Source organism: Curcuma longa, chromosome 20 (assembly GCF_044706935.1).
Source record: "Curcuma longa cultivar G26 ecotype Majalengka, Jawa Barat chromosome 20, ITB_CL_G26_1.1, whole genome shotgun sequence".
In the NCBI taxonomy this organism is placed as follows: domain Eukaryota; kingdom Viridiplantae; phylum Streptophyta; class Magnoliopsida; order Zingiberales; family Zingiberaceae; genus Curcuma; species Curcuma longa.
In genome coordinates this window covers 11,876,032-12,006,753 of record NC_133880.1, presented here as the reverse complement: position 1 = coordinate 12,006,753, position 130,722 = coordinate 11,876,032, and the positions used below count along the sequence as shown (strand labels likewise).

The window sequence follows — 130,722 nt, the reverse complement described above, 5'->3', positions numbered from 1 at the left end:
TTACTATTCGACAGGCAGGAAATTTAATTTTTCCATGAATTATTATATAAATATATTATATATTTAATAGATTCTAAAACGGAGGAATTATTATATTTTAATGATATATATTTTCCATATTTAGTAGCGTACGGAACTCTTTATATAGTACGGAGGATCTTTGTCAGAAGATATAGCAATTTAGATTCCCGACATGAATCTTGCGCCATGGCTGCTCTTTCTTCTCCTCGCCTTCTTCTCGAATCCCTCCGTCGCCTCTCCTTCTTCTTCTGCGAGCCGTTACATAATTCAAGTGGAGGAGCCGATTGAGCCGCTGACGGAATCGAGCCTGAGGAGGTGGCACGAGTCTTTCCTGCCGCCGGCCGCCGAGGAGTCTGGCGGCGATCGGCGGCTGCTGCACTCCTACAGCGAAGTCTTCAGCGGGTTCGCCGCCATTCTGACGGAGGAAGAGCTACAGGCGGTGGGGAAGAAGAAGGGCTTCGTGCGCGCGCTCCCCGACCGCGTGCTGCGCGTGATGACCACCCACACGCCGGATTTCCTCGGGCTCCAGGTCGGGAAGAAGGGGCTGTGGGACGACTCGAAGCTCGGGAGCGGAGTCATCGTCGGAGTCCTCGACACCGGCGTGACGCCCGGCCACCCTTCCTACGACGACGAGGGGGTCCCGCCTCCTCCCTCGAAGTGGAAGGGCAGGTGCGAGTTCGAGACCGGTTGCAACAACAAACTCATCGGCGCCAGGTCGATGCTCGGCGGTGGGGGTGGGAGTCCTCCGTGGACGACGGCGGCCATGGGACCCACACTTCCGCCACCGCCGCCGGTAACTTCGTCCGCAACGCTAGCTACTTCGGTTTGGCCGAAGGCACGGCCGCCGGGATGGCCCCTCGGGCTCACCTGGCCATCTACCAGGTCTGCCTCGGCGACGGCAGCTGCAGTTCCTCCGACATCCTCTTCGGGATGGAAGCAGCTGTCAAGGACGGCGTCGACATCCTCTCTATCTCGCTCGGCGGCCCTTCCGTACCTCTCGACCGAGATGCCATCGCCATCGGTTCGTTCGGGGCGACCAGGAAGGGCATCTTCGTCAGCTGCGCCGGCGGCAACTCTGGACCTGACTACTTCACCCTCTCCAACGAGGCGCCGTGGATCCTCACCGTGGCGGCCAGCAGCGTCGACCGAAGCTTCAGGGCCTCCGTGAAGCTTCCCAACGGGAAGGTGATCCCCGGAGAGTCTCTGGACCAGCCAGGCAACTTCACTACAAGCTCTCTTCCCCTGTACTACAACCCCGATTCGCCGACCTGCGACAGGGATCCTCCCGATGGTAGCCACAGGGGCAGCGTCTGGGTCTGCGAAGCCGGCGACAGCCGTCCCGCAGATGTGGCAGCGTACGTCAAGTCCCTCGGCGCCAGCGCGTTGATCTTCATTTCCTCCAAGGACGCCGGCGCCACCGTCCTGATCAGGAAGATGGACTTCCCCGCAGCAGTGATCGCCAACCAATACGGCTCCGACCTCAAATCGTATTTGAACTCATCTTCCGACCCCTCCGCGTCGATCATCTTCGACGGAACGGTTCTCGGCGAATCCCCAATCCCCGCCCCCGCCGTGGCTTACTTCTCCTCCCGGGGGCCGTCGCAGGCGACGCCGGGAATCCTCAAGCCAGACATCTCCGGTCCGGGCCTTAACATCTTCGCCGCCTGGATTCCTTCCGAAGACGGCCCGCAGTACACCATCATCTCTGGCACGTCCATGGCCACGCCTCACCTCAGCGGCGTCGCCGCGCTCTTAAAGGCTGCGCACCCTACTTGGTCGCCGGCAGCTATCAAGTCGGCGATCGTCACCACTGCAGACGCCGGCGTATCCAACGAGTGGCTCGAGCCGGCGTTCTATTTCGCCAAGGGCGCAGGACACGTCAACCCTAACAAAGCTTCCGATCCCGGCCTTATCTACGACATCACCGTCGACGACTACCTCCTCTACATATGCGGCAAATACGGCGAAGAACGCGCCAGAAATATAGCGCGCAAAATGGTCGTGATCTGCTCGAAGAGCGCGACGGAAGCGGAGCTAAACTACCCGTCGATTCTACTGTCCCCCAAAGGCGGAGAGGCGGCCAAGGTGAACCGGACGGTCACGAACGTCGGACCGGCGAGATCGAGCTACAAGGTGTCGGTGACCATGTCGGAGACTATGGCGTCGGCTACTGTCACCCCCGAGACGTTGACGTTCACCGAGCTGAACGAGCAGAAGTCGTTCAGCGTGAGCGCGGTATGGGCCGGCGGCGGACCTCCCGCCGGCAATCAATTCGTGGAGGGGAAGTTGACTTGGACCTCCGATGATGGTAAGCATGTGGTGACCAGCCCCTTGGTCGTCTCCGCCATTGAGTGATACAGCGCTAGCTCGAGCTTGTTGTCTTCTTCCTTGCAAATATTATTCCTGGTTTTTAATAATGATTGAATGAATAACGCTGTGTTTGGGTATTAGAGCATCCCCAATGCTCATTTGTTATAACACCTAAAATTAATAATTAAAAAATAAAAAAAATACATGTGAGATGAGCCAGTCAGGGATTGGCCCATCCTACTGCCACGTTCAAAACATATAACACCCCTCCACATTGCTTATTAACATTCATGGGGTGTTATTAACACCTCATTAACAGTGTTGCTGATGCTCTTAGAAAGTTCATTGATGGAAGGAAAGAGAAGGGGAGCGAAGAGGGAAGATAATTATTTATGTTCTTTTTATTGAATTAGGAGGTAGGAAAGATTTATTAACTTAATATGTATTATTTTATTTGGAAAGAATGAAAAGAGAATAAAGATTAAATATATAAAATTATAAAAATATTTTTACTTTTCAAATTAACAATGATTTTAATTTTTATAATATTAATATTTATTTTATAAATATAAATTAATTATTTTTTAATAAAAATTAATTCTTTTATAAAAGAGTTCATCGTATCAATCGTTATTCTATTAGATGAACTAATAAATTATATTCATAAATTTAATTTATATATTTTAAGTGAACTACATGTTCAGTGTGCAAACTTCGACGCATTACTTTGAGAAGGTATTACTCTACTATTTTTTTTATTTTATAAGTTTTTCATGAAACATCATAAATGTTATATTATTGCAATATATAATAGTGATTTGAAGCGATTGATATATTCACAACTGGAGAATGATTAGCATACGAATTTATTGAACAAAGAAAAAAATTATAATTATCTAACAACAATAAGAGATTTCGATGAAGAAGAAAGGAGTGAAAAGATCGCATTTAACGAGAAATTTAAAAATTTTAGATTAAATAAATTAAATAAGTTACATGAAAATTAATATTTTAAACAGGGATAAAATTTAAATAAATAATATTTAGAATTTCTTCCCTTTCCTTACAACCCAAATTGGAGTGTAAGAAAATCTCCCTTTTTATGAGTAAGAAAGGTTAAAACTTACCCTTCCCTACCCTCTCACTCCTTTCCAAACAAGGTTAAAAGTTCCCCTTCCCTCGTCTACTCCCAAACAAAGTGTAAGTATTAGTAAAAAGGAATCAATCATTTGCAATATTTCATTCATCCTTAAGTAACATATTTATAGTCTAATTATATAATTCAAACAAACCACTGACTCAACTAATATCAAATACATCTAACATAAATCAATTTTCTTTTTGCTCAACCTACGAACTACATCATAATCATTTATCAACACTTCCTTTGATTCAAAATTACAAACACCAAGATGCAATCTGAAATAAATAAATTTATCCCTTTAAAGTAACTTTGTCAAAATATTCGTCACTTGTTCATGTGTGTTACAGTATTTCAACTCAATTTGTTTATATGCAACTAAGTTGATTTTTTTTTTATTATTGCAATTGTTGTCTTGTTATCATAAAAAAAATATTAATTGCATCTTCTTGTTGTTGGTAAAAATCTATTAGTACTCTTCTAACCCAAATTGCTTAACATGCTGCTATATATTCTGCTTCTGAAGAGGATAGTGTTGTAATAGCTTGGCAGGGCCGACTTTAGGCATAGACCATTAAAGCCTATGCCTAGGGCCCCAATTTTATTGAGACTCAATTTTTTAAAGATTTCGTAAAGATTTTGATATGATTCCAATATATTTAATATTTCTTAATTCTCAAAACTCTAATTTATTAGTTTCTTTATATTCTTCTTCTTCCTTCCTTATTAACCTAATAGTCTATTTTGCCCAACTTCAAACAGTTTACTCGTTTGATAGCTTATTTTCTCTCCTCAAGACATTTCCGAGGTCATCACAAGGGTGCAAGGAGAGGAACGATCAGAATTAAGATCCTTTGTTACAGATTTTTCAATGATTTTAAGATATAAAGGTATAGTATCAACTTCCTTATTTCCCTATCAAATCTTCTTTTTTATGCTTCTGTTAATTTCTTATTTTCTTATCGATGATTCCTGTTGTAAACATATAATCTTGATAGTTCCCATTAGAAGAAATTAAAATTTTCAGACTTGTTATGTCACCTGTGATTTATCTGAATATTTCATCTTTATTCTCAAAATTTTAGATTTTTTTATTCTGAATATTTCATCTTTATTTATTAAATTACTCTCATATTTTAATTACGGTAAAATTTCATCAATATAATAATTCTAGTTTCAAATTTCGTAGGTCATTTGTCAAACTTTGAAATATCATTAGATTAAAATTATAAGACATAAATTAAGTTTTATTCTTTTGCTAATGCATGGATAGCTTATAGAATATTACTGACCATACCTGTTAGTGTCTTCAGCGGAAAGAAGTTTTTCAAAATTAAAATTAATAAAATCTAATTTACGTTCAACTATGTCTCAAAAAAGATTAAATAATTTAGCAATATTATCAATTGAAAAAATTTATTATTAAAACTTGAATATAAAAATTTAATTAATAATTTTGTACCTCAAAAAACTAAAAAAATTAATTTTATATAAAAAATTTATTTTTAAAATTAATATTTTAATTTATTTTAAATTTTTTTTAAACCCATCATTGTTGGTCTCAAGTCTGAATAAAAAAGGGTGAGAAATTTTTTTTTAAAATAATAACAATAATTTAAAAAAAATTCGCCTAGGGCCTCCAGGAGGCTTGAGTCGCCTCTGTAGCTTGCTTCTTTGAACTCCATGAAATTGCTCCTGACTCAATATTAAAAACACTCGCTGAGGTGCTCTTTCGATCATCTATTGAACTTGCCCAATCACTATCAATGAACTCACAAAAATTATATTTTAAAACTTCAAAATACCAAATCATATAATCCATGGTTCCAACAACATATATAGCATAAAATTGTTTTAGTTGTTCCAAGAAGATGTTTTGTGAGAATTTGCATAAACTTGGAAATTACTAATAGAGAAAGTAATATATGATCTAGTATGATTTTAAAAAATTAAACCTCTAACCAAGCTTCTAAAATTTTTGACATTAGTCTTCTCTAAATTATCTTCCAATTGCAACTTCTCATTTATATTATAGACGTAGTAGCTGGATTGCAATTGAGTAAACTAAATCTTTTAAAAAGATTTGTTGCATAGTTTCTTTATGAGATAAAAATTTTATTAACTCCTAGAATCACTTCAAGACCAAGAAAATAAAACAATAATCTCATATTTGACATCTAAAATTTTTTCATCATATTAGACTTAAAATCAATCAGAAGAGCATTAGAGAAACTCATATATATTATGTCATCAACATAAAAATAGATAATAATATAATCATTTCTGCCTTATTTCTTTACATAAAGAGTGAATTCATTTTCACTTCTTGTGAAACTATTTTATCCAAAGTAGTCATCAATCTTGATATTGTTAGTACCGATGGATTCAAAATATCGGCTTTGTTCTTGGGCTCAACCCAAAAGGTCTCATACCAATGAAGATACTTTCCATTCTTTTAACCCCATGATCTTTTCCATGTACTTTAGATGTGGGACTATGTTTGCACCCTTGCAACCCAACAATATAATCTCCCCCTCAAACAAAGGACCACAGACCCCCCTCAACGTCGTTTTTGATGTCTGGATCCTCGATCCACCAGGACTTTTTGCCCCTCGGTCCACCCGACCTACTAGGACTTTCCACGTAGCCGCAGCTAGAACTTTTTGTCCCTCAGTCCACCCGACCTACTAGGATTTCTCACCTAACCGCAGCTAGAACTTTTTGTCCCTCGGTCCACCCGACCTACTAGGATTTCCCACCTAACCGCAACTAGGACTTTTTGCCCCTCGGTCCATCCGACCTACTAGAACTTCTCACCTGGTGTCTGGTCCTCCTGATTCAGACACGGGAGCACTCACTTCCTTTGTTTAAGGTTCAAACCACATGGTTAGATCTGGATCATGGCTCATCCGGCGGTTAGTCCGGTGAAGAACGGTCTCACTCTGATACCACTTGTTAAAACCGATGGATTCAAAATATCTCCACAATGGTATGATATTGTCCACTTTGGGCCTAAGCCCTCATGACTTTGTTCTTGGGCTCAACCCAAAAGGTCTCATACCAATGGAGATACTTTCTATCCTTTTAACCTCATAATCTTTTCTATGAACTTTAGATGTGAGACTATGTTTGCACCTTTGCAGTCCAACAGATATACTATGCCCGTGAGCTTGTTTTAACCCATAGAGTATTTTTTAATTTCAACTTGTACGCTTTCGCCTCTTTGCCTTCAATTATAAAATCTTCAGATTGAGCTACATAGATTTCTTCTTGAAAGTCTCCATTTAGAAATACATATTTGACATCAATAAGGCAATGAATAACATGTATGAGGATGACATTTTGTTGGCAATCAATATTAAAAGTTTACTATGTGAAACCAAATCATTTCTATTAGATAATTTTAAAATGGAAGACTTAGTGAAATTAAACATCTTTTGTTTTAGACATTCATATATGTCATGATCGTTTAAGGAGTATTCTTGGACTTTTACAAAAGTTTTATATTGAAAAGATGTTCATACGGTATGACATGCAAAATTGTACACTTGATGACACACTTATGTTTAAATCGAGTTTGAGAGTCTTAGAATTGGTCCTCTTCATGGATGACTAAAGGATGATGTAGAAGCAAATGATGCCTAAGTGATTATTGAGCTGAGGATGCCTTAGAAGAGGACCAGTACACTTAAGCAAAGGATGTGCAATGGCGTTGTGCGGTGCGATGGTCATTCACGATTGATAGACCCCAGTGGGAAGGTGTTCTAAAGGAAAGGAAACAATGTGATAGAGGCAAGATCTCCAACATGGTGATGGGGATTTCTCCAGAGTAGCTAAATGCGGAAGTAAATTGAGCTAGAGGCGGATCGGAGTGCATCATCAATGAGAAGTAAAATTGTGAGAACAAGTTGATTGGAGAAGAAGATATAGAACCAAACTAATTAGTTTATGTTCTAATACTATTTTATTGAACATAACAAGCAAACAAAAACATGATCTTTACCCATAAGATATGAATTTTTTTAGGGCAAAAACAAAAAAGGCATTCATTTTTCAAAAAAAAAATAATCAAAAGGGCATCTATCATGTTTCTTATATCGAAGAAATTCTTTCTTATTTCAATGTAGTTGTAGCAGCTATTTAATAGCTACTACAATGTGTAAAAATAAATAAATTCAACTCGGTCAAAAAAAAATTTATACATAGAACACTTTTATATCAAAAAATTATTTATTAAGTTGCTCAAAATTTATCAAATTGCTTCACCATGATAAAATTCACAATAAAACAATTATAATAATTATTAATTGCTTGCTACAATATTGTAATTAGATTTGTCATCCGCCTTGACTTTCGGACTGGCCCGCCTTTAAATAAGTTGATAAAACTTTAATTCAACCCATTTAAATTATTTGATAGGACCGACTAACTAGACAAATCCAACCCAAATTAACAGTTCTAACTATAACATGTACTAATTAATCGATATATTATTGTAGTAGTAATTAATGGCTGTTACATTATTTTTATGATATTTTTTGTCATATTAAGTGATTTTATATAAATTTAAATAATTTTAATTAATTTTTTATGTAAAAGTGTTCTATTTATTTTTTTTAGCAAGTTGAATTATTATTTTTACAGTTGTTGTAATACCTGCTACAATAATATTAAATTAAGATATTTTCGATATAAAAATATGATACAACACTCGTTTGACTTTTTTTTTACTCTGGGAAAAATTTCTAGAGTTACACAAAGGGACTTCGGAGGCTAAACTCGCCAAAAGAGACTTTCTCCGGAACCAATTAACCAACCTTTGGATGGAAGAAGGCGAAATGGTAGTGCATCTGCACTCCAAGATAAAAGGCTTAATAACTGAACTAACGAATCTCGGAGAAAAGGTAAGTAACCGAGATTTGCTAAGGTACGCTTTAAATTCATTCCCAAGAAATTCGGATTAGTCTTCCTTTGTCGATTCATTTTTTATTGCTAAGGATCTCGAGACAACTACACTCGAGAATCTATTTTCCACATTTGAACTTCACGAATCTAGACTTGTAGGAAATAGAAAGAGGAACAATGTAGCTTTGAACGTGAACACATCAGAATCAGAATCCATATCCTTGGATGACGAAGACGAAGAAAAATCGTACTTGGTAAGGAAATTTAAAAAGTTTGTTCAAACTAACAAGTTTTCTAGGATGCAGACAAAAAGACGATCTCCGAAAAGACGGACAGTCAAGTGCTACAACTGTGACGAAGAAGGTCACATAAAAGACAACTGTCCCCAACTCATAAAAAAGAAAGATTACCAAACTAAGAAGAAGAAAGCACTGAAAGCAACGTGGGACGACACGTCTTCCGACGATTCAGAACACGAAGAGTATGCTGGACTTGCTCTAATGGCAAGTCATCAAAAGGAGGATGACGAAGAAAGCACATCGGAGATGATCATCGATGAAGGGGGAGAGTCATCCGATGAAAGCAGCAGCGACGATGAATCACTAAGCGATAGGTATGACAACATGGTAAGTGAGGTATGTAAACTACCTCCTGACGAATTATTTTTTGCTATAAAATCTTTTTTTAATAATTTATGTAGAAATAGAAAAAAACTTTTGAATTTGAAAAAGTAATTATCTACATCATGTCCATTAAGCATGTTTGATAGAAATGAAAAATTAGAAAATTTAGTAACAGAAACTTTTTGTACAAATTCAAATTTCTATTTTTCACTTATACATAAATTTTGGATTTTTTTAATAGATTTTTTCTTTTCTATGAATTTTTTTATTAAAATCTGATTTTTTTTTTAATTTTAAATTTTGATAGAAAATTATTTTGACTAGATCTGATTTTTCCTGTTCTACACATTATGTGTTATCTTTGTAAAAAAAATCTATATTTTTTAATGTAATTTTTAATTTTAAAAATTCATTCTTCAAAATTTTATTATGTGAATATTTATTTTCTATAAATTTTTAAGTGAAAATTATATTTTAAATGTAAAATACTTGGCTAAGTCATTATTGACAACCAAATTTTTTATGATTTGTTCTACATTTATTAGACACTTAAAAAAATTTTAAGATTTTTTTCATTTTAAATCGGACTTGCATGTTTTTTTTACTCTTTACTTAGTTTTAAATACCCCGTTTTTGCTGTGATCAAAGGGGGAGAGTAGGCTAAAGTTCAGGGGGAAGTTATAATTTTGACATGCAAATTTCTTTTTATACTTAAATGTTTATTTAGTTTTATTGCTTTTATTATTTTTTGGTTTAACCCTAACTAAACTTAGGTTGATGCACATCAAAAAGGGAGAGATTGTTGGTGCCCCGGTTAGTTTTGATGTAATCAATCAAGTTAAGTTAGGTCCTGTGTTGTTCTAATCCCTTTGATAAGTGTGCAGGAACTTAGGTATAGAGGAAGTTGAGCGCAAGACGTAGTAGACGAGAAGGGTTGCGCGGGGAAGTGAGCCGACGGGCTTGGTGCAATTTGAGGGATGCGGAAGCTATGGAAAAGTACACCGATGGAGCGAGAAGGACGTGCGCGACGTCCGAGAGACGAGAAGTCGGGAGGAAGCACGCTCGAGGGGCGAAAGGCCGGGGTCGGATTCGGGTGAGCCTAACTCCGATTGATCAGAAATCACCCAGAAGATCTACCTATAAAAAGTCAAGCAAGTTGACTTTGACCAAGTCAACATTTGACTTGGACCAGGCTTAATTGGAGAGTGCAACATGCATGGCTTAATTGGAGATTAATTAATCATGTTGCATGGCTTAATTAGCATTGGAGACTTTTGCATGATTGGAGATAAACAAGTTGCATGGCTAAACGTTGCATGGAGATAAAATACACAACGTTGCATTAACGTTGCATGAACGTTGGAGACTTTATCTTTTATTAAAGAAAAGGATAAAGTTTATCCTTTTATCTCCAATCAATGTTTGAACGTTGCATGGCTTAAATCAATGTTTGAGATTTAAGGTTATCTCTGATCAACGGTTTGAATCGCGTCAACGGATCAACGACGAAGAGAAAGTTCATCTACAATCAACGATCCAGATCTATTCTCTTGGACTATAAATAGACTTAGAGTTTTAGAGTTAAATGATCAATTACTTTTGTAATCTTCTCTCTAAGTCTCTGTGCTTCAATTGTAAAGGCTTCTCCGCCTAAAGGAGTTTTTTGATTAAGCGTTAACTGCCTTGGAAGCAACGATCCAGTTGCAACCAAGTTTTTCTTAAAGACAAGTGCTAATTTTCTTAACCGCCTATTCACCCCCCTCTAGCCTGTCCAACCCGATCCTACAAGTGGTATCAGAGCGAGGCCGCTCTTCACCGAACTAACCGCCGGAAGAGCCATGATCTAGATCTAACCATGTGGGTTGAACCTTAAACAAAGGAAGTGGGTGATCCTGTGTCTGAATCAAGAGGACCAGACACCAGGCAGGAAGTCCTGGTTGCGGCTGGGCAGGAAGTCCTAGTAGGTCATGTGGACTGACAACCCTAGATTTGCAATATGTCACGAGTAGGGTTGCAAATTAAAATTTATATATCGAAAATCCACGATAAATACAAATAAATGAAGTATAGGGGTCTCGAGTCGTATTTTTCCAAGGGCTAGTAGAAAATCATTTAATTCGAGCTTACGTGTCGTTCTTTTTGGGTTTTTCGAATATAAATGGGGTTTTGAGGTTTTGGAATGAAATAAAATTTTGAATTCAGAAAATAAATAAAAGATGCAATTTAATAACCTAATGTTGAGCTGTTAAACCAAAGTGTCAAATAAACCTAAGTTGCAATTCAAGATTCTATCAAAACCCTAACGGTTTAAATCCTAAACTTAAATGCAATCTAAATGGAGTTCAATGCTATTGATTCGAATAGGGAAACAAACCAACAAGAATTAATTGAAACTAGTTATCTAATTCTAAAATGCAATGGAAAGGCTTACTCTAAACCATCTAACCTCAGATACATGCGGAAAACTTGGCACGGTACAGTGTTTTTTTTGGCACGGCACAGTGACAAGAAATTCGGATTATCAGATATCAAATTCAGAAATGGCACAAGATTAAATCCAACTATCAATAGGAATCTACAAAACGGAAACAGCTAGTAATGTTGTTAACTGATGATGCATTACACATGGATCGAATTGTGCAGAATCAACCAAAAAAATTCAGAAATGCAGAATGAAATGTGCTGAAACAGACAAACTAAGCATCCAGCCTTCCCTTCCCTTCGTGCTCCTCGGCTTGGTGTCAAACAAGCTTCACTGATCGATTAGGAGTCTTCAACGTGGTCTCTAGTTGGGTTTGCTAGCTGCCAGCGCTCGGAGAAGCCTGAAAAACCCTTCCAGAGCAAAATAGAACACTGCACAGTCGCGTTGAAGCTGGCAAAAACTAAATTCCTTGCTTCCACCGTGCTCCGATTGACTTGCTGGTAGTTCCGGGATGCTTCGTGCTCCTAGGATAACCCCTCAAAGGATTGCGGCGCCAGATTTTACTGTGGATGGCCGGAAAACGCAGAAACAGGGACGCGGGCCGCCGGTGAAACCCTTGCCGACGCGCCTCCTCAACTGCCAGAATATTCCCAATCGGTCGGTTTCGGACTCCTCGTCGATCAAGGATTGCAATGAGAAAGGTTTGGGAGGAAGGGAATGGCCGAGCTGCTACGTCCTTGCGTAGGAGATCGTTTCCGCGGGGATGATGAATAGTGCAGCCAGACACTGTTCATCGATTAATCGGCCGGTTATATACTGCTGATTAATCATTTAATCTCAGCCGTCCATTTCTGATCTGATGATGGAGCTTGATCTGGGGTTTTAGGGCAGCCTAGGGTTTGAAAAAAATTTATGGATCTTGATCAGGCTTGAGCTAGGTCATGTCCTCCATGTGGCTTGACCAATTTGGGCGAATTTGGCTCGATTCGATCGCGGTTGGACTCGATCTTGATCCGATTTGAGCCCTAAAATCAAATAAACTCAATTAATGCAAAAATTCACGATTAAATCATGAAAATTATATCAAGCCTCAAATCATGCAATATAAGACAAATATGATCAAATCGATTCATTTTAAAATTTATTTTCATGTAAAAACCCAAAAATAAATCGATTAAAAATGTATAAAACCCTAACTCATCATGGACCGAGGGGCAAGAAGTTCTGGTTGCGGCTGGGCAGGAAGTCCTAGTAGGTCGGATGGACTGAGGGGCAGGAAGTCCTCGTTGCGACTGGGTAGGATGTCCTTGTAGGTTAGGGTGGACCGAGGGACAGGAAGTCTTAGTGGGTTGAGGATTCAGACATCAAACAGAAGCTTTCCGTTTGAGGGTCTTTTGTTTAAGGGGGGCTTGTTGGGTTGCAAGGGTGCAAACATAGTCCCACATCTAAAACACATGGAAAAGATCATGGGTTTAAGAGGATGAAAGATATCTCCATTGGTATGATGTCTTTTGGATTGAGCCCAAGAACAAAACCATGAGGGCTTAGTGTAACGACCGCCCTTCTTACCCCTAAGGCGATCCGTTACTTATACTTGCTAAAATCTACTATTAATTTAAAATTTCTTACTATGTGATAGTTGAGTAAACACATGCTCTCAAATAAGTAACATAAAGTCTAAACATAATGGCAAACAATGGCCCAAACAATCATTACAATCGAAGAGCATGGAGAAGGGAGTAAAAATTCTGATTACACTGGTCCCAGTCGACTGGCACACTGGTCCCAGTCGACTGGCACGACTGGTCCAGTCGACTGCACACCATGGCGTTCCATGGCTTCTGTTCTTCTGTTCGAGGCCAGTCGACTGACTAGTCGACTGGACTCGACTGCGCAGGGCTTCTGTTCGAGGTCCACCAGTCGACTGGAACTCGACTGCACGCCTTCTGTTCGCTCCCAGTCGACTGACCAGTGGTCGAGCTCCCAGTCGACTGAAATCTGTCTCAGTCGACTGGGGTTTCTGAAATCCAAATTTTCAGATTTCAGAAACGTGCCAAGTCCATTCTACTTCGTACCAAAATCACAATAAACCTATAGTTAAGCCTTACCACAGGTATTAAATAATTCTAGACTATTAAACATATGTTTGCATGGTAATTAGGCATACTTTAGCAACTTCTAAGCATGGATTTAGAAACCTGGACATTGTATCAACGTGACACTAAAACTAAGCAATGCTATCAACTGGTTTCATCATAAACAGCATGTTAACATCCAAAATGGTTCCCTAACTTTAAACTTTGCATTTCACTCCTAATTAGCATGCACTTGTAATGTATCAACTATCAAGTAAAGCATAGAACTACTAGACAGGCTATGGCTATCATAATTCATGTTTGTTAACATTCTAAAAGTGCGGAAATAAACAACATATAGAAAACTAGTTTTTAGCATTCTCAATAATGTATTCTTCATAATGCAAGTTCCCAAGGCTCTTGATTCTATGTTCCACCACATCACACACTTCACATCGTCTCTGCCGCCTCCGCTAATCCAATTTTCCTTTGCCCTTATCTGCAGTATAAGGAAAATGAAACTATAAGCATAAAGCTTAGCAAGTACCATCCTACTCACAAAATAATACATATTTTGAAATCATGCTTTTGAAAAACACATGTAAGAAAACATATAATCTAGACAGATATCATGGCATACTCATCATAATAAGCACATGAACTAAAATCATAAACTACTAACTGATTTCACATGGCACTATAGAAATCTAACTGAACTAAGCATGATCTTAAAAATTGATTTCACTTAAAGCTAATAATGAACTTTTAAAAACTTATACATATAGTAAGTGAAAATACTAATCATCCTGCTGTGGGCCCGGCATTGTGCTAACTATGCGCGCATCCCTAAATAGATCCGAGGTAGCTAATCCCGAACCCATTAGGGTACTACTAGGCGATCTAGGGCCTAGGGGCGATCTAGGAGCCCACCCATGGACGAACTAGAGTCCAAGCACATGCCATAAAAAGTAAAATACTTTCTTAATAATTCTTTTCTTTAACCTTGCATCTACTAGGCGATCTAGGGCCTAGGGGCGATCTAGGAGCCCACCCAATGGACGAACTAGGGTCCATAATCACTGTGGCAAGGTAATCTACTTTCATAAACATGTTAAACATGCTAAAACTTATACTAGAGATTCTTAACATTTTCTCAAGCACCTTACGTGCCTAAAACTCTCTTCTTTCTTTAAGGACACACCCTAGGCACTTGACAGTGCGTCTAAACCCCAAACTAGAGGGGGGAGCACGTCTAAGCCCATCTAGTGGTGCCCTTAAAACCTGTAAGAGAAGTTAATCTCAACATACATGCATAAACTTGCGATTAACTAAAACTAGGATCTTATGCATACGAACGGAACTACTTATACTGCAGGTGAGGGGTACTTACATCCTGCGCTAAGTTTCCTTACAATTCTTCCGTTAGAGTTTCGGAGAAGAAGATCTTCTCGGCGATCTTCCTACGTCTACGCGTTCTTCTCGCGGAGAGGAGCGTCCTCGTAGAAGAATCTCTCCGGAAGCCTTTCTCTTGGCCGGCCACCACAAGGAAGAAGAGGGAAGGGGAAAAACTCGGAGAGGGAAGAAGAAAACCTGGTTTTCTTCTTGTTTCCGCCGACCAAAGAAAAGAAAGAAGAGAAAAATAGGTTTTCTCTCTCTAATTTCCCCTTTTATACTAAATTATCTCTTCATGTCTAACTTGACCGTCTAACTCGTATAATTACAATTGTTTCCCATTTATGATAGGAAATTCCTACTGGGGCACATGGCTAGCACAAATTGCTTAAGACTTATAACTGCTAGAGGTTCCGGATTTGAATCTCGCCTTAGCCATTTTACATTTTATTTTTTTTGCTACTTTTGCTAATCCAAAAATTCCAGAAAAATATTCTAAAATTCTAAAAAAATCATAGAATATTTCTAAGATTATTTTTGAGAATTTTCGGGCGTTAAGATTGTTACTCGTAAGTCTTTAGCTAAAGCAATAACACGTCGAGAGGATGATCCTCTTGGATAGTTGTTTTGAGTAACTTGAATTTGCAGGATAAGGAATTATAGATTGGGCTAGGTGTGACATAGTTAGCCTAGTGGAGACTGACACATAGACCATGTCTTGAATTGAACATATATAAGATAGTGAAACGAACAGAGACACGATCAACTGTAGCTACTGAAGGGTTCAGAAATCAACTATGATTTTTGATTAATTTGGGGTCATAATGTACTACTAGGGATCACTCATGATCGATCTGTAATTAATGATTAATTATGAATGACCAACAAATCAGGAACCTATAAGGTCACACGTACTACGAGTTTCTACAAGAGATATAAAATAAGTTTTAGAATTGGATTCTCAGATCGAGAGAAATTGAGTATGGTTGGACTAAATGAAGGACAAATATAGAAGATATTTTATCAGAAAGGAAGCGCAGATGAGCTACATCTTTTGAAGACAAAGTGAGCCCTTTTTGGTTTAATTATAAACCAAATTGTTTTGGTTTTAATTAAAGGTGGTTTGGTTTTAAATCAAACTTGAGGCTAAAAAATAGGAGTTTGGTTTAACAGATTCGGTTAATATTTCTTAATAAATTTTTTTCTGTTAAATACCTATAAATATATCTCTTATGAAGAGTTATTAACAAGGATTACAAATCTAATTGTTAGATTTTAAAATCCAAAACAAACTTCCCTCTTCTCCTCTTGTTGCCGCCCAAGCAACCCTTCTCAAGTTGGCGCCACCCACTTTTATTAGGGCTTCTTGTTGCCATCGGCCAAAGAACTTTCTCTAAATCTCACCATCGGTTTCTAATCCTCCAAGAATCAGTACCTCCCAAGGGCCTGTCATTCCGAAGCAAAAGGAAGTTGCAAACCGACAATGGAAGTAAGTAACGCAAGGAGAAGCAACAGTTGTTTCTCCACTGAAAGGTATCACTTTTTCCTTTCGATTTATTTTTTATTTCGGGGCAATTGTTGCCGCTAGAACATGCACACCATATTGGTTTGTTGCACCTTCTAGATAGCGAACCATACGATCTTCGAACGAAGGTGTGATCCCCTCCGTTCAATCCGATTTGTATCTTCGGGTTGCTTTAAGCCACCAGATACAGAATCAGACCGTAGGTCCTCTCTCGGATTGTTTATCTTCTCCCTTCGATTAGTATCGCAGCGGAGACACGACACGTGATTTAGAGAAATCGTCTCAAGGAGATCTTGATATGGATATGAGTAGAAGCAACCTTGCTCAAGGTTGCTAGTTGATATCGCTTCCGCTCCTTGTCATTCAAAAGGTATAAAATTGTTCATGTCTTATTTATGATTATGTCTACATGCATGTATTTCCTTGGATGATTTTTATATAATTAGTGATAAATTTATTTATTACACTTTTGGTACCATGATTTATGATATTAAAATGTTAAATTATGCATATAAAAATCCAATACATCACATTCTCAATCAGCTAGATTTTCAAGGGAAAATCCCATCCTTAATCAACTGGTGGCGAGAGTGGAACCACAACTCTCCAAAGCAACTAGCTTATATTGGAAATGTTGCCATCCAATTCTGGTTCTTGATTATTTAGCAGACAAGATGTGGGATAATCTTAAGAGACGAGACAGGTGAACATGATCAAGGTGGTGAACACAATCAAGCTTTGGAGCCTCAGGATCCCAGAGGCTAGGAACACTCCACTATCTGATTTAGGATTAATGTCTTCTACACCTGAGTAGGAAGTAGAATTGTTGGGCTCACATGTTTCTTTTTTCTTTTGTTGTGTTGTTTTGATCAGGGGTTTTATGGGTGCTTTCTGGTATTTAAGTCTTCATTGGAGGCCAGTGTTAGGTTAAGCTAAGGATGTACTGATCTATCATCTTAAAACACCAAATAATACTACTCGAATGGGTCATCTGCACACTTTTATTTTTATTCAATAATAACAATAATCAAATCTGATCGACTATATAAATCCTTCTACACATTTTTATCTTTATACAAAAAATAAAATTTTCTTGCAAAATATTTTCCAACAAAATAAACTTTTCAAATACAAAGAAACCCAACAAATTTTAATTGTGGTCCAAATGAACTTGTATACACATTTGAGCAAACTTTAGGGATAAACTAATTTACTAAACAACTTGCACGTTTAAATAATTTTGATATTTGTTAATTTTTTGGCACAATAGAAGAATCTATAAAGTTCTTTGTCTAAAAAAAATTAATTTTAATTAAAAAATCTAACTATAAATCAATTTGTAAATTAACTCGAGCCTTGTACAAAATGAGTTAGATCATTCTTTTTAGTTAAATAAATAAACTTTTAAGACAACGTCATTCCCATTTAAGGGTAAAAAGGGTACGTTCACGAAGGATGGGTTGTCATTATTTAATAAAATTGTGTGTTTTGTATCTATACATCAAAAATGACGAAACTTTCATCCAACTAAATAAACTAAATAAGATTGATTATATAAATCCTTGACTATATCATCTACATTTAAATAATTATTATTTTATTTTATAATTACTAATAAATCTTTTTTATGCTCAATTAATATGTTTTTTTTATCACCATTTCACATTATCTAATATATATTTTATTCAGGACAATCACTTTAAAAAACATTTTATTGATTCCTCTAGGTACATAAATATGACAAAAGAGATGAACAACTAGGTCTAGTTCGGTACTGTTACCCCTACAATGTTGTTACCCCTACAATGCAAGCTTCGTTCTAATATTAGTAAATACTGAGCTCCATGCCGGGTAGCTGCAAGCTAGTTAACAATGAAATATGGATGAAGTGTGCTTGTACCCTCTTTCCATTTCAAACAGAAATGATTCGCAGATGCTGGAAAACTGAAGCGTATGCACCAAACAGTGAAATAAGGCTTAATGTTGCCACCGATTTGAGAAGCCTTCTTCAGTATACGGTTCCAGAAATCCAATGAACTGCAACTCGAGAAAGAAAAATATATATATATAATGTAGACGTAAGATGCATATGCATCACCAAAAAATAATCATGACACAAATCATACAACGATCGCAATACGTGTACATTACACATACAAGTAGATTTTCCATTGTACAGGTCGATGAAAAAGGGATCGGTACAATTGTATAGAAAATTACAATAAGTAAAACATGGTTTAATTATATAATAAAAGGTAGAAGAATAGCTAAAACTTTTGTTGCTTTAGGGCAATCAGTCTCTCTTTTCCTACCTACAAATTTGCAAGTCGACTGCTACTAAAAATCACCTCCCGTTTTAAAAACATATTAGAACTCACAACGATTATTTGGTCTAAGAAATGGACAATATTCAACAAGGAAAAGAGAAATACCTTTGAGCAATCATGAGACCACCGAGCACCAAAACCTTCAGGAACTCTTATCTCAAAGACACATCCATAAGGTTGAATTAAGTGGATGTTCATCCAACAGCAATCATTCAACAAACGGTGAATCACTTCTAATGCTAACTTGTTCTTATTGGAATCTAAAATAAAAAGTAATCAGAAAAACAGCAAGAAATTGAAAGATAACTTGGGCATGCTAAACTTCAAAGGAGAAAGATGGTGTGCCAGAATAGAGATCCATACCGCCCCCACGGAGGACACCCCACCATCGATTATTGCTCCTATTAACATGCTTAGCCAATGCCTTTGCAGCATCAGTTAACAAACAGCCAATGACCTTCACCAAATGTTTCAAGATAGTAAATAATTGCACTTCTACTGGTCCATCATGTTGTGTAATTGAATGTGTAACAATAGAAAAACAAAAACAATGCATGGAATTTTAAAGCAGATATCAACAGGAACATGCCAGAATTGTTACTTATCTCAAACACTAGTTGACACAGGATTTGGTATGATTAAAATCTACACATTCAACCAAGGATCGACAGATATAGGCAGTACAGCGATTTTGAAACAGATATAGGTGATTGTACCGGTGGTAGAATTAGTATGACAGAGATAAAGTTGATTGAATAATTTTTTGTTAATTAATTCTTAGTTCATGATATACAGTGTGGTGCAGTATGTATAGTGATCAGATTTAAAATTAGGAAGTTTCTAAATTTGAAAATTTTAAATAGGAAGTTTAAAATTTACATGTATTAATAAATATGTTGGTATTTTGAAGAAGAGAAGATGAAATAATAATATAGAGTTATTTTAGTAGAATGAATCATTTTAGCAATTAGTTATTTGCTTAATAACTAATTGGTAGCCTTTAAATGGGACCCCAAGCTCTCTTAATTTATTTTTATAATAAAATTTTAAATTATTATCTATTTTCTACTTGAGATTAAACCCATCAATGTCAGTCTCAAGCCCAGATGAAAAAGGATGAGAGTTGTGCATTATGATGAGAATAATAAATCACAAATTGACTTTCTTATGATTAGAAGAAACATTTGTAAAAATTATGTAGTCATCTCTAGAGAAAACTTAACAATCCGACATAGATTAGTAGTTTGAATATACACCTTAAGTATAATATTAATAAAAGGAAAATATGCACGACTCCTAAAATTAAATAGTGGAAGTTAAAGAATGGGAAACAAAACATATTTAAGGAGATAATAGGAGTACAAGTATTAAGAGAAATATACGACGACTAAAATGCGACATTAGATAAGATGACATTAAAATTAAAAGAGTATCTCAGTGAGTCAAAGGGACATATACCACCAAGTAAAAATCTTGGTGGTGAAGACAAAGCGAATAGCTTATAAGGTATTATACACTTCTAAAAATGAGCAAAACTTAAAAAGATATACAGTAGCCAAGAAAGCAGTGAATGAAGTCAAGAATAAAACTTTTAAATGCTTATATTAAAAATTGGATACAAAGAAGGGGTTACAAAATAGCTAAAGTAAGAAAGAGGAAGATAAGAGATCTTATTTAAATAAAATATATTAAGATAAATGCAATAAGATACTATTAAATGATGATGAAATAAAATATCGATAAAAAGATATTTTCATCAATCTTTTAATAAAAATTTAGATGATCAACTTAGGTAATTTAAGTAGGCCAAATAAGTATAGAAATTTAAATTTTTATCGTAGAATTTAAACTTCAGAAGCAGAACAAGCTTTAAGTGAGATGCACAATGAAAAATTAGTTGGACCAAATGATATTCCGATAAAGGTATGGAAGTGCGTAGGAAAATAAGATATTGAATAACCTATAAAGTTATTCAACCTGATATTGAAAATAAAAAATATATGTCTAATCAGTAGAGGATAAGTACTCTAATTTTTATATAAGAATAAAAAAATGGACAAAATTGTATAAATTATAAAGGTATTAAACTAATAAGTCATACCATGAAATTTTGAAAAAAATAATAGAAAAAAAATATTTTGAAAAAGAAATAGAAAAAAAAAACTAAAGAAGAAGACTACAGTAACCGAAAATCAATTTGAATTTACACTTGAAAGGTCGACAATAAAAGCTATACACCTTCTTAGACAACTAATTAAAAAGTATCGGGAACGAAGTAAGACTTATATATGATATTTATCGACCTAAAAAAAACTTATAATAGAGTCACAAGGGAAATTATATGGAGAATAGCATTTAACAATTTTACGAGGTGATATTATAAATCTAAACAGAACACAAAGTATCCAGCAGAAAAATAAAACTAACTTGATTAACCAAAACCAAAACTAATTTATTAAGCCAAGATTAGCATGTAAGATCTAATAGAACTCTTGACAAAATTAGCATGCAAGATCTAATAGAATACTTAGCAAGTTTAGCATGCAAAAATTAAGTTAAATAAACACAGAATTCTTATTAAATATCTTCTTTCCAAAAAAATTCTAGAAGTGGAGAAACCCTTTTAACAAGAACCACAAAGTTAAGAACAATAATAAAAATGTAAGGCAACTAAAAGAAAGAGTTACAAGCCTAAGTTGCCTTTTGAACCTTGAAAGCAAGAGTGCAAAGCGTCCGCACAAGAGTACGAGCACTTGAAAAGAGAGAATAATAGAGTTTTGACGTGTGTATATCTTTTTTGAAACAAGAGCCTTGATCCTCTATTTATAGAACCCTGTCGATGTTAACATGGCACTATTCAGATTGACTGGAAGTCCCTCCAGTTGCCTGGAGTATGCCAGGACTTCTTGTGATAATTTGCTTGAGTTTGATCCAGAGATAGACAGAACATTCTACACCTTATAGAGATCTCAGAGAGCATCATATAGCATGTCTATCTACAGTTCTTCAGATTTTGCAAGCGATATGGCGAGTGAACAATAATAGAACTCTTAGAGAACTTACAACACATATATGACTTATCAATCTTTGTACATTTAATATCCAAATATAGATGTGGACTTCGAGGTGTATCATACACTTGTTGCCGAAATTTCATGATCTTGCTGGAGAAGATCCCGACAGACATCTAAAAGAATTCCATGTAGTGTGCTCAACCATGAAACCACATGACATAACATAGGAAGACATTAAGTTGTGAGCCCTTTCATTCTCACTAGCTGATGTAGCTAAGGATTGGCTATACTCTCTTCCCCCTGACTCTATCACTAGTTGGCACAAGATGAAGAGATCATTTTTGGAAATTTTCTTTCTGACATCTAGGACTGCAGCTATTTGGAAAAGTATTTGCGGCATTCAACAACTCACGCGGAGACTTTACATGAATATTAGGAGAAGTTCAAGAAATTGTGTTCTAGTTGCCCTCAATATCAGATTAACAATCTGTTGCTTATCTAGTACTTTTATGAAGGACTACTACCGATGGATAGGAATATGGCTAGTGGAGGTGTCTTGGTTCACAAAACTCCTCATGAAGCTAGAGAGCTCATTGCAAGCATGCTCACTAATTTACAACAATTTGGAAGTAAACCGATGGTTACTAGGAGTGTCAATAAGGCCTATATAGCAAGTATTGAACAGCAGGAGATAAAGAATAACTTGTAGGAGTTGACTTACATGGTCATAGTCTCAACAACCCACCACACAATCAATACAAGCAATGAGAACTTGTGGAATGTGTGTTAGTTCATCTCATTCGACTAATACATGCCCCACCCTTTGCTAGTCAAGTAGCAACAGCTAATGGTCTCCACCAAGCCTCAGTATTACTAACCTTAGTAACAAAATAGATATGATCTCATGTCAAATACCTACAATCCTAATTGGAGTAATCATTCGAATCTAAGGTATGAAAATGCGCAATAACAGACTTACCAACATCCTCTAGCATATCAGAGACCACCTGGGTTTCAGAATAATCCAATTTCTAATAGACCACAGCAATTTCAACTATCTAAACAATTTTTTGCCCCTAGCCAACCAGAATCCTTAGTACAGAAACTAGGGGAGCTTATACAGTAACTCTTATTGCAATAGCAACAATTAACACTGCAAACACAAGCAGCCCATAGCCATCAGCACCAACAAAAGATTAATGTATCAATACAGAATTTGGAAGTGCAAATGGGTCAACTCTCATCAATCGTTAGCTAGTTGCAATCACAAGGCTTGAGTCAACTTCACTCACAGACACTTCCGAATCCAAGGGAAAATGTAAGTATTATTACACTCAGGAGTGGTAAGTTCATCTCTGATCCTACATCTACAGCTCTAGTTTCATATTCCAACTGTGCAAATCCAAATTCTGAACCAGAGGTGCAGCCACAACCAAGACCTGAACCACTTGTGTTTTACCCTTTCCTCAAAAACCAATGCAGTCTCAAAGAAACACTGATACAGACAAAACAAGGGAACCTCAAGAGCTAGTGGACATATTCAATAAAGTAGAAGTGAGCATCCCTTTGTTGGAGGTAATCAAAAATGTTGCAAAATATACCAAGTTCTTGAAGGATATTTGCATTCACAAGAGAAAATTGAAGGGTAATGAGCTAGTCAATATTGAAAAGAATGTTTCTGCATTCATTCAGCTGATGTCCCAGTAGTGTAAGGACCCTAGAGTTTTTACTATACCTTGTATCATTGGAGATAGTAGTTTTGAGGATGCTATGCTAGATCTTGGAGCTTCTCTCAATGTCATGCCTAAATCTGTAAGCACTTGGTATTGGTCCTCTATAGCCGACAGGGGTGGTGATTCAATTTGCCAATAGGATTTTTGTTCATCCTACAAGTGTGATCGAGGATGTATTGGTGAAAGTGCAGGAGCTGATTTTTTTTCCTACGGATTTCTACATTCTAGATATGGAGGGAGATTCTTCATTAAGTAAGACTCCACTCATTCTTGGAGGACCTTTCCTTAAGACGGTCAAAACTAAAATTGATGTGCATGCAAGAACTCCATCTATGGAGTTTAGAGATATGGTGGTGTAATTTAGCATTTTAGATGCAATAAAATACCCTGTTGAGGATCACTCTCTACTTGGCATCGATGTGTTCGATGAAGTGGATTGTGGGATTGCCAATGACTTGTTTTTTGGAATGCGCTATGTTATTTGATGTCTCTAATTCCTTGTGTTGTAGTTCTGATGATGATGATATTTGTGTATTGTGACCATATTTGTGATGTTGTTGTAGAAGAGTGCGCAGGAATTTGTATAGCGGAGGCGGTGCTTGAAAAATTACTTCCCTCAGTCGTGCAACTACCAAAGTTGGAGCTAAAACCTCTTCCCAACCATTTGAAGTATGTGTACTTGGGTAAAGACCAACAACTTCAGTTATAATTGCCTAGAACCTTGAACCTAATCAAGAGAAAAAATTGTTGAATCTTCTGAGGCAACATTAGAAAGCTATCAGGTGGACAATTACAGATATACTTAATATTAACCCTTCCACTTATATGCACAAGATTCTACTGGAGGATGATGTCAAACCAGTGAATCAATCACAAAGAAGATTAAACCCTCTGATCTTGGATGTGGCGAAAAAGAAGCTAACCAAGTTTTTACAAGCTGAAATTATTTATCTAATTTCAGATAGCAGATGGACGAGTACAGTGCAAGTTGTGTTGGCACAATTGACCTCCAGGATTTGATATTTGTTTGATAATATGTTTAATAGGATTTGATTAAGGTTGACCAAGTTAAAAAGAAGTCCGATCTGATTGGATCGTGAACCTGGATGGAACTCAGGCAGCATTGAGATTCAGTCGACCGATAAAGGCAAAAATCAAGCGTTGGATTTGCAATATCGGATCTAGATCAGTCGACTGAAAAGGAGGTTGGTCAACCGATAAACTACTATAAAAAGGAGCTCAAGGACAATAGCTAAGTATCAAATCAATCTTTATACAATACAACTCCTTCATTCTCTATTCTATTTGTGTAAGTACTGCTATCGAGACACCAAAGCTCTCCAACAACTAACGTTGAAAGTTTGATACCTTTTCGTTGTCTGTAATTTTATATTGCACTTCATTTCATTAGAGGTATAGTAGTGTTACAATCCCCTCCATTTTTGTAACGAGTTTTCTCCTCCGCCGAAAGTTTTTCGAAAGGAGAAATTATAGTGTTGCCTATTCAAAAATGATCTAATGGATCATGTAGACCTTGGACTAACAGTCATTGGACTGTAAACCAAGTAACCACTTATGTTTCCATGTTTGTATTTTCCATTGCGATTCTGATTTTGGAAAGTATTTTGAAAAAGAAAAGTTTTCTAAAAGTGTGATATTCACCCCCCCCCCCCCCCCCCCCCCCCCCCCCCCCCCCCCTCTATCACACATTTTGATCCTATAGATTGTGCCAAAGAAATCGAGTGTAACAGTGATGGCAAATAAGGACAATGAATTGATACCTATATAAGTGCAAAATAGTTGGAAAGTTTGCATATATTATAGAAAACTGAATTAGGCCACCAAAAAGGATCACTATCCACTACCATTCAATAATCAGATGTTGGAGAGACTAGCAAGTAAACCTCATTATTGTTTTCTGGATGGATACACAGACTATTTTCAAATCTGTAGAGTTCCAGAGGACCAGGAGAAGACCACTTTCATTTGTCCCTTCGGAACCTTTGCGTATCAAAGAACATCGTCCGGTCTTTGTAATACTCCGAGTACTTTCCAACGATATATGGTAAGTATTTTTGCTAATCTTTTAGAACATTGCATAGAAATATTCATAGATGATTTTACTGAGTATGGGTCATCTTTTGATGCATGCTTAATCTATCTAGAGTATTGCATAAGTGTGTCGAGACTGACCTCGTATTGAATTTTGAAAAATATCATTTTATGATTGAACAAGGGATTGTGTTAGATCACATAGTCTCTAAGAAGGGTATTGAAGTATATCCTGCTAAAATTGAAGTTATTTCCTCTCTATCTTACCCTGCATGCGTACGAAAGGTGCGTTCTTTTCTTGGACATGTAGGGTTCTATAGAAATTTCATTCACGATTTCAGCAAAATTACTCTTACACTGTCCAGTTCACTATAGAAAGATGTGGAGTTCATTTTTGATCAAGCATGCAAGGATGCATTTGACCACTTTAAGCAGGCGCTTACTTCGACTCCGATCATCCAACCACCAGATTGGACGATGCTTTTTGAGTTGATGTGCAACACTTCTAACTATGCAATGGGAGCGGTTTTGGCATAAAGGATTGAGGGAGCATTTCACGTAAAGAATAAAAAAATAATGGCACCAAATAAATAGAAAGAAATAAGAAAAAAAATTAAATATGGCATGTATTTCTTATTTGAAACATGATAACTTTGTTTGAAAACTTTGAGTTGGCGACCATTGGGAGATCTTACATTCAACCAAGAGCTTTATAAGAATTCACATTGTGAAAAGTTATAGGTATGTTTGCATATATACCACATTGAGAACATGCAAAGAAGGTAGAGTGTTAGGGAGTTTGGATGGAATATTGGTCGTGCATTATTTGGTTATACTTGTCATGTTTATTATCCCAATACTCTCATATCTTCTTTGGTTCTTTTTCTTTGACCTATCTTGCTTGTGTCTCTTGGTTTCTTTCTAACTCAATACGACTCCTAATAAGTCCTTCTGATTCATGCATTCATGTGTTTACTGTGGTGGAGAGTAAAAAATAAACAAGCATATGATAATGCATGTCATGAGTAACATTGAGTGAAACTCCACCCTTGTGAATGCTTATGTGTGTGAGAGCAAAAATGCTTACCTTAGGAGGTTCTATCACTCTTAAACTATTAAAATTGATTTAAATTGTTATACTTGTTGACTTATGGAAGAAGTGGATTCATGAATGTCTTGATTCTTGGAAACTTGATGACCTAAATAATTATCTTTTACGATCTTTGAAGTATTAATAGGGAATTGCTTAGGAGATGAGTTTTAAGTTCCTAGTTTTGTTTACTTGCTCAAGAAGTGTGGGGGGAATTTGATGACCAACGTTTTGATGTAATATTTTAAGCTCATACTCGACATTTTAATCTTCTTGTGTGTCTAAGATCACATTCATATCATATTTTAAGAGTACAAGGGTATATTATGAGCTTATTTCAAATCTTCTTAAATTGATAGTATTATTGCCTTAATGTGAATATATTTGTTGTGCAGGGCAGCGAAGCAGAATATCAACCACTCTTGGGAGCAATTCCAAGAGGGAACACAGTGAAGTGTCCCCTGACACAGTCTAGTCGTGCCCCTTATCGTTCCTCACAGAAAATCGAAAATGAACAAATTTGCAACTCTTAAAATATTTCCAATGACCAAGAAAGTCAGCAGATCCATTCCAAAAAAGAAGGAATCGAAATTTAATTATAGGTGAGTTAGATTTAGAAATATAAATAGGAAAGAAAATGTTCGAGGCGGGATTTGAACCCGTGACCTTTAAGAATTTGCAACTCTTAAAATATTTCCAATGACCAAGAGAGCCAGGTCCGTTCCGAAAAAAAGGAACCGAAATTTAATTATAGGTGAGTTAGGTTTAGAAATTTCTTAAAATAAATAGGAAGAAAAATGTCTGAGGCGAGATTTGAACCCGCAACTTTTAAGAATTTGCAACTCTTAAAATATTTCCAATGACCAAGAGACCCAGCAGGTCTGTTCCGAAAAAGAAGGAACCGAAATTTAATTATAGGCGAGTTAGATCTAGGAATCACTTAATATAAATAGGAGGCTTAAGAGAGGGTTTTGATTATCTTCGAAAATCCTTCCCTCATCTCTCACCCAGAACGCCGTCGCTCTCTTTTCTCCTCTCTCTCGGCGCCCCAAACCCGAAGGCCGAGGAGTCCTTCCCCTAGGATCATAAGGAAAGCTTCCGAAGAACTTCTACAAGGACGCTCCTCTCCGCGAGAAGAACGCGTAGACATAGGAAGATCGCCGAGAAGATCTTCTTCTCTAACGAAAGAATTGTAAGGAAATTAGTGCAGGAAGTAAGTACCTCTCACCTGCAGTATAAGTAGCTCCGTTCGTATGCATAAATCCATAGTTTTAGTTATTCAAAAATTTATGTATGTATGTGGAGATTAGTTTCTCTTACAAAATATTTATGAAAATAATTTACCTTGCCTCAGTAATTATGGACTCGAGTTCGTCCATGGGTGGGCTCCTAGATCGCCCCTAGGCCCTAGATCGCCTAGTATATGCAAGGTTAAAGAGAAAAAAAAATTATTAAAGAAAGTATTATACTTTTTTATATGACATGTGCTTGGACTCAGTTCGTCCATGGGTGGGCTCCTAGATCGCCCCTAGGCCCTAGATCGCCTAGTATATGCAAGGTTAAAGAGAAAAGAATTATTAAAGAAAGTATTTTACTTTTTATATGGCATGTGCTTGGACTCAGTTCGTCCATGGGTGGGCTCCTAGATCGCCCCTAGGCCCTAGATCGCCTAGTAGTACCCTAATGGGTTCGGGATTAGCTACCTCGGATCTATTTAGGGATGCGCGCACAGTTAGCACAATGTCGGGCCCACAGCAGGATGATTACTATTTTCACTTACTATATGTATAAGTTTTCAAAAGTTCATTATTAGCTTTAAGTGAAATCAATTTTTAAGATCATGATTAGTTCAGTTATATTTCTACAGTACCATGTGAAATCAGTTAGTAGTTTTAATTTTAGTTCATGTGTTTATTATGATAAGTATGTCATGATATCTATCTAGATTATATGCTTTCTTACATGTGTTTTCAAAAGCATGATTTCGAAATATGTATTGTTTTGTGAGTAGGATGGTACTTGCTAAGTTTTATGCTTATAGTTTCATTTTCCTTATACTGCAGATAAGGGCAAAGGGAAATTTGATTAGCGGAGGCGGCAGAGGCGATGTGAAGTGTGTGATGTGGTGGAACTTAGAATCAAGAGCCTTGGGAACTTGCATTATGAAGAATATATATCATTAAGAATGTTAAAGACTAGTCTTTATGAGTTGTTTATTTTCCGCACTATCGAATGTTAACAACTATAGTAGTTCTATGCATTATTTGATAGTTGATAAATTACATGCTAATTAGGAGTGAAAGGTAAGGTTGGAAGTTAAGGAACCATTTTGATGCCAACATGTTATTTAGAATAAATTCAGATGCTAGCATTGCTTAGTTTTTAATGCCAAGTTGATACCTTGTCTAAGTTCCTAAATCCATGGTTAGAAATTGCTAAAATATGTTTAATTGCCATTATGTTTAAACTTTATGTTACTTATTTGAGAGCATGTATTTACTCAACTATCACATAGCAAGAAAATTTAAATTAATAGTAGATTTTAGCAAGTATAAGTAACGGATCGCCTTTGAGGTAAGAAGGGCGATCGTTACACAAACTGTGCTTCGTGGCACAGTCGTGTCACACGAGGTACAAAAGCAAAACCGGTTCGTTGAGAACTAGATTCCCAATTTTGAGCAGCCACCATCAGGGGGCGCAATCCCCACCTTCTTCCCCAACCATTCCTCCGATCATCACCTCCATCAGCTGGTGCTTCAAGAGCAAAGGGATTCCCTACTCCATCGAAGGATGCCATCGACATCAGCTTCATCCGCCGACACTTCAAGAGCAAGGGGATTCTCTACTCCATAGACGGGTGTTGTTGACTCCATCTTCATCCATCGTAGCTTTGAGATTCCTAGCTCCGCGTCATCTTCATTTGGCTTTATTGTTTACAACGTATTTGATTAATTGTCTCTTACAATTGTTAATTCTAGTTGTTTCAATTCTGCAACTCCTCTTATGTTTGGATGTTAGATAAGTTTATTAATTGTTTGTAATGCATCCATTAATTTCCCTTCAAACCCCCATGAAAACCTTGTCTAGAGATTAGCATTCATCATCGTGTTCCTTGAAAGACGATCCGGATTATTCCCTATACTATAGAGGGGTTCGGTAATTGAATTGTAATCGTAGTACGACAAAGTGATTATCGGTCTCCTCCACCGCATCCACTATATCCTTCGTTGCAATAAGGTATTCTGTGTTTACCCTCATGGACGGCTATAGAAGGGAAATGAATCAATGGTAGATTTTAATAGTTTCTAAGAAGTAAATTTTTAATTTAAAGCAATCAAGACAAAAAAGGAGAATGGTATATTTTATTATAGAAGTACAAGTTATTTTGAAGAATTATTTATTTGTTTAGACGTAATTAGGATAGATTATTTCTTATCTAATTTGATCAATATCGGGGGGCCATTAAAAAAGGATTTAATCCTCTCTTGTTAATTTATATTCCACTTTCTCTTATTTTATATTGTGGTATTAGATCAATTTTGTTGCTGCATCATATATCTTTTGAGATATGCATCGTACCCAGTGGCTTCAATCTTGGGTTCAAGTTCTAAAAGAATAATCACCAGTGAATTTTAGGAATTGAATGTCCCAGATTCGATGCTTGCTATTAGAGGTCCATGTTGGAATATCTCAGACTACTAGAAAAGCATTTTCAATAAAGTTAATGCTAATAGTGAATCTGAAAAACAAGGCTTCAAATCTGGAACAAAATGATTTAAAAGGAAAAAGAAAATTTGACTCACATTTGGCCTCACCGGTCTCATAGAAGACGATATCAAAGATGATCTTGGAGGAGGTAATGCATCAAGAACTGTTGCGACAGTGTGCACCAGCCCAAGAAGATTGGCTATTCCATCATAACTAAGTCCCTGGTTATGTAATGAAAAGCTAAATAAGTTTCAATTTCTAATGTCCAGCATATAAAATTGAAAATACTCTAAAATGGGCCTTCTCAGGCATGCAAAAAGACATAAGGTAAAAATCATCTCATCACAAAAGATTATATTTTTTCAAGTTACATGGAAATACTAAGGACTTTGTTTCTTTAATGAAAGTTTATTATGCATTCTAACAGAAACCTCTCCTTTGAACATCATATTTTAATTATTAAAAATTGGGAAGCTATAAGAATAAGGCCCTGCCTCTCCAATAGACCACTCTTTTGGTTATATGCCTATTTTAATTTTCTTTTAATTATTTTTTATCGAATTCAAAAAAGAACAACCAGTACATAAAGTTCTCGTCAATGCGGGATCTTGAGAAAGGATCTATTATACGCAATCTTATCCTACATTACAAAAAGTGATTTCTACGGTTCAGTCGTGACCACCAAATCACATGGCAACAACTTACGATTGCACCAAAGTTCATCTTCTTTTATCGAATCCAAATAATAAAAAAATAATAATTTTTATATTTCTTTTACAAAATCCAAATTTTTATGATACAATTTTAGAAAAAATACTATAAATTTAATTATACAAGGATTTTTATAGATTTGGGCATTATAAACCTGAATGTTGATTTTCTAATATCTGAATTATTATGATTAAAATTTTTTAAATTAGATTTGTACCTTCAGATTTTACAAATGTGAATTTTAATTTTATAAAATATGAATATATAAGATTGAAACTTCTACAATAAATTGTATGAAATCTGATTTCATAAATCAAACTTAACTGAAATTTTTATTATAAATTCTTAAATTTCAAAGTTTATGTATAATCTAAATTTGTGAAAATTTATTATAGAAGCTTAAATTTATATAATATTATAATACACTCTTGGAGTCTCTATTTGAGGTTCGCCCAAGCACAAACAGAAAACAAAGTAATGACTTCCTTATACTTCATAGTAGCGCGTAAGGATCTTAAACGACTATTTACCAATACATGCATGCATCAACAAAAAGTGGTATTAAAGTATGGTCGTTCTTCATCAGATTGACCACCGAGGGAGTACAACACTAGAGAAAGAAGAAAAAATTATATTTTGAATTCTTTGATACCTGACAAATGGTATTGGAATGGATCCCCGAGATCGATTCAGATTTGACATCCGAGTACCTCCACTGTTCAGAATGAAAATTTTTGAATATTATAAATCATGGATGGAACATTTTATCATGATGGAGATCAATAGTTTGTTCATCTTGATGGAGGATTTTGGAGTCTCAAAGGATAGCAAAGGGAGACTCCTCAAGAATAAGAAATGGATAGAGGAGAAAATTCAAAAATCGAAGGAAAATAGTAAGGTAACATGAATGTTCATAAATATTTTACCAAATGATATTTTGTGCAAGATAGGTGAGTACCGGAATACTATAGAATTATGTGCGAAGCCAATAAAGCTTCATGAAGAAGCTTCACCAGCACAAAAAGAGGATGAGTCCAAGCAGGGAGGTTTATTGGTTCAAGAACAAAAATACTTAGAAGTTGAAAGGTGCTCAACATTCAAGATGGAAGATGAAAAAGTATCCACCTCAAAAATTGAGGCGGAATATAGGTCATTGACACCAAAATGAGAGAAATCCTTGACATCTTATGCAAATAAAGAGGAAGCACGTACCACCCCTACTACCATAGAAGGTATACAAATTTCAATTGTCAAAATAAAGATCACATCGTATGGTGAGTATTGTTAGAATATTATAAATATAGCTAGGGATAATTTGGTATCCTAATTTGTATATTACCAATACAAATTAGTCCTTAGAATAGAATCTTGATTTATTTTCTAGAATAGAGTCCTAATTATTTCTTAGAATAGACCCTAACTTGGCATATAAATAGGATTTACCTCTTGTAATATTGGATTAAGAATTCTTTTGTGAAATAACATGGTATCAGAGTGAGGCTAGAGAAAACCCAAATTCCCTAAAAAAAATCTATTCCTCTTTCCCGCAGCCCTAGTGTCGGCGCCACCTTTCATCATTGCGTGACTCTTCTCTTCGACGTCTTCCTTATACGCCGAAACCCTTTGTCGTCGCCGCCCACCTCTGATCGCGATCAACCTGAGCAAAGCCGACACTTTCTTGGAGATTAGCCGTCCAGTCTCCTATCCTCGCGAGCACCAAGAAGAGAGGTGGCGTACGTCGCGGCTCCTCAACGCCACCTTCTGTCGCTGCTCCTCAATGTCGTCTTCCGTCGCATGGCGATTCTCCGCAGCGTGTTCTCCTCCGGTGTTTGTTCCTAACGCCGTCGAATGAGCTTTGCTCTCTTCTCTCTTCATGGCTACCTCCGGTAATCCGAAGTCGAATATCCCAATCTTTACCAACCACATCACTACAACGCTCTCTTCCGAGCTGTTGGATAGTAAGAACTACTCCTCTTAGAACTCTCACATTGAGCTTTAGCTTGTTGGACAGGGTTGTGAGGCACATCTCACCCAAACCGAAGAGGATATTCAAGTCGCCGATCATCCTCTGTGGAAAAAGGTTGACGCTCAATTGTGTTGTATTACCGAGTCACCATCCATCTATCTCTTAGGGATGTTTTCCGCACTCACAAGACCTACAAAATTGTTTGAACACAGGCTCAACAACTCTTTACAAACACCTCTCGACGACTTTATCAAGTTTGTGAAGATCTCATGACCATCCTCAGTGTCCATCAGATTAAGAATTCTATGTCAACTTATTTGGATTCGATCTCTAACCTGTTTTGTGACTTCAATGAACTGCTTCCACCTGCGGCCACTCCTGTTGCAAAGCTTGAAAACCAAAAAAAAAATTTTGTCTGTAGCTTTATATGATCTGCCCACGGATTATTCTCATGTTTGTGATCAGATCCTGGGCAGCCCCATAGAAGCTACCATGGACAGTACCTGGGCGACTCTCCTTCGTATCCCTGCCAAAGTCTTGACGTTGCCTCCTTCTGTTCCTGTTGACTCATCAGCTTTACAACGACAGACCACCTCGTAAGAGTGGCAAAGGACATCCTTGGTGTGATCATTGCCACCAACCAAGACACACGATTGATAAATATTAGAGTCTACATGGTCGACCTTCTCATGTTGCTCAGATCGTTCAAAGTTCTGTTGCTTCTTCAGCTTCCACTTCACAGTTGCCACCGGATCCGACCCCACCGCTTTCCTATAACGACTTTCTGAAATGGTATGAGGATCGACAGGCTTCTAATTCCCCTGCTGCCGTTGCACACGCTGGTAATTCCTTTGCTTACATATCTCGTTCTTTGGATCCTTGGGTTCTTAATTCCGAGGCCACCGATCATATCACCGGTAATAGATCACTTTTTTCTTTTCTCTCTACTTTCGATTATTTACCCTTTGTCACCATGGCAAATGGTTCTCAAATCAATCCCAGGGTGTTGGTATTGTTCATCCTTCTCCGTTTCTTTCTATTCATAATGTTCTTTATGTTCCCGGAGCTCCCTTTAATTTATTATCAATAAGTCAGCTTACTCGTTATCTTGATTGTGTCATCTCGTTTACTAAAACTTCTATTTCCTTATAAGACTAGAGTAGGGGGAGGATGATTGGCTTCAGATGTGAGTCTCATAGCCTATATCGGCTTCACCAACCCTCTCTTGTTGGTTCGGCGGCGACATCTCCACTTATTATTCATGCTCAATTGGGATATCCTGATCTTGATAAGTTGAAACAATTACATCCTAGTCTTTCTCACTTAGAGTCTTTGTCTTATGAGTCATGTCAATTAAAAAAGCATGTTCGTAGTTCTTTTTCTCCTCGCACTGTGAGTCGGATTACGTCCCCCTTTGCTTTGATTTATTCCAATGTTTGGGGTCCGAGTCGTGTTTCTACTACATTAGGGTCACGATATTTTATTACCTTTATAGACGATTTTTTCCATTGTACTTGGTTATATCTGATGAAGGATCGTTCGGAATTATTTTCTATTTTTCAATCTTTTTTCTATGAAATCAAAACTCAATTTGGTATTTCTCTTCGAATCTTGCAAAGTGATAATGCACGTGAATATCTATCTACTCTGTTTCGAACCTTCTTGGCATCTCATGGTGTGTTGTATCGAACGTCTTATCCTCCTACCCCCCAACAGAATGGAGTTGCAGAACGCAAGAATCACCATCTTCTCGAAACCACCCGGACTCTTCTTCTCCACTCTCATGTTCCTCATCGATTTTGGAGTGACACTGTACTTATTGTGTGTTATCTCATCAATCGCATGCCTTCCTCAACTCTACAGAGTCAAATACCTCATCATGTACTTTATCCTCATCAGTCTCTTCATCCTTTACCATCTAGGGTCTTTGGTTCTATATGTTTTGCTCATGCTTTTGATCCTGACATTGACAAACTCTCTCGCCAGTCTCATAAATGTATCTTCCTTAAGTAGTATCCACAGTCTCAGAAAGGGTACAAGTGTTATTCCCTTACTATCCGTCGGTACTTCATCTCTACTGATGTCACATTCATTAATTCAGTTTCATTTTTTAGGCCTAATGAATCTCCGTCCGAGTTTTCTCCTTCTATGCCTGTGCCAGTGACTATCTTTTATCCTTTGGAGGAATCTCTATCACCTCCAACCCCATCTCCTCCATTGCAGGTTTATCAGTATCGTGCTCGTCCTGCTTTGCCACCGCTCAACACTGACACTATCATGGACACATCTTCGGAGCTAAGTCTTTTGCCTCTTCCTCCGGTCTCATCTCCTGAGTCTGATATTCCCATTGCACTTCGGAAAGGTATGCGTTCCACTCGTAATCCTTCTCCTCATTATATTTCTTTGAGTTATCATCGTCTTTCTTCTTCCTATTATTCTTGTCTTTCCTCCTTGTCATCTGTTTCTCTTCCGAAGACTACAAGTGATGTCTTTGCACATCTAGGATCGAAACAGACTATACTCGACGAAATGTGTCTTACAGAGCAGTGAGACTTGGAACCTCGTTCCTCTACCACCAGGGAAGTCAATTGTTGGTTGTCGATGGATATATACGGTGAAAAAAGTTGATCCAAACAGAAAGGTTGACCGATTTAACGTTCGCCTCGTTGCTAAAGGTTATACTCAAATCTTCGGATTGGATTATGGAGACATGTTTTCTCTTGTTGCCAAGATGTCCTCTGTGCGCCTATTCCTGCCCATTGTTGCGATTCGGCATTGGCTTCTTTATCAGTTGGACATCAAAAATACTTTCTTACATGGTGACCTGCTCGATGAAGCCTACATGGAGCAACCTCCGTGTTTTGTTGCTCAGGGGGAGTCTTCTGGTCTTGTATGTCGCTTGCGAAAATCTTTATATGACCTAAAGCAGTCATCTAGAGCATGGTTCGGTAGATTTAGTACCATAATTCAACAGTTTGGCATGACTCGGAGCGAGGCTGACCATTCTGTCTTTTATCGTCACTCATCTACTGGTTGCATCTACTTAATAGTTTATTTTGATGATATATCATCACAGGTAGTGATCATCTGGAGATTTCATAGGTGAAACATCTTTTCAAACATTTCCAAACAAAGGATCTCGGCAAACTCAAATATTTCTTAAGGATAGAAGTAGCACAGTCCAATGATGGGATCATTATATCCCAAAGGAAGTATGCAATGGATATTCTAGAAGAAACAGGAATGTTAAACTCAAAGACAATTGACAACCCCATGAATCCTAATGTCAAGCTCCTGCCAAATCAGGAGGAGTCTCTTCAAGATCCTGAACGGTACAGACGATTAGTAGAAAGACTAAGCTACCTTACTGTTATTCATCCGGATATCCCATTTGCAGTAAGTGTAGTAAGTCAGTTTCTCAACTCTCCATACAAGGAACATTGGGATGTTGTAACTCGCATTATCCGATATATCAGAGGTGCTCCAGGAAAAGATCTTTTGTACGGAGACAAAGGACATACTCGAGTCGTAGGGTATTCTGATGCAGATTGGGCAGGATCTCGTACTGATAGGAGATCTACTTTTGGGTTTTGTATATTTGTCGGAGATAACGTTGTTTCTTGGAAAAGCAAAAAGCAGAATGTTGTGGCAAGATCTAGTACAGAGGCAGAGTATCGAACTATGGTCATAGCCAGTCAAGAGCGTATATGGCTCAAACAGTTGCTTCAGGAGCTAAGGTTTGGAGAGTTTACACAAATGTTACTTATATGTGACAACCAGGTCGCTATGCATATTGTCTCGAATCCAGTTTTTCATGAGAGGACAAAGCATATTGAAGTTGACTGTCACTTTGTCAGAGAGAAAGTCATATCTAGAAAAATATCTATTAGTTTTGTTAACTCACATGATCAACTAGCAAATATATTCACTAAGTCACTGAGAAATCCCCAAATTGACTACATATACAACAAATTGGATGCATATGATTTATATTCTCCAACTTGAGAGGGAGTGTTAGAATATTATAAATATAGCTAGGAATAATTTGGTATCCTAATTTATATTTTACCTAAAATACAAATTAGTCCTTAGAATAGAATCTTGATTTATTCCTAGAATAGAGTCCTAATTATTTCTTAGAATAGGCTCTAACTGCATATAAATATGGCTTACCTCTTGTAATATTGGATTAAGAATTCTGTTATAAAATAACAAGTATAAAAATGAAAGGACACTATAAGAGAGTGTCCAAAGTTGACGAAGAAGGTTCATATAACACCTAAGGTAAAGAAGAAACCAAAAGAAGTCGAATCCATGGTACGGAAGGGTAAGGAGCACATAGTGTGTTTTTGATACAATTAACAAGGTCATTATCGGAATCAATATCAAAGGGGGAGGCACCCAAATAAGGACTAAGGGGAAGCTCAAGCTTAGGAGAGCTCCTAAGGTAAAATCGAAGGCATCATTTCATAATGAAATTATTTTATGTCATGATAAAGAGCATAATAGAATTAAATTTAATGATTTTAGTGCTCATAAAAATTTTGATAAACCTAAGGACATTTCGAGAACAAACAATGTTAGAATTACCTTACCTAAGGTTACGAAGGTAAAGACATCTAAGCAAGAACCCTAAGAATGATAGACACATGCTTAGAAAGAAAAATGTTCAAAGTGGGCAATCAAGAATTAGGAATTTAGAGATGAAAAAGACTTAATGGAGAACGCCCTTTAAAAAATGGCAAATGTGTTTAAGGGTTATAAGAAAGAAAATCTAGAGGTAGCTAAGCTAGAACTACCAAAGGACAAGAAGAGTTTGCAATACAAACCCATGTCTAAGATGATATGTCGGCATACCATAGAATTTCATATAACTATGACACCAATCTTAGATTAAGAAGTAAAATTAAGGTTACAAGGGAGCTCATTCCTATTGTTGACCTTGATGAAACAAACATGACTAAGGCTTCTAAGAAGTTTAGAAGAATCTGTAAGAAATTCTGCGTACCCTTCTTTTCATTATGATAAAATATATACAGAGTACATGAGTGTTTTTAGGCTATAAATTAAGATAAATATTTACATTCTAATAATACAGAGATTATTTCTATAATCTAACAAGGTAAATATTTACATCTAATAATAAAAGATTTATAGAGATTATTTTCATAACCCAGAGATTATTTTCATAATCTATCACACCCCCACAGTCGAAGCGGGAGGTTGTCGTATGTTAAGGTTGTCTCAAAAATAATCAAAGAGTATGCACAGAAGTCCTTTAGTGAAGATGTCGACAATTTGATAACGGGACAGAACATGAAGAATACGCACCTGTCCACGGGCAACTTTTTCGCGAACAAAATGGATATCCATTTCAATATGTTTAGTGCGCTGATGTTGCACGGGATTTCCCGAGAGATAGATCGCACTAACATTATCACAATAAACCAATGTGGCCTTATGGACCGGATAATGGAGTTCCAAGAGAAGGTTTCGGATCCAACAGGATTAGGAGACAACATTAGCTACCCCTCTGTACTCGGCTTCAGCACTAGACCGAGACAAAGTAGGTTGACGTTTAGAAGACCAAGAGATTAAGTTGTCTCCAAGAAAAACACAATATCCAGAGGTGGAGCGTCTGGTATCAAGGCATCCACCCCAATCAACATCAGTGTAAGAAATGAAACCAGAAATCGAAGACTTGTAAAGATGTAAGGCATAGTCAAGAGTGCACTAAATATATCATAGAATTTGTTTGAGAGCATTCATATGTTCACCCTTCGGGTCATCCATATGTAAGCAAACTTGTTGCACAACATAGAATATATCTAGTCTCGTAAATGTAAGATATTGTAATGCTCTTGCTAAACTACGATAATGCGTAGAATCCTCATAAGGAGATCCAGAAGAGACACTCAGTTTAGCCTTAGTATCCACCGGTGTGGATACAGGCTTATAAGAGGTCATGTCGGCTCGTTCAATAATATCCTCAGCATATTTACATTGACAAAGAAATAACCCATCTGCATGTCATGTAACGGCAATACCCAAGAAATAGCTCACAAGGCCCAAATCTTTCATAGCAAATTCAGTAGCAAGGAGGAACATAATAGATTGGCAAAGTGCATCAGATGATACAGCGAGAATGATATCATCAACATAAAGAAGAATGTATGTCATGTCATTTCCTTTTTGATAAATAAATAGAGAGTGATCAGATTTGCTATGGGAAAAACCAATGGTGAAGACAAAGTCAGCAAACCGTTGATACCAAGCACGAGGGGCCTGTTTAAGGCCATATAGAGATTTCTTCAATAGACACACATACTCTGGATCGACAGGGTCTTTGAAACCCAACGGCTGATGCATGTAGACGGTTTCATGTAACTAATCATGCAAGAATGCATTTTTAACATCTAACTGATGGATGAGCCAAGATTTTGACAGATCTATACTGAGAACGGTCCGAATAGTAGCTGGTTTCACCATAGGGCTAAATGTTTCATCATAATCCACACCAACTTGTTGTGATCTGCCATCACCAACAAGACAAGCTTTGTGTGTCCCAAAAGAAGCATCAGATTTCTTTTTATGATGAAAAATCCACATTGAACAAATAAGATTAACATCAGAAGGACGAAGCACCAACTCCCACGTCTTATTTTTAATAAGAGCATCATATTCGTCTGACATGGCCGCTTTCCAATTCGGGTCGGACAAGGCAACTTTCGGGTTACGGGGAATAGGAGATGGCGTAACCGATGACGTCAAATTGAATTGATGTTTGGGCTTAAAGATCCCATGCATACTGCGGGTTGTAATGGACCGAGGCAAGGCTTGGCTTGTTTGGTTATGATGTGGGCTAGGTGAACAAACTAATGGATGTGTTATTGTAGGTGGGTTGGGTCGTGGGTCAGTGTTGTTGGGCCCTAGATGGGTGAGAAGAAACAGGTTCTGGGTGGGGCGTGCTTGGAGCTGATTGAGAAGGGTGAATGATAGTAGGCACTTGTTCTTGCTGATGAACTGGGGTAGGTTGACTGTGAAGATGAAGGTGCAAAAGGGGATGCAGACCATCACTCAAAAAATCATAGGAGTAGGAAGAAGGAGCATGTAAGTTGGTAAATGGGAAGTTGGATTCATCAAAAATGACATGTCTAGAGATAATTATTTTACGACTAGACAAATCATAACACTTATATCCTCTATGATTGAGCAAGTATCCCAAAAAAACACAAGGGGTGGAACGAGTTTGTAATTTATGTATTGTGGTGGAGGGAAAGAGAGGATAATATAAACACCCAAAAACCCGTAAATATGTATAGGAAGGATCCCAATGGTAAAGAAATTGAGTTGGAGAATAATTGGAGAGTATCTTACTAGGGAGAATGTTTAACAGGTATGTTGTCGTTTGGAGGGCATGATGCCAAAATGATGGTGGCATAGAAGAGTGAGCAAGAAGAGTTCGAATCAAGTTATTGATTGCTCGGATTTTATGTTCGGCTTTGCCATTTTGTGGAGAAGTATAAGGGCAAGAAAAACGAAGCATCATACCATTAGTGTGACAAAATTGCTTAAATGACTCGTTATTAAATTCCCTCCCATTGTCACATTGAAAACATTTAATATTTGTCTCAAATTGAGTTTGAATGAGTGCACTAAAAGACAAGAGAATGCATGAAACTTGTGATTTTCTTCCAACAAGAAATGTCCATAAGAAATTAGAATAATCATCCAAGAGAAAAATATAATACTTATGACCTGCCGAACTTAAAATTGGTGATGTTCATAAATCACTATGTATTATATCAAAAGGTTTTATAGTGCAAGAATTTGAAACAGAAAATGACAACTTAACATGTCTCTCAAAAACATAAAATTGACAAACAAAAAAACATGAAGATGGTTGACAATCAATAAATTTATTATTCCTAAGTGAGCATAAAACAAGTGCACCCGGATGTCCCAATCGATTATGCCATAAAGCAAGAGAAAGGGTTGCAAAGGTTAATGGAGAGGTGGATTGATATCTGGTAGTGGTGGTGAGAGGATATAGATCCCTAGTGCTATCACATCTCATTAGCGGCATCCCTGTCTAAGAGTCCTTCACAAAAAAATCAAATTAATCAAATTCAATAGAAACATTATTGTCAATGGTGAAACGACACACAGAGATAAGATTTTTAATGAGTTTAGGGGCATGTAGGACATTTTTCAAAGTTAAAGGTGGGTGAGGTGGGGAAAGGGATTTTTGTCCATAACCACGAATTGGAATTTCCTGTCCACTACCAACAATAATATTTTTGTTATTGCTCATATTAAAATAGGACGAGAGAGTACCTTGAGATGCGGTCATGTGTAAGGTTGCACCGGTATCCATGTACCAGTTTTCATCAGGAACATTTAGAGACAAATTGTGCATTTGTTGCATCAATGTCAATAGGTGCATAACTCGAAGGAGGTGACACTTGGGCACTATATGTCTATGGTGGACGATTGCCCAGAATTCCGAGATGACGAGCAGGAGGTGGGTGAGCCCATGAAGAGGTGGGGTAAGGACAAAGCGGAGCAACCCATGCTTGTTGTCCCCAAGACCCCAATAGTGGGTATGGTACCCACTGGTACGGCTGCTGCTGCCACGGACGATGTTGTTGCTGTTGCCATGGACGATGTTGTTGTTGTTGCCACGGACGCTGCTGTTGTTGTCCACCGTTGTAGTTGTTGCTACCACGACCTTTTCCTTTACCACCATCATATTTTTTTCGATTATTATTGTGGTTCTGACCACGTTTCTGACCATTATTGTTGCGGTTTGATGTATTTCCAGAACGTGATATCGAGCTTCGGCCATAGCTAGACGCAGCATCAATGGAACCATTGGTGGTAAGGAAGGCGATGTCGGCAGGCTGGAGGCAACAACTACCTGTTTAGCCTTTCGAGTTTCCTCAAGGATTAACCTCGATCGTGCCTCGTAAAAAGAGAGTAAAGGATTACTCTGTTGAATGAATGTAGCAACATCATCGTAGTTCTCATTTAAACCTGCGATTAATTGAAGAACTAACCGTTGATTTAAAACCGATGCACCGATGTTAGAGAGCTGATCGGCAAGCATTTTGAGTTCTTGGCAATAGGATGAAATATTAGGATAATCGCCCATCTGAACTTGAATGAATTGGTTTTCTAGGTAAACAACACGAGAAGTTTTGTTATCTTGGAAAATATTTTACAATCGTTCTCATGCTTGTTGTGCAGTTGAATCCGGTTCTAAGATGGTGTGCAAGAGATCGGAGGAGATCGTACCAAAAATCCATTGAAGAACTATTGCATCCAAGCGTGACCATAATGCTTTCTCAATCTCGATAGCCTCTTCTTGTTCCGTCTCGGTTGACTTTGATTTCGGTGGGATAATATCATCAATAACTTAATATGCTCGACAATGGATTTTAAACAACTCCGCCCATGAAGAATAGTGTCCCTTTTCCATCTCTAGATAATGGAGATGAAGTTCTTGACATTATTAACGGCCAGAGCAGGATGAAATTTGGTTTGATCGGCCATTGATATGAGGAGAGAGAAGGATGAGAAGGTAGAGAAAAAGGAAGTTGTTGGTATAGCTAGGGCTCTGATACCATGTAAGAAATTCTGCATACCCTTCTTTTCATTATGATAAAATATATACATAGTACATGAGTGTTTTTAGGCTATAAATTAAGATAAATATTTACATTCTAATAATACAAAGATTATTTCTATAATCTAACAAGGTAAATATTTACATCTAATAATAAAATATTTATAGAGATTATTTTCATAACCCAGAGATTATTTCCATAATCTATCAGAATCACTAGTAAGGTATCTACAGGTTATCCCTAATGAGTACCTAGTACACCTGAGAAACTCTAATAGGTATTAGATTCCTAAGTGTGATCTCTCTTCACACTAAATGGGAAAGGATGTGTCAACTTAGATTGGAAGGATAGTTAACCTAATCATAGTAAAATTGACACTTTAAAGTATTTTCAAAGTATAATAATATTTTGAAAATGAAATTTCAAATCTTATCCTAGAGGATTTTAGAGGATTTTAGAGTGTCAATAAAAATTGAGTTATTAAATTGATCAAAAATTAGCACAGTAGGATAGAATCGAAAAGTGTGTCTAGTTGAGATTTTGACACATTCGAGAGAGTTAGTTTGCTTATGTCAAATTTTGTATTTTGACATAATATTATATTATGACGATAGATTAGAGATCTAGATATTTTTATTCTATCATGTTATTTTTGCTTAAACTTAACATGTCTTGAGTGTCACATACAAGCTTGTGATACGTATGATCATTGACATATGTTATACATGATCCTCTTTTGAAAAGTACATAAATTGTCATGCCGTGATATACATGTATTATTCAAATATAAAAATTTTCTTTTGAAAAGTATGCATGTAATATATGTCATGCTCATTCACATGTATGAATTTAAATTCTTTGTAATTAAGGACAAATAACAATATTTTACATTCTAAGTAGGATGGTCAAATTAAAAATATCTAGATAGAGATGGATGATCACAATAGCATGGGAAGAACTTTATACCTCACTAGGATCATAAAATAACTTGTGTGTGTATTGAAACATTAGATACAACTGAGATGTTAGAATGATAAACCGAGCTCAAAGTGTTGACATCATGCATCTAGATGAGCTAAGTAACATTAGATCATGTGAATTTTTCGTTTACCAGTCATGGGAAAAGTTAATGTACATGTCATGTACACTTGGGTCATGGATCATGATTGTAAATTATTTTGAAAAGTGTTTTAAAAATATTTTGGAAAACTTTGGTGAACTCTATTCGTTGATAGAAATCATCATTGCCAATGTTGATATAAAATTAGAGTAAAACGTTAAAGATTTTAATGATTTTCAACTTTATGTCATTCATTAAAAATAATGGATATTTTCTTAGAAAATTATTTTTCTCTGATAGTATTTAATATAAGTAATGTTTGTATGAATTTTCATGATCTTTTGAAAATTATAAAATTATTTATGCATTTTCGAAATTTAGACTATCGAGTTATTAGACAAACGGTCGACTATATCAAAAACACCAGTCAATTACTACAATTTTCAATCAATTGGTGAAGACACTAATCGACTGTTATTAAGGATTGTGACTAAAGCAAAGTTATTTTAGTCATTTAAGCTTACTCTTAAATATATTAACTATCTCTAACACTCTGATATACTTGGATAAATATTCAAGAGAAAATTTTCTTAATAAAAATAAAAAGGGGTGTTAAAAAGGAGGATAGTAAAGAATTAAGGGGATGTTAAGATTCAAGGTTGAACTTTTAACCTCCCAATACAAGAATTTAGAACTTCCAAAAGGTTTAGAAACTCCAAAACATTATTGGTATAATAATTATTAACAAAAAGCATGGTTTGAGAGGAGCGGTCCAACTTGAAGGCATGAGAAATGATCTAGGAAGAGAGATACATTTCCTTAAGGGGAGAGAGATTTCCTAGATTAAGGCAAGAAGAGATGGTTGAACTAAGAGGAAGTATGTACTTTTGAAAGGTAGTATGCTCAAGGTTGAGCTTTAGAGAAAATGGAAGGTAGGGAACCTCCATTGAGATATTGGCATAAGTTAGGACTGAAGGAAGATAATAGAATTTGTAGCATCTTTTTATATATATCAAATGGAAAAAATGAAGGGTTTAAGTTAAAAAATCTTCATTTATGCTTTGACATAAGTGAGAAGTTGGGCTAATGAACTAGCCTAACTTAAATATATTATCAAGCATCATAAAGAGATATTATTAGTGCAATCGACCTCTAGTCAAGGTTGTATAAAATTGATTGATCTTGAACAGTCATGATTGTACACATTTACTTTTATTAAAAAAAAATGCATGCATGAACATAATACCACCGAATTCCTCTCCCGGGGAAACAAACTTGCATGGCATCCCAACTACTGCATATTTTCCCACCAATGTTTCTAAACTACCAACCACAAATTCCAATTTATCCAACATCGTTAAAGATTAATTTGAATAAACTACAATATCACCTATGCATATTTGTAAAATGTGGCAAGGCATTTTAGATCAACAAGACAACATACCCCTTGATTATCTTATGGATACCTAAGAATCCAGAGCTACGTAGCTATGTATATTACCTCTCTTACATGTAATGTAGAAACAGAAATGACTAGCAAAACATTGATGAAAGCAAAGATACAGAAAGAACAGATTGTATGGTTGGAGAAAATTTGATAAACTTGTTTCACCTATATACACCATATAATATACAAGAAATTTACATTTTAGTGGCATAAAATTAAATCCAATTGGTTTCAAATTTAGATGCCATGTTATATAACAGAAGCTACTATAATCATCTATACAACAGTAGAGTTTTATCAAAGATACCTTAGCCTGGATAAAAGTATATTTACCTAGGATGTAGATAAGTTCACATCATAACTCCATGCCAATTTGAGTATGTTTTTATTTAATTAATTAATTATTCAAATTGAAGTAACAAACCATCACGCACAGAAAGAAAGTTGGCCAAGGTATTGTATGGTTGAATAGCAGATCTTTTGACAGAGATAGCCAATACACCATTTGACTTTTCCTTCTCTTCTGTATAGAACTTGCGGTAGACTTGGACCCCTTTAGTGGAAAGGAAAGAATTCCATTATTAGGACAAATAGGTTCATGAATATATATAGATAAAAAAAATGTGAAAATCAGCATGTTACCAAAACTATCCATAAATTCTGTTGCAACCTACTCAAGTTTAAATGAGCCTTCATCTTTAGCTTGAACAAAAAAGCATTCTGAAACTTCGGACAAGGATAAAGCTTGCTTATTGGGAAGTGGTTGACTGTATAATTGCTGAAGAACTCTTCTGCAAGCAGAGGTTGTTCGGGGTTCAAGCACATCAGTGGACTGTGACTACATTGCCGGTGAACCCTTTTGCTGAGGGTGGCACCGACCTGAGGGCAGAAGGCTGACGTGGATTGCAGGGAGGAGGGCTGACATGGATTGCACCATCCATACATTGCCTTAACACGTTGGAAATCAGGTGGCTGGTTGTCAAACAAGGAAAGTTCAAGTCAGCTGCAGAATTTGGAATTCCATTAGGAGGAAGGAAGGCTGGAGACAAATTAATTGACATTCTGGTTTTGGAAGAGGTTGCAGCCGGCAATTTCAGACCAATTTGGAAAGCTTTAATTCATACCATTATTGTTAATTGGTTTCGATTCTGTAATCTTTCTTTTTGGACAGTAACTCCCCTCTTCTTTGAAAACATCATCCATATTTGGGGGCTAGCTGAACGCATTCAAGACCATATTCATCAATCTACCAAATCTGATGCGGAACAGGGCACAGAGGAAGGCCATGCACTGTCCAATAGTGGTTCCTCCTCTCGAGGTGACAAACAGCACGGCAACTACCAAGGAGAGACTAGACGACCACCAGTGACAACCCCTGGGGGAGGAGGGACGCACAGCAGAGGTGCAACCTCCAGGAGGCAAGGCTAGGAGGAGATGGACGGACCTGTTCTCAACAAACAGGTTGTTTTCGCAGGAGAATGCCCTACAGTTCCTACGGCTAGTCACTGGACATGTCACACTGGAGACGGAGGACGTAGACACTATCATGACGGCCATGGGCGACTATCTAATAGGGCGATTTGTCTGGCGCTTTCCAGGTTGGCAAGCAATCAAAACTATGGCAAAACATTGGAATGTTCAGTATGATATCCAAGTGCACAAAACTATGTGGCTCATTTTTAAATTTCAGAATGCGGAGGATTGTGATAGAGCCATGCGCGGAGGACCTTACGTCGCGCTTAGATGCCCCCTATATCTAATGCCACTTCCTATTGGGTTTTTCTTTCAACGGGAAGAACTTCAACGATTACCGATTTAGGTGCAAATTTCAAATCTTCCCTTAGAATGTTGGACGGTTCATGCACTAAGCAAATTGGCATCAATGATTGGTAGGCCTATTATTCACTGACCAAATGACAAGGCAAAGGGGTCATATCAACTATGCGGGGGTTCTAGTGGAGGTTGGCATCACCAAAGAACCGTTGATCGCTATCCCTATGGTACTTCCCGGAGGCATGGAGGTAGATCTTCCCTTGCACTTTGAATCAAAATTTAAATTCTGTTTAAACTGTAATCATATGGGTCACTATCAAACACAATGTCAAGCCAATGTTAACCTTCAATCGGATCTGGAATCATCCCTGCCCCATGGTCCAACAAATCATGGTAGCAGCATCTACTGATCAGCTACACTTCAATGAAGCCCCAAGCATTTCCACACTTAAATCGGGGTCTACAAAGCAAAAGGAGGATTCAACAGGTGCTGAACATGCTGACCAACAACAAATGCAAGATACTTTGGTCCTTCTAGCACTTACATAGAGGATTCATACATCAATTCATGACACAACCGATCAGTTGGAGATTCCTACAGAGGCTGAACGAGACTGTCCATACTGGAGGAGAAGATGCCACTGATACAAATGCCCGCACAAAAGGGGTTAGTTAATGCAGGGGAATTAGTCATTAATGAGGATACAGGTGCTACACATAAACCATCCATACTAGTGTCTATCTTGGTCAAGACAACGTGTTACTCCAGCCACAACGGATGCACTAGGGGGTGCTTCACAGCCTGCCATAATGAGTGATATGAACGCCCAGCAAGTTGATACCTGCTGTGAGAATAGTCTCCAAGAGGCAGCAGAGATTGATCTACCTTTGCAAGGGGATAATGAGTATTAGGAGGTCCAACCTCGAAGGAGAAGCTCCAGAAGACAAAATCATATCATTATGCCACTACAATCCAAGTTGCTGGAAAATATTGTTGCCCATCCTGCTCCAGAATGGACCCAAAAAGCTTGTCTTCCAGTGACTCGAAGCAAAGGAAATCCCCTTGCAATAGTGGGGGAGGGAAGGGAGGACGAGGAGCCAAGGGCCATGGTTGACTCATCCAGTCGGTCTAATACACAACAGGGACCCAAACACATACTGCAGGACTGGGCAGTCTAAACAAAGGGCAGCAGAATCCACATACCTATGGACGACGTAGGCCATCTCAGGTCACATGAAAATTGGTTCATAGAACATTTGAGGCACCAACAAAGTCTCAAGCAAATGTGGGTGGAATCCCTCTTTCGCAGTGCAAAGTTGTGTATTGGGTGTGTTGGAGACAAAGTTACTAGATGAGGGCGTCGGTTCAAACAACTACAAGTGAAACAACAAGATAACCAAGGGGGTATGAGCCAAATACTACTGATTTGGGATGACCAGAAGGTTGATTTAGAGGAGATGGAGTGGCATGAGCAATTCGTTCACTATCAAGTCTGTTGCAAGATGTCTCGTAAGCTCGTTGCAGTTATGTTTGTCTATGGCCAAATTACTATGGTGGGGAGAAATGCGTTGTGGGAGAGGCTTCAACAGATTTCCACAGATATGGGGATCCCCTGACTGGTCCTTGGGGATTTCAATTCTTATTTATCCACTGATGACAAGTGTGGAGGGTTACTGATCACTCAGTATTGCATAGCAGATATTTAGAATTTTGTAAGTTTTGCTAGAATAGAGGATCTATCGTATACCGGCTATAGATATCCATGGGCAAATGGTAATATATATAGCAAACTAGACCGAACAATCATTATTAGGGAATGGCTAGAAGCCGAGTTACAGAGCTTTGCAGAGTTCGCTCCTCCAGGTTGCTTATCAGATCACTCAGCATGTTTGGTCTCTATCTTGAGTGGTGGAATTCATATTCAGAAGTCATTCAAATTCTTCAATATATGGGTCCAACATGACTCTTCTCACAACTAGTAGAGACAAAATGGATAGAATACAAGCGACAATTGGAATGAAGAAACAACAAATATGGGCTCTCACATATCTTAAGGACATTGAAATTGGATTTGAAGAGATAAAACGCCGAGCATTATCAACGCGCGCTTGGAGGAGGCACAAGGTGATGGACTGTTGCATGGTCATATGACAAAGGATTACAAGGAGTTGCAGCAAACTATAGCTCGTCTAAATACTATAGAGCATTCCTTCTCCATGTAACATGCGCAAATTGGTTACTTCAAAAATGTGGATCGGAACTCTTCCTTTTTTCATACACTGGTGAAGTGTAATAACAAGCATAATGAGATCATTACAATAGAGAAGCCAAATGGTATCCTTACAGAATCATTTGAGGTGGTCAAGGTTTTCACGAATCACTTCCATCACCAGTTTGGGGAGACTGTAGGCCACACAACAAACTTTCCTCACTCTTGCATGATATTCGGCCAGCATGTCCACACGGAACAGCATGATGCTTTAGAGCGACTCCCTACAACAAAGAAGATAAAGCAGACGCTATTTGATATTGGAGATCAGAGGGCTCCAAGCTCATATGGATATAGCTCGAAGCTTTTCAAGCATTCTTGGGATATTGTGGGACTGGATTTCACTACTGCAGTTATGGAATTTTTCACCAATGGGAGATTATTGCGGAGATGAAATCACACTTTAATTGCGCTTGTCTCGAAATTAGCCCATACTAGTAAGGTGGCAGACTATAGATCGATCTCCTATTGTACGGTATTCTACAAGGACATCTCTAAGTTACTAGCTTCAAGATTATCTAAGGTAGTAGAAGGGATACTTCATCAATCTCAAGCAGCTTTTGTACATGGGCATCTCATTACAGAAAATATCCATTTAGCACAGGAGCTCTTCCGGAGGTATCACAGGAAGTGCATCTCCCTTAGATGCATTATGAAAGTTGACCTTCAGAAGGCCTTTGATTTGGTTCATTGAAAGTTTTTGCATGAGATGCTTATTGGTCTTCAATTTTCTATAAAGTTTATATCCTAGATAATGGAGTGTATGATCACTCCGTCATTTTATCTAACCATTAATGGAAGGTCTTTTGGATTCTTCAGAGGGGCCAGAGGGTTACGATAAGGAGATCCTCTCTCTCCCAACTTATTCGGTATTTGTGTGGAGATCCTTAGGCGACAGATACAGCAGCGCACAAACAGATCAGATTTCAAATTTCATCTTCGATATGGTCATCTTAGATTGGCGCACTTGGCCCATGTAGATGACTTATTATTATTTAGTCGGGGGATAAGGTATCAGTAGAAGTTTTATCTTTTTGTTTACAGATGTTTGGGGCAACCGCAAGGCTTCAAGTTAATCACTGAAAGTCAAACATTTATCTGGCTGGAGTAAATGAATCGACGCGGTTGTGGCTTCTCTCTTACGGGCTTCTAGAAGGAGACTATGCCCTTTTGATATTTGGGGATACTGCTTGCTACTAAGCGTCAATGGATTTCGAACTAAAACCCACTCCTTGATTCCTTAATACAACGGATTACCTGTTGGCCAAAGAAGACACTTTCATATGTGGGAAAGACTCATCTCATCACTTCAATGCTTCAGGGAGTGGAGTGTTTTTGGTTCTCTATATTACCTATTCCTCTAGGAATTATTGATCGCATTTACAGCATAGTCTTTTATGTGGACGTCCAAATACCCCAGGTGTCTTGGGCGCATATGTGCAGGCCCAAAGGAGGAATGGAATTTCGCTACTTGAAAGCTTGGAACCTTGTCTTATTGGTCGAGGTACTTTGGCGAATATAAGCAAAGGAGGATACTCTTTGGATTAAGTGGGTTACATCATACCTACTTGAGGCGAGTAGACAAATAGACTTAGGATACAGTGCACTCGGATGCCCCACTGATCAAGCGGTTGTTGCAAATCCGTGACATTATCCTTACAGCTGCTGGGTCATCGACAGATACTATGCAAAGGTTGGTAGATTGATTTGAGCAGGATAGAGGTGTGGCCAGGGCCTATGATTTCTTTAGGCATCCCAGTCCAAAGAAGCCCTAGGTACATACAGTGTGGAAGTCCTACATCTAGCCTAGCCATGCAGTTGTGCTTTGGATGCTAGCTCAGAAGCGACTTTCCACCAGAGATAGACTATACTATTTGGAGGATTGGTGTTGTGCTTTCTGTAGACGAGATATAGAGACGCAGGAACATTTGTTCTTTAAATGCCCTCCTATAACAATCTTATGGTGGAGGATCCGAGAGTGGTTACATATAGAGCAGGAGATATCTGTAGGATCGTTGTAACACGCTAGAGGGAGGGTGAATAGCGTGTTATTGTTTTTCGTTCGTTCGTTCTAATAAATAAAACTTGCAGCGGAATATTTAGAAAACAACACAGGGGACTCGCGGATTTTTTACTTGGTTCCTAATCCCCTAGAGTTAGTATGTCCAAAACCTATGTACGGGAGGCACCCGTCCACTAGTGGTCTCCTTTCCGAACGTTGTTCGGAGGCGGAGAAATTCGTCTTACAGTCCAAAATAATAACAGTAAATAAAACAAAAAGTAAGAATAGACAAACAGCCAAACAAGTGTTGCCGATCTGGAAGTCCTAAGCACCTCGCACTCCTCCTAGATCTTCCCCAGTTGAACTAGCTTACCCTCGTTTGCGTTCCGAATCACCACTAGGAGCGGAGGATTGCTTGTATATTAATTTTTAAAAAATATTTAAGTTTGAAAAATATTAAGTTTTGAAAAATTATTTAAGTTTTTAAAAAATGTTAAGTTTTGAAAAATATTTAAGATTTTTGAAAATTAATTAAAGTATTAAAATTTTTAAAAATTAATTTAGATTTGAAAAATTAATTAAAATATTAAGATTTGAAAATTAATTAAACATTTTTTTGAACATTAAAGTAAATAGGTTTTTGAAAATTAATTAAATTATTTAGATTTTTTCAAAATTACTTGAACTATTTAGATTTGGAAATTTAATTAAAATATTTAAATTAATTAATTAAGTAATATTAATTTGGTTCGTTGAGTTGCTTTAGAAATTTATTACCTAACTCATCTCACCCGAATCTAGATGAACAAACAATTGATCCTATGGGTGTTGTGAGATATTTTTACCGATTATATCTTTGTTTATTGTTTGAGGTATCTATATTTGATTAACCTTGAGTTAGATTCAGGTTTAACCGTCAATCAATTAAGTCCACATTTCAAAAATTAGTTTCCAGACAGTGACGAGGCACATAGACCTTCTTGGTTATCAAAACAACGACCACATTCTAAGATAAAACTAATTTAGGAAATTATGACCTTAACCAATTTATTGATAAACCTTGGTCTAACTATTCTAGGATGTGGCGAGGTAACTTCGGCTAGTTTGGTCAGACTAAATTAATTAAGTCAGGTACTCCTTACCCTTCTTGACCACTTAACCTAAACCTCCCTAACGTACTATGTGTTAGTGAGAGCCCTAGAGCCAATCATTTGATGATTGTTGTATGGATTCATTGTATCATATTTCTACATTTTATAAAGGCATTTTATTATGGTTATTATACTTACTTGATATTCGTGTCATAAAACTAAGTATAATAATGTCCTTGAGTAGATCGTTCATATCTATATCAATCGATTGGTTGAATCGATAGTGAGATGATATAGAGAAGAACACTACTCTTAATTATTCCTAGTCAAGTATTAACATTCAGGGACAATGTTAATGCGACGAGACTAGCATGTAGGTCAACACGATGACTTGATCTCACAAGTCATGGATATAAGATATCAAGTTGACACATGGGTATGCATTGGAGAATGTATACTGAATGACCCGCCATGAGAAAGTATCATGGATCGTTATATGAGTGTCATATACTTTCTCATATGGCTATTAGTATAACTATTAGTCCTTGGACCTGAAGTCACCATGGTTCCCTACATAAGGAGTTACTTACTTTGGCTTCGTCAAACGTCACCCGTAACTAGGTAGACTATAAAGGCGATTACTGGGTATGTAACAAATTATGCGGAGGGATGTGAGTGATGTAGATGGGATCTATCACTCCCATATAACGGGAGTGATATCATAGTTCTTGATAGAGTGAGACCACTAAAGTGCATGGTCATGCCCAAATAAGTCAACATGTGATGTTGAGCTCATTTGATTGTAGTGAGTCTACTTGGAGTTCAAGACATAGATTGATTAGAGGATGACACGGTCTATACCTCGGTTTGATCAATCATGATATCAAGGATAGAAGGGCATTGTCACATATTGTAAAGAATCACAATTAGTAGTCACAATGGTGATGTTGGATCTCAACATTCTTGTAGTTTGGGTAGTAGTGATGTGTTGCTAGATACCGCTCACTACTTATGTTTCTAAATCGGTTTAGAAGCATTGCCAACATTACAATAACCTATAGGGTCATACACAAAGGGCAATTAGGTGGAAATTAGGTTCATATGATGAACCAAGTGGATTAGATTCATGTGATGAATCAAATTGGGTTAAGTGTAATCCAAACTAGATTAGTGGAGTTGATTTGATCAACCTTAGGAGATTAGAAGTCAAGTTTGACTTGACTTGAGAAGGATGACTTTGTGGTCAAGTTTGACTTGACTTTGTGCCACATCATCATCAAGTTTGACTTGACTTTATGTCATGTCATGGTCAATGTTGACTTGACTTATGCCACCTCATGGTCAATACTTGACTTGACTATTTGACTTTAAATTGAGGTGGCATAAAGGATGGCCAATGATGATGCTCCACATCATCAAACATGTCATCTCATGGGAGTTACCATAGGATTGTAACTCATGGCATTAAGGGAGGAGTTGTAACTCCCCTCCCTCTTAATGTGGTCGGCCACTATAGTGGATGAAGAGAATGAATTTCATTCATTCCACTTCATTGTTTTCTTTCTCCTTTCTCAAGCTCTTCTCTTCTCCCTCTCCCTCTCCCTTTGCCGAAATTCTAAGGAGTGCTAGCACACTCAAGAATTTTGGTTCTCCACTCCTTGTCCGTGTGGATACATTGTAGAGGGGAGTACGCTTGACTTCCTCGAGATCCGGCACCGAAAAGAAGAGCGGGATACGCGAAGGGCACGCACCAAAGGTAAAACTCTTCATGTAGATGTAGAGTAAACTAAATATATACAAGAAAAATAGTTTTATATTTTTCGCACAGATCCGGTGGCATGGACTTCCGGGGTTTCCGCAACGCAAAAGCGGTTTTTGCAGCTCGGAAAGTCCAACAGTGGTATCTCACCCCACACTGGTACTAGGTTGGCAAGAATTAATCAAATAGTTAGTCCTTATTCTAGCCTAAATTTTCTATTGTTGGAAAGTAAAGACTAATTTAAACAAGTTATCAATGTGATTTGGATCCCCCAGGATCGTGCCCCTTGATGGGTCGGATCAAGTAGACCTGATCCTTAGGGATCCAAAATTGGTTCAATCCAACTAAATTAACCAGTTTAGACTTAGGAACTCATGCTTGGACTGTAGTTCTGTTACGTGTTATATGTGTCAATGACATGAATGACTTGTATTTAGCTGAATATTCAATGCCCGATCGATTGTATCAAGCCTTCTTTGACCCAAGCATCATATCCAAATACTTGGATCCAGAGGTGAATCGCTCAAGCGATCGTCTGAGTTCACTTACTTGGGTCTTCAGTTGGGAATTTTCTTTCTCGAGTTGAACTCGAATCGAATCCTCAACTGAATTGACCTGAGTCGGTGGCTCGATGTTGAATTTCTCCTTGAGGAGTACTAACTCCTCTTGGAGCGATTCAACCAAGGCGTTGGATTTAACTAATTTTTTCGTTAAGCTAATGATTATTGAAAATAGTCTTTTGTTACTTACAGCGAGGGTCGAACCTTCTGAACCGGATACGGATCCGTGGCTTTCGTAGCTGTCCGAATCGCTGTCGCTCAAGTTCGGCTCATCTTGGGTTGGAAGAGCAAGGAAACTGATCGTTGTCGGTTCCTCGTCCGACTCCTAAGAAGACAACTCATCCCAAGTCGCCTTGAGGGTCTTCTTCCTAGTCCTCCGGTCTTTCCTCTGATTCGGGCAGTCGGCTATGAAGTGTCCTTTCCAACCACAACCGTAGCACTTCATCTCGGTCTTGCTGGTAGATGCTGATTTTGTTTTATTGACGACCTTCTTGATTTCTGATCGTCTAACTCCGCACTTTTTTCGGAATATTTTCCGGACGAGGTTCACAAGTTCCGAGGTGACTTCATCGTTTGTCTCAGATTCTGAAGACTCCCAGTCTTCTTGTACCTTCTTCTTTGCTCTCCGTTCTTGCTCGGTACCTGCAATTAAGGCAATACCCCTCTCTTGCACTTCCGTATTAGATTGCTCATGTAATTCGAACTCAGAGAAAAGGTCATCGAGCTTTACCTTGGAAAGGTCCCGGGAAACTTTGTAAGCATCCACCATGGATGCCAACAATGTGTTCCTTGGAAACACTTTCAAAGCGTACCTGATTATGTCGCGATTCTCCACCGTCTGGCCAATTGCGTATAGCCCGTTGAGTAGATATTGAATTCTCGCGTGTAGGTCACTCGCGGTCTCCCCTTCTAACATGAACATGTTATAGAATTTATTGAACAATAAATCTCTTTTACTCACCTTGGTGTCGGAGGTCCCTTCGTGAAGCTCGATTAGCTTCGTCCAAAGGTCTTTTACACTACTGAATGGGCCGACCGGTTCAACTACTCCTTGGTTAGACCACACTGGAGAGTCTGAGTTGCTTTTGCGTCTGCTTCTATCTTCTTCCGGATAGAAATGTCCCAATACTTGCAAGACTGTGGAGTTCCATCACTATCAGACGGGATCGTGAATCCAGTCTTTATGATGATCCACATCTCCACCTGTGTCTTCAGATGACATTCCATCCTACTTTTCCAATAGGAGAAGTCGTCCCCTGAGAACAAGGGAGGTCTCGCGGTGCTGAATCCTTCTTATTGGACCATTAATCTAGCACATAAGAAAAATACGCAAGACGAATTCCAAGACTTGGTCTTAGATTAGTAATGCGAGAGGAAAAGAAAATTTAAAAAATAAAATTTCATAAAACTAATTGAAAATTCCCTCGATCAGTGGTTGCACTGGATTCGAGGATCTCGCTCTGATACCAATTGTAGGATAGAAAGAACGCGCTAGAGGGGGAGTGAATAGCGCATTTCACTTTTCAACCGATTTTCGATTTAACTAAAAATAGATAGTGCGGAAGCGAGTATAAGTACAGAAAAGTAATGTGAAAGTAAAAACACAAGCACACAGACACAGTCGTTTTACTTGGTTCACAGCCCCATGCTGCTACTCCAAGGTCCACAGTTTTTAATCGTTTCCGACAGACAATCCACTAATAGGACTTGTTCCTTACGGACACAAGTCGATCGATTACACAAATCAAATCCGATAACAAGAAATTGAATAAACTTTACAATTAATAAATACTTGTTACCAAAAAATATGTCGAAGCTTGCTTGATCGTCATTTCCTTATGAATTCGGCATAGCGGCGGCTTTAGGGTTGCACGAAGATGCTCAGGACGTCGTTGTCTCGACAGAGTGCTCGTGTAGATCATAATTAGAGTTATTCCGAACATCTGGTCGAGCTGTTCTTTTATATAGTGCTCAAGTCGACTCAAGCAAATCTCAAGTCGACTCCAGCTCAGCTTGATCCACTTTCTCTGCGGCAACTTTGTCCTCAGGTCGACCTGAGTCCACTCTCAAGTCGACTCTAGTCCAACGTGGCACCTCCCCATAACCTTCGCCTCTCTGCGTCATTATCTGGTGTTCACATTGGGGAGGCCTTTATTCGAGGTGTTATCATTCATCCTCATCTTACAACTAATCTTCAAATAGCTTATCTCTTTACAAAAGCTTTGAAAAGCCAATGACATAAATTTCTCAATAGCAAATTGATGCTCTAATACTCACCCGCATCAATTTGAGGGGATGTTAATATATTCTTCTTTCCTAATTTAGTTATGTTATAGTTGTATATCCATTGATTACCTCTCTAAACTTTTCATTATTATTGTATATATTCTTTTTTTTAGATAAGTAAAATTTTTATAGCATGAATCAAAGTACAAAAATCAATCATTAAGGGGTTCTCATGTCTAACGAAGCATCAGATCAGAGAAAACACCGAGCGATCGATATACATGAATTTGCACACACTTGAAGATCCTTTCAATGTCTAATTGTCCCTCATCAAAGAAACTTTTATTTCTATCCTTCTATACAAAATGAATCATAGATGACAAGGCAAGATGATGAGTCTTTGTAAGCATCCGGCTCCCACGGTATTGTCTTCCGAAGACTCTCAACATCCTTCGGTAGGTGGAGATCTCCAGTCGCATATGAAGTCAGTCTCCGATCCTCCTCTATAATACCACAATAGGCAAGCACTCGAAGAATAGATATTCCTGTGTCTCTAATACCTGGCCACAGAAAGTGTATTGTCAATCTTCTAAGTAATCCTTTCTGTCTCTGGTGGAGAGTCGCCTCTATACCAACATCTAAAAGGTGACTGCATGACTTGGTTGTAAGTAAGTCTTCCACACTATCCGAGCCCATGGCTTCTTAGGACTAGGATACCTTAAAGAATCATATATCTATGCTACCCCTCCGTTTTGATCAAACCAGTCTGTCAGTCTCTGTTCAGCAGTCTCCGGGGACCTAGCAACCAATAATATAAGATCCCGTATATGTAGTAATCGTTTGATCAAAGGGGAATCCAAGTGGGTTGCCTCCCATGACTTGTATATATTCTTGCTGTAGTTATTGTTGTATTTCTTCCGATATTAGACCCTAGGATTAAGGAATTTAATAATTCTATATTTCTTCTTATATTAGACCCTAGGATTAAGAGATTTGATAATTCTTGATATCTATATATTGTAATTCTCTTAGTGAAATGACAGAAAACATTTCAGAAATTCTCTTTTATTTCTTTGTCAAGCACTACCAATTAAAATGGCATTCCATCCATAGTTTCTACAAATCCATAGAAGGAATGAGTCTATTACCATCTTCAGCAGTCATAATCCCTGGGAGGACATTAGCAAGAATCTCTACTTGCAGCATATCAGAGAAGGAACTGTAATGATTAACATGCTGCAAAGAAACATGTATCTTTAATCATAAGTCTCTTCCATCATGACAAAGTAAAGGTATGATATACTGTCGAAGTAAAAAATAAATTAACCACCATCGACTATTAAGCATTATATGCAGGAAATATAGTAACGCAAAGATGGATGAGTGAATAAAAGACCCAATATATGTTGCAGTGAAAAGCAAACTATGTTAACTGCCAAGACAATTCACAGTCTAACATCATGTTTTAAGTATAGTCCTGTACTGTGTAATTATCCAACCATCACATTAAAGCAACAATGAGACTGTCAAATCACAGCTTTGCCCTTTAGTTTCCTGTTTTGAACCGCCACCCTTTTGTTCTTGGGTCGAACTACAGCTATTTAGTAAAGTAGCCTAATAAGTTCTAACTTGACGTATACATGATTAGCAACATCACATCACATCACATCAATAAAAATGGATAACTAGATATTTAATTAATCACTAAATATAACATCTATTATCTTGTTTTTCAGTATAAAGGGTGCTTTGGCATCAACAAATATTTTCTTTCCTATTAGTAACTACTATCACCTTTAACTGCTCTGATTAATCCCCATAGTCCACATCTGTGATTTTCCTTTCTTCCTCCTCTTTCCACTTCTCCTTCAAATTTACTAGAACCCTTCCTATCCTCTTATCAATTCCAACATGTCCCCTTTCATGAACAGCATCCCACATGAATCCATTTCAAAAATGGTATGACTCCATCACATCACATCAGATCAACCTGCATCATATCCTACAGACATCCCTAGATTGTAAAATTAGACAACCCAACATCTATTAAGTCTTGTCCCAAAAAAATTCTCTAAATATACCTCTTTCTCCATCATATTCCATCCATGCCACTGTTTACCCTAATTCATATCTTTGTCATGTCTTAACGTACCAGAGCTGCACCTATAGTTGTCCCCTCTACCTCCCATTTCTCCTTCTCCTTCATGTTGTCTAGAACTCTTCCTCTTCTCTAACCAACTCCAAAGAGGCCCCCATCTTGAACAGTATCCTACGTGCATCCATTTCCAAATGGTATAATTCCACATTCCAGCAATTAAGTCTTCTCCCAGAATTTCCCTGTATAGATCTCTCTAAAACAGGAAGTGAAGTAGCATTGCATCAAATATAGAAGGCATATGCAATTTGGCATCAATATCCATGTATAACTGCACAAGTATCAAGAACACAAATATCTAAACTTCTTATCGGCAAAATTTTATGTTGTTCCAACTTGCTCGGACCTCAATTATAGGAATTGGCTAGAGGGGCCAGGTTGAGAGAATTTGACCAGGTGAAATGAGGATATGGCATGGTTTCAAGTGCTGATCTGTAACAATGGATACATTTGAAACATCATTCTGGTTGCAACTAATAGCAATATTGTGTTAGCACAAAAAACATGGTTTTTTGTTCATCACATTTATGTGTCAGTGCAATCGACGTATGTTTAAAATTTCAAACTGCGTCAAGGTTTAGATCAGAATAATAAAGTTTTAGTACCGTATAGTGATGTGCAAATACAGTTTCGTTACTTTTTTTTTAATATTAATATATTGATTAAAATTTTATTTTTATTAATATTTGATTGTTATAAATGTTCACTATTAGTTTATTTTAGGTGTTTATTGTTCTTACAATCATGGTTTAAAATTCCAAGCCGTATCAGAGTTTTGATTTATGATCGGAACGATACGATTTTGGAATCATACCATACCGTTCTGATATTTTTTAACTATAAAATATATTAATTAAAAAATATTATTATAATATTTGATTACTATAAATATTTACTATTAGGTTAAATGAATATTTTAAAAATTAGAATTGAGTAAAAGTCAATTTATTATTAACTAAAGTCTAGACATAATAATTAGGATCAAATAAGTTTAAGTTAAATTAAATTTATTTTATTTTAATCAATTTAAGGAGAAAAATTTTCCCCCATGTATTTAAGGAGGAATAAGAAAAAATAAAAATGAAATTTTTTCTCATGTGTTTGGATGAAAGAAATAAAAATAAAATATAATATGAGGAAAGAGAGAATTAACCATTAAAAAAATTTTAAAAAAGAAATTAACAGTTAAAAAATAAAGAAGTGAGGCTTCGCGTGGGGCCTACGCACGACCGCGAAGCCTCGCACGGGTCTTCACGCAACTGTGAGTCTTGCATAGGGTCTCGCACGGGACCTCGAAGGGTCATGCCAACATCAATGCCTAGCTAGTCGGTAGACAGAACGATAAATTTTACCTATACCACCCGATACAACAGGAGATTTTAAACTATGATTTAGTTATCTTTATCTATGTTCGAATATTATATTATATTTTTGTTATACAAATAGGTTATGGTTTCTTCAACATGCCAATCAAAACAAAACAAATTTCAAAAAAACTTGAAAATACAAGGCTTTTGATAAAACTAATTTGTTATTAGAGATTTCAATCAAGGTTTAAAATTTCAACCTATGTTATTTCAGTACATATCGTGTTGTCCTGATATGGTTTGAAATTTTTTAAATATAAAATATATTAATTAAAATATTTTGATTAATATTTGATCACTATAGATATTTATTATTGAGTTATATTAGAAATGTAATATTGAGTTTAAGTTTTGATATTATCTAATGAAATATTTAATGTTTATTGAGTAAAAGTCAATTTAGGTTAAATTAAATTTATATATACAATAAATTAATTTATTAGTAGTAGTATATTTTATAAAATTAAAAATTATATTATATTTAATTTTTTATCTTTCTTAATAATCTGTTTCCTATCTCGTGAAAAAGGATAATCATTTTAAGGTTAATGGGCTAGTTTTTTCCCTCTATTTATCTTGTAAAGAGATAAATAGAGAAAAAAATTAACCATCCTTAAGAGATTTTTATCTTTATTTTTCTTTTTATATAGAGGGAAAAAATAATTGACCAAAGAGTACAAAAATTAATAAGGAAGAAAAAATTAATGAATAAAAGAAAAAAATAAGGGAGAGAAATTAGCCATTAAAAAATAAAAATTTAATTTTCAATATTAAAAAAATTAAGAAAATGTGGGATCGCAGCACCCCCGCAACCTTGTAGAATTAACGGAGGCTATCGTGAATCACGGCAGCCCGCAATGTTGGTGCCAGTATCGATGTAGAGCAGCAACAGAAATGACAAATTCTGCCCGTACCGCCCAGCACAGTATGAAATTTCATTCCATGATTTCAAACAAATGGGTTCTAAAATTGTAGCATCATATTCATTTCAATTAAAATGCAAGTCTTTTTTTTTGTGAAGTTTTGAGGTTTGAAAACCTTAGAGTCGTATGAGGGATTGATCTATAACTAGAATAATACAATTTTATTACTATATTTTGTTATTTCAATATATTTTTTATGCTTATATTTTAGTTGTGGTTTATTTATACTTGAGTAAATCAATCTTGTTGATTGATTAAACAATAATTGATTATGCTATTGATGAGATTGTTCAATAAAGTAATCAAATATTGATAAGCATATATATATATTTATTTATTTATTTATTTGTTATCTACTAAAATATTTATGTTATATAATAGTTGAACAACAACAACAACTAAACATTATCCCACTAGGTGGGGTCGGATTATATAATAGTTGTAATATATTATAAATTTGAAATAAGTCATCATAACTTAGTATTATATAATTTTATAATTAAATTATCATAACTTATTTACTAAGCTATTATAACTAAGTTACTTATTTACTAAGTTATTATAATATTAATTAAGTTATTACGAATTTAATTATAATTATATCTTATCATTATATAAGTTATGTAATTATAATTTCTATTTAAATTATATAACATATAATTATTATTAAGTTATGTAATTAGTGCATCCAAATCTCTAATTGTGTGAATGCATGATGAAATCATCATGCATGTCGTTGTGCATTCACTCCTTAATGCCTGAATGGAAGATAAGAGAAGATGCAAAGGAGGAGGAGAAGAAGCTCGACACGATCTCATTGAACCTTAGTTTTTTTTTTTTTGTATACTCGCATGATCCGTCTCTCTCGATGTCTTGGAAGTTGGAGCACAAAGAAGAAACCTTGCTGACATTGGAAACCTCTCATATGACCTTCACCATTGTTGTAGAGTTTTGGCATTAAAGATGTTTTGTGTGACAATCCACAAACAAATTTTACCATTTCTTCTATGTTAATTGGCTCAACTTGGCATTTACAACCCCGTGAAGTATTGATGTGCAATTGCTGCTATGACTAGTAAGAAAAGATGCATGGGTGCACATAAGTGTATCAAGGAGAGATATCTCCTTTCTTCTTAATTAAAGTCTGCTAACTCAATTCAACTGAATGGTAATAATCCCTTCTCTTTTCAATATACCAGTTCAAAACAAATTTGGTCCATCAAATATGGATGTATATAGGAGGAGAAAGGGTGGATATCTTCTTTCTTTTCAATTAAACTATTCTAAGTTAATTCAACTGAACAGTAATAATCCCTTCTCTATTCAATATACCACTTAAAAACAAATTTGGTCCAATAAAGAAAACTATTTCATGGTCTAAAATGCAATTTTTTATTATTTCTACTTTTACTATTTTTGATACATTTATTTTTTCTTGAGCGTTAATGAGATCAAGTTATTTTAAAAGCCAATAAAAGAAGCTCTCTCAGCCCCCTGTTATTATTATTCAAGGCTGTAGCAATCATACAACTTCTCTTTTTTCTTTCTCTTGAGATAGCCCAGAGGCATGCAACACAAAGAAATTGTCAACTGAGGCACATCTATCTACATGCAACACTAAGAGATTGTCAACTAAGCCATATGTATCTATCTTGTGCATGCTGCATATTCCTTGGCCTTTCCAAAATGAGTATTCAGAGGGAAATAAATTTAGCCATAATTATAACAGTAAAGCAGTAGGACAAAGACAACATATCCTTGCTGTTGTACCTAATGCAGTAGGACAAAGACAACATATCCTTGCTGTTGTTCCTAATGCTAGTTTAAATTAACCTTATTTCTAGCTGCAGTAAAAAGGTATGGTGAGAAAAAATAGACAATCTCTGTGTATTTATTAGATAGCATATATGTAGACATTGTCCATAAGGCTGTCAACAGATTTTGTGGCAATGTACACGCTCGCTTGATTTGCCTCAACTTATGTTGTGAGGAATATTGAACCTCATGCCCAACATGTGTCCAAGCATGACTCACTTGTGTCGTGCCTAGGCCAACTTGGTGGTTCATCACTTCATTTAAAAATTTCTAGTCATATCGAAGTTTTGATTTATGCCCAAAACGATACGATTTCGATATCGTATCATACCGTATCAATATGATTTCGATATTTTTTAAATATAAAATATATTAATTAAAAAATATTATTATTATATTTAATTATTATAAATACTTACTATTATATTACATTAATATTTTAAAAATTAAAATTGAGTAAAAGTCAATTTAGGATTAATTAAAATCTAGACAAAAAATTAGGATCAAGTAGGTTTAAATTAAATTAAATTTATTTTATTTTAATAAATTTAAAGAGAAAATTTTTTTTCAATGTATTTAAGGAGGAAAGAAATAAGAAAAAAATAAAAAAGAAATTTTTTCTCATGTGTTTAAGGATGAAAGAAATAAAAAATAACATAAAATAAAATATGGGGAGGAAGGATTGAGAATTAAGAGGAAAAAGAATTAACCATTAAAAAATAAAAAATAATAAAATTGAAAAAAAAAAAAACTCAACGATCGCAAGATGTTTTAGGCATGTGACCCCACCGCCGCATCCAATCATATCGCAAAGTTTTGCAACTACCGTTGCTTTCTATTAATTCCAACTAAGAGTTGTTACTGACACCTGCCACTGTCATGAATCATCGCTAGATAAATGAAGGTGGGCTTCCACCTTTGGAACTCTTATGCCCTATTTACTCTGAAACGCGGATTAGAAAAAAGACGGATTGCATGAGTGTCAAGATACTTTCCTCTATTTACATGGAAAAAATAATCGAGGGATAGATTTCAAATCCGTCAGTTGATTATTTTCCTGCTTTTTTCGTCCCCTCAAAACAGACAAAAGCAAGAGGTGTGACCTCCTCTTCTCCTTCCCCCTCCCCCTCACTCCACCTCACAACCCCAACCTCAACACCGATCACACCTTATCAAAGAATGACGTCGTCGCCACCGATCACTCCTTATCAAAGAACGACATCGTCACCACTGCCACCAGTAACCAGCAAGGGTGGAGGATTCAACACTGCTAGCAACTGCCATAGGCAGTACAACATCTCCGTGCTCAACGACGGTGGTGTCGTTGCCAAAGTCAAGCTCCACTAGCCCATGGCGCTGTCATCCTACTCCACGGCCACTTTGACATCATCTCCCTCTCCAACTTCTTCCTTTCAGCGGTCTCCCCTCCAAAAGGAATCCTTTCCCTCCCATCCTTTGTCATTTCCTTCTTTTATCTGCTTTCCCTCGCCTTTCTCTTCCTTTCTACTCAGGATAGTTTTCCACGAGTGATTCCTTTCCCTTCTCCATCCGCACTTTAGAGTAAACAGAGCATTAATCCAATGGCAAGCTAGACCTCTTGAAGAAGCTAGTTGGGAGAATTATGATTTACACGCTACACAATTCCATCATTCCGCCTTGACAATAAGGCTTCTTTCAAAGGAGGGGGGGTATTGATACGATCTCCATGCCACATCATCAGCCTATGCCATATCATCAGCTTATTGTGCCACATAAGAATAACAACATTTCTACATATTCTAGAGAAATAAAAAAGCATAGGCACAATGAATAAAATAAGGAAGATGGTTATAACTTCCATTGATAACTACCACCTATTTACATCAATATGGACTAATATGGAGATGGTCTTTGAAAATTGTTGTTTATTGATATTAGGAGGGTTGTCCACTCCATAAGGACAAATATATTGTAAGAACTCTTCATGATATCAGTTAAATACATTCGTGTTTTCCTTAAGATAAATTGTCTCTAACAATTTGACGCATAGTTTCATCTGAAACTCAATGAAGATTAATGTCTTGTGATCTAAGTAGAGGATAAACTTATGAGGCAAAAGGTAGTATTGTCGCCAATGTCTAAGGACTTAGATGATAGCATAGAATTCCTTATTGTAGATCAAATAAGACTGTGGTTTTATTGAGTTTTTCGCTAAGCAATACAATTGGGTGCCTTCTGGGCTTAATATGCCTCCTATCTATACCTCAGACACCTTGCAAGACACCTCAAATGGTTTCAAGAAGTTAAAATTCCAAAAATAAGCATTAGTCATCCAATTCTTAATCTCCTTAAAGGTTGCAAGGCAAATTTAAACCATTGAAATTCTCATTTCTTAAGGAACATTGTTATGGAAGCCATAATGGTACTAAAGTCCAAAGTGTCTGCTAGAATATTTAGGGATATTAGTCTATAAAAAATATATACATATATATTTTTATAGAATATTTCTCCTAGAATAGGTCCCTAAATTGGTGTATAAATAGGATCTTATTTCTTGTAATACAATAAGATTTTGTGTATTATTTTATATGGTGTGTATTACAATAAGATTTTGTAATACAATAGTTATTTTATGGAAGCAATCTTTGTCTGCATGCTCTATTAACTATTTTCAATGCTTTATAGATATGAGATTGAAGGGAATTAGCTACATGCTTCATTAACTCCTTGGTCAGAAAAAATTAACTATGTGCCTCATTAATTCAAGTTTAGTTTCCTTATGCACTTCATCAACTATTTCTAGAGCTTTATAAATCTAAAGTCAAGGATCATTTGTTGCTTGCTCTATTAACTCTTCAACATTTTGTTTGCCTACATGTGAGTAGGAAGTTAATGATTTCACTATCACACATGTCCAATTTATGTTGTGCTTATGAGAGTTGCTTTAGTTTATGTAATAAGTTAGACATAAATAGTATCTATGCTTTAGCTTGAAGGATAGTATCAAAGATATTAGACTTAATAGAGTTACAGGCCTAGTGGATTTAGTCCCACATTTGCATTTTTATGTTTCAGGTTTTATAACATCCTATAGATATCCATGGACTGGTTATTTCCTTATGTTGCAATGCAAATATTTATTTCTTCAAACTCTATTAGAAACCTTCAAACTTGAGTAAGAGAGTAGAACAAGTCTAAATACTTAATTGACCAGTTAACATACCGTAACTTCAAGTAAGAGGCATTTGTTGAAGAGAATCAATGAACCAGGTGCAATTCTGGCCAAAATACAGGAATAGATTAGCTTTCAAGAAAGATTTTAAACAATTGCAAAGATTGTATCAGCAAACTTCATTTTCTAGGTATATAATAAAACCCAAAAATGCTAAAATAAGTAAATTATTTATTTTATAAGTTTACTGAAACGAATATAGTTATGATATCCTCAGTTAAATCTGGACCCACTAAAATTCTACCATAATGGTTAGAATGTGATCGGGTACTTCACAATATTAAATAATGTATGGAGACACAACTGAGTTGGTGTCTTTAAAAGAAACTTTTTGATTTTGCTTCAATGATGTTAACAAAGAACTAAGAAACAATAAAAGTCAACATCATTAGCTAAAAAAGACTATAAGGAGTTATTTTTCTGTGATTTTCATATATATTTTAATCTTCAGCAATCTTAAGAAATTGAAGGCACTATTTTAAGTGATCTATAAGTCCTATTTCAAGAATTTACTTGTCAGTTTGTCATTAGTCCTACTATCAGTAATTAGAGGACCTTATAACAGAGTTTTTATTGGAGCAATGATATCCCCAAGTGGTCAAGTTGCCCATGTTCTTTGTTGTGTTTGGCAAAAGCTTGGAATAGTGCACATTGGAGCTCGTAGAGTTGGATGATTTAACATCATCAAGTTTGTTTGGTTGTTGGTTCGATGGCTTGAAGGCTTGTTGTGAAGTGAACTCAAAAGGCAAGGGGAGAAGGATGACATGTAAAGTAAGCTTAGAGAGGTTGGCACATTTGAAGTACAGAGGGTGTGATGCGAAGTGTATTCTAAGGTGGCCCGAAGCGTGGTGGATCATAGGCGAGGGGTGAAGAATGGCTGAAGGACTAACTGTCTTAGCATGAGGTGGATTCAAAAGCAATGAGCATGAAGGTTGAAGACCTTGAGGTATGAAAATTATGAAAGATTACTAGTGATGTGTAATCTTAGAATTTTTGCTTCTAGAAAGACCATCCTGAGATGTGGCTTGGTTAAATCCTTCGACTAATGGGCAATAAGTCTCATCATCGTTTGTGACTTAGCTTAATCCTAGGACTTCACATAAGATTACGAGGGTATAATCATTGACTATGGAGTGGATTGTATGCAAGTTTTCAATAAACATAAAGGTTAAGTTCAAGCAATAATCGACCTAAGTCAATTTGTTCCAATCAGTTATAGGTTGAGCAGTCAACTAAACAATCAATTAGACATGATGCAGTTAGAGGCTAGAACAGTCCACTGTAGGCTTTTTTTCAATCGATTGAAGATGAGCAAAATGGAGTAGTTAATAGAGCCTTCTTACATAAGACATTGGAGAGTTTTGGCTTTCAAATGGTTCATGAAAACATTGTGAATTTTCCTATGATCAGGTGCTCAAGTGCTATAACTCTCCAAGAGCTTGCAATGCAATCCAAGTTAAAGACTTCAATCAACAAGTCCTTGCTAATCTCCTCTCCCAAACTTTACAATCCATTTATATTTGAGAGGATAGAAACATTGTCTCAAAAAAAGGTTGGATTTTATGAAGCTTGCTCCTTCACTTCTTGTGAAGAAACGATTGATAGAGTGACTCACCTAGCGAATAATATGCCGTGGAGTAGAAGCAAAAGCCATGGAGTAGAAGCGGTTTTTTTAGACCACATTAAACAAATGAGCTAGCGTTGAATTGTTTTTATTTATAATTTTTGTTGTGTATGTGGTTAGTATGTTGTTAGCATGTTGTTCGCATGTTGCTCGCATGTTGTTTTTATACTAATTCCTGAGCATTTTCATCAGGACAACGTCTCACTGTCAGGTGGTTGATTACCTAGAGTTTAAAGAAAAAGGAAGTAAAAAACCAAAAGTGGGTGCCTTAGGTGTTGAAACTCATTTAGGGAGTGGGCTTTCCTAAATTGTAATTTTGACAAATTGAGGTGGGAAATGGAGTTAATATATGGTTCCCAAATGGGATAGCAATTCCCAAGTCGTGAGGGTCAAAAAGGGGATTCCATCTCTATTTTGTGGGGGACAATGAGCAAGCCTTAAGTAGGGATGAGCATTGAGGGCATTATGTATAATACCTCACACATAGAATGGCATTGAGGGCATTATGTGCAGAACTATCACATAAAGCTATGATGAGAGCATGATGTGTCGGATCTCACATTTGTTACAAGATGAAGGAATAAGTTTGCAATAGGTAGGGTCAGGGACATATACTTATTATAATGGCACATGTGTGTTTCTTTTACTTTTATTGTATGTTGTCTCTTAAGGGTGATTATCAGTGCATGAAGTGCATAAATGATGGTACGTATTTCTTTTGTTATACTCAGTGCATGATATCAATTATTCAACACTTATAATCTTATTAAGTTGTTACCTTATCTATTAGTTTATATATTTTTACTTAATGTGTTGCTATAATGTTGAGGATGTTTGGTTTTTGAACTTTGGTTATATCTCAGTTGTTCAGCAATTGATAAACTATTTCTAATCCCTACTTTATTGCCACTTGATATTTGAGTTGGTCTTCCTCATAGTTGGCTTACCCAGAGTCGAACTACTCATGTCATAGGATCTCATCACCCAACTAGCATCTATATATATCGTCTTGAGCTTGCAAACATATAAAGTGTTGTTTTAACTACTCAACTAAAGTTAGGTCTTGTCAGTTGTGGTTGAAGATGGATATTTCTCTATACATGTGTAAAGATTCAATTTTTTTAACAATCTTATAATTTTTCCTATGTTTTGAGATGCCAAATGGGCATCCTTTTGTTTTTTAGTAACTTCAGCAGTTATGTATCTGGGGTGGATGTTGCCTACTCATGTGTGTAGTTTTCTATTATGGCAGTGTGTATGTCTCGTCAAGTGAACAAGCTTTCTTTCTATTATATTGAAGGATTGCACAAGGATACAGAGGAGGTTGCTAAAATTTTCGATGGAGTCCTCCGATCATGGATACGTACAATGGCAAGCTAGAGGGTATAGGACTCAGAATATGACAACGGGTGCATACACCACTTTGAAACTGTGAAAGAGTGAAGGAGTTTCTCAAATGGTTGTCTTTTATGCTTCTATGTTGACATGATACAGTTAATGCTTATATAATGGTGCACCACTGTGTGCTTGTTTTTTATCAACAGGTGCATATTTTTTAACTTGATTTTTAATTAAAATTGTTATTTGAGATAGAAAAATAATATATCATTTTATTGAAAGATGAGTTATATTTATATACAAAACAACTCATCTTAGGAAACTAAACTCGTCTTAGAAAACTAAACTTATCTTAGAAAATTATCTACAATTAAGATGTTAATAAAGCTAATTAATAGCTAACATAATTAACAAATATATATATATATATATATATATATATATATATATATATATATATATATTGTCATATATCATATATATTATGGTATCATAAATATAACTAATACTCCCCCCTCAAGTTAGAGCATAGATATTAATCATGTCCAACTTGTTACAAAGATAATCAATCCGAATCACATTTAAAGTTTTTGTGAAGATGTCCCCTAGTTATTCATCAGTCTTTACATATCCTGTAGAAATCAAGTTTTGTTGAATCTTCTCACAAACAAAATGACAATCAATTTCAATATGCTTAGTTCGCTCATGAAACACAGAATTCGATACAATATGAAGAGCAGCTTGATTATCACACCACAGTTTTGTTGGTACTGAAGACTTAAATCGTACTCAATCAAGAGTTAATATCTCCACATTATCTCACACAGACTGTCATAGCCTTATATTCTAACTCTATACTGGATCGTGATACAATATTTTACTTCTTACTCTTCCATGAGATTAAATTTTCTCCAACAAAGATACAATAACCTAAAGCAAATCTTCTATCCATTTTGAAACATACCCAATCTGCATCTGAAAACATTCAATATAAGTGTATCCATGATTTGCATACATGATACCTCGTCTAAGTGCCCTTTCAAATAACACAAAATTTGCTCTATCACTGCCCAATGATAAATTGTTGAAGATGACATAAAATTCACTAACAACACTAATCGGATATGCAATATCTGGACAAGTTATAATAAGGTAATTCAACTTCCCAATGAATCTTTGATATCTCTCAGGATATTCGAATATTTCCCCATCTCCTATAATGTGTATGTTCTAACTCATTAGAGCATTACAAGGCTTTGCCCCCAATTTTTCTATCTCAGTTAATAGGTCAAGGATATATTTTCTCTGAGATAGATCATTGTAACTTCAACATCTAAGAAATATTTTAGCACCCCCAAGTCCTTGGTGTGAAACTGAGTATGAATGAAAGACTTAAGAGATGAGATTCTTGCAACATCACTTCCGATGATAACAATATCATCCACAGACACAAGTAACAAGATGATACCAGCTCCTGATTGCTTGTAGAACACAGAATGGTCAGATTTGCTATTCAATATACTAAAATTTTCAATAACCTGACTAAATTTCTCAAACCAAGCACGAAGACTCAATTTCACACCATACAAGGACTTTCGAAGATGACAAACTCGCCGTGACTCCCCTTGAGCAACAAAACTATGATCCATGTGCACTTCTTCCTAAAGATCTTCATGAAGAAAAGCATTCTTGGTATCAAGTTGATGTAAAAGCCAATAATGAGTAGCGGTCATTGAAATAAACATTCAAACAGATGTCAATGTTACAACCGAAAAAAAGTGTTAGAATTGTCCACATCATAGGTCTGAGCAAAGGCTTTTGTGACAAGACGGGCTTTCAATCTAGCAAATGATCCATTCAGGTTGCCTTTAACTATGAACACTCATTTACATCCAATAGTCCGTTTCTCTAAGGTAAATCAGTCAATTCCCAAGTGTTATTGTCATCTAAAGCATTCATCTCCTTATTACATCACACCAACCAAGATGAGACATGGCTTCACGGATAATTTTAGGAATAGAAATAGAGTCAAGTGAAACAATAAAGAACAAGAGAATAACGACAAGTTGTTATAAAAAATAAAAGAAGTAGGATAGGTACACTGACGTTTACCCTTGCGTAATGCAATAGAGAGATCATCGCTCAGAACTCAATTAGCTGACAAGGAGGAGGTGCAGGATCTCTGAATCATGAGATTGACATCTGGAATAAACTTAAATAATAGGAGGCTTGAGAAGATCTGATTTCGAAACGAGTGTAAAGGATCTGACAGAATATACCAATAAATCATCATCCTCCCTCAGACGAGTTGGAATAGATAAAGACTAGAAATAAAGTATATCTTCCATAAAGGTAATATCAATTGAAATAAGATATTTATTAATACTGGGACAACAACATCTATATCCTTTCTAAAGACGAGAGTAACCAAGGAAGATACATTTCAAAGACTTGGAGTCTAATTTAGTGATATGCAGACGAACATCCCGAACAAAATAGGAACTATCAAATATCCTAGGGTTAACAGGAAACAACGACTTATTGGGAAAAAATATTTTGAAAGGGATCTAAGAAAACATGTTATAAAAACTGCATCAACCTAAAATGCTTTGGGAATATTCATTTGAAAGAAACGGATCTGTGCAGTTTTAAAAAGATGTTTGTTCATACGTTCTGTCGTACCATTTTGGGATAGACTATCAATACAAGAGATTTCATGAAGCATGTCATTCTGACCCATATATAAGATTGAAATAAACAGGACGTATATTTTTAGTATTATCACTTCGCAAGGTACAGATACACAGATCGAACTGAGTTTTAATCTCAATGCAAAATACATAAAATAGATAAAATAACTCAAAACGACTTTTCATTAAATATAACCAAGTTACACGAGAATAATCATCCAAATTTAGACAAAATAGAACAAGGACCTCAAATATCAAAATGAGCTAATTCGAAAGGAATAATAGCATGTTTATTTAATCTAGGACTCAAACTAAGACAGTAATATTTTACAAACTGACACGACTCACAATCTAATGATACCTATCACAATCTAATGATACCTTATTATATTGTGGACAAAGTTTCTTGAGTAAAGGGAGAGATGGATGACCCAACCTATAACGAATCTCGAAAAAAGAAATGACACTCGAGCAAGTAAAAGATTTCAGAAGCGATGTGTCAAGAATGTAGAGGTCTCCAAACTTATATCTTTTACTAATAATCTTCTTCGTCATAAGATCCTGAAATAAACAATAATCAGAAAAAAAAAATGAGATGTAACAGTTAAAATTACGAGTTAGTTGACTAACAGAGAGAAATTAAAGGATAAATTAAGTAAATATAAAACAGAGGACAGAGGAAGCAAAAGGGTAGTATTGATAGTGTCAGACCCACGAACACAAAATGGTGATCCATCAGCTAAAGTAATGATAGAAGTGTTAGCTTTGGATTGGAAAGTAGAAAAGAGATTAGAATTACCTGTCACATGATCCGTGGCACCAGAATCAATGACTTATTTGGAGGATGAGAAAACCAGACATAGGTTGTGTTTACCTAAATTAGCAATAACAGTGACAGAGGAAGATGAAGACTTGAGTGATTCTTGATATTTTGATAACTTGACAAATTCATCTGCAAAGATAAAAACTAATTTATCAAAGACATCATTAGTGGACACAATATGAGCCAAGTATTTTTGTTGATTTTTATACTCAAACTTTTTACACTTAAACTTATATGACCTAACTTACGATAATAGTTGCACACAATACCATCAGAATTCAACGTTCAAATTTGAAAGTCATGTGAGTTTCCTCCTTTATTTCCACTGTAACTAGTTGATCTTCTAAGCACATAATTAGTATTGTGACTTACCAAAGCACCACTAAGCGGAACGGATGCAGTACTTTCTGTATGGAGACGCAGCTAAATACAGCTTGTAAAAAGGAAACCTCAAAATCAGAGAGAACTTATGACTTAGTAAACTCAAAATCAAGAGATAGGCCAACGAAGAAGCTTATGATAGTCATCTGCTCTCGTTGGCGTTGTTGAACCTTCACATCAAGATTAAAGGGCAGTAGCATATTAAGCTACTCATATATCTTTTTGAACGCCATAAAATAACTGATTAAAGACTGACCTTGTTTTTCCACACGGTAAAAGGTTTTGTAAACCTCATACATGTGGAAGAGATTTCCTCTTCTAAAGTATAAAAATTCTAAATAATCTATTAGTTCTTTAACAAATTCATAATGATTGATCAAACTAATTACCTTACTATCAATATAATTCCGATTTTGAAGGAATAAGAGAGCATCCTCTCTAAGTCATGTCTTCTTTGAATCATCTTTAGGAAGATCATCAATCAATTAACCATTTTATCAATACTTCATAAATAAAGACGAACAATCTTATTCCAATCCAAATAGTTTGAACCATTCAGCGTATGGTCTGTGATTTTAGATATCACATGCACCACATCCATCATAATAGAAGACTTATTCTCAATCATAAGATTGTATCCCAAAAAAAGTCAAATAAGGAAAAAATTCAAAGAAAGACCAAGACGAAGTGGTTGATGGGTGGAGAGATGAGTACTAGACCGCAAGCTCGTCGGGTTGGTGCGTAGACATCTAAGGTAAACTCAAAGGAGTTCGTAGGATGTGTCGACAAACAAAGGAAGAGTCGGCGATGGTCGGCTTTGTAGCACGCTGACAAGTGGCAAACAAGAGGATAGCAGCGGCGAGGATGAAACCCTAATTTCAAATCTCTAATGCTCTAATATCATGTTACTTGAGGTAGAAAAATAATATATATCAATTTATTAAAAGATAATATATATTTATATACAAGACTAGAAAGCCATCTTAGAAAGTTAAACTCGTCTTAGAAAACTATCTACAATTAGAAAGTTAATAAAACTAATTAATAGCTAATTTAATTAACAAATATATATTGTTATATATATATATGTATGTATATATATGTGTGTGTGTGTATAGAACTAATATGGTATCATATATACAGCTAATATGGTATCATATATATAACTAATAATTTTGTATTTTTAGGCCAGATTTATGATGATGCGCTAACATAAGCATCTGAAATTCAGGCTTGACCCTAAACATTCTACATCATTCTAAGTGTCTCAGTACATAAGCAAGATAATCTTAGTGTGCTTGTGAGATATTGACTGCGTAAATCTATAGGTTCATGTTTTTTATAGTAAGACCTAGGGTAAGTCCAGATTTCAAATAATTTTGAAAATAACATAGAAAAATAAAGGATTTGAAAAGTGTAAGTTTTGAAAAACATAAATTTTAAAACATGGATTTTAAAACATAGGTTTCAAAGATCATAAATTTTAAAGAAAACATAGATTTTAGAAACATGAAAAAAAATATTTACTCTACTGAGCACATGTCTAGTTGTCTTCTGAGTGTGTTAAACTCAGTTTTAGGTAAGGGTTTAGTAAAAATGTCTACCAGGTTTGATTTAAACTTAATATAGTCAAGTACAATATCATCTCTAGTTAAATGGTTCCTACCAAATTGGTATTTTATTTCTATGTGTTTAGTTCTGGAATGATGTATTAGATTTTTTGTTAAATTGATTGAACTTATATTACCAATCAATACTATAGTATTTTAGTAATTTAATTGAAATCCTTTAATGTATAGTAGTTGAGTTACACATTCCCCCATTGTTATGTACTCTGCTTCAGTAGTGGATAAGACAACAGTGTTATTTTTACTACACCAGCTGACTAGACATTGACCTAACTGTTGGCAATACCACTTGTACTCTTTCTGTCTAGTTTACATCCAACATAGTCTAAATCAGAATATCCCACTAAGTCAAAGGTGTTTGTTCTTGGATACCAAATTCCTACATTTATTCTACCTTTAATATATCTAATTATTCTTTTTACTAGCGTTAAACATGATTCTTTTACACATGATTGATATCTAGCACACATTCCAACTGCAAATACAATATCAGGTTGACTTACAGTTAAGTATAATAAGTCACCTATTGCACTACTATAATATTTTAAGCCAACTGGTTTTCCATCTAAATCATTATCAATTTTTATAATCATTGTCATAGGTGTATTAATTTACTTAGAATTTTTCATTCTAAATTTTTTAGTTAATTTCTTAGCATATTTATTTGAAAAACATAGTTGTCATCTTTCGTTTGTTTTATTTGTAAGTCCAAGAAGAAAGTTAGTTCACCTACTAGACTTATTTCAAATTCACTATTCATTAAAGTAATAAATTCATTTAAAAATCTTGAGTTTATTGAACCAAAGATTATCATCTATATAGATTTGAGCTATAAAAATATCTTTCTCTAGGGTTTTAACAAAAAAGGTTGAGTCAATTTGTCCTTGGTTAAACACTTTAGATACTATGTAGGTTGGCAATCTTTCATAGCAAGTCCTAGGTGCTTATTTTAATCTATACAAGACTTTCTTTAATCTACAAACATGGTTTAGATAGTCTAGATCGTCAAATCCGAGTGGTTGACTTACATAGATTTCTTCCTTAATAAAACCTTTAAGAAATGCGGATTTTACATCCATTTAATATAGCTTGAATCTTTTATTTGTTGCACAGGCTAGCAGCAACCTAATGTACTCAAATCTAACTACAGGTGCATAGGTTACTCTTGTCCTACTTGGCTAAATCTTTTAACTACTAATCTGACTTTATTCCTAACAATTTCACCTTTATCATCTAATTTATTACTAAAGATCCATTTGGTGTCAATGATTGATTTATCTTTTGACATAGGTACTAAGTCTCACACTTGATTTCTTTTAAACTAAACTAGTTCTTCTTGCATCGCTATAATCCAATCAGGGTCAGGTAGGACTTTTTCTAAGGTTTTGGGTTCAATTTTTGATATTAGAGCTATTTGACTTAAATTTCTATAAGATGATCAAGTCTGAACTCTTAGATTTTAATCACCCAAAATTTAATCAATCGGGCGATTAGATCTTAATCTGGGTGCTCATGTGGTAGAAGCAATACTTGATTCTTTTGGTTTGGTCATGTTTGAATCAAGTCTAGATTCATTATCTTCTAGATTTGTGATATTTTGTTCAATTTGAATCTTGATTAGGTTGGTCAAAATTATTTTTTTCATCAAATATAATGTTGGTTGTTTCTTCAACTTTTAAGGTATTCTTGTTATAGATTCTATAGGCCCTACTAGTTATGGAATATCCTAGAAAATTTTCATTTTATGTTTTAGATGTAAATTTTCCTAAGTAGTTTTTTTGTTTAATATATATATTTTACATCTAAAAACTCTTAAATATTTTAGATTGGGTATTTTATTATAATAAATTTCATAGGAGGTTTTATTATAAAGTTTATTAATTAGGATCTTATTTTGAATATAGCAAGTTGTGCTTATTGCTTCAGCACAAAATTGATTAAATAGATTATATTCATTTAACGAAGGGGAGCCTTGGCGCAACAGTAAGGTTGCTGCCGTGTGGCCTAAAAGTCACGGGTTCAAATCCTGGAAACAGCCTCTTGCTAAAGGCAGGGTAAGGCTGTGTACATTGGATTCCCTCCCCGGACCCCGCAAGGCGGGAGCCTCGTGCACCGGGCTACCCTTTTTAGATTATATTCATTTAACATTGTCCTAGTTGTTTCTTATATGGTTTTATTTTTTCTTTCAACTATTCCATTTTGTTGAAGGGTTTTAGGGCATGAAAATTCATAGTGGTAATCGTTATTTTGATAAAATTCAGTAAATTTATTCCGTGATCACTTCTTATTCTTTTAATTTTTACATCTTTTTCATTCTCTATTAATTTACATAGGTTGGTAAAATTTTCAAATATTTCACCTTTAATTTTTAAAAATTTTACCCAGGTAAATCTTGAGTAATCGTCAATTAATACTAAACAGTATTGGTTTCCGTTTAGTGACTTAACCCTATGTGAATCGAACAAGACTAAAAGTTCAAGTATTGAGTTAATTTGATTCAAATTAGTGGATTTGTGAATTGATTTAATATGTTTTCCTTGTTGACAAGCACTATAGATTGTATTTTCTTGGTTTACTAATTTTAGTAGACCTCTAACTAAATCATTTTGACTCATTTTTGAAATGGGTCTTAGATGAGTGTGACCCAGTCTCCTGTGTCACAACTTTATTTCCTCTTGCTATGTCAGTACACACTTAATTGAAGAGCTTAGTAGATTAATGATATAGATGTTATTTCTCCTAATTCCCTTAAGTGTTATTTTAGGATTTTCAATATTTTTAACTAAGCATTCAAAATTTGAAATGGTTACTAAATAACTAGGATCACACAATTAACTAATGCTAAGAAGATTAAATTCGAATAACAAAATTGGAACTTAGTTCAATATTACTTGTTCCGATTACCTTAAGTTTTCTGTTATTGTTAAATGTGACTGATCCTAGGTTCTTGAGTTTCAATTTGATGAATTTCAATCTATCTCTAGTCATATCCTGGAGCATCCACTATCCAACATCCATTAGTCCAAATCTGTGTTCCTACACATAAGATATTTGATTTGTATCTAACTTGTATTTGGATTTTAAGATAAATTGATTTTCACTTTTTATTTTCCATCTCACCCATTCTTGATTGTTAAACATATTAGTCATATAGGTTTAATTGTGAGATGGTTTATCAATTTTATCTTTATTAATTTTGAATCTAAAATTTTATCTAATCTTGTGTTAAATTCAGATTTACATGTCAGTCAGTTAAATGTACATTATAAAAATTGGCTTCTAAGTCGTGGCAAGGTAGAGGCATTCTTGGTTATCGGATCAACGATCACTTCCTAGACAAAATTTTTTTAAAAAATTATATATTTAACCTTCTTCTTAGAAATCCTAGTCTAACTAGCCCATGTTAAACTGGGGTAGCTTCAACCAGTTTCACTAAGTCGATTGTACAGCCAAAATATGTTTTCGATCAAGTTTCCCTAGCATATTATCATCTCAATTCCTTCTAATACTAAGTTGTCAAGATTAGATTAAGTCTTTTCTAACTAACCATTATAAATTAAGCATAAAATAAACTAAACATGCATCAAGAAACAATAAATCAGGCAATCATATAATTTATCTAATTAAGATGATTTTTCTATTGGCTCCCTCTAGAATACAACCCTGATAAGGTCTAGTCAAATAGTGGATCCGATTTTTTAGGACCCAATATTGGTTCAATCCAACTTGATTAGTCAAACTAGACTTGGGAATTCATGCCTGGACTCGTTGTCTATTAGTTCGATTCACTAATAATAGGTACGATTTAAACTGTGTTTTAACCTTGTATCCGAGTCCAAATCGATTGTACATGACCCTTTGAGTATCGAGTATCATATCAAAATACTTAGAATCCAAGGTGAATCGTTCTAATAATCCTTTAAGATTTTCAACTTCAGTTTTCAAATTGGAATATTCTTCCTCAAGTTGTTGGACTTGAGTTGAAGTTCTAATCTAAATTTGCTCAGTTGAAACACTTAGGTCAGTCTTCTCCTTAAGGGTTTTGACCTCCTTTTGGAGAGACTTAATGCGGACGTTAGATTTGACTAGTTTACGAGTTAAGCAAGAAATCATTAAGTACAACTTCTCTACTAATTGAGCACTTATAGTGGGATTTGAACCTTTTGAAATCGATATGGATCCATGGCTTGACTCAGACTGGGCTTCGAACTCGGTTGTAGAATCGGGCTCAAACTCATTGCTCTCGTGCTAGTAGCGCTAGGAAGCTCGCTTAAGCTTCTTCTTCGTCTGACTCTTCTAACGAAGACTCGTCTCAGGTTGCTTTTAACATCTTTCTTCAAGACTTCTTAAATTCCATAGTGTTTGAGCACTCAGACTTGAAATGTCTTTCTGATTGCATCCATAGCTGATGTTATCGACTTTTGCTTTTGTGATTCAACTCAGTCCCGTTTGATTTGACTTGATCACCTTTTTAATCTCATGCTTGGTGAACTCGTTCTTTCTTATGAACATCTTCCGAACTAGATTGATTAGTTCAGTGGTATCTCCTCGTTGTCTTCTGAATCCGATTTGTCTTCGAATTCGGGTTCAAGTCAGGATTTGGACTTCGGCTCCTTGGTTCTTGATTTTCGCTACAAGCAAAGCGATATCTTTCTCGGTCGTAGTTGTATTAAATTGCCCGTGAAGTTCAAATTAAGAAAATAACTCATCTAACCTTACCTTTAAAAGATATCGAGAGACCTTGTAAACATCGACCATCGATGCCCACAAGGTATTTCTCAAAAATGATTTTAAAGCATACCTGATTACATCCCGATTCTCGATAGGTTGTCCGATCACGTGGAGTCTGTTAAGGTCCTAGATCTGAGCGTGAAGTTGATTTGCCGACTCTCCATCCTGCATTTTTATATCATACAGTTTATTTAATATTAAATCATGCTTGCTTACCTCTATGTCAAAAGTCCCTTCGTGGAATTCGATCAGCTTCTCTCATAAGTCCTTTGTGTTGATGAAGGACCCGACGGAGTTTAGTTCTTTTGTCAAACCACATTGGAGAGTTTGGGTCGCCTTGGCATCTACTTTAATTTTCCATTTGGTAGTGTTGTCCCACTTCTCGCATCTTAGTGGCATTCCTTGCTCGTCGATCGGAAGTGTGAACCCAATTTGGATGATGATCCGCATGTCCATTTGAATTTTTTAGTGGAACTCCATTCGGCATTTCCAATAGCTAAAAACGTTTTCAATGAAGAGCGGGGGCTGAATAGTATTATAGCTCTCTTGATGTGTCATTTCGAATTTTGCACACAAAGAAAAATAAAACATTCCAAGACTTTGTCTTAGATTAGTAGTGTGGAAAGAATAAAATACCTGAAGGAAAAAGTCGCTCGAATGGTGTTGCACCAATTTTAAACAGTTTCAAAAAATGGAAAATTAGTCAGAAGATGTTATTGCACCAATTCTGACAAAGAACAAAAAATCAAAAACGAACGAAGAAAACAAGCTGATTGGTGGGTGCACCTATTTCGAGCACCCCGCTCAGATAATAATTATAGGATCGATGAGCACATTAGGGAGGTAAATAGCGCGTCGCTTTTTCACTTTTCCTTTTAAGAGATGTAGTGAAAAATAGAAAGAAGAAAATAAAAGAGAACTTTATTTTTACTTGGTTCATAATCTACGACTGCTACTCTATGGCCCGCAGTTATTGACTACTTCCGATGGGCAATACACTAATGTTCATCTTAAAGGAGGTTTGTCTTTCACAAAAGATGGGGATCAGTAATAAATTTACCAATTCTATTTAAAAGAAAGCACGAAAGACGAAAATAAAACAAAGAAAAGCTACTGATAAAGATTTAAAACTTGAGCACAATCGGAGCAGCACGTCGATGTTGTGCCAGAATTTTTGAGCAAAACGATAGTATGAGGCGGTAGAAATTATTGTACTGAAGTTGGTCGCAACTTCATTTAAAAGTTATTCCGAGCGCTTAGATGCCTTTCTGAATTCCCCGACTCGATCTGATCCGATCCGCTATCATCGCAATTTTATCCATCCCCGAGAGTCTAGAACCCTTCTGAGCACCTAAACTACTAACCTAACGAGAGCTAGGCGAAGCGATCTTATTCGTATATGATTGTAACTTATCCATCGTCAGACGTCTAGATTCCTTCCGAACGCCTGGATGCTGACATGCTCTATTCAACAGATTCTGCCAACTCATCTGGACACAGGGTTGAGTTCAGGACCGTCCGGACCTCCAATCGCCCGGAGTGAACTATTCTAGTCACCTTTCAATTTAAATTTCTGCATCACAGAGTTAGCACAACAGGCATAGTATTTAAATGGTGACAGTCTTACAACTATATCCTAAGTCAAACCGAGGTCTATTATTCCCTTTAAAGGAATGTGTCTTTATCCACCCCTCTCAGGAGAATTTATCTGGTGTCAAACCTTGATCCTCCAGACCCAATTTAGGTTTCTTCCATAGCCTCTGATCCTCGACCTCCAGTCTCTGGTCTAACTTGATCTTAAACCTCCAGACCCTACCAAATCCCTTCACCTAATGTCTCTGACCCTGCTAAGACTTCCTTGCCTAGCCATGGTCCAACTAACCCACTATGGTTTTCCTTTGCCTAGCCATGATCTAGCTAACCCACTAGGGTTTTTCCTTACCTAGCCATAATCCATCTGACCCACTAGGGTTTTTCCTTGCCTTGCCATGGTCCAGCTGATCCACTAGGATTATTTCTTATCTAACCTATAGTTAGGACTTTTCTAGTTGTGCTACCTGCACACTTGATTAACTTTGTTAGATCACAACACAGTTTAACTTTGAACCTTTGTCATTATCAAAACTTAAGTTCGATTATCTGGTGCTCCCTGCACCAACAGATACTTCCTTGCGTTTTCACCTATATCAAAGTTGACCTTACTGATAGTTCTTTGAACTTCAAGCATCATGTCAAGATACTTCGAGCTCAAGGTGAACTGCTTTAAGATTTTTTTTATATCTTCTACTTGCAATTTCAATGGAGAATTCTCCTCATGCTTTTCAACTTGAGGCGAGCTTCCCTCTTAGACTCTACAAGTGGAAGCTAAAGAGGCCTCCTCTTTAATAACCTTAAGCTCATTTTAAAGACCTTTTACCTTTGCTTTTGACCTAGCTAAAGAATTTGTTAAGCATACAATAGTCTCATAACAGTCTCTTATAACACAGGGTAAGCTACATACAATAGACTCTTCCCGAGAACCCCACATTGACAGGAGTTTTTTGCACTAGGATGTCCTCTTTTTTATATATACAATAAACTCATAACATTTATCTAACTCGAGCGAAGTTACCTTGTTATCCCTAAATAATGACTCATAAGATGACTCAACCTCCTCGTTGAATGCTTCTCCTTGGCTTTCATTTGAATGCTTTACTCCATCGTTGGTTATAAAGGTTAGATGTCGTGTCACCTTGTATAGCTTATTTGATGATTCAGATGAGGTTTTATCCTATGTGGCTTTGAGTGTCTTCTTGCTTTTTAGCTTCTTTTCTTGTTTCGGGAGTTCAAGGAAATCAACCAAATACAGACTATGTTTTGCCCTTATTTTAATTTAGATTTACCTTCTTTCTTAGCATCTCCAAAGAATTTCTTGACATCTTTCTTGTTGAATTTTCAACTTATCTACATCAGCTTCTTCACAAAATCTCACTTCACCAGTTTGCTCTCAGACTCTTCTTCAGACTTATATGAGGTCCCCTTCTCCCTCTTCTTAGTCATATTATTAGTTACAATCAATGATATAACTCTCTTCAATTCAAACTTACAAAACAACTCATCTAACTTTACAAAGATCCCAGGACATATTTTAGGCATCCACCACAGATAACCACAAAGTAGTCCTTGGGAAAACCTTTAAAACATATCTAATAAGGTCGTAGTTCTCACACTTTCTCTAATAGGATGGAGTCCGTTGAGTTCCTTGAATGTGATTCTTGAGTCTCTGGTGTCTTCATGCAATTCCACCAACTTATACTAAAGCTCTTTAGCACTTTGGAAGGGATAAACCTTATTGAGTTGGTCTAGGCAATCCATACTGTAATGTCACAATCGTTGTGGCATTTGACTACACCTTTTTTTCTCAGTCCACATAACCACTTCCCTAATACAAGTCCTTCATCCTCAGTGGTAGGCGCACTCTCTATATTTGTCATCAAATAATACTTCATTCTACTCCTCCAATAAGAAAAGTTATTATCGTCAAAACATGGCGACCTTGCTTTGTTGTAACCTCTTAGATGGGCATTTTACTTTAGTAGATTTGCTCCTTTAACTATTAATTCTCTAAAGTGGCATGCTCTAATACTAGTTGTAGGATAGAGTTCGGATGTTAGAGGGGTACTACTTGTAGGATAGAGTTCGGATGTTAGAGGGATGGTGAATAGCAACCATCATTTTTCTTGATTTTCTTCATGTTAATATCTACAAAGATTAGTGCGTAGTGGAAACAAACACAATAACATAAAGTAGAAAACACACATAAATCCATAAGTGAAAACAACTATCTTTCTCCTTTTGGGCACCACTGAAGGCAAAACCTTTTACAGTTATTAGATCATCTTCTTTTTTACAAATTTGTAAATAAAGTACAAGGAAGGCAACAAAACACTAATAAAAAGTAGGTTTATAGCTAACTATTCCCACTTTTGTTTTCGGCGCTCTTGTTCTTGTTGAAAACGGATCAACTACAACATTTTAAACGAAGCGCCAAATTCAACAAGTTGCGTGTGATTCGGTGTTAATTGTTGGTGGCACATCAATCCATTGCTCTAATATTAAAATATTTTTGTAGATCTTTAGGAACCTCATTAATAATTTTCTAAGATACACATCAGTTGACTGTCTTGCAGGCAACAATCGAGGTAGCATTTAGTCAACTCGCAAACATTCTGCTTACGCGAATTTAACATGAGCTGACTTGCAAACATTTGTTTGCTTTGAATTTATTTTACTCAACTACCTTGGATGACTCATAAAGAGTTGACTAATTTATTACCACAAATTTTGAATGGCTTTATGCTTTCATGAGTTGACTAATTTATTTCCATAAGTCGATTGAGGTATTCCCAATCGACAACTCCAACTTCATCAATTGGCTGACAACATACCATAAACTCAAATTCATCAACATTTAGGATTTTCACTTCTCCATGTGCAACAGTTGCACTATGACTTAACCATTTTAATAATCGAGTCTCACCTATATTCGAGTTCTACCCTCGTCCTAAGGTTACAATCACTCAAAGATTCATTCTCACCATAATTTAATGTGTCAGAAGCCTCAGTGCTATCTGGACTTTTGTGAAGTCTCCTCGCCTCTAGGTTTTCATTCTAGTCACCTGACTTCCTAGAACTTCCTTTCATATCAAGAGTCCATTCCTCGACTCTTTTGGACTTTTGTGCCTTACATCCAACCTTCCTAGCCTACTAAAACTTCATCTCCCTTAACCTTCTTAGACTTCCTTATCTAGCTTCCTATCTCCCTATCCTACTAGGGCTTTTACCTTAAGAAGCATCTAGTGTCTAACTATTTGGGTTTCCAGCTAAATGTACCTCTCAAGCTACCAACACCTGCACACTTGACATATCATATGAGATCACGAGACCTAATTTAAACATGGTGCAACATAAAAACTCATGCAATATCAAGCATGATTGCCCCAACAATATATGGATACTTGTCCAGGGGAAGCGCATGGACGATATAGAGTTTGAGCCTTTATCCACCATATTAGTCTTGAATATTATCACAAAGAACATACGGTTGGACACTCCATTGCAAGCTTATCTTATTTGGTGGAGCCATCTTTCGGTCCATAAACCTATCGATCCTTCAAATCAGCATCCTTCCCTTTTATTTATCATCCAATAATTCCCACAAGCCTTAGCTATCTTTGCCAAGCTATAGGAATTGTATAATTCATTATACATCCTATTGAGGAAATATTTTTTACATAGAAAGTTGTTTTGCTTCTATGCCATCAATGTCGCCTTTAACTAAGGATTACCTTCAGTATATGCACATTCGCTGACAAGAACCTCAAAGTCATCAGATCATAAAACATCTTTTATTATCGCATCTTGGCCCCTAGAGAACTTCATTTTATCCCCACGAGCGATAGACCCATCGTCACAATAATACTGCAATATCATCTTAAAATTGTAATTGTTGATGCAGCTTTTATCCTTCTAAATGGTGAGCTTGTTGTCTCACTAGCAGCTTAGTACGACAAGATCGTCGATATAGTGATGTGGAACAAACCTCTTTAAATTTGTCAATGCACCAATTTGGGTTGTCAAGGAAACCCTTCAAATGGCATTGTTCGCACATTATTCTTCAACATTACCCATTCTTTCATGCATAGTTAATGCACATCCAGCGCTTACTGATTGAGGAGTTTTTGCTCCTTAATAAATTTGACTAATGGTCAAAATATCAAATCAAGCCCATTGGATTTAGTTTAAAATTCAATTTAATCTCTTCGTATGGCATCCTAAATAGAGATTCTGATTTGATCTATTTTGGCTTGATTTAGGTTCATTCAATTTTAATTGTCTTAGAATTCCCTTGGTTTTAGTCAAACAAGAACTAATATTTGAGCACACTCAATTTAACACTAACATATTCACGCATGTAGAATATGATAGTTAGTACACAAGTTTATGCTCTCTCCGATTAAGCCAAACCAAATCATTGAATCAGTTTTATTCCAATTACTCAAATAATTTTGACATTAATTTCTAATTCATTAAAAAAATTAATTTACGGCAGCCTACTTGGAATACAATCCATCAATATGCTCCTATTCAATCACTTGATTATGAAAATCAATTTCCAATTCAGCCATGTCCAATAAACCTTTGAGGAGTTAATTCTAGTCCCCGGGGCAATGGTGCAACGGTAGGACATCCGGGTTGTGACCTAGGGACCTGCGGTTCGATCCCCAGCTACGGCGTATTTGCAAGAATTTTCCTCCAAATGGGGAACGCAATCAAAGGATGCTGGGCATCTGGATTGGCCGCCGTATGCGCTTCCCAATTTACCCTGGTGGTCGGTGGGAACCTTCCGTGGGACCGGACCGGCCACCCCCAGGGATTGAGTCCATGAGACTGACTGGGATTTATCATTTTTTTTTAGGAGTTAATTCTAACTTCCTCCATTTTCTTGTTTTATCTATTGTCACATCAATATCATGTTTCCTTAAGATCCCCAACCTTTGTCCAAATATGAATACCAACATCTAAACATCCTCCAGAATAAAGTTACACTTTCCCACATCTATGCCATAAATCTGAACCTAAAGTTGCCCCTCCCATATCCTAATAAATTATCTGACTAAAAATGAAGGTGTAGAGTCATAGCAGCAGAACAGTGGATTAGAAATAATAAAAGAATAGAAAATAAATAAGTATCAAGCTAAGCTGAATCAATCCATGGAAATTCATTAAACATCTTACCGATTATAAAGACCTAGAGCACACCTTCCTTCAACAGTTTTCAAACCATCTGCACAGTGTTATATTATAGGATAACTAATTTGACATTAACAAGTCTTTAACAGCGCAAACATAAAAGAATGAAAAAAGAAAACAAAATCCCAAAAAAAGCAGGAAAAAGAATTATAACATTACAAAGTTAATCCAAAAAGAACATAAGAGGAATCAAAGACACGTTAAGTGCAAAACATAGTAAGGTGACAAGGATTCATTTATCAAAAAGTTTACTTCAAAATATCAGAATCCTGCAGATCCAACATGGCGAGACAGTGATTTTTGGACTTCAATATAAAAGTTGCACATGAAATATGAAGATTATAGTCAAAATTGGTATGGAAACAATTCATGTTCAATATATTTATGGTTGGAAACAAGGTTCTTTTCCCACCATTCTACGAATGTATTAGCTCGACTATATTAGATAAAGATTATTGCAGAAGTGTCCACTTCCTTCAAAATATATGGTATTGTTAGTTATAAAAATCTAAACTTGTTACAAACATATCATTCACATAACCTCTCAATACTAAGCAAATAAATTATCAACTGGATATTAGAACTATAAACTGGTTATTAATACTAACAAGAGATGTAATGAGCTCTTTAGATTACACCACATATATCACAAAATGGCAATCTTCTTACATGATTTTATCGTCATGAAACATTAGATTAGAGACTATAAACAAAGTGCCTACTTATCAGAATATATCTTGCTTGGTTTAGTAAGATCAATATTCAGTTCAATCATTAGTATTTAAGCCATCTACACCATCTGTAGGTCATGTGGACCTCTAAGCATCCCTCAATATTATGGGCAAATCTGTGTAGGCCTAAAGATGAAGGTGGCTTGGGATTTTGGGACTTGCAAGCTTGGAACCTAGCCCTCTTGGCTAAGGTTCTATGGCAGATACAGACGAAGAAGGACACCCTTTGGATTAAATGGGTCCATCATACTTACTTGACGCGTGCTGATGTATGGGCATGGAAGGCAACCCACTTGAATTCCCCTCTAATCAAATGTCTAGATCTTATATTATTGACTGTTGGGTCCCCGGAGGCTGTTGGACAGAGATTGACAGACTGGTTTGATCAAGATGGAGGGGTAGCACGGGTATATAATTTTTTTAAGCATCTTAGTCCTAAAAAGTCATGGGCTTGGATAGTGTGGAAGGCTTACTTATAGCCAAGTCATACAGTCACCTTCCAGATGTTGGCACAGAGAGGACTCCCCATCAGAGACAGAAAGAATTACTTAGATGATCGACAGTGCACTTTCTGTAGCCAAATACTGGAGACACAAGAGCACCTATTCTTTAGGTGTCCCCCTGTTGCGTTATTATAAAGGAAGATTAGCAACTGACTTCATATGCAATCGGAGATGTCCACCTACCGACGCATGTTGAGAGTCTTCGAAAGACATTACCGTGAGAGTTGGATGCTGACAAAGGATCATCATCTTGCCTTATCATCTATGATTCATTTTGTATGGAAGGATAGAAATAGAAGTTTCTTTGGTGAGGGACAATTAGACATTAATAGGATCTTTAAGTGTGCAAATTCATGTATATCGATCGCTGGGTGTTTTCTTTAATCTAATGCTTCGTCAGACATGAGGACCCCCTAAGACCCAAGTCGGGGCCCAAGGTTGAGATGAGGTCGAACTTGAGGTTGGGACCTGAAGCTGAGGTAAGGTCGCCACCCGAGACAGAGTAGAGGTCGGGGTCGTGTCCCAAGGCTGAGGTGAGGTCAACGTCCAAGACCGAGTAAAGGTCGAGATCGCGACCTGAGACTTGAGACCAAGGTCGAGGTCGAGGTCGAGATCGAGACCCGAGACTTAAGACCAAGGTCGGGGCCCGCGGTCCCAAGGCTGAGGTTGTCAACTTGCTATCTTTCGAGATTTGTCTAATCCTCTTTGATTTTGACTAATAGTCTCACATCCTTCCGAATCTCGCAAGCCATGTGGCAGCTGCAAGCTTGTAGCATCCACCGTATCACCTACTTTTGTGCTTGATGTTTAGATACAAGGACTGTGCAAAGGTTGGAGATCTCATGGCATGAAGGGGTTCCAAGTTTCCTAGTGCAAACGAACAACCTAGAGTTGTGCAAGATGTTGAGGAGGAAACTCACATGAGGTATGTAGTAGGAGAATATAAGAGATAAGACGATGGTTAGAAATGGATTGGAATGTAAAGGCAAGGAAAATGAGTCGGCTAGAGAAGCTAGAAGAATGCAATATATGGGCAAGTGAGGTCACTAAGTTAGAGAAAAAATATGCAAATGGTTGAGTGGTATCTATAATTACACAACCATTTTTTTCAATAAAATAAAATTAAAAATAAGAGACATCTTTTTGTTGATTTTGAATTTGATGGATAAGAAGGAAGCATAGGGTTATTGGAAGAGGACACGTAGATGATTTGTCGATGGGAAACAAGGTAATGATGAAGATAAAGAAATTATTTATGCAAAGAAGATATCATGAAGATGGCATTCATCCTTATGTGTGATCACATAAGATGGTAGATATAGCCTAAGGACAAATGAGTGCAAAAACAAGGTAGACCTCAACATGAATTTGCATCAAAGAGTGATATGGCCATAAAGTATTGAAGATGTCACGGGCAAGCAATTGAATACCAAAAATCATAGGCAATAATGGGTTCTTAATGAGGGTTTAGAGAAGTTACCAAAGAAGAGGGAATTAGTGCATGTTATAAAGCTCTCTACCATGTGAAATAATAGAGAAAAATCAATATACTATCTAGGTCATCCCATCTATTATACATTTATCAGAGTAAAAATATTTATAAATGGATACCTAGGTCCCATGTATTAACAAATCTATCATTAGATACTCAAAATTTCTTGTGAAAGACAGTTACTTGTTAAACTACAAGGCACTCATTGCTTCCAAGTAATTTAAATAAAATTTTGCCAGAACTTCCCCTACCACTTTCCTAGTTCCTCTTGTTGGTATTCAAAAAATTTATGGAAGCCTAACTTACCATTCTACAGAAAATTTCTGAACAACTTTCCTAATAGTTCAGAAAAATTAAATCTTATTTTATTGAGTAAATATAAATAGAAAAAGATCTATTATAGCATTGCAATCTATCATAATGTTTCATATGTCATCAGGATAACTAGTTTGACCATTATCTTGTAATCATGACACAGACAGACCACTGGAGCCACAAGGATAAGAGCATAGATATTCAGCAACACAAGAGAACTCCAAGTAGATATTGTATAAACTTGTGAAAGATTTATAATTTTTTATCGCATCAAATTGTGTGATGATAAATAAAGTACAGGTAGTTTTTAGTTGAGGAGTGTTACATGTGTTGGGACTTGGGAGCAATTCAACTGGAGTACACAGAACTGGATGACTAATTATAGAAAATAACTAAAGATTTTGCATGTTATTCCAATTACACAAGAATGGATATTATTACTCAAAGGATGAACAATTTATTCTTTAAAGAGCATGAACTGTGTCACCCATGTGTCAGAGATAAGTACATGGGTTTCTAAATTTAGTTTATGATACCACAATTGGTACTAGCTAATAAGCATTAAGAAATCACCTTTATAGATTGACAAGAGAGACAAAGCTTATTATCACAGTTTGATCATGCAATCATCCCAATCAAAACACAATCAGTTATATATTGATGCAATAGAATAACATACAGATGCAGAAAAAAGTATAAGGAAGCGGTGTTAAATCCTTAGGAACAAGAAATAGCGCAATAGCATTATCAGCTATATGCTCTTTCAGGAAGACATCAAGCTTTGGCCAAATTCGTAAGGATGTGTAAAGAGGAACCACAGGGATAAAGGAAATAGCTACCTCTCAGCTGTGAGAAGAAAGGTTCTTGAACATGGAGTTCGAAGTCCACATTGCTAAGCATCTACAAATGATGTCAAAATAGAACAAATTCAATTCCGATAGATAAGAGTGGTAATGATTACAAGGACAAGAAAACAATATATGGGAGTATCATGGCTTACATTGGTCAGTTCCGATCCCTTGTTCAAGATCAGACTATTCCATTCATTCACTTTCAGATTTGCCTTTTCTACTAGCGGAATGGAAGGCATAGCATTGCTCAACGATCTGGAGAAACTACCTGAGTCAATGCATCTTCGTATCGCTCGCGCCAAGTGTTTGTACAAGGGATATGCCGGCACTCCACTAGTCCCATCACCATCATGCCAAACTAACAAATCTCGCTTTAATCAGAAGCAAAGATAAAGGGTATTTCTCAGGAATGGGAAAACTAAACGCCTATATACCGAACGGATGGAGAAACGGAAGAAGGGCGGAAGGTTCAGGCTGCAGGAGGCGGGAGCAGTAGTCAGGAGAGAGTGAGAGGGAGAAGGGGAGGGTGAGAACTGCCCCAGAAGCAGTAAGGGAGAGAGTGAAGCGGAGGAGCTCCTCCACCAGATCATCGGAGAGGACTACCGGTGCAACGCCCGGAGACGTTGGCGAACCAGTGATCTCCGACGAAGTATCAGTTACTACTCCTGCCCTTTCCATTCCGATGCTCCGCCGCACAGCCCTGGTTTACGGCTCCAAGTGTCGCTTTTGTTTGGCAAATCTTCAAAACCACGCACCTTCCTTTCTCCCAAAAGTCCCGCACTTTCTAACGAAGTACTCCCGTTGCGAACCGGAACGGCGGAAGGTTTCCCTGCCCAAATTGGTTGCCCCTGGAGGTTCGGATATCGGATTGCATCCATATCGTCTCCGTCCCACTCCATTCGTACCGAACCAAATATCTTATTATCGCCTACTACTACGATTATATGTTTTTTAAATTTTAAATTATTTCAACTAAATTATAAAAATTTATCAAATTTTTTAAAAAAATAAAAAATATATATAATTTAATCAAATATTCAAATTAGGTATAAATAAAATTCTATGAGATTCATTTTCATAATCAAATTTAAAAATTTTCATATCCGATTATATAATTATTTAATTAAATTTAAAAAATATTCTTCGATATTTATATCGAATTATCCATCCTTTTGAATATCGAATTATCCATTGATTCAAAAGGAGAATAAATTATCTCCCTAATAACCCCCTTTATTAATCTCGACCCTAAAAATTCATCGAGTGGGAATCTCTCAACATCTCCGTGGAGTTGAGAAATATAGGGGTAATGACTTTTAGGAGTTTTTTTTTCTTATTACTGGTTTTTTTTTTTTACAGACAATTGACTTCATTTTGATCTTTAAAAAATTATGAATTATCACAGTGTTATTCTACTATACTAATTTAAAAAAAAAAGGGTAAAAATCAAGATGTCATCCCAAACTTAAGATATCATTGAAAAGAATATTCCTTTTTAAAAAATCAAAAAGGACCCATCTATGTTGTTAATTGAAACTTGAATTTTGTATTACTAAGTTCATAATATTCTTGAATGTGCATCATATGTAACAGTTGAGATGTGCATTCATATATTATAATATATTTATTTTTAGTGATGGATAAGACGAATTTATACTACTCCAATTGACTAATGAGTGGCTTATGAATTGATAATTATCACTTATGCTTTTATATTTAATTTACATTCGATATAATCTGAGTTTAAAATTTTGATCAATTCAAAATTATTTATCTATGATAGATAGCAGAGTCCTACATTTAAGATTTTTTTAAAAATATCTTAAAATTCTTTTAACTATTGACAGGTGAAACACCTTAGCATATGATTGGAATTATATGTACATACATAGTATAAAAAATATGTTAGGTTGACTAATAGTTAAGTAAGGAAGTCTTCCTATAACGCTTCTATAGTATTTAAGATCGACTTCGTTTGAGTAGCCATCTAATTTAACACTTATGGCCATTAGTGTATAAATTTCTTTTGAATTTTCATTTCAAATCTTTTTAGCAAATCTTTAGCATACTTAGTTTGATGTATGATCCGGTAGGAGATAAGGGAAAAAGAGTAAAAATAAGCATTCATTAATTTAGGAAACCCCAACCTCTCTCTGGCCTCGGTATGCTTCTTCAAGCATGTGTCGAGCTCTCTCTGGTTTCGGTATATGCATGCACCGAGCTCTCTCTGATCTCAACCGATTTCTTTAAAGCATACGCCGAACTCCTGCTACAGTCTTGACACACCTCCCGCTTCATACGTCGACCTCATGAATTGGTCCCAGCATCACGCGCCGACCTCACGACTTGGTCTCAGCCTTACGCGCCGACCTCATGAATTGGTTCCAGCATCATATGTCGACCTCATGACTCGGTTTCGGTACACCTCCAGCATCATGTGTCGACCTCACAACTTAGTCTCGTTACGCCTCCAGCATCATGTGCCGACCTCACGGCTCGGTCTCGATACGCCTCCAGCATTATATGTCGACCTTATGACTCGATCTTGGTACGCCTCCAGCATCATGTATCGACCTCACGACTCGGTCTCGATACACCCCCAGTATCATGTGCTGACCTCATAACTCAGTCTCGGCACAACTCCTGCTTCACGCGCTGACATTATGACTTGATCTCGGCATGACCTAGGGGTGCGGTATCGATGTGTTTCCTACATCCAGGGTCAATTTTCAGTGCATGATACTTATTTAAAGACCCGGTCGTTCCGCTTAAATCGGAAAAAAGAATAGAACACATTCTTCCGCAATAACAAGAACTAATATATATATCAACAGACGAAGTTTCCAAACAGAACCAATCTACCCAAATACTTTACGAGCAGTTGCTAATATTTTGAAGATCAACTGCTATAAAAAAGTAGCTCATGCCCATGGGCAGAGGGACGCACACATATCTGCCATAATTTTCTCAAGTCATAAAACTCCTTCCTCACGTCGTATCCTAACTTGAATGTCGGAGTGGCTTGTCGGGACCCAACCCCGGCGCTATTCTAACCCTCTTTTTGAGTGCTTTTTAGGATCTCTCTTCTCTCTGAACAACTCTTTTCGAGGAGTGTGCACTGTTGGGTTGCAATGGTGCAAACATAATCCTACATCTAAAGCACATGAAAAAGATCATGGGTTTAAAAGGATGGAAGATATCTCCATTGGCATGAGACCTTTTGGGTAGAGCCCAAGAGCAAAACCATGAGGGCTTAGGTCCAAAGTGGACAATATCATGCCATTGTGGAGATACGGACATCCTTTTGGACCCAACAAGTGGTATCAGAGCGAGGCCGCTCTTCACCGGACTAACCGCCGGATGAGCCATGATCCGGATCTAACCATGTGGGTTGAACCTTAAAAACAAAGGCAGTAGGGGCTCCCATGTTTGAATCAAGAGGACCAGACACCGGGCAGGAAGTCCTAGTAGGTCGAGTAGACCGAGGGGCATAAAGTCCTGGTTGCGGTTGGGCAGGAAGTCCTAGTAGGTCAGGTAGACCGAGGGGCATGAAGTCCTGGTTGCGGCTGGGCAGGAAGTCCTAGTAGGTCGGGTAGACCAAGGGGCATGAAGTCCTGGTTGCGGTTGGGCAGGAAGTCCTGGTTGCGACTGGGCAGGAAGTCCTAGTAGGTCAGGGTGGACCGAGGGGCAGGAAGTCCTGGTGGGTCGAAGATTCAGACATCAAACGACTTTCCATTTGAGGGGGGGCCTGTGGTCCTTTGTTTGAGGGGGGGATTGTTGGGTTGCAATGGTGCAAACATAGTCCCACATCTAAAGCACATGGAAAAGATCATGGGTTTAAAAGGATGGAAGATATCTTCATTGGCATGAGGCCTTTTGGGTAGAGCCCAAGAGCAAAACCATGAGGACTTAGGTCCAAAGTGGACAATATCATGCCATTGTGGAGATACGGATATCCTTTTGGACCCAACATGCACGTCGGGCGAACCTTGAACCAGCGTTTGTACCATCCATAATATATTGGCTGAAATAAATTGGCGTTGTCTGTAGGAACACTAAGCCGAGACGCTAAGATGGTTAACACTGGAGGAATAGGTGGCGAGCACGATTCTGGTGAAAAGAGTTACGGCGACAAGATGATGATCACTCCTAAAAAGATTAATGAATTAGTTTCACAAACTATGATAAAGGTATTACAACAACACTTATTATTACCTCCTTCAAGAATTCTGGTACCTTTGCCGGAAGACCTTTCTCCTCATCGAAGACAACTTATATCAAGAGAGGAGAACATGCCCTATTGAACTCTCGTCGCAAGGAGGATACCTTCTTGGAAGAAGACTCGCATGAATCAAGAGCCGACCTATGTTGACCTGACTACAAAGCAAGACAGTCATAGAAGATGAGGTAAAACAGTCATAGAAGACAAGGTAAACATATCATGTACGCCTTTTTCTAAGGAAATTCTGGAGCAGGAACTACCTAAACACTTTCGGCAACCCCCAGCTAGCAGAATATACAGGTCCTCAGATCTGAAAGATCATCTGTGCTATTTTAAGAATGCTGCCTTGCTGCACCAATATTCAGATGGAGTCAAGTGTCGAGTTTTCCTGACAACCTTATCAGGCTCTGCACAAAAATAGTTTAGTCACCTTCCTCCCTCCTCTATACATTTTTTTGCTGATTTCAAAACTGCTTTCCTTCATCAATTAGCTAGCAGCAAAAGATACCAGAAAACACACCTGAACTTATTCACCATGAAGCAGAAGCCGTGAGAAACTCTCAGGGAGTACATTCAGAGATTTGACAGAGTTGTTTGGGATGTTCCCTCTATGCCTACAGAGGTATTGACTAGTGTTTTCTCTTAATGATTGATGGATGGAGAATTTTTCCGATCATTGGTAAAGAAACTACCTACCAACTATGCCAAGTTATTAGAAAGAGCTGAAAAATATATACATTTAGAGGAAACTCAACTTGCTTGGCATGGAGACAGCTCTGTCAGCTATAAGTCAGAGAGGAAGACTTCTCCACCTATACATCGCAAGGGATTGCCACGTAGACTCTATACACTATCTTGAAAAGAGAAGTGTATGATACACACCGTCTCTTCTTTTCCTACCCTCGAAGAGGCACCTCATCAAAGCCTCTTGAAGGAATAGGTTCATTTTTGCACCTACCACCAATCTTTTAGCCATCACACTAATGAATGTAGACAGTTAGCACGAGAGATGGGAAGAGTAATCAAGGAGAAGCATCAGGGAAAGAGAGCTTCGTCTCCCTTATCGAGACCTGCTCCCTACAATATCCTAAGCAGGAGATGCAAAAAAGTCGCTCAGAAGGAATGCAAGTAAGCCCTGTACAAAGTCGAGATGTCAGAAGTTTAAGAAGGCATTGTAACGACCCGGCCCAGCCCATTTGGCGGTCCATTCGGCGGCCCATTTGGCGACCCTGGTGGTCGTCGACCGTCGACCGTCGGCCCGTCGACCGTGTCGTTACTCATCTGGACTTCCCACCCCTGGAAGTGGGTTTTTGCCTTCCCCAGGATTCGAACTCTAGACCTCCAGGCTAAGTACTAAAGTTTATGAATCCTGGTACCAAGTGTTCTCGAGAACACTTGGTACCAGGATTCATAAACTTTAGTACTTAGCCTGGAGGTCTAGAGTTCGAATCCTGGGGAAGGCAAAAACCCACTTCCAGGGGTGGGAAGTCCAGATGAGTAACGACACGGTCGACGGGCCGACGGTCGACGGTCGACGACCACCAGGGTCGCCAAATGGGCCGCCGAATGGACCGCCAAATGGGCTAGGTCGGGTCGTTACAATAAAAAGGCGCCCATTTGGCGGTCCATTCGGCGGCCCATTTGGCGACCCTGGTGGTCGTCGACCGTCGACCGTCGGCCCGTCGACCGTGTCGTTACTCATCTGGACTTCCCACCCCTGGAAGTGGGTTTTTGCCTTCCCCAGGATTCGAACTCTAGACCTCCAGGCTAAGTACTAAAGTTTATGAATCCTGGTACCAAGTGTTCTCGAACACTTGGTACCAGGATTCATAAACTTTAGTACTTAGCCTGGAGGTCTAGAGTTCGAATCCTGGGGAAGGCAAAAACCCACTTCCAGGGGTGGGAAGTCCAGATGAGTAACGACACGGTCGACGGGCCGACGGTCGACGGTCGACGACCACCAGGGTCGCCAGGACATCAACAGGCATTCTCCCGAGCCACCACAAGGACATCAAGCAAGACAAAGGAGAGAACTGGCACGCACTACTCAAGCTCAACCCGAGAACCCCCCTCATCGAGGCGTCATCAACATGATCTCGGGAGGATCTACAGATGGAAACTCTAATGGTGGTGATGTGCATAGGGTATACATATGTTTCTTATGCTTTAATGGTACATCTTTCTGTATTTCACGCTATTTCCTACGTTCATTGCATCCTTTATCTGTGCATTAGGCATGATTTTCTCCATTTCCTAGTTCGGAGGTCTGCTCATGTGTTTATGTATTTGTAGGACAGAAATGGAGCGAAAACGGCTAAGCGGAGAAGTAATTGAAGACAAGGCAAGACAGGGTCATGCCTCCCAGGCACGACCGTGTCTCATTCCTCTAGGGACCGTGCCCCCAGGGCACGACCGTGCTTCTTCACAGATAGAACCAACCCACGGCCGTGCCCTCCAGGCACAGCCGTGCCAGGGGCCGTTCCACCAGAAGAGCAACTGCCCCACAGGCACGGCCGTGCTAATTTTCCAGAGCACGGATGCCTGTCTTCGCCCCACAGGCAGTGCCATTTTTCCAGCCAGCACGCCCCTGGCCGTGCCCCACAGGCACGACCGTGCAATTTTCCAGCAGCGATAGGCCATGGCCGTGCCCTAGGCACGATCGTGCCTATTCTCCAGAGGAGCGGCAGCACACGGCCGTGTCTCCTAGACACGGCCGTGTGACGGGGGCGTGCCTATCGAAAGGAGGACCTATAAATAGCCTCCTTAAGACCCCTAAAAAAGGGGGAGACCTTGGGAGAGACCCTAGGAGTGATTTGAGCCACCGAAGCCATCTTCCAGAGCAGGAATCGACGATCCATCCATCCGACCGGAATTACTCCATCGCCTCCGTCCACCGTCAACGAGGAGAAAGCAACACGGAGAAGAAGACCTTCATCGATAAGTTTTATTTCCTTTTTTCGTGGATTTAGAATGTATTATTTGACATCTTCTTCGAGTTGTAATCTCTCCGTTATGGAGTAGTTCTCTAGATTCTAGGATTAGGAGGAATCGAGGTGTATGGATGATTGAACTTGTGGATTTGTTATTTACCATGTTCAGTGATATATGTGTATATATTGCTTTATGGATTTGTGCCTTGTGATTGTTTGATAATATGTCTATGAATGGTATTGAATCTATGAGGATAAGGATGAATTGTGGTTTTGAGGATTCTTAGGATCGTATGACCGGGGTGCCTTGTGACAGAAGGTTAACCTTTAACCGGACCTTCCGAGGAAATCTTTAGGCTATAATGAATCTTTATGAGGGATAACTAATGGTTATTGATTGTTAGGGAGAGGTCCTTAAATGGATACCCTGTGACAGAGGGTAGGACACTAGTAGTATGCTGGGGTGCCCGGGTGACAGCGGGAGAGCCATAACCAGGCTATCTGGTGTCATCTCAAACTGACAATCATAACGCTAGAACGCCATTGATTTTATTCCGAGGAAACCTGACGAGGTCTAATTGGATACATTGGTTAGAATCCCTGCAAATGTGCATGTATTGAGGAATGGTGAAGGATCCATAGTCAATCAAACATAATCTCGAGGAATCCGAAGTCCTAGGATCGTTTCCACACATCTGTCATAGTTGATTTTTCTCTATTTGAGGTTTTAGGAGCTCGACTACACTCTCTCTTCCCCACACCAATTCAACATAAGTGATCTCTCCACTCTTATTGTACTAGTTTAGTGATCAATTCCATGGTCCCTGTGGATTCGATATCTTTTATTACTTGACGACATTCCGTATACTTGCGGAACGCACATCAAGTTTTTGGCGCCGTTGCCGGGGATCGTGCGCAATTGTTTACTAAGCTTTTACATTAAGAGTTTTTCTTTTCTTTATACATTGATTCCAATTATTCTTTCAATTCTTTTATAATCATATTACATTTTCAATTGCTTAATAAGAGGCGTAACCAATTGTTTTTGACCTTGTAGGAAGAGAAGCAAAGGATGGACAATATACCACTAAAGAATTACTCATCACCAATTTCAGGAAGATCATTGGACCCCATCGTGCTTCCACAAATCTCTGCTCCAAGTTTTGAGATAAATCCAGGACTCATAGCAAAAATCCAAGAGATTCAGTTTAAGGGAATTGAAGCAGAAAATCCTTACACTCACCTCATGGAGTTCCACAGATACTGTAATACCGTGAGATACGAAGGAGTTCAATCCGAGTTTATCTGGTTATTGATGTTTCCTTTCAGTCTCTGTAGTTCGGCTAAGGATTGGATGTACTCTTTACTACCTCAAAGCATCAAATCATGGGATCAGTTAGAACGAGCATTTATAAATAAGTTTATCCCACCAAAGAAAACGATGATGTTGAGAAATCAGATTTTGAATTTCCAGCAAATAGAAAGTGAATCTCTATGTGACGCTTGGGACAGATATAGAAACATGCTTCAGCAGTGTCCTCACCATGGAATTGAAGAGTGGTTGATTTTGCACACCTTCTATGTGGGGCTTTCTTTTGAAAACAAGAGTATGCTAGATTCAGCCGCTGGTGGATCATGGTTAAACCAGAATAAATCAGGTGCATATGAGATAATTAGTCTAATTGTGTCAAACATCAAAGATTGGGCTCTTAATAATAAGGAGGAATCTTTAGAGACTAATTTGGAACTAAAATCTTTTGGCTTACAAGAGGAAAGGGAAGAAGAGAATGCACCAGTATTCAGTGATGACACGTCAGAAGAATCCACATCCACAGATGATACAGCAAGTGTTGATATGAAAGACGTTGAAGAATCTGATGAGGAGTGTGGACATGAGTTTGAAGATCCAATTGATGAGAAAGTATGCTATCAACTTTTGAGGGTTGAAACAACAGAACCAAAGCAGGAAGAAATTTCAACCCCTGTTGAACTAAAACCCCTTCCATCTAATCTCAGGTATAAATTTCTTAGAGGAAATTCAACATTCCCTGTGATCGTGAATGCAGATCTAGATGCCATCTGTACTCAAAGATTATTAGAAGTATTGAGGAAACACAAAAAAGCAATCGGATACTCGGTTGAAGATATAAAAGGAATTAGTCCTTCCTTGTGTATGCACAGAATTAACCTTGAAGATAACCACAAATGTTCAGTTGAGCATCAAAGAAGGTTGAATCCGAATATGGTAGAAGTGGTGAGGAAGGAGATAACTAAGTTGTTGGATGCAGGGATAATTTATGCAGTCTCAGACAGCAAATGGGTGAGCCCAGTTCATGTTGTCCCAAAGAAGGGTGGTATAACAGTGGTAGAGAATGAAAATGGTGAAAGAATATCCACTAGGACTGCATCGAGGTGGAGGATGTGCATCGACTACAGAAAACTAAATAAGGAAACGAAGAAAGATCACTACCCTCTTCCTTTCATTGACCAGTTGCTTGAGAGATTGGTAGAGCACAAATATTTTTGTTTCCTAGATGGGTTTTCAGGTTTTTTCCAGATTTACATTCACCCAGAAGATCAAGAGAAAACAACCTTTACCTGTCCATACGGAACTTTTGCATATAGAAGAATGCCTTTCGGACTATGTAATGCTCCAGCGACCTTTCAAAGGTGTATGACAGCAATATTTTCAGACTTCATCGAAAACATCATGGAGATCTTTATGGATGATTTTTCGATATATGGATCTGATTTTGATGCATGTCTAGACAACCTCTCAAAAGTCCTACAAAGATGTGAAGACGTTGATTTGGTCCTAAATTGGGAAAAGTGTCATTTTATAGTCAACGATGGGATTGTTTTGGGACATAGAGTTTCAGCACAAGGAATAGAGGTTGATCGAGCCAAAGTTGAAGTAATTGAAAAACTTTCTACGCCTACGAATGTAAAAGATATAAGAAGCTTCCTCGGACATGCAGGATTCTACCAGCGTTTCATTAAAGATTTCTCAAAGATCTCCAAACCTCTAACTAATCTTTTGGTTAAAGATGCAGAATTCCATTTTGATCCAGATGTTTAGAAGCATTTTGCACTATCAAGAAGGCTCTAGTAACTGCCCCTATAATTCAAGCACCAGATTGGACATTACCGTTCGAAGTCATGTGTGATGCCAGCGATTATGCTGTAGGAGCAGTCTTAGGACAGAGGAAGAACAAGATGGTGCACGCAATCTATTATGCTAGTAAGACGCTGGATGAAACACAAATTAATTATACAACTACAGAGAAGGAGCTTTTTGTTGTAGTTTTTGCATTTGATAAATTCATGTCTTATTTAGTGGGATCAAAAGTAATTGTATACACTGATCATGTGGCCATCTGATATTTGCAAAGCAAAAAGGACGCCAAACCAAGGTTAATCAGATGGATGTTGTTGCTCCAAAAATTTGACGCAGAAATTTGAGATAAAAAGGGAGCTGAAAATGTTGTTGCAGATCATTTGTTTAGATTACATCCAGGGAGAGATGAGAGCACCAAAGATGTTATGCCGATCAATGATGATTTTTTGAATGAGCACCTTATGGCAGTCACACATGCAAAAGCTCCCTGGTATGCAGACATAGTTAACTACTTGGCTTGTGACGTTCTACCACCGCACATCTCCTTCCAGAAGAAGAAGAGGTTTCTCGTAGATATTATATTTGGGATGACCCCTACCTCTATAAGAAATGTAGTGATATAGTGATCCGTAGATGTGTACCTGAAGAAGAAATTGAGCAAATACTATATCACTATCATTCATCACCATGTGGGGGGCATCATAGAAGGTGGAAAACGGCAACAAAGGTATTACAAGCGGGGTTCTTTTGGCCAAGCATATTCAAAGATGCTAGATAATATGTGATTCATTGTGACAGTTGCCAACGAACAGAAAATATTTTTAAGCATCATGAAATACCTCAGAGCTCCATTCTAGAAGTTAAACTTTTTGATGTCTAGGAAATAGACTTTATGGGACCTTTCACTACAAAAATATTAGCAAATTGCGACGGACTGTTTCCGTCGCTAATCGATCGCTAACCGAGATTAGCGATCGATTAGCGACGGAAATAGCTCGTCGCGCGTTTTTTGGTCGCTGACGTTACTTTAGTGACGGAATATTAAATTCCGTCACTAAATAGCGATAGATTAAATAATTCCGTCGCTAAATATTTTGCGATAGATTTTTTTATCGTCGCAATAAAATAGCAACGGAATCATAAATTCCGTCGCTAATTAGCAACGAAATTTATGATTCCGTCGCTATTTTGTAACAAAAAAAAAGTAATAATATTTATTTATTAGCAATGAAATTTGGAATTTCATCGCTAATTAGCGTCGGAATTCTAAATTCCGTCGTTAATTTTTTTTAAAAAATAAAAATATATATGGTTATTAGCGACGGAATTTTAAATTTCGTCGCTATTTTGCGACGGAATTATAAATTTCGTCGCTAATGTTAAGGAAAAATGAATAAAAATTTCGATTATTAGCAACGAAATTATAAATTACGTCGCTAATAATATAATTTTTTAAAAGATTTTAATCTATTTTTCTGAATTTATTATTTACACGGCAACAAAACCAATATAATATAACATAAATACACAAATAGGCCAACAATGGTAAAACACAACACTAATATAACATCTAAATACAACACATATCAAAATACTCCGATACAATCTGAATACAATAACATAATTACAAATATCTGGATACAATGATACTGTATCAAATGTCAAAATACAAGAACTGATCAAAATTATATCTAAACCAGCCGAGGCAAAATAGAAGATCCTGCAAAAAACCAATAATAGGAGTTAGTAATAGAACAACGTAATTGAAAAATGCATGCTTACAAGTAATAACTTTTAAAAAATTAAAAGTAATAGAAATGCTAACCTTCCTTGCAGACAGCTACTGATCAGGAGCATTAGGGTCCTGAGTCTCCGTATCAGGGTCCGCACCTCGCATCGCAGCTCGCAGCGCATCAAAAGCAGGCGTGGGTGGCGTCTGACCGAAGGCCTCCATGAAGACCGCCATCTGCCGCCCAAGCCGAGCTTGACTTTCTGCCTGCGCCTCTAATACAGTGAGTCGATCTTGCTGCCCCTCTAATACTGCAAGTCGATCCTTTAATTCTTGATTTTCTTTTTCTAGGGCTTCTATCGCAGAATCTGATCCGCTGGGACGACCCCTGGGTCTAGGGGCCATCACACGATCATATACGACTCTCGCCTGAGACCCTAGACCGTAGAGGGTGGAGCTCTTCTTCCTCCCACTGACCACATCATAGTAGATCTTATTCAACTGGTCGGTTGAGAGCTCCTGCCTCTCTCCTCCCTCAACTGCAGGCGCAGACGCATGTGCAACTCTAGCTGAATATTCAGCCTGTTTAAAATTAAATTATTATAAAATTTAAGATTAGAAAAAATAATTACAATAAAAGTGAAATAAATAATAAAATTATTTTCTTACGTCTAAGGCCTGCGAGCGAGCATCAATAAAAGTGTCATCCTTGGACTTGTGTGTCTTTGTAAAAATCTCCCAACAAGTAGGAGGACGCTGTAACTGGTGCTCCTGAAAAATTAAAAATACAATTAAATAAAAATAATGACATTACTAATTAATTAAAAATATATTAATTGTAAACTTACTGAGTCTAAGGTATGCTCCACAATGGAGCGGGATCCAGCTGTATATTTTGTGGATCCGGTGCTAAGGCCAGCTAGCTCGATCTTTCTGTTGGACCGAGCTGTCACTGCATTTGCCTGCCATCTTTCTGCTTGTCATACTGCTTGCCATGCAGCCCAGATGTCCTCTGAGATCCAAGATGGTCTGGTGCCTTACTTCTGCATTTATAGAGCAGATCTTTATATAATTTGCCAGCAGCAGCATTCCAGGCGTCTTGAAACTCTCGCTCATGTCCTGGCTCAAAAGTATACTTTTTCTGCAAGCAAAAAAAAAAACAATTAGTGGAAACAAAAATAACTTCATTATAAGGTGTTTAAAATGACTTACCACAAACTCGTCGTAGTAGAAGTTGCGCATGGGCTCGTCGACATGCCTCCAAGTATGCCCGAACGACATACTCGCTCACGGAACTTACTAGAAATATATCCTGCAACTTTATGGTCCTCTGGTGTAAAACTACATTATAAACCATGTAAATGTTAGACATTTGTTATAAAATAAATTATGAATTAAAAAGTAATAATAATACCAAAACTTACCACCCGCCAACAACTCTCAAAACTGTCCGGCCACCTGGTGCTGCTGGCTGATCAGACATATCTATATTTGCAAAATCATAAATGAAAAAGAGGGAAAAATTGCTAAATCTGTGCTAATAGTCAACAATAAGTCAGGAATCAATTTTTTTTGGGGGAAATACCTCAAAAAAGCCGATCCTACATAAGATGGAAACACTTGAGTTGGCAACTATTTATAGAACCTAAACAATCAAATAGTGCAAATAGAAAAGTACTTGTAACAAATAGTTCTGAATTAAAAAAGCTTTTGGCCGTGAGTCCAATGCTAAAGATGAGCTTTTGGCCGAGCAAACCAAAGTATCTGAGGAAACAATTGCAGGTTGAACATGATCAAAATTCACATAGAGATGTGTTAATTGCTTTACCGTGGAACGCTTTTGTTAACACTTTTTTCCTGGTTGATATTTAAGGATGGCGAAAAGCAGCAGCAAAAACCGCTTCTTTAAAGCAAAAATTGGATGATGTGCTACTCCAGAAGAAATCTGCTGAAGAAAGAATAGCTGATAGAGATATAGCATTAAAAGAATGCATGCAACAGCTACATATTGCTAAAGAAGATCAACAGTTTCTTGTTAACAATGCTGCGCTAAAGATATCGAGAGAGCAGGAGAAGGTCCGATGAGCTTGAGCATAAATTAGCGGAGGCAAATAAGATGCTTGCTGAGTTAGTTGCTCAAAATGGCAACTTGAATAGAATTCTAGAGGCCAAAGAACAGATGTTCAAAGAAGTATGTGAGTCAAACTCCAAGGTAGAAGCAATCCTCACAGAAGTGATGAGTAGACTTGATTCATCTGAGAAACTCAATGCTTCTCTAAGGTATGAGCTGTGCATGCTTCAGAACTTATCAAATAGTTCTGGAAAAGCTCAGATGTAGCTTTGTTGATGTGAAGAAAAGGGATGGATATGCCATAGCAGCGAAATCGAATAATCCCTTACATACAAAGCTTTGTACAGATTCCATGAGTTTCTATGAGTGTGAGTGTGTAAGCTGTGAGGAAGATCACTGCTAAATGCAACCTCTTCTGGTTCTTTTAATTGTTTACAGCAACTTATTTAAGCATGTGGATAGTTTCATTTTTTTTATTAGTATTAGTTATTAGTTAACATGGCATTGAGTATTTGTGAAATGCATGCATATTTAGGCTTAGCTCCCAGTGAATCTAAATAAAAACCTGTAATTCATATTAGGCTTAGCTATAGAGAATGAGATTCCAACACGTGTAATTCAAAGTTGAAGGAATAAATATCAACAATCGGGAAGTAAAGCATGCACCTTTCAACAATCTAGATAAAATGTGTGTTTTGTACAAACCATTTCTCATGCACATCATTTTTCAAAATGCTATGTTAAGCATGCACCTTTCATCGATTTCAAACAAATTCTACAGACATGTCACAAACCATAATAAAAAGGAACCCTTACTGAATTAACCCTAACTGAAAAAACCTATAAAATAAAATAAAGCTGAATTAACCCTACCTAAATTAAAACAAAGCTGAAAAACCTAACTGACAATTTTACCTTGACAAATTAATTGTAACGACCCGGCCCAGCCCATTTGGCGGTCCATTCGGCGGCCCATTTGGCGACCCTGGTGGTCGTCGACCGTCGACCGTCGGCCCGTCGACCGTGTCGTTACTCATCTGGACTTCCCACCCCTGGAAGTGGGTTTTTGCCTTCCCCAGGATTCGAACTCTAGACCTCCAGGCTAAGTACTAAAGTTTATGAATCCTGGTACCAAGTGTTCGAGAACACTTGGTACCAGGATTCATAAACTTTAGTACTTAGCCTGGAGGTCTAGAGTTCGAATCCTGGGGAAGGCAAAAACCCACTTCCAGGGGTGGGAAGTCCAGATGAGTAACGACACGGTCGACGGGCCGACGATCGACGATCGACGACCACCAGGGTCGCCAAATGGGCCGTCGAATGGACCGCCAAATGGGCTGGGCCGGGTCGTTACATTAATGGCGGAGCAAAGAGGAGAAGCCGGAGGAGAACAGGGAGCAGCCGGAGGAGAAGCTTGAGGAGTTCACCGGAGGAGAGGGAGTAGCCGGAGGAGAAGCTTGAGGAGTTCGCCGGAGGAGAGGGAGTAGCCGGAGCAGAGAGGGAGCAGTCGGAGTAGAGAGGGAGCAGCCGGAGCAGAGAGGGAGCAGTCGGAGCAGTACGACGGAGAAAACCCTAGTTCGCGAACGACGCGCGAGGAAGAAAAAAGAAATTTGGGGAAGGGGCTAAATCGCGATTTTAGCGACGGTTTAGCGACGAAATTTTTATTCTGTCGCTACATTAACGATGGAATATAATATTCCGTCGCTAATCCCTTTATTTAGTGACGAAAATAATATCCGTCGCTAAAATAGCGATGAAAAAATAATTCCGTCGCTATTCGCTGTTAATTATATGTGTTAAGTATCGCATATGGATTTCTAATATGATAAAATGTTTCTGCTGCAATATTAGAATCCTTGTATGTGACGTATTTTATAAGTATGTAAGAAAAAAAAAAAAGTAACCCACGTAACGTCCGTCGTAAGACTCTGGTATAAGTAAGGACGGGCGTTACATCTTATCATCCTGTGGAAACATTTACATCATTGTGGCAGTGGATTATGTGTCAAAATGGGTTGAAGTTATTGCTTCTCCTAAGTGTGATAGTGCTACAGTGATCAGAATGTTTAGAGAGAATATATTTGCCTGGTTTGGAATCCCTAAAGTAGTAATCAGTAATGGGGGGTCATATTTTATACAAAAACAGTTTGAGAAGTTATTGATCAAATATGGAGTGAAGCACAAAGTAGCGACACTTTACTGTTGGGATCGGTGCATTTGCTAGAGGGGGGTGAATAGCATTTTTCGATCTTGCCTGCGAAATAGGCAGCGGAAGCAAAAGAAAGCAAGACAGAAAGAACAATACGCTAATCCGTTCGATTTACTTGGTATCCACTTCTATGAGGTGACTAATCCAAGGATCCATACACAGCGAGCACCTTTCCACTATGAAACTTCTCCTTTTCAAAGAGCACTTTGAAGGCAGACAAACCTTTACAAATCGATCTCTTCCTTGTACAAGATTGGTAGTGAAGTTTAGAGGAAGAGGAATCAGATTTATAATGATTGGAGTTCGTACAAGAATATAGAAGAATGAATCGCTACTTCTCCAATCGTCAAACTGCGTTTTTATAAGTTTTCCGACATTAGTCGACTGCTCCAAGGGCCAGTCGACTGATGGGCTTCAATGGCTATGTAATCTATATTTAATCAGCCAGTTGTCGCTCCAACAGTCATGTATCAGTCGACTGCTCACTCGACCAGTCGACTGCTCCAGTTGACTGCTCACTCGACTGATCTTTCTGTCCGCTTCGGTGTGCTTCTGATCAATCACCAGTCGACTGGTCAAAACTAATTAGTCGACTGGTCAAAACTGATCAGTCGACTGGTGAAGAACTGGTCAGTCGACTGATCAAGCTGAAACTCCCTTTTCAGCTTCTTCTTCAGCCCTTAGCCTTGACGCAATCCTTCAAACGCCTTCTACAAGCCTTGTGCCCTTCCTTGCACTAGCTTGAGACGTTTCCCTCAGCTTCATCGTGCTAAGTCTTCCTTTGTCAAGAGGTCGCGCCTCCGGGATTTCACCATTTACCAAGAGGCCGCGCCTCCGGGATTTCACCATTTGCCAAGAGACCGCGCCTCCGGGACTTCACCTTTGCCAAGAGGTCACGCCTCCGGAACTTCACCATTTGCCAAGTCTTCCAACCTGGACTTTCTTGTGAACTCAATTCACACACGTTAGATCACCAACATTGCCTAACTTAAACTCATTTTAGCCAAACATTAAAATCCAATTCACTTGGGGCAAGATTGCACCAACACTTACCATCCACAAACAAGCGGACAGGTTGAAGTTTCTAACAGAGAGATTAAACAGATTTTGAAAAAAACTGTATCCCTGTCAAGAAAGGATTGGACACTTAAGCTTGATGATGCACTTTGGGCTTATCGGACGACTTATAAAACCCCCATTGGAATGTCCCCATTTAGATTGGTATATGGGAAAGCCTGTCATCTACCGGTCGAACTGGAACACAGAGCATACTGGGCAATACAATGTCTGAACCTAGATTTGCATGCAGCCGGAGAAAAAAAAGGAAGTTTTAACTCGGAGAATTAGAAGAAATAAAGATGGATGCATATGAGCAAGCAGAATCGTATAAAGAAAGAACAAAAAGATGGCATGACAAACATATCGTCCAGAGAGAATTCAAAGAAGGTGATTTGGTCTTATTGTTCAATTCAAGATTAAAACTCTTCCTGGGGAAATTGAAATCAAGATGGTCCGGACCCTTCAAAATTCTTAAAGTCTATCCCAACGGAGCGGTGGATATATGGGATAAAGAATCTGGCATAAACAAAGTGAATGGATAGAGATTGAAGAGATACTTCCTCGATTGCCTTTTCAGGAAAAAGAGGATTATCTACTTGTTGAACCAAAACCATCGGATTCGTGAAAAAGAAAAGAAAGAGGGGTCAAGATAAAGACCTAAAATAAGCGCCTTGTTTAAATATTAAGTTTCTTTTAATTGACTTTGTAAAGATAGAAATAATTCTAATTTGTTTTGCAGGAAAATTTTCAAGTCCAAAAGCCAATAAAGCTAGGTCGTGTCTCAAAGGCACGACCTTGTCTGTCATTAGGCACAATCCAGCTTAAGATCGTGCCTCACAGGCACGACCGTGCCATCCCTCCAGAGACGCGACTGCACCAAGCTGTGCCTCATAGGCACGGGCGTGCCAAATTTCCAAAGACGCGACTGCGCCAAGCCGTGTCTCATAGGCATGAGTGTGCCAAATTTCCAGAGACGCGACTGCGCCTGGCCATGTCTCACAGGTACGGGCGTGCTGATTTTCCAAAGACGTGACTGCCTGGGGTCGTGCCTGTTAGACACGGTCATGCCTCTCAAAGGGTATAAAAGGGCACGGCCGTGCCCCAGCTTCTCACACTCGCCGCCACTAGACACACGACCGTGCCTCTTCCGCCTCCTTTGCATTTTTTCTCCCATTCTTGCTATGTCTCTCCTTTTTCTTCCCTTTGCACTCACCGGGACTCATCAAGACTCTCTTTGTGTTACAAGAAATGTTGAAGAGGTTCGGGAAAGCGAAGGAATCAAGAAAGGAAAAGCAAATCGAAGAAGGAGACTCTACTCATCAAGGTATGACATCTGAGTTCGGCATTATTTTTGATAAGCAAGAACATAGACATAGATTTGATGCATTAATTTATTGAAAAATTTTATGCACTAGATATCTAGATTGGAATACCTTGATTGAGTTGGGTTTGAAGGATGATGTTAACTTGCTACTAGATAGGATCGGATGGAGAACTTTTATGGAAATGAACTACCCTACATATCCAAGACTAGTGTTGGAATTTATTAGCACCCTTGAGATCGAGAGTAAAAGTAGGGATAGGAAAGTATGCTTTAGATTGCTCAATGAAAACTACATTTGGAGCATCAATGACTTTAACGCTACATTTGACCTGCCATGTGGGGGCGACAAAGAAATACTTGTGAAATTTAACCCGCAAAGAATATGGGATGATATAGGGGGTAGAGGAATGTTCCATCCATCCTCCTCTAGAACTTCCAGTGTGATTAATCCCGTGTTTAAATACATAATATTATTGATGAAGCACACTATCTTCAGAAGAGGTGAAAACAACAAAGTGGTTTGTAGGGATGAGCTTCTTTGTTTATGGGCCATGTTAGAAGAATACAACCTCGATACTGGACATCACTTCTAAACGTATCACGCCCACACTACACGGGCCATATTATTCTAGGAGGGTTAATTACCAGAGTGACATTAATGCTAGGACTAGATCTAGACGGTTTTGAAATGAAAAAAGGAAATCCTAGAAAAGGTAAAACAAGCATGGGTCCCTAAGAAGTACTTACAAAATGTTAGTGAATTAAGTTTTTGGGTACCAAAGAGTGATGTGTTTTATGTTATATAGGTAAGAGAGAAGAAAGAACTCATGTTTACCAAACCAAATATACTAAAGAAAATTTTGAGAAATTTGATTTGGAAAATGCTAAGGTAGCTTCTACTCCTATAGAAATAAATGTAAACTTAAATAGTGACATGGAGAAAACCTTGGTATGTGTTTTGCTGAATAATGACTTTAGTCTTGTATGATCCCATAACAAGAAATAAACATCTCACAAGACCATAGGGAGACTTTTTTGTGTATATGCATATGTGAGATGTTAGGGTGATGCTCATATCTCACTTATACTTTTTAGCATCTTGATGAGACATGAAAAGTATCAATTTATTTATATAAGACCAACTATGAGAAAAGTAAATATTTAATTAATGGACATCTTGCCCATTGATCATAGTTAGACATTTTTAAATGTTTTAAACCATTTTAATGAAATACTAATAGTGATATGCACTGACAACATCAATGAATTCATAACATGGCTTTTAATTGATACAAAAGTCCAAGTTTGTGTCAAACTCTAGAGTTTAGGTTAAACTTGTGAAATATAATTATTTTTTTATAAAATTATATTTTTCCTTGATAATATACGTGAAAGCAAACTTTCTTGCAAAATTTTAGATTTTTTTGAATTTTATGAAATTTTAAAGGTATTTATGAAGTTTGTATCAGAAAGCTGCACAAAGCAGTTTCAGGGCACTAGTCGACTGGTCCAGATATCAGTCGACTGATCCCAGTCGACTACGACTTAATTTTCACTCGACCAATAAATCAGTGAAGTTTGTTTAAACAGGTCAGTCGACTGATGAGAACCTCAGTCAATGCCAGTCAACTGATTCAGGGATCAGTCGACTGATGTGGCTGAAATTCTCTGATTTTGATCCTTTCTTGACTATTTGCGTATCATTTGACCTACTATTCTTTGATGCATGCTCTAGGAGTATTATTATGGTCTATAGGATTGATCAAACCTATACTTTAGGTGCCACAAATCTATTGTTGGTGCATGTTATAGGGGGAGTAGGGTTTTAGGGGGAGTGTGTGCCTAAACGAATAAATTTGTTATTATTAAAGCATGAGGCTCCTTATTGAACATTTGCCCTACCTCCTATTTATTTTCATTTCCTTTGAATTTATGATCTTTTTGTTGTCTGTCAAAAAAGAGAGAGAATGAGTTTGGTTTAAGTTAGAATCAACATGTTTTTATGTTTTTATTCATGCTTATTGTCTTATGATTCATGCTTTATGATTATGGTTATTTTGCTGATATTATATCTTGTCGTATTAAAGACCTAACTTAAATAAGTTTTTGCTAAACATCAAAAAGGAAAAGATTGTTGGTGCAGTCTTGCTCCAAGCATCATTGGATTTTAATGTTTGGCTAAAATGAGATTAAGTTAGGTAATGTTAGTGATCTAACATGTGTGATTTGAGTATACAGGAAAGTCCAGGTTTGAAGACTTGGCAAATGGTGAAGTCTCGAAGGCTTGGCAATTGGTGAAGTCCCGAAGGTGCGGCCTCTTGGCAAATGGTGAAGTCCCGAAGATGCCGCCTCTTGGCAAATAGTGAAGTCCCGGAGGTGCGACCTCTTGGCAAAGGGAGACTTAGCATGACGAAGCTGAGGGAAACATCTCAAGCGAGTGCAAGGATGGGCACGAGGCTTGTGGAAGATGTTTGAAGGCTTGCGTCAAGGCTAAGGGATGAAGAAGGAAGCTAAAAAGGGATTTTCAGCTTCACCAGTCGACTGACACTGCCATCAGTCGACTGATGTCCTAATTAGAAACACACAGAGACTTTGGTCGAGTGAAAGACACTGACCAGTCGACTGACTGATCAGTCGATTGACTGATCAGTCGACTGACCAGTTGACCAGTCGACTGATGACCAATTGACTGATGGAGCCATCAGTCGACTGGTATTCGAACGTTGGGCTGACAGATGGAGCAATAAACGCAATCTAAAGTAGTCGTTGAAGCCCACCAGTCTACTGATCCTTGGGGCAGTCGACTGGTATCGCGAAAAATATAAAATGACAGATTAAAGCTTGGAGAAAGTGTGGTTTTTATCTCTGTAAGATCTTCAAGTGCTGTCTTTCATATTCTTCCTCCGTACTTCACTATTCATTTCTGTAAGAGGAAGAGAGATTGTTTGTAAAGGTTTCTCCGCCTTCAAAGAGTGCTTTGAGAAGGAGAAGTTTCATAGTGGAAAGGTCGCATGCTATGTGTGGATCTTTGGACTAGTCACCTCATAGAGGTGGATACTAAGAAAATCGAACGGGTTAGCGTTGGTTTCTTTTATCTTGCTTTTGTTTTTGTGCTTTCGCTGATAATTTTGTAGGCAAGAGTGAAAAATACTATTCACCCCCCTCTAGCGAACGCATAGGTCCCAACACTAGGTATGTTGAGAATCTTCATACCATGCCCTAGGTGCTTGTTTTAATCCATATAATGCTTTCTTTAGTTTGAAAATATAATTTGGATGGTCTTTATCTTCAAACTTAAGTGGTTGACCTACATAGACTTCTTCTTTAATGAACTCATTCAAGAATGCGAATTTTATGTCCATTTGATAGAGCTTGAATTCTTTATGAGCTATATAAGCTAGCAGCATCCTGATGGATTCAAGTTTAGTTACAGGTGCATAGGTTTCATTATAGTCTAGACCTTCTACTTGGCTAAATTTCATAGTTACTAGTCTGGCTTTATTTCTTACAATTTTCCTTATCATCTATTTTATTCTTAAAAACTCATTTAGTTTCTATAATTGATTTGTTAGCTGGCATGGGAACTAAGTCCCTTACTTGGTTTCATTTAAATTGTGCTAGTTCTTCTTATATTGCTATTATCCAATTAAGGCCAGGTAGGGCTTCTTCTATAGTTTTTTATTCAATATTGAATATTAGTGCTATTTGGCTTAGGTTTCTATAGGATGATCGAGTTCGAACTCCTAGGTTTGGATCAGCCAATATTTGGTCAGTTGGGTAATTAGCTCTTAATTTGGGAGCTCATATGGTATTCGATTCGATTAAGTTTGGGTCAATTCTATCTTCTAGTTCGGTTGTGTTTGAGTTAGGTTGAACTCCCTTGTCTTTTTGATTTTGTTGATTATTAAGTTATGCATTGGGTTAATTAATATTAATATCTTCATTAAATATTATATTTTTTTATTTCTTTAACTTTTAGGGTGTCCTTGTTAAAACTCGATATGCTCTACTAATTTTAGAATAACCTAAAAATATTCTCTTAGTTATTTTGGATATAAATTTTCCTAAATAATCTTTTGTGTATAGTATGTGTACTTTATATCTAAAGACTTTTAGGTAATTTAGATTGGGTATTTTATTATGATAAATTTCATAGGTAGTATTATAATATTTATTAATTAATATCCTATTTTGAATGTAATAGGTTATGATATAATCCTACATTAATATAAATTTTCTACTATTGTGCTAAATCTTAAACACAAAAAAAAAAGTAGATCATCTTCAACGATACTTGCAAGCACATCATTTTTAATTTTATTATTATAATGAATAGTAGATCTAACCCTACATTAATATAAATTTTCTACTATTGTGCTTGATCTTAGACACAAAAAAGTAGATCATCTTCATTATTTTATGGAGGTTAGGGATTATGTCTGCTAAAATCCATTTATAAAAGTGATACACTAGATAATATTGATACAATACACTTTTCTAATTTATACAATCCTTATGGGGGTGTTTTGATTTTAGGAGGGAGAAGAAAGTGACAGGTGGAGGTTCCTAATACATGAACATATTGACAAAAATTGATCATGTCTTCAAGTCAGGTAGCTGGCATTTTAGAGACGTTCAATGCTTCAAGGTGTTGTGAGTTTCTCATTGCAGATATCGGTTGTCGAACATTTTCTCTCACGGCTACAGTTCAAAACTAAAATACTTTTAGGGAGGTTTGATGACAAAAACTTCACTATCGCTAGCTTCTATTTCTATTAAGAGATGTATTTAATTAAAATAATAAAACCCACAAACGATCATAAAAGTGTAGATAGATAGGCAACTACACACCGGATGGTACCTAAAAAGATTGTTGATGAAAGAAAGATGAATCTTCCCAAGCATAGCTGGATTCTCAACCTTTAGGCCCCTAAAATATTAAATTGTTAATTGCGGCCATTATTAAAGTAATAGTAAACAATTCAATTCATCAAAAATAATATTCAGCATTAAGAAAAGCCAATCTGATTTGGTTAGAAAAATAGGAGATACAGAAAAAAAAATCTTTTAATGATATTCTTTAAGAAAGCAAAGAATAAAAGTTTAGAGTATCACTATAAAGTCTCCTTAGTAGCTGATCAATAAGAATAATAATAAATAACAAATCTAAATTTGAAATGTGAAAAGCAGAAATATTATGATGTCGCTTGAGCATTTCTATGCCTCCATTTTAGTATATATCGACCATAGTAATTCAAATTGAGGCATAGGAAATTAGTTTTTTCATGTTAAGTAATGGGATATGATCAATCACTTGTCTAGAGCATTCAATTCAAATTAGGTTTAGTTCATATTTTCCTCTTATTATCCACAACAAAAAAAGAAAATAAGAATACAAAGAAGAAGAGCAACAACACTGCATCTACAAGAAGATGAAAACAAAGAGGATGAAAAGTAAAAAAAGATATAAAAGATGGAGAGGAAAAGTAGGAAGAAAATTTAAGAGGTAAAAGACAAAGGAAAAAATTAAAAATAAACAAGTTAGCAAAAGAAAAGAAAAAAAGAATAAACAAGAGGGAACAAATCAAAAGAATAAAAAGAAAGCAAATGGAAAAAGGAAGAGGCCAAAAAAATGGAAAAAGGAAGAAAAAGATCGTATGAAAACATAGACTAAAACAAAGGAAGATGTGAAGAGGGAAGAGTAGAAAAAAGTAATAAGATAGAAGAATAAGATGTAAAATATGACAAAAAGGAAAATAAAAAGGAAGTAAAGAGAAGAAGAAAAGAAAAAAAAAAAGAGGAAGAAGAAGGAACACAAAGAAGAAATGATCTACTAGAAAAGGAAGAACTAAAGCGAAAGAATTTAGCAAGAGAAAGAAGAAAAGATGGGGAAAAAAGACTAGAACAATAAAAAGAAAAAAGGGTGGGAGAGTATATGAAAAGGAAAAGAGAAAGAAAAATAGAAGAACTAAGATAAAACAAAACAAAACAATGATAAATGCTTATATATCTAACTTTTAGATTTTCAATAACTACATGGATATGAGATGCTAACTTTATGTATCTATTATTTAGATTTAAAATGATAAATAAAATAATAAAAATTTATGACAAAAAAGAATAAAAATAGAGAAAAGAAAAAAAGGATAAGTTAAAAAAGAAAAAAAAATCAAAAGGAAAAATATATAAAACAACAAGATAAAAAATAAGAATATGTAGAATATGCCAAAAAAATGAAGACAAAAGTAGAAATTAAAGAGAAGAAAAGTAACAAGGAACAAGGAAAAGGCAAAGAATTATAAGAACATTGAGAATCTAAGAGGATAAAAAAAGATGAAGATGAGAATACAAATTAGAGGAAGGAGGAGAAATTCTAAAGTACAAAGAAGATGAAAAGTAAAAAAAGATATATATTAATAAAAGAATTTTAAAAAAAAAAGAAAATTCATATAGAAATTATTGAAGAGTAGAAGCAACTGAAAAAGATAACAAGAAGAGTAGGATGACGCTTAGAAGAGATAGGAAGATGAGAAAATTTGGCTAAAATAGAAGAGAACATAGAAGAACACAAAATAGAATAAACCAATATGATGAAAAGAAAATTAGCCAAAAGAAAGAAAAGAGGAAAGAAAAAAGAATGGAGAAAAGGAAGAACAACAAGAACAAGAGTGTAGTGAGCTACATAACCATATAAGGAGAAAAATCATGAAGAAAATTAAGAAGGAAAAAAAGTCAAAAAGAAAAAATGAAATAAAATGAAGATGAGTGTTTAATCTTATTGTAATCTCGCTATAACAATATAAGAGGAAGGTGAATAAATAAAGAAAAATAATAAGACATTATTATTATAACAAGATAATCATTTACATGATAGTCACAAGATGATCAACTTGATGAACTAGGTTATGGTGCATGCCAAACTATATGGTATACTATTTATTTATGTTTAGAAATATAATCAAATTAAGATAGTACTTATAATGAAGACCAATTTATTAACTACATGTTAGAAATATTTTTTTTGCTAGTATTTTTGTGCCTAACTACACAGTAAATTGATTTCATAGAAAGGCAATGAGTTTCAATTATAGTATATTGAATAATCAATTAAAGATAGTTATCGATATTAAAACTTTCTCTTCACACATAAGATAAAGACAAGGAGTAGCATGTGCTAAGGAGGTATTGCAATAAACACAAGAGAATGTTACAATTCTCATTTAAGAAATTAGGCTAGAATCCATTGCCAAAAAACACATTTAGTAAAAATGAATATATATAAGAAAAGGGGAAAGGTATAAGATAGAAGATAAAGGAAGTTCTGATTCTAGGAAGATGAGGCTCAAACTCAATAAAGCAAGTGAAGAAAAATATTCTATTTTTAAATCCAAGAGAATGCATCAATGTTGACTTTGACAGTCACTCCATTTTTATTAGAAACTAAAGATCAGCTAGTTTTTTAGATTTTGGAAAGCTTCTAATGTGAAAATCTTATAAAATCATCTTCACCTAGCTGATAACTCCTAGAAAACTTAAATAAAAACCTAGAGCATGAACCTAATTACCTAAGGGATTGGTGTTGGGCTATGCTCATGGTCTCGCGGTCCTTTCCTCACCAGCCCCATAGAGAAGAAAGTGTGGTAGGCATGTCAACAAAAGAACATTGATTTTTTTTTATAAAACGACAATTATCTAATTGAGTGAAACATTAGGTGAGGTGACTTACAAAAGATGAAATAGGATAGACTCTAATGGTTTACTTAAATTGTGGAAGCATATAAAAATTTTTTGAAAGTTCAGGAGTATTTTCAAGTAGATAAATCTTGAGGATTTAACAAAAATTTTCTTAATTTATAACATGTAGTTTTAGCCATTTAATGTTTCTGATCCCTTCATCTATAAAATAAAAAACTGGATTCAACGTATCGATTTCATACTTTTGTTTATAATCTATTACTCATATTTCCTTGATGGAACACATTGGTTCACTAGGCTTCTATAAATCTTGTTCTAATTTATTAACAACCTTTGCATACACATCGTAATCATTACTTTCATAGAATAGGTAACAAAATTTCTAGGGTTTCTCATATAGATGATGTAAAAAACAAATTATACACCTCGTAATTGCTAATAAAATTATGGATGTGGAACGATGAGAGTATCCAGATAAAGCCATTGGATTAGACATTCACTTTTAAGTTCTTAGGTAGCGTTAGTGCTTAAAGCATACAAATTCAAGAATGATTTGCTGTCTAAAACGGATTCCAATGCAAGAAATGTGAAACTCTAAGTTGAAAAGGAAAAAAAATCAAAAAAGAAGAAAGGCCAAATTCCCGTGCAAGAAAACACCAGATTCCAGTGCAAAAAAAAAAAAAAAAAAAAAAAGGAAACCTGTAAGTTTAAGAGAAAGGTAAGATTTCATAGAAAGGAGAAATATCAGATTCAAGTTCAAGACCAGACTTCAGTGTAAAATGAATATGCAAAAAGATAGAAACTCAAAGAGATACGCAGAAAAAATAAGATCTGTTGCAAACCCCTAGGTTAAAAGAACGGAAAAAAACACACAGAAAGAAGTAGGGAGAGATCGACCTCAGCAGTCAACCTGTATTTGAGGAAATCTGCTAGCGTCTTCAACCACTGCCTTACTCACCTTCTCTCCACCGACGAGGTATTCATCGCCGCCCCAAGAACGGACGCCCTCTTTCGAATTGAGATTTTGCGAGCCGTTATTAGTTTCTTTAGGCACCGTTAGGTATTTGTGGGCCAAAGTCTAGCCGCCTCCTCTTGGATGGGCCAACTTATCGTGGCCCGTCCATCCAACTCAGACTCTTTAATAATAATCTTTGAAATATATATATAGATATCTATTTAGAAAATAATAATAATAAAATAAAAAATTATTTATAATTTTATTTTAAAAATAAATATAATTTAATATTAAATTTTATTTTAAAATTAATAAATATCATGATATATTGTGTTTAAACTACCATGCAAATAATGCTAACTTAAAATCATAAATCAACTTATAGAATAAAATATATAGATTGAGAGACTCAAGCTTAACAATGGTGTTAAGTTTCACTAAACAAAATTTTTTATCCAAATAAAGCTCTTTACTTAAATGTCTTATAACCATACAATGATATATATGATATAATGTGCAATATAATATAAATATAAATATAATAGCAATTATAATAAATGAACAATATTCTCTTTATTTCATTCAATTGATCTCATAATTATTTTATCTAAGTTTATTGCACATGCATCTAATCTACTATCTAACTATATTTGAGTCGATTAATCTTTCATTTAATAGACTGATTTACTATAACTTATATGTCATTGTAGCCTTATCATGTTATAGCATTAGTTTTCTTTCAAATTTTTAGTCAACTAAGTTTACCTCAACAATTGCCTAGTCGACTAACTTACAAATAGAAATATTTTATTTGCTAACAAATTAATCAGAGTTAATTGTCTAGTCAACTCAATGATCAATCAATTAAATTATTAAATTCAACCTTTAATCAACTAGATTAACAAATTCAATCAACTCTAAGACCAAGTCCTTACCTAAATCAAGTCTACTAAAATCTCAAATTATATGTCATTTGTAGATTTTTGTCTTACTTACACTTTCCTACCAAGGAGCCACACCCTCGAAACTTCCTCATCTAGCTAAGAGTGTAAAATACGAGAATTATAGAGAGTTAATTGTAAATAATTTAACTCTAATCGGTAAGGATTAGAAGGTTAATCAGAGTTAATTGGATTTAATTAGATTTAATTAAGTAATTAGATTCAATAAATGGTTAATTGGGCAGCCCAATTAATTAGGCCCGATTAAGATCCAATTAGCAACTTAGGGTTAATAGATTTAAAGGCTTATTGGATCCTAACCGACCAACCCGTTAACCAAACCCGTAATCCACTAAGGGAACCCGATAAGAACGCTACAGTGGCTGCGATCCTCCATTCCCAACTCGCGACTTTTTCCTCTATTTTCTCGCGACCTTCCCCTGTTTGTCTCCTTCTTCCCCGATCGTGTGTCCATAGGGGCCTCTGCTGGTGTTGACGACGAGGGGAGTGGCTGGTGAGCAAGAGAGGCTCGTTCCCTTGCCGGAGGTGGCGTGGTTCGGGCGGCGATCGACAACGCGGTGGAGGGGGAGGTGATTGACTACGATCGATAAGTTTGTATTGCTTAAAGATTTCATTGGATCTCTTCGGGTGTTGAGGTGATTCGTGCTTTACAACTTGGTGTGAAACCAGTTTCCAGATCCATTTGGTTTTGGATTTTGGCCGAGAGGAGATTTGGAGCTTGATCGGCTGGGCAGCGGCTTGATCAAGCTGAGCTAGGGCAAGGAGATCTAGGGTTTGGCTCAATCTGAGATAAACCTTTGAAACCGATTCTTGTAGGATTTAAATGTTGCCTTGATTCGATTTTTGGTTTGGAATTTTTAATGCTTCTAATTGATGGTTCGGTTGATTTAGATTGTAGTTTAGGACTGATCTAATCGGTTGGGTGTGGTGACTGTTGGAATCTATTGCTTGGGGATTTATGGGGCTAGCTACTGTGATTGTTATTAATAGATTAGGTTGGATCTATTCTAGATCATTGTTGATAAGGTTGCTATGTAATTGGTAGTTGTTATGTTTTGATTTAAATGGAACTGATCTATTGGATATCTGTTGGGATTGGTCAAGTTGATTAGATCCTAATTAAGGTCTGTTGAAGTGAATTTGGTTCTACTCAATTGGGTGTGCTTGGGTTGATTAAACAAGGAATTGATTATATTAATTGATTAATGTTATTAATTAATTAGTTAAACCCTATTAATAACAACCAAATGGTTAGATTAGACTAACCTGAGTTAGGTTACTTGAATGGGGATTAAACTAACCCTTAAAAGTAGACTAGGGTTTTCTTGATAGGAAACTTTGATATATTATGGCATTTAGGATGTTGTTACTCTTCTTTCAAGACCTTGAGTGATTCTGGGAATTAGATATATACGAAGATATTTCTGGGGATTCTATTGTTTGACTTGTGATATACTAGGTGGGTAATCTCTGTATTTGGTCAATATAGATCTATTCTATTTTCAGTGCATGTTTTCTTTTCTATTATTATTGATTAGTCTTTTGACCACATTCCTATTCCTATTTGTGGATTAGACACTTATGTTACTCATATTTATACCATGCTTGCCCTTAATTCTTTTGATCTTGGATTATCAATTCTATTGTATGAATCCTTTGATCTATGGGATTATTATTCCTATCCTTGCTTATATTAGATGTGATCATTAGAGGTTATTATCTTTTGTCTATGATACCTGCGATCATTAGGACTTTATTACCTACGCATGTTGATTAGCATGGTAGATGTTGATTACTATGGTTTAATCATTACATCATGATGCATGATGACGATTGGAAGCCACAATGTTGTGGGTCTATCGTTATGGATAGTTGGCCTATAGTGGCATGCTTATATTAGGTGGTTATGATTCTCCTATTTTTCATCATGGTGATGGTGGTTGTATGGTATGTACGCAGTCAGTCGATGTATTGACCTTGACACCGACGAGGGTTGGTACTCAGAGAGTATGAGAGTGATACTCAGGGACAAGTATTAGAGAACAGATATTGATCATAAGATGTACGTAGCTATAGATGACAACCTACTATTGGTCACTAGGTTACTTTATTGTAGGGTTGAATGTATGACCATTTGGATGTCGAATACCCTCAGTCTCATATAGACACATGAGTACTGGAGTGAGTGTAGGCAGTTGCATCATGCATATGCTTGCATTGTATTGCGTGCTTGATACTATGTATTGGACTGTACATATATTGCATTGGAATGTAGATGTATACATAACTATTTATTGATTGATACATCGATATGACATGATCATTCATATGGATTGATGTATTTTATGAGATTCATTTTAGTATATATACTCCCTGCAGAGTTATTATTGATCACATGTTGATTCCTATTATTGTTATATATATGCGCTCTTGATTATATACTTTGATCATGCACTGTCTTTTCTTATTATCCACTGAGTATCTTGTACTCACCTTTTAGACCCTAGGATTTTTTTTATCTTTCCAGATATCGGTAGGAGATCACAGCTGATGCCGAGGAAATCCTGCTGCATGTTTGCTATTTCTTATGTTTTTGTGTGTGGATGTATTAGTATAGAGTTGTGACACTTTCTGTTCTATCCTCTTTACTAGTTTATGATTCGTAACTTTATGTTTTTTATCCGTGATTTTATAGTCGTATCTGTTGGGACCTGTGCGTTTGCTAAAATAACAACTTTTTGCTCTTGCCTGTAAAATCGTTAGCGGAAGCATAAAAATAAAAGCAAGACAAAAAGAAATCAATGCTAACTCGTTTGATTTACTTGGTATCCACTTCTTACGCGGTGACTAATCCAAGGATCCACACATACAACGACCTTTCCACTTTAAAAACTTCTCCTTCTCAAAGCACTCTTTGAAGGTGGAGAAACCTTTACAAACAATCTCTCTTCCTCTTACAAAAATGAATAGTGAAGGTTTAGGGAAGAGTTTCAGAGTTTACAGAGATTGGAGTTCGTGCAAGGAAGAGAAAGTGCAAACACTTACAATCTTCAATTTGAGTTTTTATAATTTTCTCGACATCAGTCGACTAACCCAAGGATCAGTCGACTGATGGGCTTCAATGGCTCTTGTAGATAGCGTTTAATTCTGTCAGCTGTCAGCCCAACGTTCATCTAGCAGTCGACTGAAACCTCCACCAGTTGACCAGTCGACTGGTCAGTGAATTTCACTCAACCAAAGTCTCTGTGTGTTTCTAATCAAGACATCAGTCGACTGATGGTAATGTCAGTCGACTGGTGAAGTTGAAAATCTCCTTTCAGCTTCCTTCTTCATCCCTTAGCCTTGACTCAAGCCTTCAAACATCTTCCACAAGCCTCGTGCCCATCCTTGCACTTGCTTGAGATGTTTCCCTCAGCTTTATCGTGCTAAGTCTCCCTTTGCCAAGAGGTCGCGCCTTCGGGACTTCACCATTTGCCAAGAGGTCGTGCCTCCGGGACTTCACCATTTGTCAAGTCTTCAATCCTGGACTTTCCTGTGAACTCAATTCACACAAGTTAGATCACCAACATTGCCTAACTTAAACTCATTTTAGTCAAACATTAAAATCCAATGATACTTGGGGCAAGACTGCACCAACAATCTCTCCCTTTTTGATGTTTGACAAAAATTTATTTAAGTTAGGTTTGTAATATAACATGATATAACAACAGCAAAATAACCATAATGATAAGGAATGAATCATAAGATAAATAAGCATGAATAAAAGCATAAAAGCATTTAGATTCTAACTTAAAACAATTCATTTCTCTCCCTTTTTAACAGACAGCAAAAAGATCAAAAATTCAAAGAGGCAGAAATAAATAGGAGGTAGGGCAAATAACCAAGCAAAAGCTTCATGTCTTTGTAATATCAAATTGGTTTGTTCAGGCATGCACTCCCCCTAAAACCCTACTCCCCCTATAATATGCACCAAAATGTTTTTGTGGCACCTAAAGTATAGTTATGATCAATTTATAGACCATAAAAATGCTCCTAGAGCATATGTCAAAGAATAGTATGTCATAGGATACGTAAATAGTCAAAAAAGGACCAAAATTAAAAGATTTCAGTCTCATCAGTCGACTGATCTCTGAATCAGTCGACTAGTGTCTGAAAAATGGAGTTTCAGACCCAAAATTTGAAAAAACGTAAGTAATTCAGCTCACAATGAAAAATCATGAAATTTTATGTGGCCATTATTTACATTAGATACAATAGGAGAAAAATATTTTAAAAATATTTGGCCTATTAAAACAAGATTTTGATACAAAGTTTTAAAAACCTTGGCACTCTTAATGGCGCAAAGGCTTTGTATAAACATTTTTGATTGTTAAGGTTGACTATAAATAGGCATCACTAGAGCTTTCATATAAGATTATGAAATATGTCTAAATTGTAGGTTTGGAGTCATGATTGAAATATATTTCAAAATGACATGTTAAACTACAAGAACTCCCCCTAAATTCATACACCATTCTTAGTTAAAAAAAGTAAGAATGCAACACATATAACAAAAGTAAATATATAAGAGGAAAATCTAAATCATAGAGATACTAAAATGTCATACATATAGCAAAGTCATAAGAAAATCCCACAAGCAGTTTTGATGTTCGAGATACATAACATATCAACTTTGAATATAATCTCGACATCACTCAATCAAAAACAAACATCTAATCCTCTTCATCAGCAGGAGGTGGAGGAGAAAGAGCCTGGTACGACATGTGCATGCTTCGCAGTAGGTCATACATCTCCTACTGTCTCTGATCAGCTGCCGTCCAGTTCTGAAGAAGGCCCTAGACCTCCTGATGGTAGGTCTAAATACCATGGTAGTAGGTCTGGCTTCCTAATGATAGGTCTGAACCTCCTAGTAGTATCCCTGCAACCACTGACCAAAATCATGAAACTCCTGATGCACCATCCCCTCTAGATGGGAGATCCGCTCGTCCAAGCCGCTGGTAGGGGGTGCATTAGCCGTAGGAGGAGGAGGAGGAGCAACAGCAGCATCGGGTGCATCGCCAGCCTCTTCCTCCTCAGACTCGGAAGAAGCAGCAGCAGCAACATCAGCTCGTGCAGCATCATGAGTGTTGGAGTATACTGAAAATGTTAGGATCGGTTGGTTCGCTAGAGGGGGGTGAATAACGTTTCTCGATTTTTCTTGATCTTTCTCTGCACAGAGATTAGCGGAAGCAAAAATATAAAAGAGAAAGACAGAGATCAACGCTAACCCGGTTTGTTTACTTGGTATCCACCTCCGCAGAGGTGACTAATCCAAGGATCCACACGCACGCACACACCCGATGCACTATGAATCTTCTCCTTCTCGAAAACCTCGAAGGCGGAGAAACCTTTACAACTCTTCAGATCTCCTCAAGAATGATATGAAATAATGTTTGTGAGGAGAGAAAGAAAGCAGAGAATAGAGAACAAACAAGTTCTCAGAAGAAGCACAAAAGAATGAAAGAATGACGAAATTCTTGAGTTGTTCTCGTGCAGGCTTCTTTTATAATCTCTGCAACATCAGTCGACTGCTGGCAGGGCCAGTCGACTGATGCCTTCAATCGGCAACAAAATCTCGCATTAAAGCGCATTAAATGCTTGCCTATTTTCTGCAACGTTCAAATAGCAGTCGACTGTCCAAGACCAGTCGACTGGAAACAGTCGACTAACCATAACACCAGTCGACTGACCAGTCGACTCCTGTCTTCCTCTAGCTCGACTGATCTTTCTGTGTGCGTCTGATTTATGAGCAGTCGACTGCTGGCAGGGCCAGTCGACTGGTGAAGCTGAAAAATCCCATTTCAGCTTCTCTTGACCTAGACCTCGGCCTTCAAACACCTCCCACAGCCTCATGCCTCCCTGCACTAGCCTGAGATGCTTCCATCAGCTTTGTCATGTCAAGTCTTTGCCAAGACCGCCCTTGGACTTCTCCTTTGCCAAGACCACCCTTGGACTTTTCCTTTGCCAAGACCACCCTTGGACTTCTCCTTTGCCAAGACCACCCTTGGACTTTTCCTTTGCCAAGACCACCCTTGGACTTTTCCTTTGCCAAGACTACGCTTGGACTTTCCTTTGCCAAGACTACGCTTGAACTTTCCTGCAAACTTGCATCACACATGTTAGATCAACAAGAATTGCCTAACTTCAAACATAGTTTAGCCAAACATTGAAACTCAATGCACTTGGGGCAGCTATTGCACCAACAATCTCCCCCTTTTTGATGTTTGGCAAAACTTTGTTTAAGTTAGGTCTTTAAATCATGTAAAGCATAGCATGTGATTAAAACATGATAAGTAAAGCATAAATCACATGATATCAGAGTATTAACAGAGAGTATTATCATGAATAGCATGAATAGCATAATCACATGTGAATAGGCATGATTTTTCTCTCTAACTTAAACATTCAATCAAAAAGTGATTACATAGACAAAGTAGGATTAAATATTCCTTAAAAATATTTATTTCCCTTTAATGTTGCACCAACAATTTGTTTCGGAGGGAAAAACAAGTTAAATTTTCAAAATAGGCTGAAAACAGTAGTATCAGTCGACTACTAGTATATCAGTCGACTGATAACTGAATTTCAGTTATCAGAAACAAACTTTAGAAATGCATAAGTAATTGTACGATATTCAAAAATTCGTGAAATTTCACACGTACAATACTTATGATTAACTTTATTTGAGAAAAATATTTTAAAAATTATTTGGTCTCAAACATAGGCTCCCCCTTAATGTTTGAAATCTCAACTCTTTTAAAAAAAACTTCTTAGTTAAAAGCTTAATCTCCCCCTTTAAAGTTGAATTTTGAATGACATATTTGTCTATGTTTTTGTTTAGCAAATGAAAGTATGTTTTAAGAAGAATAAGGATGTTGTGGTAGCAGACGCATTATTGAAGCTTAGTCAATTAAAGTGAGTTAGTTGATACCTAAGTGAAGTTGCATAAATATGTATTGTTAAAACAAGAATAAGTAATTTGTCTATGCCTTTTAAAGTGAATTGCTAAGACAAGGATAAATAATTTTTAATATATACATGTTGTATTGAGAATAATACACTGAATGTTAAGTTTTTCTATTAGTAGAGAAAATCTACTAGAACCACTTACATGTTTAGATCTTAGTATAACATATAGAATTTTCATAAATGTTGCAAATGTAATAGTTGTGAATATTATTCTGTAATAGTAATAGTTATCCTCTTTAGTTTATAATTTATCATATTATTTTATGTGATAAGTTGAAGCTTAATTTGTCTATGTAGGGCTACACTACTTCTAGTATGGTTCAACTTAACTTTCGCATTATATATGAGCTCTTTCATGACAATATTTGACTAGATGGAATACACCCATGGTGATTGCATAATGAATATTTTATAATTATAGCAAATAAAGTCAAAACATCTGAACACACTATACTACCCATCCATATTTTATGGGGTTGGGGTTGGGCTTGGGGTTAGATGTAAGTATTTGATTAACTTAATTAAAGTTATTTTCTCTTGCATTTTTTTACTTATAATTATTTTTATTTACACATGACTTGTTTTCAATAATGTATGTCCAAACATTTCAACAAACTACAAAAATTGATGAAGAGAAGACAATTAGACATATTTTCTATCCTCTTATAATCAAGATGATCACTGGCATTTATTGATCATAGATCTCCAAGAAGGTCAATTTATTCGCTACAACTCCTTAGCTTTACACAACATTACATTTTTATTTTTGATAAAACTATAAGTATTTAATTATTTATTTTATTACAATAAACTATTGGTATGTATTGATTACCAATGCCATTCATGTGCATGTGTCATTTTTTAAGAGTATACACCCATCATATTTTGATAACTGGTATCCAAGGTTAGCATCTAGTTTTTCAAGAGAGTTTACTGTGCATCAAATCAATGGTCCAACACAAGTTCAATCATAAGTATTTAATTAGGTTTCATATTTCTGATTGCAATTAAATTCTAAAATGTAAAAAAGATATTTTGTAGATTAGATTGTGCATTTTTTACTATGTTGAGAGTTTAATGTTATATAGACCAACATAGTTCTGACAATCTGGAATGAATGTAGGATCGAGTGCACGTGAGAGGGGGGGGGGGTGAATCACGTGCTTTTTTAAAAAAATTTGTTCATTTAAAACCAGAGTTAGAAAATTTGAGCTTTGAAAAGCGTGCAGTGGAAAATAAGTAATACGAAGCGGGAAATGCACACAAGAGAACACAGAACGATTTTACTTCGTTCGGAGCCTTCGACGACTCCTACTCGAAGGCCTAGGTCCCTTGGACCTTTCCTGTGGGCAATCCACTAAATCTCTCTACCAGAAAAAAACTCTGGTAGAGTAGGCGAATACAATGAGCAAAAGTGTGACAACCCCACACTTTTAACTTTTAAATAAGTGCAAAAAATAAATATTAAAAAAGTTTCTTCGTTACCCAACAATAGAAAATTCTGGACGAGCTCGGATGTTGGGGGTGATCTTCCGGCAGAAGTTGGACGTGGTCGTGTCGAAGCTCGGGCCGCCGCAGAAGAATGACGTTGGTCGAAGCTATGTGATTCATGCACTGACCAAAGCTTTATATAGATACTATTGAGTTTATCTAGATCTGTAAATGTTTTAAAAAAATATAAAACTTGATCCACTTCTTGCAGTTTATCTTATCCAGGATCAAAGAATAATTTAAATAATATATATATATATATATTATAATTTTATAGAAAATTTTATCCTCCTTAAATATTTATTATAGATAGAAATAATTTTATCATTTAATAAAATTTTATATTAGCAAAATAAATAATAATGAAGATTAATTTTGCAGAGTTCACATGCAAAATTAATTTTATCCATATACCAAATAAATCCTATAAAATAGAGTTAGTATAATAATAAAATATACTAAAATATAGAATATTTAAAATTAATTAGATCCTGTCAATCCAGACCAGGATCTAACCAGGCCTCAACTTAGATCACCCAAATGGGTCTAAGTTGGACCGCGCCTAAAGTTTCAAAATGGAACTCGTCCTCACTGGTTCGCTCCTCCAGTGACTTACCTTACTTACCTTAGTGCAGCTTTACTAGACTTCTTAACCCACCAGGTCTTTTGCCAAGGCTCAACCACCCTGGTCTTCTTGCCAAGTCTCCACCAACTTGGTCTTCAGCCAGTTGTCAGGCCCCGCGGACCCAACTGGACTTCCTGCCAGGACTCAACCATCCTGGACTTCAGCCTGGTGTCTGGTTCTAAGTCTTTCAACCCTGCACACTTAGTAAGAAGGTTAAACCCACAACAAACCTAACTTTAACCTATTTGTCATTCATCAAAACTTGAGTTTGACCGTTAGTGCAAACTGCACCAACAATCTCTCCCTTTTTGATGCAATGACAACCTGGGTTAAAGTTAGAAAAATAACATGTTAAAGCAATAAGTACAGACATAATATGCAAATGACATGCTCTAAAATCAGGGTTGTTTTAATTATTTTAATTTCTAACTCTTAACCCTATAACCCTCCCCCTTTGGCATTCATCAAAAAAAATGAATAACATGCATTCAAGTAATAGGCACTCAAGTAATAGGCATTCAAGTGCTTAAAAAATAGACTAAGGTTCTGAACTGATTCAGAGGGAGAGTCAAACTCTAACACAAAATAGACTAAGTTTAGGAGTGTTAAAATGACTAAGTGTAAATTTGACTTGGCTAAATCATGTTAAAAGATATAGAACTAAGTATATTTTTAAAAGAGATTTTCAAAAATGGTCCAAATGTTAAAGGAGATTTTCAAAAATATTGTAAGGCTTAAGTTAATCATGAAAAAGTATCTTATAAAAACTAGTTTCCAGGATTAGTTACAAGAAGCCAGTATTAAAATAATTTTCCAAACAAATTAAGGCTTAAGTCATAAAAGATGGGCATAATAAGTATTGTGTAAAGTAAGAAATTCAACCCATGTATACTTCTTTCTTGAAAAGCATATTAAATAAGAAAGAGTATTTTTCCAAAAGACTAGTTTTAAAGTATATTGAAAAAATATTTTCCCAAAAAAAATTTCCAAAACTATTTTTAAAAATAAATTTTCCAAAATTATTTTCAAAATAATGTTTAACTCATATATTTGAAAAGTTAGAATACAAAGTATAGAAAGTTAGACTCAAACTCCCCCTGAACCAAGTAAGAATTTTAGCCCACTTTGGATGTCTAACCTCAGTTACTAGCTAACTATCTAGAGGATAGTAGTTTTCACTAGGTTAGTCAAGTCAAGCACTAGTGTCTAGCTTAAGTTTACAGAAAGACTACTTGACTTGATCAATGTGAAGGTGGTATTTAATGCCCAGACTTGCTACGATGCACAGACTTAAGCATTCTGAAGTCCAGGCAATACCCTATGCATCTCACATCGTTCTAAGTTGTGGCAAACACAAACAAGTTATACCTAATGTGCTTTGTGAGATGCGGCTTCTAAATCTATAGGTTCATGCAGGTCTAGGGGTCGAGCTTAGGCCCAAAATTGAGCAAAGTGTAAACTGGAGTAGCCCCGAAAGGATGGGTGGATCATCGATTTTACTCTGTATGGCGTCTACAGTAGCTCACTATCACTCCCAAGGTTTCTCCTCCTTTTTTAGGGCCATTGAGGGGGGTATTTATATGCCCCCGCTATCAAACCCTCGCCACACGGCCGTGAAAAGTCACACGACCCAGGGCACACGGCTGGCACGCCTCCGTCACACGGTCGTGCCTGGTAAACACGACCATGTGTTGCTGGTCCCCTAGAAACAAAGCACGGCTGTGCCTGTTAGGCACGGTCGTAGGCAGCTGGCTTCCTGTAGGTGAGGCACGGCGGTGCCTGGTAGGCACGGCCAGGGGAAGGTGTTCCTCTGGTGGTGAGGCACGACCATGCCTTGGTGGGCACGACCCCTTGGAGCTTGAGACACGACCGTGTCTTAGTGGCACGACCCTGTTTTGCCTTGTCTTCTGTTAATCCTCTGTTTCGCCTTCTTTCGCTCTATTTCCGTCCTGCAAAAGTATAAACACAAGAGCAGACCTCCGAAACAGGAAATGGAGAAAAACATGCCTAATACATAGATAAAGGATGTGATAAACGTACGAAAATGACATGAAATATAGAAGGATGTGCAATAAAAACCTTAGAAACACACATATTCCCTGTAACACCCGGTAAAATCCTTTCAATATTTTTCGAGATATTGAACGAGTCTATATGAAGGATAGCATAAGACATGAAAATGTTGCTATTAATGGGCCTCACATTGGATTTGAATGGTAGAAGTTTTAATGGGCTCCGGGTGAGTAAAAAGAAAACATAACTCTTGAAGGGCTACCTTATGTGGATTTTGCAAAAAGAAAAGGGAAAAGTAATGGAGGTGCCAAGGATTGAACCTTGGACCTCAAGGAAGAAGCAAATCCAAAAGAAACATGAGTTAGCCACTAGATCTAGCATGTTTTGATTATGAAAATGATAAGAGAAATGTTACTTAAGGCTAAAGAAATATGACCATACGAAGAGACACTTGGTGCCTTTACTACGTAGAGTTATGAGGATTTAAGAAAGAAGTTACCAATTTGAGTTGTAACTCCCTTTTTAAATCTCCATATAAGCCCCCCTCCTCACCGAAATCCCACCTCTTGCTCATTTCCACCGAAACTTTTCTTTCTACCTCTCTTTTCTTCCTTGGCCGAGAGGTCTAGGAGGCTTCTCCCTCAACAAGTTCAAGGAAGGAGATCTAGGGCAAGGGCTTGGAGGATTTAAGGAGATCAAGGAGACTTTACGGGAAGGGCTACATCTTCTTTTAGGGTATAACATCTAGAAACTCAAGAACCAATGTAAGTTCCCTCACCTGCAATATAATGATCCTAAGATGTAGATTTATGTGTTTGTGTTATTTTGATGATGGAAACTCATGATAAACCCAACTTTTCATAAGTTGGCTATGTTTTGTTTTAAAGGTTTTAAGGCATGTTTTGGAACAAACTACATTTCCATATGAACTATGATTATGTTTAGGAATAGAATTTGGTTTTCATGTGGTTAAAACTTGGTGTTTCAAGAGGGTTAAGTTTCGGCCAAAGGGAAAATTAAATGTTTTAAATTATGGTTTAAACTCACCTATGCTTGTAAATGATATGTGAGAATTCAAGGGTTCATGTGGCTTATTATACCCAAGGGAA

General features: G+C 36.8%; 1 protein-coding gene and 2 pseudogenes across 2 annotated transcripts; 2 read left to right on the top strand and 1 right to left on the bottom strand.

Moving 5' to 3' along the window:
• The first annotated feature begins 193 nt into the window (after positions 1-193).
• Positions 194-2,376, top strand: LOC141813943 (subtilisin-like protease 4; annotated as a pseudogene).
• Positions 2,377-18,189: 15,813 nt separating this feature from the next.
• On the bottom strand, positions 18,190-91,038 carry LOC141813705 (uncharacterized). Of its 2 annotated transcripts, none has more exons than XM_074701680.1 (11): positions 90,637-91,038; positions 90,352-90,560; positions 90,191-90,251; positions 86,296-86,344; positions 66,295-66,349; positions 57,981-58,068; positions 45,586-45,704; positions 30,434-30,559; positions 19,105-19,198; positions 18,847-19,001; positions 18,190-18,451 (listed from the first exon to the last, which is right to left on the bottom strand). In XM_074701680.1, exons 1-11 carry the CDS (start codon positions 90,878-90,880, stop codon positions 18,392-18,394), a joined length of 1,260 nt encoding a protein of 419 aa, XP_074557781.1. In that variant the 5' UTR covers positions 90,881-91,038; the 3' UTR covers positions 18,190-18,391. The 2 variants fall into 2 exon arrangements, with proteins under 2 accessions (XP_074557781.1, XP_074557783.1); XM_074701682.1 differs by lacking the exon at positions 18,190-18,451 and adding an exon at positions 18,614-18,726.
• LOC141813473 (uncharacterized) lies at positions 23,217-26,077 on the top strand (annotated as a pseudogene).
• Positions 91,039-130,722: the final 39,684 nt, after the last annotated feature.

Coding starts and splice junctions, on each gene's coding strand:
- LOC141813705 (XM_074701680.1), bottom strand. CDS start 90,880: ATGGAAAGGGCAGGAGTAGTAACTGATACTTCGTCGGAGATCACTGGT. Junction 90,561..90,636: donor TCCGTTTCTCCATCCGTTCG/GTATATAGGCGT, acceptor GAGATTTGTTAG/TTTGGCATGATGGTGATGGG. Junction 30,560..45,585: donor CCTTGGCCAACTTTCTTTCT/GTGCGTGATGGT, acceptor TTACATAACCAG/GGACTTAGTTATGATGGAAT.